This window comes from Balaenoptera musculus, chromosome 1 (assembly GCF_009873245.2).
Source record: "Balaenoptera musculus isolate JJ_BM4_2016_0621 chromosome 1, mBalMus1.pri.v3, whole genome shotgun sequence".
NCBI classification, from domain to species: Eukaryota; Metazoa; Chordata; class Mammalia; order Artiodactyla; family Balaenopteridae; genus Balaenoptera; species Balaenoptera musculus.
In genome coordinates this window covers 113,925,738-114,050,985 of record NC_045785.1, presented here as the reverse complement: position 1 = coordinate 114,050,985, position 125,248 = coordinate 113,925,738, and the positions used below count along the sequence as shown (strand labels likewise).

General features: G+C 51.9%; 7 protein-coding genes across 20 annotated transcripts; 3 read left to right on the top strand and 4 right to left on the bottom strand.

Moving 5' to 3' along the window:
- The first annotated feature begins 11,788 nt into the window (after positions 1-11,788).
- CRABP2 (cellular retinoic acid binding protein 2) lies at positions 11,789-16,961 on the top strand. Its single transcript, XM_036856389.1, has 4 exons — positions 11,789-12,032; positions 15,502-15,680; positions 15,895-16,011; positions 16,480-16,961. Exons 1-4 carry the CDS (start codon positions 11,963-11,965, stop codon positions 16,528-16,530), a joined length of 417 nt encoding a protein of 138 aa, XP_036712284.1. The 5' UTR covers positions 11,789-11,962; the 3' UTR covers positions 16,531-16,961.
- A 14,758-nt stretch (positions 16,962-31,719) lies between these two features.
- Positions 31,720-40,458, top strand: NES (nestin). The gene is made up of 4 exons (XM_036866370.1): positions 31,720-32,636; positions 33,747-33,871; positions 35,686-35,759; positions 36,007-40,458. The coding sequence occupies exons 1-4, from the start codon at positions 31,854-31,856 to the stop codon at positions 39,909-39,911; spliced, it is 4,887 nt and encodes a 1,628-aa protein (XP_036722265.1). The 5' UTR covers positions 31,720-31,853; the 3' UTR covers positions 39,912-40,458.
- Positions 40,459-48,943: 8,485 nt separating this feature from the next.
- Positions 48,944-66,910, bottom strand: BCAN (brevican). 8 transcript variants are annotated; one of them, XM_036862564.1, is made up of 16 exons: positions 66,739-66,910; positions 66,116-66,308; positions 63,143-63,239; positions 62,528-62,619; positions 61,447-61,821; positions 60,973-61,147; positions 60,560-60,687; positions 59,776-60,069; positions 57,566-57,799; positions 56,354-57,001; positions 52,758-52,865; positions 51,612-51,770; positions 50,916-50,998; positions 50,407-50,551; positions 49,749-49,939; positions 48,944-49,418 (listed from the first exon to the last, which is right to left on the bottom strand). In XM_036862564.1, exons 4-16 carry the CDS (start codon positions 62,616-62,618, stop codon positions 49,311-49,313), a joined length of 2,739 nt encoding a protein of 912 aa, XP_036718459.1. In that variant the 5' UTR covers position 62,619; positions 63,143-63,239; positions 66,116-66,308; positions 66,739-66,910; the 3' UTR covers positions 48,944-49,310. The 8 variants fall into 8 exon arrangements, with proteins under 8 accessions (XP_036718459.1, XP_036713502.1, XP_036715938.1 ...); XM_036857607.1 differs by having other exon boundaries at positions 63,168-63,239; XM_036860043.1 differs by having other exon boundaries at positions 56,354-56,959; positions 63,168-63,239.
- A 12,623-nt stretch (positions 66,911-79,533) lies between these two features.
- Positions 79,534-85,483, bottom strand: HAPLN2 (hyaluronan and proteoglycan link protein 2). 5 transcript variants are annotated; one of them, XM_036865395.1, is made up of 8 exons: positions 85,374-85,483; positions 85,151-85,195; positions 84,754-84,815; positions 81,764-81,875; positions 81,204-81,557; positions 80,887-81,003; positions 80,559-80,741; positions 79,534-80,152 (listed from the first exon to the last, which is right to left on the bottom strand). In XM_036865395.1, exons 4-8 carry the CDS (start codon positions 81,849-81,851, stop codon positions 79,872-79,874), a joined length of 1,023 nt encoding a protein of 340 aa, XP_036721290.1. In that variant the 5' UTR covers positions 81,852-81,875; positions 84,754-84,815; positions 85,151-85,195; positions 85,374-85,483; the 3' UTR covers positions 79,534-79,871. The 5 variants fall into 5 exon arrangements, with proteins under 5 accessions (XP_036721290.1, XP_036721297.1, XP_036721282.1 ...); XM_036865402.1 differs by lacking the exon at positions 85,151-85,195; XM_036865387.1 differs by lacking the exon at positions 85,151-85,195 and having other exon boundaries at positions 84,754-84,812.
- A 14,370-nt stretch (positions 85,484-99,853) lies between these two features.
- On the top strand, positions 99,854-106,866 carry GPATCH4 (G-patch domain containing 4). 2 transcript variants are annotated; one of them, XM_036865365.1, is made up of 9 exons: positions 99,854-99,928; positions 102,398-102,538; positions 103,005-103,078; positions 103,190-103,282; positions 103,383-103,469; positions 104,197-104,331; positions 105,067-105,158; positions 105,418-105,468; positions 105,692-106,866. In XM_036865365.1, exons 2-9 carry the CDS (start codon positions 102,460-102,462, stop codon positions 106,407-106,409), a joined length of 1,329 nt encoding a protein of 442 aa, XP_036721260.1. In that variant the 5' UTR covers positions 99,854-99,928; positions 102,398-102,459; the 3' UTR covers positions 106,410-106,866. The 2 variants fall into 2 exon arrangements, with proteins under 2 accessions (XP_036721260.1, XP_036721270.1); XM_036865375.1 differs by lacking the exon at positions 104,197-104,331.
- NAXE (NAD(P)HX epimerase) lies at positions 105,167-110,063 on the bottom strand. Of its 2 annotated transcripts, XM_036865446.1 has the most exons (7): positions 109,831-110,052; positions 109,576-109,684; positions 109,320-109,430; positions 109,128-109,241; positions 107,829-107,976; positions 107,299-107,507; positions 105,167-105,444 (listed from the first exon to the last, which is right to left on the bottom strand). In XM_036865446.1, exons 1-6 carry the CDS (start codon positions 110,010-110,012, stop codon positions 107,305-107,307), a joined length of 867 nt encoding a protein of 288 aa, XP_036721341.1. In that variant the 5' UTR covers positions 110,013-110,052; the 3' UTR covers positions 105,167-105,444; positions 107,299-107,304. The 2 variants fall into 2 exon arrangements, with proteins under 2 accessions (XP_036721341.1, XP_036721331.1); XM_036865436.1 differs by lacking the exon at positions 105,167-105,444 and having other exon boundaries at positions 107,099-107,507; positions 109,831-110,063.
- A 4,073-nt stretch (positions 110,064-114,136) lies between these two features.
- On the bottom strand, positions 114,137-119,427 carry TTC24 (tetratricopeptide repeat domain 24). Its single transcript, XM_036867868.1, has 9 exons — positions 118,722-119,427; positions 118,328-118,531; positions 117,586-117,714; positions 117,321-117,433; positions 116,868-116,966; positions 115,734-115,831; positions 115,477-115,577; positions 114,719-114,815; positions 114,137-114,407 (listed from the first exon to the last, which is right to left on the bottom strand). The coding sequence occupies exons 1-9, from the start codon at positions 119,425-119,427 to the stop codon at positions 114,212-114,214; spliced, it is 1,743 nt and encodes a 580-aa protein (XP_036723763.1). The 3' UTR covers positions 114,137-114,211.
- Positions 119,428-125,248: the final 5,821 nt, after the last annotated feature.

Here is a 125,248-nt window from a genome sequence, read left to right as displayed (position 1 = left end):
ACGATAGGAAAGATGAACAGCACTGTAATTATGAACTTACCCCAAGGCACATTAGCACAAGTCCAAGTTTAGAGACACAAATTCCCATGTATGCAATATGCCAAGTGCGTTTATGAATATCCTACGCCTACAGTCTACGTATTATTCACAGTGCACTTTCATTTACCCTGTAATTAAGGGCAAGTCCACCAAACAGCCCATAACAGCATTTTATTGTTGTATTGATACTAGGTTTCAAGTTTGATCTTGCCACTTACTAAATTTGTGATGGTCAGTCAGTTTGTTTCTTGGAGCCCCAGTGGTTCTAGCATTAAAATTCTGGGGTTCTTTTCTAACCTTGAAGTTTAACTGATGGTTGCTGTCATTAATAATAATAATGGCAACCATTTATTGAGTGCTTCTCTGTGTCAGGCACTGTGCTGAGTCCTTTAGGAGCATTGTCCCATTCTCTGTAAGGTAGGTGGTGGTATTCCCATTTAACAGTTGAGGAACCTGAGGCTGAGAAAAAGGAAGAAATCTTCCCCAGGCCAAATAGCCGGAGCTTGGTGGTGCTGGCACTCAGACCTGCCAAGTCTGCCTGTCTGAAGCCTCTGCTCTTAACCACTGCCCTACTTGGCTGTTAACACATTCAGGCAGCACCTGATGAGGCTTGGAATCCTTCCACTCAAATGTTTATTAAGCACCTGCTATGCCAGGCATTGTGCTAGGCACAGAGAAATGGCATGTGCCCCCGAGTTGCTTACAGCAACCTGAAGAAGAGAAACCAGTAAACCAGTAAACTAATTTCAGTGCCATGTGGCAAGTACTGTCCAGAGTCATTGAAGGATTTAAAGCAGGGGAGTGAGGTGGTCAGATCTGGGTTTTAGGAGGACGATGCTGGCAGCCAAATGGAAGCAGGACTGGAGAAGGGCCAGGAGCTGAGTTCTTCTGCTTGACTAATTTGATGAGCAGTGATGGAGTCCTGAATTAATGAAGTGGGAAGATGCATATGATCATCCCTGAGGAGGTAGAATCAGTAAGACTTAGAGATCAGGGCAAGAGGATTAAAGGTTGCCTTGATATTTCTGAATTACAGTGAATAGACAGCAGTGGTGCCGTTCACCAAGACAGAGAATATGGTGGGCAGAAGAGCAGGTTTTTGAGGAGGATGACTTGAGTATTGACTGGCTTGACTTTGAGCTGCCTGAAGATACCCAAATGGAGATGTCCAGCCAGCAGCTGGATGTACCAGACTGGAGTTTAGCAGAGTAAAAGAGATCTGGGGCGGGTAACTAAGGCTTAGAGACAAGAGTGTAGCAGTGGGATGGAAGCCTTGGATTGGAATGAAGCCTTTATATATAAAGGTATAAAGAGGAACAGAAGGTCAAAATCAGAGTCTCAGGAAGTACCCATCCTTATAAGCTGCTGGAGGAAGAGAGGTCTGAGAGAGGGCTATTGGGTAAGAGGACAACTAAGGAGACTCCCCAGGAGAGAGGAGATAGCATTAACAGCACGGAGAGCCAGTAAGCTGAGAGCAAAGAAAAGGGTCTATTTTGTAGTGATTTGGTGCCCTTCATCTCAGCAATGTCTGTGGTGGTGGTGGGGAGGGCGGCAGAAGCTCAGCTGAGGTGTGCTGGAGAATAAATTGGAGGTGAAGAAGGAGAGGAGTGGGTGTGGACTGCTCTTTCTTGGCTCTGAAGAGAAGCAGGTGAAGGTTGCTGTAGGAGTGAGAAGTCTTAGGATGCCAATGGGCAAAGCCAGTAGAACATAAGGTGGCTCATGAGGGGGCAGGTGAAGTAAGCTACAGGGGATCCTGAAAGAGTAGGGGGAAGGGTTGCCAAGCTTAGGCTTGGCCAGCAATAGGGATCCCTTGTCTTCTGGGACAGAAAGGAAAAAGGAACGGGTAGGGCAGATGGAGATGGTTTTGGATGACGGTGGAATAAAGTGATTAGCACCTGGTGACCTCGATTGCTCATTCAATCGGAGGCAGAGTGGTCTGCTGAGTATGAGGGGGAAGTCAGGGGACGGGAGCTTGGGAAGAATAAAGACAGTTTGCAGCAGCCGCTGAGAAGACGGGAGAGCGAGCCGACCGAGAACACGAGGAAGGGCCTCTGAGCAACGGCAGAGTTCCTGACTGAGGCCAGAACCTGAATTTGCAGGAGCACTGCAAGCTGCTTGTCACAGTTTTTTCTAGCATCACTCGGCAGCCCAAACAGAGAAGTAGAGAGTTTAAATGCTTGCGGCTGCATAGGCCGCAATGGGAGGACAGTGTGTGGTCCCGGAGGTGAGTGTCTGAACTGAGATGGAGATGAGATTGTTGGAGTCCGTGGAGTCAAGGACCTGAGAGGCTGACCTATTGAGTAAGTGCTGGAAGCCCCCAGGTGGCTGGCCGTAGGATTATATATCTCTATATCTATATATCTGGATCTATATCTATAGGTAGATAGATAGATAGATTTCTTTTTGATTGCGCTGCATGGCACATGGGATCTTAGTTCCCTGACTAGGGATCGAACCCGTGCCCCCTACGGTGGAAGCGTGGAGTCCTAACCACAGGACCTCCAGGGAACTCCCCAGCAGCAGGATTAGAAACAGGAGGATGGGGAGCCTGAGCTAGATCCTTAGGGACCTGAGGTAGATAGATGCAGCAAACAAGGAGTTGAAGATGCAATAAACATATGGCGTGAGCCTCAAAGAGTTGGGTCAGGGATTTCTAAGAGGGCGGCTGAGGCATCATGGAGAAGCATGCAGAGTTCTGAGGCCTCCCAGGCAGCGGTCATGGCCTCCGCCAGGGCTATATCACTCTCGTTTTCAGACCTGATGTTTGTCAGAGTACCTCTTTCATGCACCTATCAAGGACAGTTAAATAAATGATTAAGCCAGGAACAAGAGTACTAATGAAAGACAGGTATTTCTTTCAGCCTTAGTAGTCATTGATTTTGGTTGATGTCATTCACTTTTCATTCACTTGTTCAAGAAATATTTATTGAGTACAAACCATGTGCCAGGTACTGTTGTAGGCTAGCAAAGTCTGCACGAACTTCCCTTGTAGTGGGGTGATGAGTGACATGAGGAAAAGTAAGGGGATAAGGCAGATATGTGTACATAAGATTTTAGTTGGGCTGTTTAGAGAAGACCTCTCTGAGGAAGTGACATTTGAGCAGACCTGAAAGAAGTGAAGGAGCAAGTCATGTAAATATCTAGGGGAAGAACATTCCAGAGGAAGAGGTAGGTGCAAAGGCAGGAGGAATGTTTGGTGTATTTAGGGAGCAGCAAGGAGGCCAGCATGGCTGGAACAGGGGAAGCCAAGGGGAAGGGGGTAGGAGTTGGGGTTAGTGAGCAGGGGGAGATACAGGCAGATAATATAGAGCCTTGTAGGCCATCGTAAGGAGTTGGGCTTAATATCTGCACAAAATGGGGAACCAGTGCAGGGTTTTGAGCAGACTGGTGTGAACTGACTCAGGATTTAAAGGACTCCCCCTGACTGCTGTGAAGGGAGGAGAGTGGGAACAGAGAACCAAAGAGGAGACTCTTGCTGTAATCTAGGCAAGAGATGATAGGAGTTGAGGCAGTGGATGTGGTAAGTGGCCTCACCTGAGACTAACTTTACATACACATGGACGATCTTTGGTGTGGTTGATGCTGAACAAATGTTTAAGCCAAAACCGACATCTTTGGCTTTTCAACTCTCACCCAAGCTCCTGTATACACTAGCCCACCAAAGAGAGCTCAGGAAGTACATGCACCCTCAGAAGCTGGGGGCCCAAGGATGGTCACGGGTGGAGATTTGCTGCAGACTCTGGGCAGACAGGGTTGCACTATCTCTTTTGGGCAGTGACTAAATGGATAAGTGACATCTAGTGGCACTGCTAGGGGAGGGGTCCTGGTGAGTCCCTTCCACCCCAGCCCCTGGCCTGTGGGAACTGCTGCACAGGTTTTTGCTCCACTCTCCTCTCTGCCCTCCCACCGCTTAACTGTGCTGACTTGCTGGTTTTGTTTGTTTCTTTCTTTAATATGTAAGGCTTCTAGCCTTATTTAGGGATACCATCAACTCTGTGCTTTCTTTGAAAGAGTGTATATAATGCATAGGATTTTGAGAGAGATGGGGGTGGTGGGAAGAGGCAGAGAGAGAAGGTATTTTTAAGAATTTGCCATGGAAAGACAAGTACATCTTAATCTTCCTCCAGGCTCAACTGAATTCCACTCTGAAGTGTTTAAGAGCAAAGCTTTGGAATCAAACAGACCCAAGACAGTACATGGAAAGTTGTTGCACAGTGGTGGGTTCAGAGTCAGAGCCACTCCTTTCCCAGACCTGGGCACTGAGGATTGGGCCCTGTGCCTGTGACCCTGACCCCCCTGTCCCAGTGCAGCACCAGGAACCTAAATTGTCCGGCATCCCTAGACCAGAGGCAGCTTCCCCAAGGGGCAGGTTCTACACTCCCTTCTACCTTGTGGAATCCTGCTCGGTTGCTTCTTGGAAAGATTCCATGAGACGGATCCAAACCATAACCAAAGGAGGAAGAAGGTAGACTGCCCCTGCCCTGGGAGCTGGGGAGGGAGATGGAGCCCACACCCAGGACCAACAGGGAGGCAGAGGCAGATAATCCAGCCTGACAGCTGGAGACCTAAGGCTGGGACTTGGACGCCGGGCTGAGCTGGCAGAGTGGGTAGGTCTGGGAAGCTTTCCTGAAGGGTGGGAGGGTGGATCTGGGGTCAGATCAAAGGGGCCCCAGGCTGGGGAAAGGGCAGAGTGTTCTGTTGCCTTTCTGCTAGGTTAGAACCCACCCCCATGCCCACTCTCCACTCCAAGGCAGGAACTGCCTCCTCCCAGCTTTGGAATCAATTCCCTGGGGCTCCTAGGAACCTAGCACCAGCGGGTCAGGGAGCTCATCAGAGGAGACTTGGCCCAACGAGACCACACTGCCCGCAAGCAGGGAGAAAGGCACACCCTGTGTGTCTTTGACTCAGGATGGCTCCCTCTCTAGGCCAGTTACTGCAAGCTCAGTGGGAAGACTAACCAAAAATCCAGGTCATCTGGAAACCTGGAAATGTGTGGCTGACAGTCCTAGAGAGCTGGGATTTAGGAGGCGTGAGACCGTGGCGAGAGGTTGGCAGCTGTGAAATCCAGGAGCTGCTGGCTCCTTTGATCCCCCAGGGACGTGTCCCTGAGGATCCCAAGTGCCAAAGCTCCCGCTTGGATGTCTTTCCCAGGTTGGTGGAGAAGACGCAGGCTGGGGCTGGGGGTGGGAGGTGGGGGCTTTGTCACAACAGTGTGTGTCCTCAGCCTGGCGAGCTGAAGTTCACAGGCACTAGCCCAGTGCCCTCTGGGAATCCAGGCAGGCTGGGGGGCCCTGGTGGATGGGATGGGGTAAGGAGTACTGGGTTGGGGGAGGCAGGGAGACTGTACAGTCTCTCTTTGACAGCTAACATTTTCCAGAGCTGGAGCCTACAGGGGAAAGGAAATCAGAGCTTCCCACCTCACACATCTTTTTCCCATTTTGTTCATGCTGCCCAGGGAAAGCCATTAGGGCTAGGTCAGTCTGGGGCCTCCCCCACCCTCCCATGTCTCCAGCCCTGCTATAAGGAGGGGTGGGATGGCAGGGTCACTGGAAGGACAAGGTCCTAGCCTGGCAAAGGGGCCAGACTCTGAACTCTTGTATCCCTTCTTAATTCCCTGCCTGCTCAAGATGGGAGGATGGGGGCAGGGACCAGGAATCTGGGCTCCTGGGGCCCTCCCTTACTCTGCTCAAATCCCCCTGCACCTCTGATTCTGTCTACAGGGAGTCTGGCCCACTGGCCTGGGCCTGGTCTGCAGCAAGAAGGGCCCTGGTGTTGGGGAAGCTGGCACTTATTACCCGACTCTTGTAACTTCAGCCTCCTTCCTGGAGCCATTAGCACAGCTGGTTTCCGTAGGCCCCTAGGAGCCAGGCTGGGGGCCAAGCTACTAGGTCTTTTTTTTTTTTTTAATTTATTTATTTATTTTTGGCTGCATTGGGTCTTTGTTGCTGCGCGCCGGCTTTCTCTAGTTGCAACGAGCGGGGGCTACTCTTCGTTGCGGTGCACGCCTCTCATTGTGGTGGCTTCTCTTGTTGCGGAGCACGGGCTCTAGGCGCATGGGCTCAGGAGTTGTGGTGCACAGGCTTAGTTGCTCCACAGCATGTGGGATCTTCCCGGACCAGGGCTCGAACCCGTGTCCCCTGCATTGGCAGGCGGATTCTTAACCACTGCGCCACCAGGGGAGTCCCAAGCTACTAGGTCTTATCTGGAGACAGTAGCTGCATTTGGGGGCTAGAGACAGGAGGGAAATGGGAGAGCTAAGGAGCTTTGAAGAGGTGTTCTCCCCAAGCTGGCCGACATTCCTGAGTCTGACCCATCAGCCCCCCTTACCCTGCCCCCCCGCCCCAGGGACAGTGAGTCCAACACCCTCTTTCTGTCTCCATCCAGAACCTCAAAGCCCAGACCTGGGGCCCCCTCAGTTTCTTCTCGCCCTTCTCGCCTCCCTCCTGGCTCTTTCCTCTTCAATCCCAGAGTCTGATTATCTGGCCCAGTGCTCACCTTCTGCAGTTCAGGCCAGAGGAGGAATATAGCACCTATCCAGTCTGCAGCCTTGCCGATTTCTTTCTTCTTCTAGAAACTCCAGATCATCTCAATGGAGAGAAGGGTTCTTTAGACCCCTGGCTCTTCTTCCATTTGCCATCCTCAGAGAGTGGGAGAGGAGGCATCTGGGAGATGGCTCGGGCTCCCCAGAACCAGTCTTGGGCTAGACTGCAGGCTGTTCATCTTTTCCAGGGTTAGCCACTGTCCCCAGGTGCCATGCAAACCCAGGTGTCCAGGCTGCCAAACCTGTCATAGCTACAGCCTTCTCTCTCCTGCCTTGGGCTGCCAGGGGTTAAGGGGCCAGTGCAGGGCAGGGAGTGGAAATGGCAGAGGGGTCTGGCCCTAGTCACTGCATCATAAAAGCTAAGAGGAGTTTAACTGCAGGTCACAGTGCTGACTGACTTCTTCATCCAGCAGTGCTGCCCTGGGGGGATTCCTTCAGAAGGTGGGGAGGGGCCACAGCTGGCCAGAGTCAGGTCCAGGCCCATCCAGCTTCAGATGTTGACAACTGCTACCAACAGTCCCGGCCACACTGAATCCCCACCTCAGCCTGGAGGTTCTCTGAGAAGCATGGAGGCTCCAGAGGAAGGGGAGTCGGGTTTGGTGCCTTTCACTGCAGTAGGAGAGAAAACTGAGCAGGGCCCTACGTGGAGAAAGGGATGACCTCCCATGCCAGACTGGCAAGAAGCAAAGTCTAGGTGGTGGAGCCATGGTAGAGGGACAGAGGAACAAAGAGCCCAGGGTCAAGGAATAGAATCAGTGCAGTGGTGGCCAGGCCTTGTGCTGGGGGTCTCCAGGCTCTTCAGTGACTGCCCACACTTCTGCGCCTGCCCCCTGAAAAGACGGGCCTTTCTCAGACGAAAGAGATTCAATCCGGACACGTCTTCAGCCAGTGCATCCCCACCTCCTCCTTCTCCCCTCCCTTGCTCAGCCTGCCCGGCTCAGTGTGCCCGGCCCAGCCCTGAGGAAAGCGTTGGCAGACAGAGCTGGGAACCAGGTAGCAGAGCCAAAAACAACAGAGGAGCCGCCTGGCTGCCTGGGTGCGGTGCAGATCCTCCCCTGGTCTAACTGTCATCCCTCCTGTCACAGTCAGTCCCCTCCTTACACCCTGTGGGTCTGACCCTACTGGGACATACTTACCTCCCTCTTTGCAGGGCCCCGGGGTTGGCCCCGGAGGCCACTTGCCATCCCCTGCCTTTGAGTCCAGCTGCCCCTTCCCCCTGGTCGCTCAGATCCTCTGCTTCATGCCTTCCTTAGTTCCCAGGGTCTCTCCCGTGTGCCCAAATGTTCCTGGGAAATGAGTTGCCTCCTTTCTAGATCTCTGTCTCCCAGCTTGCACTTTAGCTTGCTGGAAGCTCTTTTTTGGTCTAACTGCCATCCATCCTGTTGCAATGGCAATTTCATTTGGGGAGAATCAGAGCCGGCCTTACCAGATTTGAAAAGGGCTGGTCCCTAAACCCAGGGAGACACTCGAATGGAACACCCCCTTCGGTACCGAGGATCAGAGCAGACTAGGAGGCAGGATGCCTAAGTCTACGTTTGGTGCTGAGTGGAATCCTGAGGGCTCAGGGAGGCCAGGAGACACAGCTGTCCTGCCCCAGGCACTCCCAACTCCTCTCTTCTACTTTCCGACTTCCCCACCCTCTATAGAAGTCCTGCTTTATTTGCTGCCCCTACCCTGAGTGGCAGAGACCCAGGTGTCCAGCCCCACCTGGGTTTAATTTCTACGTGACTCCCAGCCAACAAACTCTGTGATCCAGCAGATGCAATAACACTGGTCAGGGTGAGGCCCTTCTACAAGTGCTGGCTTTGGCCAGAGAATCTCCTTGGTCCCGGTTGGGGGTGAGGGTGAGGGGTTCATGACACTCCCACTCTTCCCATCACTCCTCCCCAACTCAGCTTCAAGGGAATGGAGAGGAGTGGGGGAGCATCTACATCTACTCACACCCACACTCTTGCAACCATTCAGAGCCCACCCATCTCCATTCCTTCTGCAAAACCAGCCACTTTCCTCATAGCCACACTGCAACGGGAACAAAGCCCCAGAGTGTTTCTTTCCTAACTCTCTCAAGCTGGTTTGTTTCCTCCCCACCCCACCCCCATCCTGCCTCTGCTCCCCCAGCTTTTCTCACCAATTAGGCACCCTCCCCCACCTGAGTCTCCAAATTCCTAGGGGAACCCCAAGAGGAGTATGACCAAGGCTCCTAGAAAGGGGAACGCGTTGCCCCAGGAGATCTGCAGCAGATTTGGTCATAATTAAAAGGCCAGCGACACTAGGAAATTCCTTCTCCTTACGGATCCCAGCGGGAAATTAAAGCCAGTTGTGACTGAATGACTGATGCTGGCTAAACTCCTCCCCATCGCCTGGTTTCAGGGCCCTAGCCCCTGCCCCTTGCCCCTAGGCTCCCCCAGCCTCCTCTGTTAGCCCCCTTTCCCGGCACCCCCAGCGCTCTCATCCCACTGCCCCCAACCCCAGTCTCCCAACCCCCTTCCCCTGAATCTCCCCTAAGCACCCCTTACACATGAGCCTCCATGCTTCTGTGGGGTAACAGGGCTGCTGCAGGCTGAGACATCCAGCCTAGCTGCGCAGCACCATGCTCTGGACCCTCTGCCCACCTCCCTCAGCCAGGGTTGGGGTGCGGGGGCTGAAGCTCAGGCCCAGAGCTGCCAAACCACAAGCACATCTGGAAAAAATTCCCCTCCCAGCCCAACTTTCCTTTGTCTTACTTCTGTCTTTTTGGAAATTCTGGCTGCCTGGCCAGTGGGGGGAGTGAGGAAATGAAGGGAGGGGAGTGGGCCCAGGCCTCCTTCCTCCACCCCAGGGAGCCCCCACCTCCAGCCTCTCCAGTTTCCTCAGCCAGACCACATCCCTCCTCTGTGCTCCTGCAGGTCTAGGCTCCCTCATTCTGGTGACCATCTGTTGAGCGAGGTTTCTACATCCTTGGTCACAAGGCTTGTGGGGGAGAGGGCCAACACTGGCCCTTCTCTTTTGCAGCAGGAGGGATGCATATTGAGGAGGAGACCGGACTATTCTGGCTGGGGTCCCAAGAGGGCTGGAGTGGAGATGGACAAGGGACCTGGGTGGAAGAGGTAGGGGGCAGTGAGGGGGAAGGAGAGGCAGCAGGAATCTGCTTTCTGCCATGTTCCCTCCCCCAGCCTCTCCTCATCCCTTTGGCTGGGAGCCTGATTTCACTGTCAGAACCTAATCCCCCTCCCTTTACCTACAGCATTGCTGGAGCCGGGTGGATGGGGGAGGAGCACAGGCAGTGCCTTAACCCCAGGCCCTGAGCACCCCTCAGGGACCACCCCCTTCCCTCCACCACCTCTGCTTTTGTCTGTCCGTCCTCCGAGAGCCCTTCGACCTGCTGCCCCCTCACTCCCAGAAGACCAGGCCACCCACACCCCCAAATAAACTCTCCCACACCAAACCTGGAACCCTAAAACCAGGCTGGAGCATTCAGCTCCCTTCTTCAGAACTGACATTTTATTGGTTATTGCAGGGTGGGACCCTGTCAAGAAGTCCTTTCTACAGTCTAATCTCCATCCCTCCTGCTCCAGAGTCACCCTAGTTGCATTATTTTTTTCCTACACACCCATAATTTAGAGATTTTCCTCTTTACAGCACAGAGGCTCGACCTCCAGTGTGTCTTTGGTAAATCCTCCAGCCCCTCTCCCTTGGCTCTCCTCCTCCGCGCTCCTCCCCAACTAAGGCCCCTGCCTCCCTAGACCGTTCCGGGGCTCTAAGGGAAAGGGCTTAGAGTCTCGGAGAGCCTGTCCTCTGCTCCACCCATGGCCACGCTGGCAGGGAGGGGCCAGGGCAGGAACCCAGGGCTGGGACCAGATGTGGGGATTTTCTTCCCCGCCTCGGAAGAAGCTGGGAGGACAGCTCCGGCAGGGTGGCGGGCGTGCGGTGCGGTACGGGCATCGGGGCCACGTGCACGGATTCGCCGAGGGCAGCTGGGCCGCAGTGTCCCTCAGCGCTGGACAGGCCCCCGGGTTCCGCCCGCTCGGGGTACCGCATCCTCTGCGGTCGGCGGTCTCGGGTCTCCCGGCCTGTCTCCGAGGTTCCCTGCCTGACTTCCATTTCTGTTTCTCTGTCTCCCCCCGGGGTCTCGCTCACTCCCACTTGGGTCTCCGCGGGGAGCCGTTGCCTACCCGCCTCCTTTGATCTCCCACTTCAAAGCCGCTCGCGGAGGGGCGGCCTCTCCTTCCGCCCGTTTTACGGCTCAGAATGGTGACACCTGAGACCCCGCTCCGCCCCTTCCCCGGGGCACCCAGACTCCCCCCAACCTAGGTGGCAGCGCTGCGCGCCGAGGGTTCCGCGCCTCAGTCCCCGCCTCCCCTCCCTGCCGCCTACTGCGATTCCCTCGGGGGTCTGGGGAGCCGAGTGACAGAGAAAGCACCGTAATAAAGAGCTCGTGTCAAGTGATTGGCTGTGACCTCTGCCCTCCCCAGCCTGGCGCTCCAGGCTCTTGTTTAACCCTTCGATGGCCGCCCAACGCTTTAAGAAGAATGAGTCTCCCTGCGCCAACTTCCAGCGTCCGCAGGCGCTACTGGAGCCGGATACCGGGTGGGGAGTCGAGGGTGGTGGGTAGGGGGTGAAGCCCCCTCCCAGCCTCTTCGAGTAGTTCCAGCAGGGGGCGCCGTTGCCTCACTTAGGTGCCTGGCCCCTGAACCCCAGGGGTCCCCAGCCGATCTCTTGAGTTCGGAGCGGTCACACTGGATCCAGCTCAAGCTTCAGTGGAGCCGGAGCTCGGCCGCCCACTCTCTTCCCCAGCTCTGGCTTGCAAGCAGGGGTTCACCCGCCGGTGGTGTCGCCGGGTGTCCGGCGCCAAGGAGTCGAGCGCACCGTGTCAGGTTGGGCAGGGATGGGGAACAGGCGAGGTGCGACCCTGTGCCTCGGACTGCAGGACATGAGAGCCCAGCATCTGTGCCCCGGGCCTAGCGCCCTCTCCTCTCGATTGAGAGCCCAGTCCGAGGGCTAGCCCTCCGTCCGCCTCCTCATCCACCCACTGGCGCGGGAGCCAGCAATCTCGGGCCCTCTCAGCGAATTCTGGACCCGCCCACTGGGCTAGATCCAGAGGACGGGGTGGGAGTGGGGGTGGGGTGGTAATGCAGGGCCGGGGCTCAAGGCCCCCCAGGTGGGGTGGAGGGGGGGGAGCGGGAGGCGGGGCCACCTCATTCTTGGGCAAGGGCGGGTCCACGAAGGGTATAAAAGCTGCCCGCGCGAGAGCCCAGGCCGGCTTTAGGGTTGTCCTCGGACGAGTCCTGGTTCCTGAGTCTCACCATCCGGCGAAGGCGGCGGAGACATCTCTTTCGACTAAAGGACTCAGCGTCCAGTGCTCCAGCCGAAGGATCTAAGGAGACCGCCACTAGCACCGCCACCATGCCCAACTTCTCTGGCAACTGGAAGATCATCCGATCGGAGAACTTCGAGGATTTGCTCAAAGTTCTGGGTAAGGAGATTTTTGAGCGCCCGGGAGATGAGAGGGGGCTCCGAGGCCTCGGAGGTGGGTACGAGAAAGAAAGGGAAGTTGGAATCAGGGCGTGGGAAGCTGGGCGCCTGCATTCCCAAGAATAGGGGTCAGACGCCTGGGTCCCGGGGCGCTGGGTCCGAACACCTAAATCCTTCTTCCTCTGGCGGGGCGCCCACAGACGCCAACTCCTGCGGCGACTCAGCCTCTGAATCAAGTAGAAACCAGAAGCATGAGGTCGGTATTCCCTGGGGTGAGGCAGTGGGGTTCTCCGCAGTTCGGAATCTGCAAACCCTGCATCCAGGCTGGGAGCCTGGGTCCCTACCCAGCCGAGCCTCCCACCCCCACCCCAGGCATTCTTGCCTCCTTCCCCTTGCCCCCAGCAGGTAACCCAATCCCCGGGCAGATTCCATATCTCTCTGCGCGGGGCTCCACCCACCAGGTGATCCGTCACCGCAGGGCCCCCAGATCCCCCTTTCTTCCCCTTTCAGAACTTTTCCGCTCTGCTCCCCCCACCCTCCATCTGTGAGACAAATATTTTCCTACAGCGAGCAACTCCAGAATCCTAAGCTCGCTCTGGATAATTATCACTTTCTTAGATTTCAACAAATGGCTTCGTGTGAAACCCCAGCCATCCCCTCCCTTTCCGAAAATCCGAATTCTCTTCTCCCTGCCTCCCTGGAGACGGGCTGCAGCCCAGCTAGGTCTGTTGGTTAAAGGTGGAGGAAGTTGAATCTACCCAGACTGCCCTTCCCAACCTCTGTGTGCCCTCTGGTATCTGGGGAGGCGGGGGAAAGCCTGGGCCGGCTGGGGAGAGGGCTCTGCAAAGAGATGGAGGTTAGTCAAGGACCCAGCCACTGGGAAGCCACCTGGAAACCCGGGAGCCATCAATTTCTGAACTGAACAGAGAGACCCCAGCTGGAATGAGCAGAGGGCACCCTGTGTGGGGCAGGGTGCTGTAGAAATGAGTCAGGAACTAGGAAGGGTCTGGAATGCAGTGAGGAAAGCAGGGATTTCCATCCTTCCTTACCGTTAGTTCTTCTTGCAGTCTGACCACAGTATTTCTTGTAATCATGTCAGCCTTTCTTGCCCTACCCTTGTTCAAATTAAAGATCCAGGGACTTCCCTGGTGGTCCAATGGGGACTCCGCACTCCCAGTGCAGGGGGCCTGGGTTTGATCCCTGGTCGGAGAACTAGATCCCGCATGCATGCCTCATGCTGCAACCAAGATCCCGCATGCCACCAAGATCCTGCCAAAGGATAAAAATTTTCCCTTCAGAAAGCCTAGATGCCATTCCCTCCCCCAACTTCTCTGGATTCTGGCCCCTCTCCCCAGTGGAGGAGGCAGTGGCCTGGCACACCCCCAGGCCCCAGCTGGAGGATAAGATCCCAAACCCAACCTTGTTGTGTGTCTGTCTTCAGTCTGTTTGTCCTCCCTGCGGGGTCTCTCAGAGCCACGTGCCCTCCTCAGGGCTTGCTTGGGGGCAGATTGAAAACAGACCCGTTAGACAAACACAGTCCTGAATCAACCAAGGTTGGCTGAGCCTGGCCCCAGCACCACAGGTACCAGAAGCTGGCTGGAGGGGTGTCTCCTCTGGACCTAGCCTTGCTTCCGCAGGAACCTCAGTCCCTTCTCACCCCTCTTTGTCCTATGCAAGAGTCTCTCTCCTGGGGAGGGATGCTCAGGTGTTTGGGGGATACCCGTCCCATCCAGTGTGATGGTCGTGACACATAGCTAGCAGCTCCTGTTCCTGTAACGGGAAAGATGGATAACAGGATGGACTTCCCGGGTAGCACCAGAGAGTGAAGCAGTCTTTTTGTCCAAGGAGGTGGAGTGGGATATGTCTCTTTTACCAAGTCAATTGGTCCTGGGAACCGCAGTCATATCTCCCTGGACCCAAGAGATCGGCAGCCAAGAAGTGGGCTCCTGGGGCTCCTGAGGCACAGGGCTTCCTCCCACTCCCTTCTGTCTGGAATAGAGTGGGTCTGCTCTGGTGCCGAGGGGAAAGGGGATTTGTTTCTCTAGGGACCCAGGTCTGGAGGAGGGCCGGGCGTCTGGACCACATTGGGAGATAGGGAATCCCACTTGCCTGGCCCAGCCCAGCTTGGCCCCTCATCCCACCCATTGCTTCCCTGAAGCGTTCTGCTCCAGTTCAGGTCAGGAGGCCAGGCCAGGTGAAGCGGTGTAGAGCTTGGACCTGGGCCCTGACTAGAGGTGCCTCCCTGCTTGCTTGACTTCCTGTCAGAGGGCTGCTCTCTCCAGCTCCTCTACCCCTTTTAAATAACTAGGGAATAGAGAGAAGGGGTCCAATCTGGGAAAAGCTAGGGGGACAGCACAGGGACTCTGAATCCACAGAGGCTGAATGAGAAGACCTGACCCCTGAAGTGGGGTGGTTGTTCCTGGAGTCGGGCCCACATCAGGGGAGGGGAGGGGAGTGTCCCTTTCTGTTCCAGGAGGGCAGGTGGGCAGGAGTCCGATGCAGGGAACTTTGTCTGAGCCCCAACTCTGGCTTTTTCTTTGCCTTCCTTTTATCAGTGAAAATAACAACAACAATAAGAGTAGCTATTGTTTCCTGAAAACATAAAGATGTGCCTGGCACTGTGTGTGCTAGGGCCTAAACACACATCATCCCATGTGATAGGCTCTTGAAGAAGTTACTGTCTCCATTTTACAGTTGTGGAATCTAAGGCTCAGAGAGGTTAAGCCATTTGCCCAGGGTCACCCAGCCTGCAAGGGAGGGTGAGCCAGGTGGAAATCATGGCCTAATGGATCTTATTTCACAGCCTGTGGTGTCCCCAGGCTGCTGACCATTCTGTAGGGGGAAACAGCTGTCCCACCTCTTCCCCTGCTGAGAATCCCTGCTCCTTCTCATCCTGGGGAGGGACAGAGACTCAGCAAATAAAGGCCACAAGACAGGGGAGGTGAGTGGGCAGAGAAGGAAGTGGCCCCTGCTCCAGGACGTGAGTAGTGAGGCCTGGCTGGGGAAGGCCTGCCCTGCACTTGGGCAGGGGTGCAGACGCAGTGACTCTGATGAGCCCACCCCAGCAGATGGTCTCCAGCAGGGTGGACAAAGGACCAAAAGTGAGGTGAATTGAGCCAAGGTGAGCTGTAGCAGGATGAGAGGAATAGGGGGAAGCTGCCCCCAAGAACCGAGTGAAGAGCTGAGACTTGGGGATCCCGATCCAGGGCTGCTGACTCATCCAGGTGGGGCCGTAGCTAGAAGCAGAACTCCCAAGGGCAGGGCACTGCCTCTCTGTCCCTCCTCCCTGAACCCACCAGCCATCAGGGCTGTACCACCTGCCCTTCCTCCAAGGTACTTTCTTGGACACCCAGGCACCCAGCCCCTCTTCCCAGCTGCCCACAGTTTAGCCTGCTCCTGCTGTCCCTGGGGAGAGTGTGAGACAGGTGCCTGGAGCGCCCATAAAAGTCGAGCCCCTCCTCTCCCTCCAGGGGTAAACGTGATGCTGAGGAAGATCGCCGTGGCTGCAGCATCCAAGCCAGCAGTGGAGATCAAACAGGAGGGAGACACTTTCTACATCAAAACCTCTACCACCGTGCGTACCACGGAGATCAACTTCAATATCGGAGAAGAGTTTGAGGAGCAGACTGTGGACGGGAGACCCTGTAAGGTGCGTGCCGGGACGGGGTCCCTCAGGGTCATGGCATCTATTGCCCTGCCTCTCAACATGACATTTTCCAGTCTTTTCCTAGAGTCTTTCCTCCAGTTCCAATGGAGAAAGTACCTAGATAGTGGTGGTGGGTAGAAACGGGGTGCATCCCCTATACCTCTCACAGCATTGTCGCTGCTGTGGGCCAACCTCACTTGACCACCCTCTCATGCAGAGCCTGGTAAAATGGGAGAGTGAGAACAAAATGGTCTGCGAGCAGAGGCTTTTGAAGGGAGAGGGTCCCAAGACCTCCTGGACCAGAGAACTGACCAATGATGGAGAGCTGATCCTGGTAAGGCCTGCGTCCTCTCAGCTCAGAGCAAGCCCAGTGCTACCTTCAGAGATTTTCCAGGACATTCCAGGGTGCAGGAGGTTTAAGAACAACTGTGGCTGGTCTCCCCGTCTCCTATGAGGCTGCTGGGGCAGGACTAGGCTGTCCCTGTCCCATACAGTGTCCTTGTGCAAACGTAAAAGTGTGTCCCTTCTGTGTGGAGCAAAGGACATGCGCTGAGAGGTCCCAACAGTTCTCTGCGGGGATCTTCCTGGCTTGGGGAGAAAGACTTAGGATGGACCCCTGGGGCTGTATTGTCCTCCATCCCGTGATGCCCAGGCATTTTGTGACCAGCTCTTACCTGTCAGTCCTGAGCCAAGAAGTAGGTTTGGACCTGGAGGTCAAGCAGAACACCTCCACTCAACCCTGCTGCTCCCAAGCACAGGACCCAGGGGTCTCCCGGGCTAACAATGACTTCTCCCCTTTCAGACCATGACGGCGGACGACATCGTGTGCACCAGGGTCTATGTCCGAGAGTGAGTGGCTGTGGCCCAAGAGCCGCCAGAGCCCGCCACCAGCCCATGCTCCCTGCTTCACTGCCCCATGGGCTGCCCCTCCCCCATTCTTTCCTTCTAGGCTAGCTGTCCCCTCACCCCAGTCACTTCTGGGGGTGCTAGGATGCCTCCTGCAGGGGCTCTGCTTTTTTTGGCCCCTCCTCTCCTCCCATACACCAACAAAGTGGGATGGATGGCAGGACCCCAGATCACCCATTCCAGAATCACTCCCCCCATCCCAAGTGAGCAGTCCCAGCCCCAAGCCAGCCCAGAGCACCGTCTCTCTCTTTTTCTGCAAGGGGACCCGAGGGCCCGACTGGGAAGACCGGCCCTCTGTCTTCCACTCTTTGTCCCTGTAGCCCATACAGTGTAGAATATTTATTGGTTAATTTTATTAAAATGTTTTAGAAAATAAAACCTGTCTCTGGCTCACTGGGAAGGGGTTGGGTAAGTCACCTGAGTTCAACTTCGCCTCTGAATTGCAGTGTGAGAGAGTCGATGTTTCAGCAGCACCGGTGCGACTCACACACCTGGGAGGGAACCACCTTCCCTTCACCTTTCTCATCACCACCCCCTCATTTGCTGCTGAATCCATGAGCATGACCTTCACTTCCCCTCCTCCAGCCTCCTTTGTCTCCTGCTCTGGCTTCCAAGGCCACCAGGGCACCCCTGACTCTGAGCAGGTGCTGGGGAACTGATTCCCACCTTCTCCCATGATGGTGACACAGCTTCCTCCTCCTCCAGTTGTTCCTTCTCTCTCCTCCAATCCCAATCTGTGGACGACCCCGGGCCTGGCCTTGGCTTCCCACCTGGTTCCAGATGAGCTCGTCACCACCCACAGGCTGGCCTTGCTCTTGCCCAGATATCCTCTGTGTCTGAGACAAACCCATCTCTGCCTTGAGATCCCTCACTCTGCCCCATCTGCCCTGTCTCCTGGGTCTTCCAGGCCCCTTGGGTCCTCCTCCCACTCACCTCCCTGAGCCTCCACACTCAGGTCTGTCCCGTGTCTTCCCAAATTCCATCATGATCTCTCTCAAATGCCTGCCCTCCTTCCCCAGGCCACTGCCCTAGACCATGCTTTCTCATTGCTCACCTCCTAACTGGTTTGCCTGTTTGCTCTTTACATTATCATGCTGTGACAGGGCGAAATGAGCACAAGTGTTAGAATAAGAGAGGTTCAAATCCTGGTTCTGCCACTTGCTAGTTGTGTGACCTCAGACAAGTTACTTAGTGTCTCTGAGCTTCAGTTGTCTGGATTTTTTGTTTTTGTTTTTGTTTTTAATTGAAGTATAGCTGGTTTACAATATTATGTTAGTTTCAGGTGTACAGCAAAGTGATTCGGATATATATATATATATTTTTTTTTTTTTTTCAATTCTTTTCCATTTTAGGCTATTACAAGATACTGAATATAGTTCCCTGTGCTATACAGTAAATCCTTGTTGTTCACCTATTTTATATGTTAGTGTGTATCTGTTATTCCCATACTCCTAATTTATCCCTCCCCCATCCCCTTTCCCCTTTGATGACCATAAATTTGTTTTCTATGTCTGTGAGTCTGTTTCTGTTTTGTAAACAAGTTCATTTGTATTATTATTATTATTTATTTTTGGCCACACTGCCCGGTTTGCGGGATCTTAGTTCCCTGACCAGGGAGTGAACCCTGGCCCCCTGCAGTGGAAGTGTGGAGTCCTAACCACTGGACCACCAGGGAATTCCCTGTATTATTTTTTTAGATTCCACATGTAAGTGATATATAATATTTGTCTTTCTCTGTCTGACTTACTTCACTTAGTATAATAATCTCTATGTCCATCCATGTTGCTGCAAATGACAATATTTTATTCTTTCTTATGGCTGAGTAATATTCCATAGTGTGTGTGTGTATGCCACATCTTCTTAGGCCAATCGTCCGTTGATGGGCACTTGGATTTTTTTCCATGTCTTGGCTATTGTAAATTGTGCTGCTCTGAACATGGTGGGGGAGTACATGTATAGTTTTGAACTAAACACAAAATAATGTAATTTAATAGCTTATGTACTGGGAAGTTTCAGCTGGGTCTAGCTTCAGGTGTGGCTAAATCCAGGGACCCAAACAAGTACATCAGCCTCTCCCTTTGCATCCATCCTGCTCACCTCTGTTTCTTTGTACATTGGTCACCTTCAATCCTATCACACAGAAATGTTCTCTAAATCATAGGAAATTGGCTTCATATGCCCCAAGCTTACATGGTTACTGCTTGAGATCCAAAAAGAAGTGGGACTCTCTCCCGGGGTCTATATCTTCAACATCCCAGAAGGACTCAGTCTGGTTCTGCTTATATCACATGACCATCCCTTGGACCCTTGGTCTAGTTGCTGTTGGCAGAGCAAGGGGCCCACTGATTGTCCAGGCCTGGACCTCATGCCACACCCATGGCCAAGGAACAGGTCTGGCTCAGTGATTAACAATCCCATCAGAATCCCATGGGATGGGAAGGAGCACTTTTCCAATGAAGAGGGCTGCTATGAGTCTCAGGCTTCTAATCTAGAAAATAGCAATTACATATAACATCTACCTCACAAGGATGTTGTAATAGTTAAATAAAGTAAATCTCATTACGTACATAACACTTAGCAATAGTAAGCTCTTAAGGCTTCCTTGGTGGCGCAGTGGTTGGGAGTCCGCCTGCCAATGCAGGGGACTCGGGTTCCATCCCTGGGCCGGGAAGATCCCACGTGCCGCGGAGCAACTAAGCCCGTGCACCACAACTATTGAGCCTGTGCTCTAGAGCCCTTGAGCCACAACTACTGAAGCCTGCACACGTAGAGCCCGTGCTCCACAACAAGAGAAGCCGCCGCAATGAGAAGCCCGCGCACTACAACAAAGAGTAGCCCCCGCCTGCCGCAACTAGAGAAAGTCCCGCTCATCGCAACTAGAGAAATCACGGGCGCAGCAACAAAGACCCAACGCAGCCAAAAATAAATTAAAATTGAATTAAATTAAAAAAAAAAATAGTGAGCTCTTAGTGTCTCTGATCTATCCTCCACAGTGCTGCCAGAGGATCCTTCAAAACATACATTTTATTATGTCAGAGCCCTGTTTAAAAAACAATAAACAAGACACAAAATCCCCTTAGCTGCACCCCATCTTTTTGTCCAAAATGAAGTCCAAACAGGTATTAGAGGCCCTTCAAGACATGGCCCCTGCCCTTTCGGGTGTGTGTTCCTCCAGGCAGGCCTCAGCTCCAACCTCCCCTGCATGGTATGCCGCCCTCTCACCCACTGGCATTCAGCTGCTTCTCCAAAGCTTAGCTCCTCACACGGCCTGAAGCGGCCTCTCCCTCCATCAGCACAGACAGTCAGTGGTCACGCTTCAGAGTCTCTGTGTCGGCTGGGGAGCCTCTTCTTCCCTGCAAGACCGGGATGCCCTGGGGCCAGAGCCTCCTGCTCCTGCCCCAAGAGAGGCCACATTCGGCAGCTGAGGGCAGAGGGTCAGGGCCAGGGAGCGGGCAGACAGTGTGCAGAGTCCTTGGTAAGCAAGTCCCCTCTCTGAGTGTGGGGTGGGGGAGGTGAGGGGCCCTTTTGTTTATTCATCCAACTACTGTTTCCTGAGAGCCTCCTAGGAGCTGGGCACCCTGCTAGGTACTGGAAACACAGAAATGAATAAAATGGACAAGATCTCTGCCCTCATGGGGCCTGTGGGGGGGAGGGGAACAGACCTTTAGTAGGGAAAGATGGTTAAAAAGTAAATGCATCAATAAATATGCAAGGGACTTCCTTAGTCGTCCAGTGGTAAAGCATTCACCTTACAATGCAGGGGACGCATGTTGGATCCCTGGTCAGGAAACTAAGATCCCCCATGTCGCAGGGCAATTAAGCCCATGAAGCACAACTACTGAGCTCGCGTGCCTCAACTAGAGAGCCTGTGTGCCGCAAACTACAGAGCCCACGAGCTCAGGAGCCTGGGTGCCACAACTAGAGAGAAGCCCATGCACCACAACGAAGACCCCGCACGCCTCAACGAAGACCCCACGTGCCACAACTAAGACCCAATGCAGCCAAAAAAATAAAAAAATAAAAAACTATGCAATTACCTGTTGTGGTAGGTGCTATGAAGGAGAAGCGGAGTAGAGGGAGAGAGTGCCATAGAGAAGACCTCATTTAGATTGGGGGTGGGCAGAGCATCAGAAGAGCAGGTGTTTTGGAGGACAAAGCACTTAGGGGGGCCCTGGAGGACTCAGTGGGGTAGAGCAGAGGGGAAGGTGCTCTAGGCAGAGAGAACCACAGAGTAAAGTCCCTAAGGACAGTTTGGGGCTGTTCAAGGTCCCATAACTGGAGTGCCTGGCAGCTGGAGGCCATCAGTGGCTGGATCGTGCGGAACCTAAAGGACCTGAGGGCCACAGTAAGTATTTCTTTTCTTTTCCTTTCTTTCTTTTTTTCTGGCTGTGCCTTGCGCGGCTTGTGGGATCTCAGTTCCTGACCAGGGATCGAACCCGGGCCCTCAGCCGTGAGAGTGCAGACTCCTAACCACTGGATCACCAGGGAATTGCCACTATTTCTTATTTTACTCTAAGAGCAATGAGAAGCCAGTGAAGGATTTTTAAAAAGGGGTGGCATTTCATTTGTGTTCTAAGGATTTTCTTCTGGCAGCCAGGTGGAGGTGGAACAGAGAAAAGGGGGAGTGAAGGAAAGCCATCAGAAGACTGGTGAGATGCTTGGGCAGAAGGTGGAGAAAAATTCGGGGGAGGGTGCAGACTGTGATGCATTAGAACAGAGGAAGAAAAAGGGAGTTGTCAAGAATGGCTGTCTGGGGGCTCCCCTGGTGGCGCAGTGATTAAGAATCCGCCTGCCAATGCAGGGGACACAGGTTCGAGCCCTGGTCTGGGAAGATCCCACATGCCGCGGAGCAACTAAGCCCGTGAGCCACATCTACTGAGCCTGCCCTCTAAAGCCCACGAGCCACAACTACTGAGCCCACGCGCCACATCTACTGAAGCCTGCACGCTCTAGAGCCCGTGCTCTGCAACGAGAGAAGCCACTGCAATGCGAAGCCCGCGCACCGCAACCAAGAGCAGCCCCCACTCGCTGCAACTAGAGAAAGCCCACGCGCAGCAACGAAGACCCAACACAGGCAAAAATAAGAAATAAATAAATAAAAATAAATTTATGAAAAAAAAAAAAGAATGGCTGTCTGGCTTTGGTTGCTGATGGTGCTGTTTTCAGAAATGGAAGAATGAATCAGGCTGAGCCTTCTGGATGCCAGTTTTGTGTTTGGTTTAACCCAGAAGAGTCTTAACTTGTCAGCCTGAGCCCTTTCTTTATCTTCGGCATCACCTCCTCCCCTCTCACCCCATCCTTGACTCCAGCTCTGTCTGGCCTGCATCCAGGCTGCTGGCTCCCCAGCCTACCCTTCCCGCCTCAACTTGACTCCCCACTCCCACCCTGGAGAGGTCTTTTTTCAAGCCTTTCCCAGGCCCTTGCGGCTGGAGCTCTGTCTGTCTATTTGGGGCATCTGCTCTTGTTTCTCTGCCTAGCTTGTCTCTTTCTGAATAAAGTTGTTGAGAATGGCAGACAGAAGAGACATTTATTTTTCCCAGGAGATCTCGGAGGGCAGGGACTGGGACTCCCCCATCAGACTGGGGGTCCTCTGAAAGCAGTAGCTGTGTGTCCACCCTGAGACGGAGGCTCCCCTTGGGCGGGCCCTTCCTCCTGGCTCTGCTTCTCCAGTACTTGCCTGCCTGCCAGCCTGAGATGACGAGGAAGTTACAGTCCTGGACCCAGGAGATTGGACCAGGGAGCGGCCACCTCACCCATTTGGCCCAGCCCAGCCCAGCCTGTGAGAAAATCTCTCCAGCTTCCCCTCCCAACCCAAGGCCTCTTGGGCTCCTCTTCTGTTACCTGCCTCATTACTCAGCGGTGCATTTGAGGGAAAATGCATAGGACCCCCCACCCCCTGCATGCATCCTGAAAATTCTGTGAGATATCTGTGGGCAGAGTCTTTTCTAGAGTCCGAGCTTCTCAGAGAAGAGGGAGAGGGTGAAACCTCTGGGGCAACAGAGGGGCCTGGGTCACTGAGCCCCAGCAAGGGCCAGAGCAAGAGGAGCCAGAGAGGAAGGGAGGGCAAAGACAAGGGAGGGGGTATGTGTGATTCTCTCCTGAGGTCAGGGCTGGCACACATGGCAGGGGCACTTACAGGCACTGGGACAGTCTACACTGACATCTTAGAGAAACTGAAGTACACACACACACACACACCAAGAAACAGGAGCGTGGAGCTGAGAGAAAGGTCTAGAAATGTCAAAACCAAGAGAATCAGGGCACAGCTGAGACCAGAGAGGAGAAAGCCCTGGGGAAGCCAGGGCCCAGGGTACCTCTGAGGCCTCCAGAACCTGAGGGCAGCTCTGTGCCCATGTGTGGCAGGAGGAGCCACGTTACAGGAATCCACATGGGAGGGAATGGCAGAGGTGGAGCCAGAGGCAGGAAGCCCTGAGAGAGAGAGAGAGAGAGGAAAGGGAGGAGACGAGGGGAGGGGAAGATGCGAGAAGGCAGCGTGGGCAGGGACAGGAGGAGATCTAGGCTGGAGAAGGCGGAGATACTCAGGAGGAGGGGAAGAGGGGGAGAGAAAGGGCCCCAGGGGTGGGGCTCAGAGGAGAGGGGGCATGCTGGCCAGGTCCTCTGACCCCAGGTCCCAACAAAGGGCTGCTTAAGGACCGCCACAGGCACAAGATGGATGGGACTGGGGCCGCCAGGCCCTTTGTAGCGGAGGATGAAAGGGAGCAGGCTCTGAGGAGAGTCCTCCAGAGTCCCCCACCTCTTGCTGGCTCCTCTGCCTCTCTCCGCAGTGACTTCAGGACCCTTCAGGTGTCAGTGGAAAGGGAGAGACTGGGGTGGGGAGGTGGGGAGGAGTCCAACCAGGGATTTCTCCTGCCTGGGCCAGTCATACCTGAGAAAGACGCGGGACAGGATAGCAGCACAGGGACAGCTGCGGGACCTGGGAGGGTCCTTCAGTCCGTCTAGAAAGTGAATCCGTCATATGCAAATAGGATGCAAAATCGATGCCTATGGAGGTCCCCCAGTGGTTGAGACTGCTGCTGTAGTGAGGGTCAGGGGTCCCCAGGTCAGGTCCTCCCACCTCTCCTTCAAGCCTGCCACTGCCCTCCTGACCTCTTGGCTTCTTCCTGCGCCTGTCCCCCTTGGTGCTGCCAGTCGAGAAACCAGTTCTGTCCCTGCCCTGGATAAGGATCTCTGGGCTGGGCTCTTCCCAGGCAGTGGCAGAAACCTGGCCGGCTGACAGTACCCTCACTCCCAGCAGGGGCTGCCAAGAGCTCCCCACTCCAGGCCCACCCGAGGGTGGCCCGGCCCCTTCCTCACCATCCCTCCCACAGTCCAGTCCCACCTTCCTTCCCAGCCCTATTCCCACTCAAAGAGAAGTTCTCCTCAGAGTAGCCTTGTAGGGGGCAGGGTCCCTCCCTCGCCTTCTTCCGTGGGTGTCCCAGGAACCCCGGTCTCTCTCCTCCCATCTCTGCTCCCCTTTCCCTTTGGGCTGGTGGGCTGGTGGGGTTTGCCTGAATTGGCCCCTTCCTCCCCCGCTCCCTGCCCGCTCCCCACAGGGCTGTGACAATTGCTCCCGGACAGCAGGCTCAGCCCCTTGCCCAGTCACTGGCACTGAAGGGGGTAGGGTGAGACAGGGTTGACCCCACTTAACCCCAGCCCCTGGTCTCCTCTTGAACCATCATTCATTTCCCATGACATTCGGGTCCTTTTCTCATCCCTTGGAGCGGCATGCCTGACTCCTCCAACTGGAAGGGACTTTAAAAGGTCGTCTCCCCCGTTCTTCTGCCTCCTCATCAAATGTCTGCCTGACCTCTGTCCCCGGCCAGCGCCCCAGAAACCTTATTCCTGTCCCAGCCCTCCACAGGTTTGGCCAGCCTCTCCCAGCTTCCCCCAGGGGATCCAGCCACTTGCAGGGGAGTGGGAGATCAGAAAAGCAGAGAGGAAGGCAATTCTGGCAGCCATCAGAGGAGATGTGGGGGTGTCTGGAGGAGACTGGACTCAGGTCTCAGCTCCCACCCCCACTCCTTGAGGTGAGCAGGTGTGTCAGGTCAGGTTGGGATTCAGGCTGGTGACTCAAGCTGGAGCAGCCTGACAGCAGCACAGTCCTCGGCAACGTGCCCTCCCTTCCGGCTGCCCCAAGGTGGAATCTTAGAAGCTGGGAACTGTAGAACCAGAGAACAGAGTCCCAGAAGGAAGGGCCTTTGGGGATCATGCCTCTCCTTTGTTCAAGAAGAAACTGAGGACCAGAAAGTGGTGTGGCCTGCTTGGATGATCACTCAGGCAGCAGGGAAATCATTGGTCACATTAAGAGGGGGCTGCTTGGTCCCAACAGGTGTCAGCAGGACCCCTCCACATCCTCTTTCTCCCCAGCCGGGGAAGTGGGTGCTCCAGGGTGGAGAAGTGTTAGTCTTCCCCATAGGCTCTCTTCCATCTCTCACCCTGGAAGGGGGGCAACCTCTGCTCCTTGCTGGGCCTCTCCTCTCCTTCTGGACTGAAGATTATGAGGCCAGGACAGCTGTGGGAGCCCTTCAGGCTCAGGTGGGGGATTATGGGCTAAAGTTTCAGCAGGAGCCTAAGGGCAGGGGATCCTGGGCTCAGCCCAGAGCTGCCTGGGGAGGGAGAGCCACCCTCACTTGGCCCAGCTTCAGGGCGGGACACTGGAGCTTCCTCAGAGGCCTGATGATCCAGCCCCCAATTCATTTCAGCCCACCCAGGGTGTACCTAAGTGTAAGGAGACCCAAGGACCAAGGACCAGACCATCCTCCTCTTGGTTCAACCGCAGCGCAGGTGTCATTACTGTTTTCAGGGATGCCTACAAAGGCAGGGCCCAGGCCTGGCCTTGGCCAGCTGGGCAGCATTTATTCCCTTGACAAACATTTACGGAGCAACAGCTATTCGCCAGACCCTGTGCTGAGCAGGACCAATGCAGTCCCTGACTTTCATCCGTCCTCTCATCCATTGAGGAAATATTCCCCGACCTCCTAGTATGTGCCAAGCACATCATTCCCGCTTCTCCCCCTCAGTTGCAGAGCTGAGCCGGGATGGGACGCCCCACAGCAGGCTCTGTGGGACAAGGTGTCAGAAGGGCCCTCTCGTGCCATCCTCAGCCTCTGCCATCAGGCTGCCCGGGTCTCAGCTCCAGCCCCGTTCCTCACAGCTGGGTATAGAGGCTAATCTTTCAGTGAAACTTTCCTGTAATTGTCCTTCTGTCATCACAGTCCCTGACTCAGAAATCAGCCAAGGAACTGCGGAAACAGAGGCAGAAAGGTGAGGTCATCCTTCCAGCAGCCTGTCTCAGGGCAAGAACGTGGGCCACAACCCGGCTGAGTCCCAGGGCTTAACAGAGAAGGAGAGATTGCACCGTCCCACAGTCCTCTCTGGCTCACTCCTTCCCTTGCCCCCATTCCTCCAGGGAAGTCCTTCCTAAAGGCTAACTGAAGTTCCTCCCGCTGTAGCTTCAGCTCCTCAAGGGGCTGGAACCCAGAAGACAGGCTCCTTTCCTCAAGTAGCTTTAGGGACTCAGAAGAGGAGTAGTGTGGGCGCACCCACGTGGGGACACTTTCTCCACCTCTCTCAGCTCTCTTTTCTTTTTCTCTTCTCCACCCCTCATCCTTTCCCCTTCCCTCCTCTCTCCTCAGTCCCCGACTCCAGCTCCTGGCTGAGTGCCAGCATTGTTCCCGCCTCGCTCCCCGCTCCCCGCTCCCCGCTCCCCTCCTCCTTCCCTCCCTGCTCTCTCCAGCCAGCCCTAGGGGCACCAGCCTGCCCAGCCCCTGCCCTCAGTAGCCCCAGGCTGGGGGGCGGGGTGGGAGGAGACCTTTCTGGTTCCATCCTCTGCTTCCTCTTAGCTCTGCCCTCCTAGTCCCCACTGATGGCCTCCACCCTGCCATAGAAACCTGGGAGCTTGGATTACTCAGGGGCCCTGGTTATTTTTAATGCCACCAGCTCAGAAGATAAATATACCTCCCCCTCCCCCCAGCTGCCCTGCATAGACCAACACCTCCTCCAGATTCCCTCATTCTCCCACTTTTTATCCAGTCTCCTCAGACTTGCTAAATGCCTTCCCCTCACATTCCTCCCTAATGGGTCCCCCCACCCTGGACTCTCAGCAGGAAGACAGCCTGACCCCCAAACCCCCATAGATGAGGTGGGAGGTGTCCTGGTGTCCTGCCTCCACTTGGTGGCTTCCTGAGACATCACGCCCAGCAAAGGGCTCCGTGGGAGCTTCCCGCTCGGCTGGCATGGCTGGGGCAAGACTCAGAGAGCCCTGGGGAGGAGGCGCTGGACAGGAGTCACTCCTTGGCCCCAGCCTCAGCCCTGGGGCCCCTCTCCTATTTGGCCAGGGGAGGGGCCAGTGGTCAAGAGCCCACTGCCTCTTCCTCTCCCTTATCCCAATCCATTTCTGTTTGATCCCACAAGGCAGGCAAGTTCTTCCTGGAATTAACTTCCAGGACTCTTGTTTTGGCTCAAAGAACCAAACTCTGGCAGGGAGTTCCCTGGTGGCCTAGTGGTTAGGATTCTGGGCTTTCACTGCCATGGCCTGGTTTCGATCCCTGGTCGGGGAACTGAGATCCCGTGAGCCGCGGTGCAGCCAGAAAAAAGAGAACCCTCTGGCAATAGTTCAGGGCAGGAACTGCAGCTCTCCAGGGAGGACAGGAGCGGAGCGGGGGCCCTGGGGTCAAGACGGATTGTTGTTCATTCCTAGAGTGCTGGAATCCCGAGGGTTGAAGAAACCACCAAGGTCCTCTAGGACAGATCACAAAATGGATCACCCTAGAGTGGTTAGCTGTCCTGTGTCCCAGTAACGGGGCTCACACTCCCTCTGGTGGCAACCTGCTCCAGGACAGAAACAAGTCCTGTGGCCATCTCCTTTGTCTGGGCTGGCATCTGGGCCCGTAGCGTCTACTCATCAGGACCGGTTCTGATCTCTGGACCCACTAAGAAAAGTCTGGGCCCTTTTACCCAGGAGCCCCTCAGGCGCTTCAGATGACCCCACCGTATGTGTTTATTTTCAAATATTTCACATAGTCTATCAATAAAGAAATACGTTATGCACAGTGGTGGACCTCTCCATCCCCCTTGCATCTCCTCCCTCCTCCCCAGAGGGAACTACTATCCTCTCCTTTATTTTTACCATTATTTTGCCTTTCAAAAATGTTTTTACTACCTATGTACATATCTCCAGATAACACATGGTTTTGCAGGGTTTTGAACTTTGATAGAAAAGGCATCTGCCATGTGGATTTTACTGCAGCTTGCTTTTTCTTCTCAACATGATGTTCGTGAGGTTCATCCATGCTGATGCGTTTCCACAATTGTACTGAATGAACACACTTCACGATTGTGAAAAATTTAAAAACCTGACAGTACCAAGACAATGTGGAGCAATGGGAACTCTTTGTACACTGTTAGTGGAGAGTAACCTGGTATGCCCGCTTTAAAAAACGATGTGGCAGGAAGTCCCTGGTGGTTCAGTAGTTAAGACTCCAGGCTTTCACTGCCAAGGGCGTAGGTTCGATCCCTGGTTGGGGAACTAAGATACCGCAAACTGCGTGGCCAAAAAAAAAAAAAAAAAAAGATGTGGCATTGTGGCATTGTCCAGTGTAGTTAAAGATGTGCCTTCCCTCCAACCAGCAATTCCCTTCCAGATGGCTCCGAAGAGAATGGGACTCACACGGGCCCCAGAAGACCTGGCCAAGAATGTTTGCAGCAGCATTGGTAGTAACAACCTAACACACCCCACCTTATTCACTCATTTATTCATTTCACAAACATACACTGAACACCTGTTGAGGACCAGGCGCTTGGACAGACTGAGAGGCGAGCTCTCTGTGCTCAGGTTGGGTGGATATTATTGCCCCCATTTTATAGATGAGGAAGCTGAGACTCAGAGAGGTTAAGTGTCTCTCCAGGACTCCGGTCTGCCACCAGAGCCTATGCTCCTAACATCCTCACCACACTTCCTCCAGGTGCCTGGTCCTTCAGTGGGCACATTACGGTGTGTCTGTGCCCTCCTTCAGCAGGGTGCTCGGAGCCAAACTCAGCCCTGGAGTGTGGCCAGACCAGCGTGGGGTTGGACAGTCAGTCAGCAAACACCTCTGGGGCAGGGGTGAAGGCTTCCAGGTGAGTCTGGCAACTTTCTTTAGGATATGCATGGTGCTCAGAGGCTATTATTTTTTAGTTTCGGAACTTAGCTGCAATCCTGAGACATGAGTAGATTCATAAATTCTTCATCAACCATTATTCCAAGTTGCCTTACCATCTGCTCATCTTCCTCTGGGATCAATTCCAACCTGCCAAGGTCCCTCTTAAAATACTGTGTCCAGAACAATACTCCAAATGTGGAAGGGCAAAGGGAATGTCACCACCCCTGATCTGGACGCCTTGCATCTATGAATCACTTATATCCTTTTTACTTTTTTAGGTGGCCACATCACAGTGTTGGTTCATAACAAGCTTGTGGTCTGCTAAAACCCCCAGGTTTTCTTCACTAGATAGGCTTTATTCTTTTCTCTTCTTATGCTGTTGAATTTTTTTTTTGAAACCTACAGCAGAATTTTACATTTATCCCTATTAAATGTCATCTGGTTCATTTTTTTTCCCTATTCTGTCAAACCCTAACTCTCATTTCTTGCATAATATGTAGATTTGATCAATATGGCTTCTATGATTTCATCCAAGTCTTTAATAAAAACTTGTGATTGTCAGACCAAGGACAGAACCCTGAGTGCCCACAGAACCCTCTTCAGCTTTCTCATGGACATCTCTGGGGATGGCTACTGAACTTTGTATCCACCCAGTGTAGTATCACACAGTCCATGTGTCCTGGGCACAGGGACATAAGAAGTGCAGGCAAAGGCCTCATAAAAATCCCAGTAACAATGCAACCCCCCGAGGGAGGCGAGGACACCTGGCCCACCTTGTGCCCATTGAGTGTCCCCCGGTCCCATGGAAGGCCTCATTTTCCTCAGCTTCTCATTGCCTCAAATATCAGTTATCTGTTTAGAATTGTCTGGGCCTTGGTGTCAGCTCCACCAGCTGTGGTTGCTGGGACCCACCTTCTCCTGCCTTAAGAAAATCAACATCCCACTCTTCTCCAGCATTTCAGATCATCTCTGCCTTCCAAGATTCCCAAAACTCACCAAGAGTGGTTCACGGGAAGGGTTTGCTCTAGCTTGATGGCTTTCATGGTGACGGTCCTCAAAAAGCCTTTGTACAAAGACGTCCCCATACCCGGTCTTATTTGATGCTCAGAACAAACGCCTGGGGATGGGTAAGTATTAACCTCCTTTACCAAATAGGTAAACTGAGACTCAGTTGGAGAAGCTATGTGATTTGCCTAAGGTCATTCAGCTAAAAAGTGTAAAAGTCAGACCCAGTGCTCTTTGCATGAAACACAGTCCAAATGTCTCCCCTCTGGGCGAGAGTGAGAGGCCCAGGAGGGAAACTCCCCACCCCAGTGCCACCCCACATTTCCAGGGGACCACCCTTGGAGGATCCCAGGGATCTCAAGTATTCAGCTTCTCTCTCCCCACAGCCAGGAAGTGAAAGAGGAGGGAGAGATGCCAAGTGACCTCTCCTGGACACAACTTTTGGGATGCCCCAGCCCAAACCAAACCGCAGGATTTGTGAGATAATGTGGGGATGGAGAAGCCTCAGCCTCCCGGTCTGCACTAAGTCTCAGTCAATCCTTCCACTCCACGCCCACCGGCCCCTCCCTTCCTGCTCCACGTATGGTAGTGAATTCAAAGTCCAGTTGGCCTGGTGGGATGGCCTCCTGGTCATTGACCCTGCTGTACCCCCTTTCCAGAAAACCTTCTCCATTCTCTGTGTTTCCCCAGGTCTCTGTGGATACCTCAGGTGCTAAGTATTATGATAATATTACCTCCACGACCATTACTGTTGCCCTCACGTTACCAAATGCTCCTCCAGGGCTGGGACAGAGGGCTGACACATAGTAGGTCTCAATTAACACTTGTAGAGCTAAATTGGATTTACATGAGCAGAAATTCCTTCCCCAAAGACCCCATCAGTCTCATTATCCCTGGACCTCCCCCTCGGACCCTGCTTCCCCTTTACACTACAAACCCCAAATCCCACTTCCCTCACTACCCAGTTCAAGGACCCCTCCTCCTCCAGAAGGCCTTCCCAACTACTCCCGCCCTCAGTGAGCTCTTCGTTTCCTGAACTGTGGAACCCTCAAAGGGATGTTTTGAGGATTCAGTCAGATAACGTAAATAAAATGTTAGAACATGATTTGGCATATTACAAAGGCTCGATAAATTTGGACTAGTTGTGACGTAAGAGACGCCTCTTCTTTCTGCTTCCTCGTCTTGGCCCGGGCTGTGAGCCACCAGGGGGCGCCCTCTGCCCAAAAATCCCTGACAAAGAGGCCGGGACGGGGTGTCCTTCCCTGCGAACTGGTGTGGGGGCTTCCATTACCTAAAAAGTGGGTATATGAACCTCAGGTTATATGAAAGATGAGTAGGAAGGATGGAGGTGAATAATGGGGAGAACATCTTTTTGCCTGCTCTCTCCGTTTCCTGGTGGAGACTGAGGAAATAGGGTGTGTGTGCATATGGGGTGTTTCCCAATAGGACACATTTGTTTTTGTGTTCCAGGCAACGTCTCTTCTAACCTCTCTCTGCAATGCTGCCTTCTTCCAGTATTTCAGGAGGGTGAGCCTTTGCTATTTACGAAAAACATGGCCACATCTATTCTTTCAACAGTCCCATGACAGTTCCATCATCACTCCCATTTTATGGATGAAGAAACTGAGTCTTAGAGGAATTCAGTAAGTAGATACCTCTCTTGGATGCGCTGAGTAACTGAGACTCGCATCCCCTCGCAGGCCTGAATCCCCTGGCACCCCCTCCACAGGCTCAGTTCTATGTATAATCTGCTTTTATCTGGGGTTCTGACCTTGCCTCACGGCCTCCTCCCCCTGAAAGCCACCATCGGATCGGATTCTCCGGGCATGGCTTTTCCTTTGGTTTCACTCTCCAGCATACCGGGGGCACAAGGACAAAGGCTGCCGTCGTTTCTCTGAACTCTAACGGGTTAAGGCCTGGGTCCCGCCCCTTTTCCCGCCAGGCTGGCGGGAGTATGAATAGCCTCGCTCCCACTCCCGACTCTCAGTCGCTTCAGCTGCTCCTCGCCCCGCCCCGTCATTGTCCCCATCCGTCTCCATTACCCTTCCGTCCTAAAAGCTTTGAGAGCTGCTGGCTTCTCCCGGTGCTCCGCGTCTCTCCACCTTCGGTGGGTCAGACGGGCAGGATGGAGGGCTGCCTGGGGGAGGAATCTTTTCAGATGTGGGAGCTCAACCGGCGCCTGGAGGCCTACCTGGCCCGGGTCAAGGCGCTAGAGGAGCAGAATGAGCTACTCAGCGCTGAGCTCGGGGGTCTCCGGGCACAGGCCGGGGACGCCTCCTGGAGGGCCCGTGCCGACGACGAGCTGGCGGCCCTGCGGGCCCTCGTCGACCAGCGCTGGCGGGAGAAGCGCGCGGCCGAGGTGGCGCGCGACAACCTGGAAGAAGAGGTGGAGGGCGTGGCGAGCCGGTGCCAGCAGCTGCGGCTGGCTCGGGAGCGGACCGCGGAGGAGACGACCCGCAGCCGGCGCGCGGTCGAGGCCGAAAAGCGCGCCCAGGCCTGGCTGAGCACCCAGGCGGCGGAGCTGGAGCGCGAGCTGGAGGCTCTGCGCGCGGCGCACGAGGAGGAGCGCGCGGGCCTGAACGCTCAGGCTGCCTGCGCCCCCCGCGGCCCCGCTCCGCCCCGCGGGCCCCCCGTGCCGGCCCCCGAGGTGGAGGAGCTGGCGCGGCGGCTGGGCGAGACGTGGCGCGGGGCAGTGCGCGGCTACCAGGAGCGCGTGGCGCACATGGAGACGTCGCTGGGCCAGGCCCGCGAGCGGCTGGGCCACGCGGTGAAGGGCGCCCGCGAGGGTCGCCTGGAGCTGCAGCAGCTCCAAGCGGAGCGCAGCGGCCTCCAGGAGCGCAGGGCCGCGCTGGAGCAGAGGTTGGAGGGCCGCTGGCAGGAGCGGCTGCGGGCTACTGCGCAGTTCCAGGTGAGGAAGCCTGGGGGCCTGGGCAAGACAAGGCTTCAGGAAGTCCCGTTGGGGATCAGAGACCTGGGAAAGGGAGTGGGAAGTGGGGGGTGTGGTGGCTACAGATTCAGGGGCCACTTCTTAGAAAACCATGCCTGGTGCCACTGTCCCAGACTTTCACCACTCTGTCTAGTGTAGGGCTGGAATGATGGAGGTTCAGACCTCAAAGCACACCCCCTCGAAGGGCAGACAGGCACAAGACATTGCATCAGCCTCCTCACTGTCTAAATGGCACCTTCGTACCCTGATGGCCCCTGGACCCCTCCTTAGGCCCTGCTGTCGCTCAGAAGACGCTCAGAACTTTCCCTCTCAGTGCTGATCTGATGGTCTGGCCACTCAAGAGTCTCCAAGTTCCCAGCCACCCTCCTCCCCCTGACAGGAGAGGGTGAGGGGCCCTGGATGGGGGGCCATCAGCCCTTCTCTCCCTTGTCTGGGCTTTTCGGCTCCTGAGCACATTCCAGAGGCCTGGGACAGCTGCTCCGCCTCACACTGCGCAGACGTGACCAGCAGCTGAGAAAACAGCCTCCTGCCTGGGCCAGACAGAGGTCTCACCATGTCCCCCCGCACCCCCCACCCTGCTTCAGAGGAGAAAGATTCCAGAACATGTGGGAAGTGGAGGGCGTGGGGGCCTCGCATGGGGAGCAGGAGACAGTGACTGGGACCGGGGCTGTTTGGCTTCCAGTCCTGCAGGCTCCAGGCCTGCTGATTAATTGTTTTTCCTTCTGCTTCCACTTTTTTCCCTCTGCTCCTCTCTGTAACCCATCTCCTCTCCTCCCTCACCTCCCCCTTCCTGTGGGAGCTGAATTCTGAGCAGCATGTGCTACCATTTAATCAGCATCCTCAGAGGAGGAGCCAGGCCGTGGGAGAGGGCTGAGAGGGGCCACTGTGCTCTTCTCGGAGGCTTCAGAAGGGGTTCTCTGGGCGGGAAGTGGGGTAGGGGAGGCAGGAATCTGCTCTGCAGAGAAGTTAGTCAGGGAGCAGAAGATGCTGCTGCAGCAGCCAAGGGGGATGCAGGTAAGTTAGCAGGAAGGACCCCGTCCCTTCACTGACTGCCTCTGGCTTGCTCTGCAGCTGGCCGTGGAGGCCCTGGAGCAGGAGAAACAGGGCCTACAGAGCCAGATCGCCCAGGTCCTGGAAGGTCGGCAGCAGCTGGCACACCTCAAGATGTCCCTCAGCCTGGAGGTGGCCACATACAGGTACAGGTTGACCCTGACCCATGCAGGCACACAGATGCACACGTACATGCAGGGGCACACTCCTTGGCTGAAGGGGCCCAGAGCCACGGGTGGTGGAGGCTCTGTCACTGCTCGGTCCGGTGACTCTAGGCTGATCCCTTCCACACCACGATGTGTGCCACCTAAGCCCACCTGCTCTCTCGTGGGTTCAGGACCAGAGAAGCATCCTGTGCCCAGGAGATCCCCCAAGGAGAGGTGATATAGCTGAGTGGGACAGCCTCAAAGGACAGGGCTGGACACGTGTGGCTCATCCATATCCAGAACCTTACCCCAAGGGGCTGAAAAGGCCAGCCTCTGTGTGTGTGCTCACACAGAGAGGGTGATGTCCTTGAGCAGCCTCAGGAAGAAGGAATTGGCAGGTGTGGGCTGGTGGCACTGACTTACCACCTGACCTGGGCCTCAGTTTCCTTGTTGGGAGGATGGGAGATGGGCTGGGTGAAAGCCAAGGTCCCTTCCATCCTGGATGTCCTGGGGCCTGGCTCCTCTCAAGCCTTAGTGCCCTTGGCCCTGCCCAGCCCTTCTACTGACCACATTCCCTGTTGGCTCAGGAAAGGTTGAGACCAAGGAAGTGCTGCTTCGCTGGCTCTGTGGCCTTGGGCAAACCCAGTTTCTGGGAAACTGGCCTGGTTAGCCAAGGATCCACTGATGAAGCCTGAGGAAGGGGCTTCGCTACTGTGAAGGGCTGCGTACCCCAAGCCTGCAGGGTGGAGCCAGGGCTAGACAGGCTATGAGGACAGTGCCCCCAGAATCCACAGGCAAACAAAGGCAGGGGCCCCGGGACAGGTTAAGGAGGGGAGGGGAGGCAGGGCCCAGAGAGGGAAGGTCAGTGAGGATCTAGGGATGAAGAAGAGAGGGGCTCCACCTCCATGGGGCACAGAGCTCAGACAGCATGATGCTGCATCGAGAAGGACAGAGGTGAGACCATAGAAAACACTAACCAGACTCAGAGATCACGAAGAAGAGCACAGAGGAGATAGATGTTCAGGATAACTTGTTGAATTGATTGGTCCTCCCTCCCCCCGCAATTGGTCCCCTCCTCCTCAGTCCCCATGGGGCACTAAGGCAGGGGCATGTACACAAAAACCTCCATTGCCCTGAAAGGCTTGGGATCCAGAGTACTTAGAGATCCCAAGATGAGGGCCTTGACCCCTAAATCAAACCACTGAGGGGAAAGGACTGCGCAGGCTTAACCTGGGTTTTGAGGCATGAAAAGGATTTGGAAAGAGGGAGCTGAATTCATTGGCTTTTGTCTGTAACCAGCTCTGGGGGCCCTGGGGGAGAAGGAGGAGGGAGCCTATCCCATGGGAACGGCCTGAGAATTCCCACTTCCCCTGGGAAGCCCCCTACTCAGACCCTCCAGATGGCGGTGTGGACTAAGGCAGCAATTAGCATGAGAATCGGCCCCCCACACGGAGGATGAGGTCATAGGCCTGGAGTTGGGAGGGGACTAGTCTAAGCAATGTGTGGGTGTGTGTGTACACTGTGTCTGTCGACTGTGTGGGAATCTGCTTGTGTGTCTGTGAGTCCAGCTGTGTGTCCCAAATAAGTGTGTGACTCCGTGTGACCAAGTGGGTGATATCTGTGGGATGTGACCATGTGATTTCATGTGCAGAGCCAAGTATAACCCCGTGTGGCTTTTGTGTGATACTGGTGAGAATGAAGAGATAGCCTGCCAGGCCAGGGACGCGCATGCTCAGCTGTGGCTTTTCCCTGGCTGGCTTGCCGGCTGGCCTGTGGGCAGAGGGCTGACCCCGCTTTTCCTCCCTTGTCCCTAGAACCCTCCTAGAGGCAGAGAACTCCCGGCTGCAGACACCTGGCAGCGGTTCCAAGGCTTCCCTCAGCTTCCTGGGTAAGAGGAGGGGCCAACGTCCCCCCAAAACTTTACCTTTCTTCCCTCTTCACACCCAGAGCGATGCCTTTCCTGAAAAGCACCAGTCTAAGTCTTGACTCCGTGGTCCCCCACGGCAGCGAGCATACTCTTAGCCCAGCCCAGAAAAGGCAGGAGCAGGGCACTCTTGCCAGAAGTGGTAGCTGCTCCCCTACCCCACCCCCAACCTGTATGTGCTGACACCGTTTCTTCCCCTCTACCTTTCCAGACCCTAAGCTGGAGCTGCATTTCCCTGGGACCCCAGAGGGCCGGCGTCTGGGACCTTTGCTCTCTGTCCTGAGCCCTACTCCCCTCTCCTCACCTTTGCCTGATACCCTTGAAACACCTGTGCCAGGCTTTCTGAAGAGCCAGGAACTCCTTCAGACCCATACCCCCACCTCGGCCAGCACCCCCATTCCGCCCACACCTCAGGCTCCCTGCCCTGCCACAGATGCCAAGATCAGAGCCCAGGATGCCCCTCTCTCCCTGCCCCAGCCACGGGTTGGGATGCAACAGGTTCCAGAAGCTGTGTGGGCTGAAGCCAAGGTGGCCACCCCTGCCAGCGTCCTGCCAGGACCAGAGGAGCCTGGGGGCAAGCAACAAGAGCCCAGTCCAGGCCAGTCCTCTGAAGATCATGCCTCCCTGGCTCCAGCCCTCAGCCCTGACCATCCCAGTTTAGAGGCCAAAGATGGAGAACCCGGTGGGTCTAGAGAGTCCAGCAGATTCCAGGAGGAAGGGGAAGGACAAATCTGGGGGCTGGCAGAGAAAGAAACAGCTGTAGAGGTCAAAGTAATAAGCAGCTTGCAGCAGGAAACACGTCAAGAAGAGGGGGATCTGGACATGAAAGAAATCCAAGACTCCCCGGGTCCTTTGGAAAAAGAAACTCTGAAGTCTCCGGAAGAGGAGATTCAAGAGCCACTGATTTCTCTGGAAAAACAGCGCCATGAGACAATGAGATCTCTAGAGAAGGAGAATCAGGAATCTCTGAGGTCTTTGGAAGAAGAGAACTTAGAAACACTAAAACCTCTAGAAAAGGAGAATCAGGAGTTATTGCAGTCTTTAGAAGGAAAGGAGATGGAGGTAATGAGACCTCTAGAAAAAGAGACTCTAGAACTACTTAAGCCTATAGGAAAAGAGGACCCACAGACATTGCAATCACTAGAAAAGGAGAGTCAAGAAATAATGAGGTCTCTTCAAGGAAAGGTAGAAACATTTTTATATCCAGGAAAGGAAAATCAAGAATTAGTGAGGTCTCTAGAAGAGGAGAACTTTGAGTCATTGAGCGCTCTAGAAAAGGAAAGGCAAGAGCCACTGAGATGTCAAGAAGTAGAGAACCAGGAAACACTGAGACCCTTAGCAAAAGAGAATCAAGAGCCACTGAGATCTCTAGAAGAAAAAGACCAGGAGACATCAAGACCTCTAGGAAAAGAGAATCATGAATCTCTGAGGGCTCCAGAAGATGAGAACCAAGAGACTTTGAGATATCTAGAAAAAGAAAACCAGGAGTCACTGAGATCTCTAGGAGAAGATCAGAAGGCAATGAGACCTCTAGAAGAAGAAGACCAGGAGACATTGAGACCTCTAGAAAAAGAGAATCAGCCACTGAAGTCTCTAGAAAAAGAAGACCAGATGACATTGAGCCCTCTAGAAAAGGTGAAACCAGAGGCACTAAAGTCTCTTGGAAAAGACCAGGAGATAGTTCGACTTCTCGAAAAAGAGAATCAAGACTTATTAAGGTCCCTAAATGAAGAGAGTGTAGAGGCAGTGAGATCTTTAGAAACAGAGACTCTAGAACCACTAAAGCCTACAGGAGAAGAAAACTTGGAAATGTTGAAACCTCTAGAAAAGGAAAGTCAAGAACCACTGGGGTCTGTGGAAGGGAACCAAGAGACATTGAGACCCCTAGAAAAGGAGACTCAGAAATCACTGAGCTCTCTGGGAGGGCAGAATGTAGAGAATATGAGATCTCCAGAGGAGGTAGACAAGGGAAGTCAAAGGTATCTGGAAGAGGAAGAGAACGTGGAGAAGGGAGAGAATCCAGAGCCACCGAGGTCCCTGGAGGAGGAGGGACAGGAGCTGCCACTCCCTGCACATCTGCAGAAGTGGGAAGATACGGTGCAGGGGGGTCAAGAACCGGATCAGGAAACGCCCCCTGGGAGGCCTGAAGTGGACAGTGAGGACGAGGCAGAGATGGCACCTAGGGAACGGGATAGCCTCGCTGGGAAGGGGGAGGCTGTAGAGCAGGGGGAGCTGCAGCTGACGGCCACAGGCAAGGCCTGGAGCCCAGGTGAGGGGCAGCTAGGGAGCCCTGAGCCCAAAGAGCAGAGGGTCTCAGCTGAGGGAGCCAGTGGGGTGGGAGGCACTGAGGGCCTCCAGGACCCTGAAGAGCGGCCAGAGCAGGTGGGGACCCCGGGTCTCCCAGCTCCCCAGGGAATGTCAGAGGTGACAGAGCCAGTGTTGGAAGGTGAGGATGTGGCCCCCAGGGATGGCCGAGCCTCCCCAGAGGTCACCTTGGGCTTAGAGACTGCAGGAGCGGAACAGGGACGGGAGCAGGAGGCGGTAGGGCTGGAGGACCCAGGCGGCCTGGCCAGAGAGGAGGTGATGGAGCCACCCCTGGGGGAGGAAGGTTTGGAGGCAAAGAGGGTGCAGGGCTTGGAAGGGCCCAGAAAGGAGCTGGAGGAGGCAGCTGCTCCGGAGCCAGAGCTCTCCACACTGCCCAGGAAGAGCAGAGACCCGCTGGAGACTCCCAGGGGCTGGGAGGAGTCTGAGCCTGAAGCCCCTGAGGAAGCAGAGGAGACGTTCCCTGCTGAGACCTCGTGCTGCGATGGAAGTGATACCCCCCAACCCAGGCCCTTGAGCTCAGAGGGAGCAAAGGAGGAGGTCAAACCAGTGCTGGGGCCCCCCAGCCCACGGCCCACTGAGTCCTGCTCACCCACCCCAATCCCTGAAGATGCCCCTGGGCCCCAGCCCCTGGCTGAGGGGAGCCAAGAGGCTAGCTGGGGGCTGGCAGGCAGGGCTGAGGTCCTGGGAAAGGTGGAGGGGGAGCAGGAGGATTTGGGCTCTGGGGGAATCCCTGAAGGCCTCCAGGAGGAGGGGGAGGAGAGCAGAGAAGAGAGTGAGGCTGATGAGCTAGGGGAGACCCTTCCCGACTCCACTCCCCTGGGCCTCTACCTCAGGTCCCCTGCTTCCCCCAAGTGGGACCTGGCTGGAGAGCAGAGGCCCTCCCCTCAAGAGGAGACTGGAAAGGAAGGCTGGGGTCCTGCAGTCCTGGCCTCTGAGGGCCTTGGGGCCCATCCCTCAGAGGAGGAGGAGGGGAGAGATGAGGAGGAGGAACGTGGCCATGACTCTGAGCTGTCGGAAGAATTTGAGGACTTGGGGACTGAGGCGTCTCTTCTTCCTGGGGTCCCTGGGGAGGTGGCAGAACCTCTGGGCCAGGTGCCCCAGCTGCTACTGGAGCCTGCAGCCTGGGACCGGGATGGGGAATCTGATGGATTTGCAGATGAGGAAGAGAGTGGGGAGGAGGGAGAGGAAGAAGATGAAGAAGAGGGGAGGGAGCCAGGGGCAGGGCGGTGGGGGGCAGGGCCCTCGGTGGGCAGCCTCCCGGCCCTGAGTGGCCCTCAGAGAGGGAACCTCCAGGGGTCTGAGACCATGGATGTCAGTGTCCCCTGGGATGATGGCTTGAGGGGTGCGGCATCTGATGCCCCCATGACCGCCCTGGAGACTGAGTCCCAGGACAGCACGGAGGCCTCAGGATCAGAGGAAGAGTCTGATGCTATTCCCTTGGAGAGGGAGGGCCAAGTCCCTGGCCCTCTGGGGACCCTCAGTGGGGTGGAGGACACGGGCTTGGAGGTGGGGGACACCCTTGGTGTCAATGGCCAGGGCCCCAGCCTGAAGGAAGAGTTGGAGCATGTGAATGGGGGTGTGGTGAACGGGCTGGAACAGTCTGAGGGAGTAAGGCAGGGGAAACCGGGGCCCCCTGAGGGCGACCAAGGGAGCCCCTTGGAGGAGGAGGAGGAGGGGGGTGCCCTGAAGACCCCTTGGGCAGGGGCTCCTCTTCACCTGGGCCAAGGCCAGCTCCTGAAGTTCAGTCAGCGAGAAGGAGATGGAGACTCCTGGTCCTCAGGGGAGGACTAGAGGAAGAGCACCCCCTCCTGCACCGAGGTCTTGGGCAGGGGGGTATCCCCAAGCTCCTCCCTGCTCGGAGGCAGCACCCTTAACTTATCTCTTGACCTGTGGTTTCTGTCCGAGAGGCCTGGCTAGCCGAGGTGAAATGGGTGTGGCAAAGGGACCCATTCCAAGAATGCAGGCTCTGAGAATAGATACCAGCCCCTTGGACCCCGCTAATGGGGACATCTGGCCTGCACTGTCCCACGAGGCTGAAGCCAACTGAATCGCTGTAGGACTAGGCCCCCCCTTTCCCTTGCACTCCCTTTCCTCCCCATCCCATCAGCTGGAAAAGGCCAGGGGCCCGGTGGCTCCTCCAAGGGGAGGGGGCCGTGGTGGTCCATGCGCCAGGGCTCACCTGCTCTGCCCTTCTTCAGTGCACCCTCATGGGATGTCTGGCTGGTGGCTAATGGGGGTGAGGGGGTGCTCCTATGTCCTGACCCCCCCATATGCCTGCCATGTTGTAGCCCCATCTGGCTTTTCCCTGCCTGAATAAAGTAATGCCTCCGCCTACAAAGTCTGGACTCTTCCTTCCTTAATTCAGGGGGGCCTCAGGGCTGACACAGAAGCAGAAGAGACTGGGGGAGGAAGCAGGAGATGCTAGTGTTAGGGAGGGGCTGCCTCCTGAGGAGAGGAGGACCTGGAAGGCCTCATGGGGGAGAGAAGGCAGGCAGACGAAGGCTGCAGGCAGCAGTGCTGGGGACCTGGGGAGGGCTGGGGGTGCTGCTTGACCAGGGAAGCGGGGGCCAGCCCAGGTGACCTTGGCGCCTGCAGAAGTCAGGCCTGTCATCATCTCTGCCCACAGCGCTGATTACAGGGATTAAGCCTTGGGGCCACCCTCACCTGCGCATGTCCTCCCTGCTGGCCCCTCAGTGCCGCCAGCATAATAAGCCCCCTTGCCCCCAAACCCAAACAATTGTATGGCCTTGGCGTCTGCTCAGACTGGCTGGGTCAGAGCCGGGTAAGGGAAGAGGGAGGCCTATTCTGTCTCAGTCTGGCTGTGTGACCTCAGGTCAGCGTTTAACCTCTCTGAACCTCAGATTCAGCCACACAACGAGGGATGCTGGGCCAGGTGACTCCGGGGCCTCCCAGGGCAGGGAGAGCAGGAGGAAGGCTAGGGAAAGCTGGAGGGCTATAGTTTAGATCTTCAGTAGGACTTTCCTTCCATGCTAAAGCCGGAGACAGAGAAGACAGGAAAGTGGAGGTGAGGCCGGGATAGACTGAAGCTGTCAGGGGTGAAACAAAAGAGCGAGGGGGTGTGCTGATAACAGGTTAGATCGGGGGGTCCACCCAGCCACAGCTTCTTCCCAAGAGTACCCCCCTTCCCAGGAGTTCTCTGGGTCCCTGTGTAGGGCAGGGTGACACCAGGTGTTCCTGGATGAGGCGGGGTTTGAAGGCCTTGAAGTCAGGATACCCAAATAGAAACCACTCCCCAGCTCAGCTCTGCAGGGAAGGAAGAGCTGGCAACACCTCTAAATATCCTGGGTGGGGGTGGGGCAGGGGCTGCCAGACAAATGTTCCACGTCTGGGGACAATCCCAAGGCCAGGAGCAGGCCCTTCCTTTCCTCGGGCCCAAGGCTGAGGGCAGGGGAAGATGAGAAGATGAAGTCTCAAGCCCTCTGACCTCAACTCATCCTCTGGACAAGGAGGGGTGGACAGGAGACCCCCTGACAGAACCTCACTGTCTGTTTCTCTGCCCATGCCTTTCTCCTCCACCTAAGAGTCTTTGCATTAGGTACCCAGGCCCCCACCTCTGCCCTTGGGGTCCAGGATGCTGGCAGCCCTTCTGGCAGCCCAAGCCTCCACGATCCTTCCTGTACTCACTGCTAACAAGGCCGTGTCTGCTCCCGCCAGGCTGCCAGGCTGGGGGCCAGCACACTGGCATCCGGGCAAATAAGGCCCACTCCCTGCTCCTCTAATGGGACAGAGGAGACCTGTGCTTGATCTCCCCAGGCCCTCGGGCACCCCCGCCTGGACGAGGGACCAAGGACAGAGGCCAAGCCAAGCAATCCTTCCCTGTGTCTGGTGCCCATCCTGCCCCCCACACCAAGATCCCTGGTCCCCTGCAGAATTACCCAAACTAGCCATTTCTGCCAACAAATCCCAAACAGGTGGAGGGACATCAGTTGGACAGAAGTGAAGACTTTCTAAAAGACGTATATGGTGGGTGGTGTGTTCTCTTTGGCAATGGTAGTCCATCCGTGCAGCAAGAGAAATGAGGGTTGGACAGTAACAGGGGCTGTCAGATGTTTACAGGGCATCTCCTATGCGCCATGGACCATGCAGGTGCTGGGAGTCCAGGGCTCCTGGCCCCGAGAGCTCTACCTTCTAACCGAACAAGGGCTTCTGAGTGGAAATCATATTTGAAAACAGAGAAGGGCAGGAGGTTAGGGGAGCATAGAGCAGGGGCCCCACCTGATCTAGGCTGGGGAAGGCTGGGAGGAGGAGGTCAGGGAAGGCTGCCCTGGGAACCCGAAGGATGAGCAGGAGCTGACCAGCATGGGGAAGAGGAGGGAGGAGGAGGAAGTAGGAGGCGGAGGAAAGGCTTCTAGTCAGAGGGAACAGCAGGTGCAAAATCCTGGGGCGGGAAGAGAAGTCTGGGCATTTGAGGAACAGAAAGTAGGCTTGTGTGGCCAGAAGGCGGAGAATGAGGGGTAAAATGTCCACAATAAGACTAGAGAAGAGTTGGGGGCCAGTGGGCCAAGGCCTCGCCAGGCAGCCAAGAAATATGGATTTCGTCCTAAGGGAAATGAGGAGCTTTGAAGGGTTGTAAGTAGTGAGATGACATGACCAGGTTTGCATTTTAAATAGAACCTTCTGGCTGCTGTGTGAGAGTGGATTGGGGTAGGTAGGTGGGCTTCAGGGAGGCTACTGCAGCGGTCCAGGGGGGGGACAAGGGTGGCAGCGGGATGGAGAGGAGGCATGTAAGGGAAGCAGAGTCTCAGGCCTTGGTGACCCGCTGTGGGAGATGGAGTGGGAGTGTGGCAGTAGGGGCAGCTGGGAGTCGGTGGTCCTGTCTTCTGAGCTGGAGAATCCAGCAGGAAATTGTGACCTCTAGGAGGAGCTGCCCCGGGAGAGCGTGGGTTTGTGGAGCTCAGGGGAGAGGACCAGGTTGGAGAAGAGAATTGGAGGGGTCTGGGGGCCCAAGGGTGCTCAGTAAACACGGATTGAATACATGAATAAATGAATGAATGAACGACTGTGATGAGATCAGACAACAGGAAGCACTTGGGAGGGTGGAGTCCCGGGGGAGGGAAGGAGGAGGCAGCACCCGCCACGGCCCCCCCATCCCAGCATGAGGACAAGTGGGAGGTTATTCTGGGACCTCCTCTGGGTAAATATAGCCTCTGAATGGGGCGCGGGTAGGGTGGGGGGGCTGGAGGTGACTTCCTCAGTTTGCTTGGGGCACTTCCTTATAAGGCTGTGCAGACCAAGGCGCCTGGGAGGGTGAGGTCAGGGGCTGAGCTCTCCATTCAGCCCAGCCTGATGCTGTCCCTGTTGCTGCTGCTGCTGCCAGAGGCTCAGAGGAAATCAAAGGCCTTGGCTTTGGGTTCTGGCCAAGGAGCTCAGAGTGTGGCCTCTTAAAGGGCCCCCTCGGCCTCATGTCTATGCAGGAGCCCAGTCCAGGGGTGGGAGAGGGTGTTCTTCCAGGGTGCTCTCAGAAGGTGATGCTGGGGGCCTCGGTTTTCCCATCTGCACAATAGTGCTCGGACTGGATCATTCCCTGTCGCTCCATGCAGCTAGGAGACGCTGCCGTCTAACCTGTATCCCTCCCACTGCAGGGTCTATGCTTCTTGCTCTGGCCTCTTGAGATCAAAGACTCAGAGTTCATTCATTGCTTCCAAAGGCCCTGGTCCCTCAGCTCCCCTAGTTTCCCCCTCTCAGCCCCTCCTTGGGGGACCAGCTGCTGCCACTTGACCCTGTGGTGTCACAGCTGCTGTCAGAAATGCCATCCTTGTCAGGCAGGGATGGAGGAATGTGATTTAATTTCAGCTGGAATGTGCCCTCTGGGGCTGCCCCTAGAAAGGGGAGGGAATGGAGACTAAGCCCACCTAAGCCCAAGAAACCCAAGAGGGCTCTGGGCTTGGCAACAGGCCCCTGGGTCCCTGTGAGGCCACCCCACCCCACAGGGGATGGTAAGTTCCAGGACAGTGCTGCAGCAGGATGGATGGAAGTTAGACATGAGGGTCTTCCTAGGAGGTGGGAAAAGAGAAGGTGTCATGTGAATGCAGCTCCAGTAGATAAAGAAAAGACCCAGGGACCCATTCCTGAGTCCTCAGGCCCACCTTAAAAAGACAAAGGAGAGTCTCATGTGAGCCACCAGGGAAGGGACTTTTTGGCTCAGGGGCAGGAAGAGGGACAGAATGGCCTCAGGTGAGGGCCCACGGAGTCTGCGACCAGAAGCAGAGGAAAACACATGGTCCTCTCTGTTTCCACTCTCATGATCCGAAGATCCCATATCCACCTCTCCATCCACCCTGGGGGCCCTTCTCCCCTCTCTTTCTAATGCAGCACTGGCACACCTAGATCATGTCTCTTCTCCAACAATTCAGAAGCAGTAGACTCTGCCTCCCACTCCCCCACCCTTTCCCCAACCCCATTAATCCAGGGTCTCCAATGTGGACATCCCTCCTGTAACCTGACTCCTGTTTCTCATGCTGTCACCTCTGGCCCCTCTTTCCCAAAGGGGCAGACCCTGGGCCCCAGAATCCCAGGTCCTAGAGCCTCCTTCAGGCTTCTCCTCTTCCAGTCATAAGCTCCCCTTCCCCCAGCTTTTATTCACTCTCCCCGCCCCATGACTCAGCTGTGGCACCAGAAATAAACCGAGGCAGGTGCTAGGGGGCCACTGTCGAGGAAGCACCTCCCAGCAGCTGTGGGCTCAACTGCTGACAAGTGGAGCCCCAGGGTCCCAGGAGGGGTGGCTGGGAGACTTCAATTTTGGGGGTGGGGAGACGTCTCGCTGGCTCTGGCTCCCTCCTCCATCCTCCCTGCTAAGGAGAGACACCCCCTCACTGTCAGCCTCACTCACCACTCACAGACCCACTCTCCTTCCTCGTCTCCCCCTTTTCACCTCTCCTCTGTCTTCCACTCTTCCACTTCCTTTCCTCCCGCCTCCCTGGCCCCTTCCCAACTCCTGAATCCCTTGGTCTCTCCTGGATTCCCTCTTTTTCTATTCACCTCGTTTGCCAGGAAATTCTGTGTCAAAAGAGAACTTCAGTTCACCTTGATGGGGATAAAGGCACAGACAGACATTCTTGCCAATGATACTAAGAATCCTTAGATGCCACTTGGGGTCCATAGAACATGGGCCAGGGGACTGTGGGCTGCTTTTCTTAAGGGCTCCAGTCCAAAGTGGTCAACCAATAGCCTTCCCTCTGTTAACAACTTCTAAAGACCAAGGAAGAATCATCAGGAAATAAACACAGAGGCCACAGGATCTACCCACTCAGACGATTAACGAGAGTCTAGAGTCCTTCAGTGGGGAATTTCCTCACATTTTTCTTCCATTTTCCTCTTTTCTTTTCTCTCCTCTCCGTCCCAATCCTTTTCTCCTGCTCTGTCCCTGAATCTTTCAGTTCTCCCTTCCCAGGAGGAAGAAGGCTGCTTTGCAGGAGGCAGACGGGAAGTTAGATCTCAGGAAGGACCTTTAGCCTGGGGAACAGAGGAAACTTTATACCGCCGGGAGGGACAGCACCTGGATCCTCACTCCAGGCGGTATCTGACTGCAGCCCCTAGGGAAAGCCCTCCCACCCACGGGGGTCTGACAGGCTGAGAATTTTTGGAAGTCTTTGGGAGCTACTGTGTCGCAGAAGGCAGCCAGGACAATGGGGCCCTTTCTCTCCCTGCCCAGGAGACAGGCCCACAGACAGGCTAAGACAAAGGCTTCAGTGAGGTCAGGGCAGTGTGTGGGAGTTGTGGGTGGGGGGGTGGGATGTGGGTAAGAGCAGCCTGGGAAAAGCTGGGGACCCTGGCAGGTGGAGGACCTCTGGAAGGCCCATCTCCCTGGGCTCTCAGGCCCGTTTTCAATGCCCAAGCCCCTAACCCAAGCTGGGCCTCCTGCCTCCACATAGAGGGGGCGGGGACCCCATTTTAGATATGTGGGAAGGAGGCTGGGAGCTTAACCGTACACCCAGGGCACTCTGCTGTGTCCTGGAGGCAGAGGTAGATACAGCTGTGCCCCTACTCCAGCTGTCCAAAGAGATGGGGATGACACTCCATGAGGGGCTGATTCCCCCTATCCAGGCCAAGAGAGGCCACACACACACACACACACACACACACACACTGGTCCAGGGGTTAGATTGTGTGCAGGGTGCTGAGTCACCCCTGGACCAGCTCTCCCTTCCCCAGGAAGCCCAACAAAGCCAGGAGAAGGCTTCCGTTTCCGGCAGCCCTGCCCAAGCAGCTCAGCAGGTGTCGGGAACAGAGGGGATTCTAGTTCTTCTGGAACTCTCCTCATCCACAGATCAATGATGGTAGATCCCTGCCTACTGCTGCCGGGAGATTCAGTGAGAAAGCTGATGACAAGGCTGGGAAACCAAAGCCCCTTCCAGCTTACCACCAGGGTCTCTCCAGGAAATCCAACCTGCTACCTAAACTCCATCTCTGTGAGGATACGTTTCTCAGACAACGTCCCTTAAGAACCCAAGGACAGGGCTTCCCTGGTGGCACAGTGGTTAAGAATCCGCCTGCCAATGCAGGGGACACGGGCTCGAGCCCTGCTCTGGGAAGATCCCACATGCTGCAGAGCAACTATACCCGTGTGCCACAACTACTGAGCCTGTTCTCTAAAGCCCGTGAGACACAACTACTGAGCCCACGTGCCACAACTACTGAAGCCCGTGCACCTAGAGCCCGTGCTCCACAACAAGAGAAGCCACCGCAATGAGAAGCCCACGCACTGCAAGGAAGAGTAGCCCCCGCTCGCCGCAACTAGAGAAAGCCCGCACACAATAAAGACCCAATGCAACCAAAAATAAATAATAAATAATTAAATTAAAAAAAAAAAAAGAACCCAAGGACAGACACTGCCCCCTCCTCAGCCTTCTCCTCTTCAGACCCCACCTTCAAAGGCCCACTTTGGTCTTAATCCACTTACAATTCCAGCTTAATGCTCTGACATCCCTAAAAGTGCAATGAGTGGGCAATTGCAGGGTAATACAGGATAAAGCGGGGTTCTGCTCTGGCCCCAGGATCATCTTCTTCCTTGCAGCTGCTTAAGAAACAGTCCCACTCCCTAGCCATGCTAGGCTGTGTCATGTGGAGTGTGGGCCGGGCAGAAGGTGGGACAGGAGAGCCTGGGGCAAAGAGAGGAATGTGGTGGTTGGTGATTGGTAGGGAGCTGGGTCTGGGAGGTCAGTGTTGGTGTCTCAGAGACCAGCTGGTTTGGGTTTACATACCTGGAGAAGGCCCAGGATGGGCCTGGGCAGGGATGGCCTGGGAGAGCCCCCAGCTCCCCCCAACAATCACCTGTCTTTCTCTGTCCTGTCTCACTTGTCTGGGTCTCTTCATATTGCCCTCTCTAAGCTTTTTGCTCCTCTGGATCTGTCTCCCTGTCTTTTAGTTTTATCAGGTTTTACTGACTTCTACAAAAAGGAGTAAGAACTGCCCATGAGCGTGAATGTGTTGTAACCGTGGGCACAAGCAGAAGTGTGTACACATGACAGTGTGCACATGTGTGTGCATGTGTGTGAACCAGTGTGGTTAAGTGTGAGGATCTGCAGCAGTAAGATTCACCCCCATCAAGAAGACAGACAGGACTTCCCTGGTGGCGCAGTGGTTGAGAATCTGCCTGCCAATGCAGCGGACATGGGTTCGAGCCCTGGTCTGGGAAGACCCCACATGCCGCGGAGCAACTAGGCCCGTGAGCCACAAATACTGAGCCTGCGCATCTGGAGCCTGTGCTCCGCAACAAGAGAGGCCACGATAGTGAGAGGCCCGCCGATGAAGAGGGGCCCCCGCTTGCCGCAACTGGAGAAAGCCCTCGCACAGAAACGAAGACCCAACACAGCCAAAAATAAATAAATAAATAATAATTTTAAAAATGAATATCTAAGTTAAAAAAAAAAAAAGCAGACAGCATGCTGACAAAACACTTTACCAGGAGGCACAAGAAGGCACAATTCAGTGGACTGCGATGAGGTACACACACACACACACACACACACACACACACACACACACGCAGCTGATCATTCTCTCTCCAGTATTCAGAGAGTGACCTCATCATCTCAATCTCCGCTGACTCATAGACCCCAAGGCCAGCTCAGCCTGGCCGGAAGTCCTACCTTCCTCCCGCCCCACAGCCCGCAACCCGCTTCCCTTCCCGGGGCTCCTCAGAAAGACAGACCCCAGCGCTCCCTGGCGGTATCCTGGGACTCCTCCCGTTCGGCTCCACTCACGCACGCGCACACGGCACTCTCAGGCTGACGCGCCTGCAGCCGCAGCGCCCTCTGCTGACCACAGCCTATGGGCCTCACAGGTCGTTCCCCAGATCCCTGCCCGCAGCCGGGCTGGGGTGTCTCTCCGCTGCCCTTGTTTCCTTGTTCCTGCATCTCTGCTTCTTCTGCTGAAAGTAAGCCTTCTTGAAGCCTAACCCTCTGCGTTCCCTTCACCCTCACACCCCCTGGGAGAATCCCCCTCTGGAACCTCGGAATGGGGACACCAAAGCACCCACCTCTCTGCCTTCCTCTCTGGGCCCTCAGCCCCTCTTCCTCCCCAGACTGAACTTCTCCAGGTCTGCTTGACTGGACACTCTGGGCACTCCAGCTTCTTCCAAATATCCTTACGCTGTTCCCCAACCCCCGTGGGCTTATTCATTCCATAAATACTTACTGGGCAGCTATTCTGTGCCAGGCACTCTTATATCAGGCACTGACATCTTGAGGACTTATCTGACCTTCAGAAGCTAATAAACACAGAAGGTCTATTTATCCTGTGAGGCCCGGCCCAACTCCACTTTTCTCTGTCACACACACAGAGGCATCAAACTTGTTTGGGCTCAAATGCAGCTTTATTTCCTGCTGGTTTTACAGGTACTCCATCCTGCGAACCCATTCTCTTGGAAAACCGAGAATGAGTGGGCACAGTGCCCCCCAGGGGAATGGAGAGGACAGGATGGCTGGCAAGGAGAGGGCAGTTGAGGCACTTAGGGACCTACTCAAGGCCCTGAGGGAAAAACCTGATGCCCAGGATAGGGGTGAGAGAGCCTAAGGCAGGGCTGGAGCTACCCAGGTATTTCACAGAAGCCCCTCAGGCACTATCACCTGGACTTCAGCTCCACCCCTCTCTTTGTCACTCCCTGTGATGGGAAAAGCATGGGTTCGAGGGAGGGTTGGGGGCAGAGGGCAGTGTTGGCGGCCTTGACCCTTAGGGACCTGGAGCTGGATAGGGAGGCGGGGTCAACCATGCCTTCCAGCTCCCCAGGAGCCTCCTCTGACGTCCTTCTGGGGCTTTTATTGGGTGCAGAGCTCGAGCCTGGGAAAGACACACACACTCACCCTCCACCCTTGGGCTCCTCCTCCTTCTCTGTCTTCTCAGAGCCTGCCCTCTGGTGTTCTTGCTCCTTGACCTCTGACCTCATCAAAACACCTTCCCTGGCTCAGCCCTTAAGAGCCCAGAGTGTGGCTGCATATTCTCAGACAGCAGCACTGAAGGGGACCCCGGAGCATTCAGCCCACCTCCTCTTTGCCCCAGAGAGGGGTAGTGATAACTCCGAGATTACACAGCCAGTGATGGACAGAGCTAGGACTGGAGCCCACGGTTGTGTTGGCTAGTGCCCCCCACCTGCCTCCTCCTGGCACTCACAGGCCTGCGGGGCACACAGGAGATCTGGGGGGGCTCCCAGCGACCATTCTCCTGGCAGCGGATCAGTGGTAGGTTGCGCTGGGCCAGCCCCTCCCGGCACCGGTAACGAAGCACTGTGTCTACTTCATAGCGCAGCCGTGGACGGCCAAATACTTGAGCCAGGGGCAGCTCTGGTGGGGGGCCACAGGACACTGCAGGGGGGACACAGTCAGGAACTGGGAGCTGGGCTCTGGGGGTAACAGTTCCCAGAATTGGGATGAAGGAGGAGAGGAGTAGGCCATAACCTGACACACAAAAAGAGTAGGGGTTCCAGGGACTTCCCTGGTGGCACAGTGGTTGGGACTCTGAGCTCCCAATGCAGGGGGCCCAGGTTCGATCCCTGGTCAGGGAACTAGATCCCTCATGCATGCTGCAACTAAGAGATCGCATGCCACAACTAAGGAGCCCACCGGCCACAACTAAGACCCGGCGTGACCAAATAAATAAATAATAAAGAGTAGGGGTTCCAAATGGACCCATCTAATTTGTTATCCCGCCCATGCCCACGGCCTGGGACACATTTCTGATTTCTCTGTGTAGCTTTGCACCCTCCTTCTGCATACACATCAGTTCCAGGATTCTCTAGCCCCCACCCCTCCTCCCCCTCGCCTGCCCTCACCCAGCCCCATCTTGCAGGTGTAGGACAGGTGGTAGTTGCAGGGCACATCACTCCATTGTCCCTGATCGTGCCACACCATAACCACGCAGTTCTCTCCGGACAGGAAGTAGCTGTCTGGCTGCCCAGGGTTCCAGTTCTCATAGAGCTGGGAGGGTGGGGGGAGGATGGAGGAGGTGGTGAGGAGCTCCAGCCCCAGGAGCACTGGGAGGAATGGAACTGGAGGACCTGAGGAGAAGGAGGTGGGGGAGGGGCACCAGGAGAGGGAAGGCTAGAGGGATGGGGAGTAGGGGACCCAGAAGGAGAAAGAAGATGTCAGGGGCTTTGGGGGGAAGGATAATGGGAACCAGAAGAGAAGAGAAGGGGACACAAGGAATGGAGGAGGGCCAGGAAGAGGGAAAGGTAAGGGGCCAGTAAAAGGAGAGGGAGGGATGGGGGTTATTGGGGGTAGAGGGCAGAAATGCTTCGAAGAAGCGACCTAGACAGCGTGAGGGATGGCCGGAACCTCTCACCAGGGGGATGCCATCTGACCACAGGAAATCGCCTTCGATGGTCCTGTCATTGAGCCCGATCCACTGGTACTCCCGGTATCGATCTGGGGAAGAACCGCAGGGGAGACGAAGGCATGCAGTGAGCTTCGCTGCCAGCAGATGGCGGCCATTCCCTGTCATCGGGCTGTCTGCGGGTGCTCGCGGGGGGGAAGTCCTTCCCGCAACCCCAAATCCGCGCTTCCCGGTATCCTTATACCTCCAACCTCTGCACAAGGGCGGGATGGAAGGCAGGGGCGTGGGGGGTGAGGAAGAAGAAAAATATCACCAGGGCTAGAAAAGGGAAACTCTGGAAAAAGTAAAAACTTTCAGCAAGGTCAGAGTCGGGGAGAGTAGACGGAGGCAGGAGAGCCAGGGAGGTGGGGAGCGACTAAAGATAAGCCCCCAAGCAACCGCCAGGCTGATGCAGGTGTATTTCCTGAGCGAATCTCAGCCCTCCCCTGCCTGAAGCCCCACCACCCACGTGTGGAGTGGGAAGGAGGGAAGGAGGAAGGAAAAGTGAATGAATGAATGAATGAGGTAAACCAAGTAATGAGTACCTGAATTAATGTATAAGGGAATTAATTAACACACTCATTAATTGATTGATTGATGAGTGAGTGAATGTGTGAGTGAGAGAACAGGTGACGAGGGTCGCCTCCCGCCCTGTCCCCAGCCCACTGTTGATGAAGTCCTGTTCCTCCGGCGTGCTGATGCTGGCCAGGTGCGCGCCGTACATCCGGCACTTGTTCTCCGCCTCCTCCCAGCTCCTTCGTGTAGAAAAGTGCTTGTAGCAGGCGCCCTGGAAGGCGTCCCAGCCGGGGCTGCAGAAGCGGAGGCCTAGGACACAGAAGGGCAGGCAGCTTAGGCGGGAGGACCCCGAAACTCTGAGGGGCTGGGTCCCCAGACAGGGACTGGGCTCCTCCCACCACCTCAGACTGAGGGGGCGGGACTAAGTGTAGGAGGGCGGTGCCAAAGAGAGAGTAGAGATGGAGCGGCTAGGAGCTGGAGGGGCCCTGGTTGGAGGGGGGCCTTGATGCCTTCCTTCTCTTGAGCGACAGAGACCAGGGTGAGGCTAGAGTTCCGGCCTGGGTCTCTGCAATCCTCCATCCTAAAGAAGAGCTGAACCCTCCTCTCTTCCCAGGAGAACGGAAACTGACAAGTACTGACTGCCTGCCAAATTCCAGGAGCATAGACTCCCTGAGAGAGTCATTTTTGATTCCACTTAACAGATGAGTAAATTGAGGGGAGGGCTCAGAGAAGTTATGTGATTTGTCTAAAATGGGAATTCTTGGGCTTCCCTGATGGCGCAGTGGTTGAGAATCTGCCTGCCAATGCAGGGGACACGGGTTCGAGTCCTGGTCTGGGAAGATCCCACATGCCGCGGAGCAACTAGGCCCGTGAGCCACAATTACTGAGCCTGCGCGTCTGGAGCCTGTGCTCCGCAACAAGAGAGGCCGCAATAATGAGAGGCCCGTGCACCGTTATGAAGAGTGGCCCCCACTTGCCACAACTAGAGAAAGCCCTCGCACAGAAACGAAGACGCAACACAGCCATAAATAAATAAATAATTTAAAAAAATAAATAAATAAAATAAAATGGGGATTCTTCTCCCACGCTTCCACTGCAGGAGGCCCAGGTTCAATCCCTGGTCAGGGAACTAAGATCCTGCAACCTGCGCCGGTGCATTCAACAACAACAACAAATGGAGATTCATTAATGGCAAGGCCAAAACCAGTGTCCCGTCCCACCCCCCTGGAACTAGCACGTTGTGGCAGGGTCTAGGCTTCAGCTCTCCCCCCCACCGCAGCCCCTCAGCACACTCACCAACATCGCACAGGTCCCCCCCATAGCCAGGCAAACATAGGCAGCGGACCCCCTCCTCCTCCTCCAAGCACGTCCCACCATTATGGCAGGGGCTGGGGACACAGTAACCTGAGAGGGAGAGAGGAGTGAGGTGGGGGGCCAGGGGAGCACAGCTCTGCAGCACAGGGTTCAGGGGTCCCAGCCCCGACGCCCCCCTTGTCCTGGGGGCTATCACAGCACCCTAAATGTTCTCCCTGAAGCCTGCCTCTGGTCACAGCCCAGACCTGAGTTCTGGGTTTTTCCCTCCTCACTGCCCCCCACTTCAGCACTGGCTCAGCCCAGTGCTGGTCATTGTCATGCCCACCAGTGTGGACCACGTCTAACAGGGGCCGAGAGGAGTGTCCAGGAAGGCCTTCAGGGCCTAAAGGGAAGGATACTGGGCTGTCAGTCATGCGTCCTGGACTCTTACCTAGCTCCTGGATCTGCCGGGTAACATTGAGCCAGTCACTTTACCTCTCTAGGCCTAGAGTTTAGTCCCCCACCCCTTGTCATTGTGCCAGGTCCTAGCACAGTTCTGTGTAGTCTAGGTGGGCTGGGTGGAACTGAAGGAGAGGAGAGTCACCATAGCAACAGTGAGGTGTGGCCTGCCATTTACCGCTTCTGGGACCTGATACTGGGGTGGTCTAGGAGGGAGCTAACCATTCCTCCTGCTGTCCACTGGGCAGAGCCAGGCCCAGAAGCTGTTAGTGAAGATCCAATGCACTTCCCTCACTCTATGCCCTACTCCCTCGCCCCCCCCAACCCATCCCAGGAATGGAGCTGCAGCAGCTCCCACTGTCCTGTAGCACTGGCTCCACACACTCTCTCAACATCATCCAACCTCTTTGCCTCCCCTTCTTTTCTCCCAGGGCTCTCCCCACCCCTTACCAGGCTCCCCTTTCCCCCTCCACTTGGGGCCTCCTGCGGGTTCCCCAGCCTAGAAACCCCTTCAGTCCATTTTGTTCCTTCCTTCTGGCCCCTTCTCCTCCAGGCAGTCTTCTTGGACTAACACACTACTCTGAAGGCCTGCAATCTGTTGTCTAGATCCAGCTCCGTCTGGCTAGGCCATCTGCCTTCTCTTCTGGACTCTCTCTCACGATCTTGGGTGGCTTCCCTTAGACTGGGCCTAGGTGCTGATGGGGCTGTCAGATTCTACTCCTTTCTGATCTGGATGACCCGGAGATGATGGCCCCACAGACTGACAGAGCAGGTCAGGGTTCTCAGCCCAGCCCTGGGCAGGACCCCTCAGACCAAGCCATCCACTCCTAGCAGCCAAGGCCCATGCCCACAGTGCTTTACTCTGGCCCAAGATCCCACTGCCTGGTGGGGATCAGAGCAGAGGTGGGGGGAGGAGAAGCTGGAGGTGATTCAAAGAATTTTGCTGGGATGACCTAGCTGTTTTGGGTAAAATGAATCAGCTGTTCCAACACCACTCCTACTGTCATCACCCCTTCTGCCAATAGTTTCTTTCAAGCTGGTACTGCTACCTCCTAGGGCAAAGCAAGGAGGGGCAGTGTTTTATTTAACCCTTTAAGGACCAGATCCTTCAGAGCGTAGGAGTCCTGAACCCCCTTCCTTTCCTCACACTTTCCTGCTCCTCCCGTGATCCTCTCTGCTCCTCTCTGTCCAACCCCCTAACCCTGGGGGCCAAAGACTCTCAAACTTGGTCCCTGGGGCCGTACCCAAGCCATAGGTCCCTCCCCCTGGCCGTGGGTGGCAGAACCTGAACCAGGATGGTGGGGGGCGGGTGTTGGCGGTGAAGGAACTCCTCTTGAGACTTTCTGGTCTTCCACCTGCCCCCTTTTGGATCAACTACTATACACAATCATAAGGTTCTTCCTTCCTTACAGCTGCAATAGCAGGCTGGAGGACCTCTCACTCATCCCCCGGTGGGGTAACTAAGACACCGCAGATACTTCCAACGGTGCTCCTCTCCCACCAAAGCCCCTCCTCACCCCGCAGCGCTGAACTCCAAGGCCAGCTGGGCCGGGAGCCAGTAGTTGAAATGAGTGAGCCTAGGTGTGATGCAGAGCCCCCTAGCCCACCCTGGGCCATCTAGGAGAATGGTCCTGGGACTAGGAGGGTCCCAGCCTTCTCCAGAGATCTCCATTTGGAAGCTCAACCTTCACTAAATAGATAGGGCTTCTTTCTCTCAGACCCCAGAACCTAACTCCCCATTCCCCCTCCCTCCACATGCTCCATCCTCCCCTCCTGATTTGTTTCTTCTCCAGCAATAGGAACTTTGAGATCCTTTGGGTTCAGGAAGGGTGAAATAGTAGGTAAAGGTGGTCATTAGTGCAGGAGTTAGTGGAGGAGGGGGAGGCCATGGGCAGTGGGATGAAAGCGAGATACTATTCCCCTGCTGATATGTGGGGGAGGGGAACAGGGCCTTGGGGCACCTGGACGCCAGGGAATGGCCTCCATGCTAAGAGGGACTTTCTCTGTCAGTCCTCTGTATGTGTGGCTCTAGATGGGAGCCATCAAGATGGATCAGAAATGAATACAAAGGGACACGTGTACACACACACACACACACACGCACACACACTCTGGGCTGCAGAGGTTTCTCTCCAGGAGTGAGGGACTTCAACTCTCAGCACTCCCGCAGACTGACAGACAAAGACTTCTCTGGGGTAAAGTGTACAGTCAGATTTGGGATCTCAGCAGTCAGGAGGGCGGCGACAGGCCTGAGGAGAGGACAAGGGAACAGCAGGGGCTGTTAGACTGCTAGGACAGGAAAGGGTGCAGGCTGAAGATGGAAAAGGAAGAGGCACAAAGACACACAAAGACCCAGGGGAGAAAGAGAGAGACAGAGAGACACAGAGAGAGAGATGGCACCAAAAGAACCATCAAAGAGCTACCCAGGACACAACTCCATGGAATGAAAGGGGCAAACAGCTGGGGGTGGAGACAGAGGGTGCCAGAGTTTTGGTTATAAAGCGGTTTAATAGAGATTTATTTCCAAGGCTTGTTTCCATGAAACAGTCTAAAAAAGTACTTCACAGAAGTAGTTGCTTAAGGCTCTGTGGGGATAGGGCTCTCCTAGACCCCAAAGGTTGAGGGGTGGGCATGGGATCCCAGGCTTCCCTGATACCAGTGGGAGGCAGCTGAAGGGAGATGGCACACAGGAGGGGGAGGGAGCAGTGGAGGATGGGCCTGGGCCTTGAAGAGTGCAAAAGGCAATGAGGGCACCCACTGAACAAGGCATGAGGGTCCTCTGTGGGGCCAGTGAGATGTGCGTCACAGGTAGAGAGCCGAGGGTAGGAAAAAGTTCCAGGTGTTTGGTGGTAGGGCTGAGGGTCACAGTGTGGATTTCAGAAACAGGGATAGGGTCACAGGGTGGGAGTCATGGAGTTGGGGGTTACAGGGTGAGGACTCAGAGAGCTGGAATGGAAGTCACAAGGTGGGGTATCCAAGATTGGAAGCCCACAGGTAGAGGTGGGTAGGAGAATGAAGGCAAAGGACAAGAGAGTCTGGGGCAATGGTGGGTTAAAGGACTATAGGTCAGGTGATCCACAGCTGCAGGGGGAGAAAGAGGAGGAGGATAAAGAGGGAGGTTGAGCCTTGGGCAAAGTTACCTGATGAGGGGGCCACGGCCACTCCACCATGGCTGGCACTGTCAGTGGGCAGCACCGGCTGGGCATGCACTGAAGTCCCTGCTGGGACAGTTCTTCCAGAATTCTCTTCAGAAGGGGTCTCCAGATCCCTGGTACCCTCAGGGACCCGTGTGGCTGGAAGCAGGGAAGGGGCATCCTCGGAGCTCCCTGTCTCCTCGCTCTCTCCTCGAGGGACCCCAGACAGCTCAGGACCCCCAGTCTCCTCCCCTCTCTCTCTTGCCCCAACCGGAGTGGAAGGTGATGGGGATGCCAGGTTCCCCTCCCTGGGAGTGGGCAGGGTCTCAGTGGGTGGTCCAAGGACCGTTGGAGGCCTGGGAGCCTCTGGCTCTCCGTAGGGAGGTGGTGATGCATCAGGCTGCAGGACTGCCCTCACTGGTGGGGATGCCTGGGAGAGTGACTCCTCTGGAGCCAGCTCAGTGGGGAGAGGGGCCTCTGGGTCCAAGCTGCTGAGCTCACTGGGCCAGGCCCACAGGGCCTCGTCCTCCACCTCCTCCTCTTCGTCTTCCTCTTCTTTCTCTTCTTCATCCTGGTATTTCTCTTCTTCCTCCAACACCTTGCCTTCCTCTTCTGAGGACCCCAGGGGAGGTACAATGGATTGGGTTTCAAATTCTAGGCAAAGCACAGATGATTCAGCACCTGGGACAGCACCCACCAGAGGACAGGAAGAAGGAAGGGCAAGGGGAGAAAGGCGGGGCTGGGGAGGGTGAGCCCTCGGGGGGAGGGAAGAGCCTGCCCTGGGGAGGAATCGCCTTTGCGCCACACCAGAAGAGTTTCAACTGGAGCTGCAATAGTGAGGCAACAGTTGCGGAGGCTCTATGAGCTGTCATTAGCCCAGGAAAACCTGGTGGTTGCATCTACCTCTCCCAGTCTGTTAAAATTCTCTGTTTATTTTGGGTAGGTGAGGGGGAGGAGAGACCAAAGAAAGGAGATCCCTCCTTCCCAGAGGGCAGCTCCTTAGTCCAAGCATCTCCAGACCCAGCTATTTGGGAGTGGGATTTGCTGGAAAGGCAAAGGTTGGGAGAGGAACAGGAGAGGCGCCTTGCACAACTGTGCTGCTGAGAGAGGACAGGGCAGAATCACGGCAGCGACAACCCCGGCCTCAACCTGGGCTTGCCCCTTCTGCCCCAACTTCTCCCAGGTGCGGACATCCCCAGGATAAGAGACTTGAGTTACCTAGGAGGGTCCTAGGGGCCTCTGCTGGGTCTTCTGGCGTGGAGCTTCCACCTGCTCCATCCTCCATAATGGGAATGGAGTAGATGGCTCCCCGGGACTCGCTCTCCACAGCTTCCTGAGGCAGCTGCAGTTCCTCCAGGGTCTCTGTCACTGTGACAATGGCTTCCAGTGCATCAGAGGCCAGGTCAGAGGCTGGGTTGGAGGCCTCAGGGATGGCAGAGGGCTGGGCAGAGTCTGTGGCAGGAGGAAAGTGTCAAGGGGAGGTTAAAGCGGTGGCTCTGCCCTCACAGGCCTGCATGTGAGGGTTCTGGGTTAGACTCAGAGACCATGGAATTCTCTTAATTCTCTCTCATCTTCCCTATGGAGCACCCATGGGGCCCAGGGAGCACCCCGGGGCTTCATCACTCATTCCTCAAGCATTAATCAAGTGCCCGCTATGTGTCATGCCGAGCATTCTCCTGGGCACTGGGGATACAGTGCAGAGCAAAACAGCAAGCTTCCTGCCCTCAAGGGAATTTATATTCTAGATACAGACAAACAAATAAACATATAATGTTACCATGTAAAGAACAATTAAGTTTAGTAAGGAGATGGGAAGTACCACTTCAGATAGAATGGTAAAGGAAGGCTCAGGAGAGAGGTCATCCCTTGAGTAAGGAGATGGAGGCAGAAGGATGGACAGAATGGCCTCAGCACCTTGGGACCCTGGGTTTAGGGTAAGGTGTGAGGGATCCCAGTCATCCTAAGACTCTAGAAATGGAAGCGGACAGGCTGCCATCACCACAGGAGAGCTGAAGGGTAGAGTACAGGAAGGACATTCAACCATCACCACCTGATGATCTCGGTGTTGGGGCAAAAGGGCAAGTGGCCACCCCATCCTTCCAGGATCTGCTCTCTTCAAATAACCAGAGTTTTAGAATGAATTACCTTGTCCCGGGGGAAGGGAACCAAGAGCAGAAAACCAGTGAAGCAAAGGTGGAATTGGGCTAAGAAAAGCCCTGAGGGCCATCTGTGTTCAGCCAGACAAGACAGGACAGCACATCCTGCCTTCGTCACCTGCTTCAGTGAGCCTTGCTCATACCAGACAAGCAAACCTGTGCCCTTGCCTGCCTCTGCCCTCCACCTGCTCCAAACCATAGTCATCCTCTTCCTTCCCCTCTTCTCCTGATTCAGTTCCTCCTTCAATTTCTTTCCAGAACAGTGCTTGGGACATAATTATAATCAGTGCTAGAAGTGTTAGCTACTATTATTATAATTATTATCATCATCACCATTATCTGTGTTCAAGTAAGTCTTTCCAGATGGACCTGTCTTCCTGTGGACTTCCCTTCCCCATCCCTCCCAGCCTCAGGCCAAAGCCATCTGGAGATCTGTCCCAGGTGAAGTAATGCTTTTCTCTCAGTCTTTCCTTGTGCTGGGGGTGAAGCATTTCGTCTTTGGTCAGACTGGGGGCTCCCGTGGCAGAAACTGTGTCTTCCTCCTTCAGGCTAAGGGCTTCTAGAAGGCTGTGTCTTCTCTTTCCAATTCTGCCTCCAGCCCTTGTACCAGTACTGCAGGCTCACAGTTGGGGCAGGGACTCCAATACTCCATGGCAATGCCTCCCTGATTGTCAGTCATCCTTGGCCTGGGCCCTGTGCCTCTGGGGGTCGCAGGCACTGCCTCCCCTCCAGCTCCCAGTAGAAGATGTGGGCAGGAAGCCATCTCTACACCCAGCTGTCTTTAAGGACCTGCTCCCTGTGGGGGGAATTATGTCTGTCCCTCAATATTTGGTGGTAAAAATCTGTTACCTTCAAGCTGAAGGTTCTGGAAACCCCTCTGAAGCGTATTTGGTTAACTGGAGCAGATCATTCATTGGATTCAGAGGATGTCAGTCATCTCTGATCTGCTCATGAGCTGACCAGAGATGGAGACATATTTGGCAGCCCAATAAGGGAGAGGCAGCTTTGCAACAGGAAGAGACAAGGCAGGGACTACTGGTGTGGAGGCAGGTGAGGAGATGCAGAGAGGTGAGCCCTCCTTGAGGCCACAAAGACCAAGTCAGAGGGCACAACCAGAATTAGAACCCTAAGTGACAAGCTGAGCACCACCCAAAGCTCCTTGAGGCAAATGGCAAAGACCCAAGAGAAACTGGTCGGGGCTGGGGTAAGAGCGTAGGCCTCGACTCTGTCTCCCTGAGGTTGGTCTCAGCCTCTGCAGGGAGGTGGGCTCACCTCGGAAGCAGTAGACATTGAAGCGGCTGTGCTTGTTGGGGAAGCCGGTCTGGTTGGGGAAGAGGAAGAGAGTCTTGACACCAGGGAGGCCCCCACCACAGCGCTGGCTGGGTGTGACGATGGGGTAGCGCACACTGCCATCAGCCAGCCAGCCTGGGCTGCAGCGGTCCAGGCCACCATCCCAGGCTGCATACAGCTGGCCCGTGGTTGCAATCTTAGCACCCCGCTCCTGGCAGTATGCCCGTGCCTCCTCCAATGTCAGCTTGTCTGGAGGGGCCCCCAGGAAGAGCTCTCCTGGGGAGGAAGAAGAGGCTGGGTTACCAGGAAGGGAGCTCCTTCCACCCTGGGCTCCCACAGAGACTCTGGGCAAGCTTCTCTGGGCCTCAGTCTCCTCATCTGCGACATGCAGTCCATCACACGACTTTATAGGATCGAAGTCTTGATAGAACCTTAGGATGGATAATATTGCTCGAGGGAACCTGGCCCAACTTCCTAATTCTGCCAAGAAGGAAACTGAGGCTCAGAGATACTAAAACGTAGAGAGATGCACAGCAGGTAACAGCAGAGTCAAACTCAGTCTCCTACCACCTGTCTGAGGCTTTGGCCATGAACTTGTCTATATGACAGTGTTTGGAGGGAGGGACACTGACTGTTTCCTTACCGCTGGCTGCCCACTTAAATATAGGCTGATAAAGGATGATAAGATCCAGCAGAGGCCCAGGAGGACCTATGGGCAGCACTGGAGAGGGGGCTCTTCCCCTGGGAACTCCCTACCCCCAATCACCATTTAGTTCTTCAGCATAACAGTAGACATCATAGAGGTCATCCGGGTCCACCACTCCATAGTTCCGGACCCCAGGGAAGCCATCCATGTCTCCATAACAGGCCTCTCGTGGAGTCTGGATGGGATACCTGGGGAAGGGGTACAAATGCCTTCACCAGGGAGCCATCCCATGGTGACCCTCCTGAATCACACTGCTTTTCAGTGCAGCCAGTTGTCCTCCTAGCTCCGCAGAAATGCACACCTCCCACCAGGGCGGGGTCCTAACCCACCCTCCAAAGACCAGCTTCATCTGCCAGAGGCAGGGAGCCCTATATGGCCAGCCTGAGGCAGCAGTGGGCAGCCCCTGGCAGAACCAGAGGCCACAGCCCTCCTCAGAAACAGCTAGAAGCTCCTGGGCCCCAGCCCCAGCCCACCTCACGGTCTGGTCAGACAACCAGCCAGCATCACACTGTTCATAGCCCCCAAGATAGGCGGCATAGAGCTGCTCCGGAGTGGCGATTCGGGCTCCGATGCGGGCACAGGCCTCCTGGGCCCCAGCGAAGGAGAAAGCATAGCGGGCAGAGCCCTCCCGGTAGAGAAAGACGACCCCTGAGGGGCAGAGAGGATCCTGAGGCAGGATCACCCAGCACACTGACTTTCCCTTCCCTTCCTTGTCAATCCCCTGTATACAAAGGGTAAAGTCCAAATTGCGCCCACTCTACAGCATGAGGGGCTTCAGTTAGACTGTGGGTAGAACTTCCTCCACCTGAAGAGAGAAAGGAGGTAACAGAGGCCTGTAGCTACGCACTCCTTTTCCAACTCAGTCTGTGCCTTCTAGGTGTTTGCTTCCGCTTCAGACTGTGGGTTCCCCTCCCTCTCTCCGGGAACCTCCATCTCTGCCCTCTCACCTTTGACCTTGACCTCCACGGCGTCGCTGCTGTCGTCGATGCCGTGCTGGACCTCGCAGCGGTAGATACCCGAGTCGTTGGGCCGCAGCTCGCTCAGCACCAGGGAGACATCGGTGAGTGACGCCGGGTAGGCAGGCAGTGCCACGCGGAACCGGTAGGCCTCGCTCACCTTGACGCGTAGCCCCCGCGCCACTAGCACCTCGGCCTCCCGGCCGCCGGACAGGAAGGTCCACTTGACCCGGGGGGAGCCCTGCGCGGCCCGGCGGCTTGGCGGCGGCCGCAGGTAGTGTATGTGGCACGGGATGGTGAGGGCGCCGCCCAGCACGCCCTGCAGCGGCGCGTCACCCGCTATGCGCACGCGGAAAGCCCGGTCCTCTGTGGGCGGGCGGGGCCGGCTTGTACTTCGTGCTGTGGATCTGCCACGACCCGCCCCAGGGTTTCCAAGCCCCGCCCCAGGATCCCGACGCCCCGCCTTAGGATTCCCGGGCCTCGCCCGGGGGTTTTCGTAACCCCGCCCCCAGGAACCTGGGCTCGGGCCCGCTGAGTCCTGCAAACCCACCTCTAGGTCCCCCAGGCCCACCCCTCACGGTCTACAGACCGGTCCACAAAGTCTCCCAGTCAAATTCAACTCCAGAGTCTCCCAGTACCACCCCAGGATTCCTGGCCCCCACCCCAGGGTCTTCTAACCTCACCCCCTGGGTCCTGCAGCCTTGTCCTCAAAGTTTCCCAGTCTGTTCCCTTCGGTCACTTTCACGATTTCTCCCAGTTCCACCTCTGTTCTGCCTCCCAGACCCATTCATCGTGCCCCAAGGGTCTCCCATCCTCCACCCTGGAGACTGGCAGCCATGCACCTAGTGTCCCTCCCCAGCCCTACTCCCAAGATTCCGCCACCCTACCAGCGGCCCACAAATCATCCCTTATTTTCAAGTGTCCCTGCCCTGATCCTCCCCCACAGTGCTCCCAATTCTGTCTCCTCCCTGGGTCCCTCAAGGCTGACAGAGGTTGGTTAGGGCTGAACAAGAGGCTCCTTCCTACCACAGGGGAGATGCAGGAGACAGTGACCCTGAATGGGGTTGCTTACCTGAGCTGTCTCCTTCCAGAGCATCAGCTAAGGCCGCAGGGACACAGGCCAGAGCCAGGGTTGCCAGCAGGGGCAGAGATGGTAGGGCCATGCTGCAGGATGAGGGGGGGAATGGAGGAGGAAAGATGGGGTTAGACCTCAGGATGGACTTCTGACTCCCTACCACGTCCACATGGATCACACATATCCTGACTCCAGAAGCCCACTGCCCCCACCTCACTATTAATTAACACTGTTTCTGTCTCCCCTCAAGGGATTCTTATTTATTTATGTTTGGCTGCATTGGGTCTTCGTTGCTGCTTGTGGGCTTTCTCTAGTTGTGGCGAGCGGGGGCTACTCTTGGTTGCGGTGCGTGGGCTTCTCATTGCAGTGGCTTCTCTTGTTGTGGAGCACAGCCTCTAGAGCGCAGGCTCAGTAGTTGTGGCGCACAGGCTTAGTTGTTCCGCAGCATGTGGGATCTTCCCGGACCGGGGCTCGAACCCGTGTCCCCTGCACTGGCAGGAGGATTCTTAACCACTGCGCCACCAGGGAAGTCCCCCCACCAAGGGATTCTTATTCAGAACCGAGACCTGGGTCCTCGTCAACTCACTGTGTGACTTAAGGCAAGTTCCTTACCCTCTTTAAGCCTTTGTTTTCTTACTTGTAAAGCAGCACCATTACTACCACCTCACAGGTTGTCATGAGGCTATGGGCTTTGAGAGTGCTTTTTATCCTAAAACAAAACAAAACAAAAACAAGCAAACAAAAAAACCTGTACAAATGTATAGCACCCTGCACACAGTAAGAGCTCAATAAATGCTTACAGCATATAGCATGAATTGTGGGTGCTATTATGCTTGAGTCTCCTCTGCCCCTCCCAGTACCGGACTTCTTTGAACCTTCCTCCTCCCAACCTTTCCTTCCTGTCCCTTCCTCCCTGAGTACCATACCCACCTAGCCTCCTCTGGGAAGGCTTTCTAGACTAAACCCAGGCAATGAACAACATCTCTCCAGCCCAACCCCTCATTGAACTCCCCCCACTGCACCATTACTTATAAGGAAACTCTTCTCTTTACCCCCCAGCATCCTCCACCCCCTCATCCTTGGCTGCCTTCTCCCTCCTTCCTCCCAGCCTTTCCTTTCTGCCTGGCACGGGCTTTCCCACAGGATCTCCTGGCTCAGAAACCAGCTGGGACAAAGCCCCTGTCTCTGCCAGTCTGGCCTCCATCCAGCCTCTCCCTCCGCCCACCCCAGCCCCAGGCTGGGGGGTGGGCTAAGGGGTGTGTGTGAGAATAAATGAAAGGGACCATTTCCCTCCTGCCCTTGGCTATCAGAAGCTCTGAGAGCTTGAACTATTCTTCTGAAGATCTCAAAGCTCTTACACTCTCATAATGGAGGGATGGGGGTGGGACATTGAGAAATGGGCCCAGAGAGGGATTGAACCTGAGTCCCCAGTGAAACCAAGTCAGGCACCAGGCCAGTATGCCCTCAGGAAGGAAGGCTGCAGAGCCAACGTCATCTTTAATGGTTGGCTTAGACTCAAAAGAGCATGGAGAGCCAAGGCTGCCATGGAATAGGCCAATGGTACAGCAAGAGAGATGAAGGTTAGACTGCAGGCAAGGCTTCCTAGACATCAGGCTTATTCCTACTGTCTACTCATTCCCACTTCAGGCCCATTGTTCCATTTCCATCTTCCCTGACCACTCAGGCTCTGCCTTTGTACATGTCCGCCCTTTTCTGAGCCTGAGCTGATGGGAAATTTCCCTCTTCTCCCAGATCCTCTGAAGGATCCCAGATCCTCCTAAGGATGCCTCCCCACCACGGTAACATCCATTTCCCCCATTGTGGCTGGGCATCATTCCCTCAAGGTCAGAGGTGGGGGAGGAATGGCAGAAGCCAGATGCCCAGGGCCTCTCTTCGACCTTTGAGAGGGAGGGGGTTCTTGATGGGGCCCAATCAGAGGGTGTGAGACCAACTCTTGGCATGGGGGCACTTGAGAGGACTGCTTTCTGGGGTTGGAGTGGGGACCATTTGGCATGAACAGCCAGTGCCTGCCGAGTGCTTGGGAGACTGTTTGCCATGCATTTGAGCTGTGCCAGGTCCTAAGCCAGACCCCTTTCTGGCGCCTTCCCTCCCCTCGCCCTGGACTGGATCTGGAGCTACTCACAGCTCTCTGATGGGCGGCCCAGAAACCCATATAGTTGGAGCCACTCTGTGACCAACACCCTGGACCCTGCCTTTCACCTCTGTTATGTAAGTGGGGGAATGAAAGGAGAAAGTCTGAGTCTGATGAGGACCTGGATGCCCTGAATCATAGAGGGTATCCCACCCTCACCTCCTAGATTTGGAGTCACTGACCGGAGGGGCCAAGAGAGTGGGCCTGATTGTGTGGTTCTCACAGTCAGAGAGTTCTGCACACCTCCCAACCCCACACCAATCACACCAAGCTTGGGCCTCAGCCCCTTCCTGGTATAGCTAGGAGTCCTGAGAAAACTCAGGCATCCCCTCCTCTGGTACCAGACTCAGACTCAAGGATCCAAGCCTTGGTCTCCATAGCACACACACACCCACCTCCACTCCATCTTCTCATCCTCCAGAGCAGGACACACCACTTCATCTCTATCCTCAAGAGCTCAGCAGTCTTCCTGTCCCTTTCCCTGATGCCACACCATCCCTCTGCTACAGCCTCTGGATTTCTCCCCTTGTCTTGAGTTTCCCCAGCTGTTCAGGAAACTTCCCTCTTGTTACATTATCATTCCTGTCTGACCATGGATGTCTATCCCCTCACAGCCTTCAAAAACCCAGTGCACAGAGAATCAAGACCAAGCTGTGTGTGTGTGTGTGTGTGTACGCATGCATGCGCGTGCACTTATGCACACAGGCCCAATGCCCACCATCTCTATGCTGAATGCCCACCAGCTGGCAGTTCAAGGTCAGCCCCATGGGAACTGAGCTCCAGCACTCAGCAGGGTGAGCAGGGATGCACATGAGGCCAGAGCTTCAGTCACAGCAGGAGGGAAGCTTTCAGCTATCCCCTTAGTGGCTGTGTGAGGGGCAACAGGAACCTACACAATATCAGTGAGGCCTTAGCAGGGCCTGCAGGAGTAATTGCGGTAACCATATAAATAGTCCTATTTATTGGAAGCACAACTAACAATATGATTAGCAACATCGCCAGCTGAGCTATTGTAACTCCTCCTAGTATAAAATCTGACATGTGGATGATGCTGTTATCAACAGCAAAGTTAGCCATGACAACACAGGCACTGGTAATACAGGGAGTGGGTCTATGGGTTAGGTCATTGTCCCTTGATCTCACTGGTATTATCTGGAATAGAAGTAATGCAGATATGAATGGTGCTAACAAAACTGATGGCAAATCTTGGTCCTGTTAGAACCAAGTGGGCAGAGCTATTCTGATAGGAAGGGGATATGGAAGTACCCAGGGGGAGGGGGGTTCCCGGCCCAACAGCAGGGCTAGGAAGGAAAGCAGGAGTGGTAACTGGAATTCCAGCTGACAGTTCCTGACCATCTACCTGAGCCAGGCCTCTTACTATATGCTTCCCATGTACAACCTCAAGTTTGAGAAAAATACTGATTAGGCATTACATCGATGAGGAATCCGAGGTTCAGGGAGGTGAACTAACTTGCCCAAGGTCACACAGCAAGGAAGTGGCAGAGTTGGGATTCCAGCTCCAGTCGGCGCCGGGACCACCCACAACAGCGGCTCCTGTTTGCTGTCCTGCGGGCTCCGGGAAGGTAGCCCTAGGGTGGCCGGCCCCGGCTCCTCCCGCGGTGCTGCCTGCACGGTGGGTACAGAGTCGGGGGCTGACTCGAACCGCCGCCGCCCTGCCCAGGACAAGGTTGGAAATCTCGGGTGGTGGTGCTGGGTCTGGAGCCCGCAGCAGGGAAGACGCAAGGACCCCGAGGGGGGTTCCCATTAGCCCGCGGACTCAAGGGGGCTGCGGGTCAGGCTGCAAACAGCAATGGGGGTGCCAGCGGCAGAGCTGGGAGGCAGAGCTGGAGATGGCAGGACGGCAGCAGGGGCCGTAGGCGCTCTGGGCTGGCCGACAGCGGACCTCGCCGAGGTGTCAGGGGTCGGCGGGTTGCGTGCGCCGGAGCCACGCGAGGCAAGGCCTGAGGGGTCGGGGGTGCGGACCACAGGGCAGCCGGGGGTCGCTCCCTCCTCTCTCCCTCCCAGGTCTGGGCGGCTGGGATGCGGTCGCACTCACCTACCGGCGGGAGGCGGAGGACCGGGGTGGGGGTGCGGCACCGCGAAGTTTGCTGCCTCCTCCGGAGGTCTCCTCCGCGTCCACGGCTCGGTCCCGCAGCTGCAGCCGAGACTGCGGCGGGGACTGCGCGGGCGCGAGCAGAGGCTGGGCCCGCAGGACGCTCGAAAGAGGGCGCCGGGCGGCCGGGCGCCGCACAAAACCCCCTTTCTTTCCCCCCCGCCCCGCCCTTCCTCGAGGCTGCCCCCGCCCTCGGGCTGGGAACGCGGGGGGCTCGGGAAGATCACGGGACCTGCTGCCTTCTCTGCGTCGGTTCCCGGCGGCGGCAGCCGCGAGAGCAAGGACGAGAGAAGTAGGACAGCGTCCTGGGGATGAGAAGCTGAAGACTTGGAGTAGGGAGGGAGGGAGGGCTCGCCGAGCTAGAGGATGATGTTGCAGCCGGAGGGATGGGAGTTATACAGTCGGAAGGACTTCCCGTTGGTCAAGGGGAGAGGAGGAGGGACTCAGACAGTAGGGAAAAGGATGAAGGGAGAATGGGTGGGAGGCTTTGCTCCTGGAGAGACATCACACGCACGTATAAATGGGGGAGGGAGTCTCTTTTATGGAGGCAGGATGAGGTGCAAATGACCTTAGCCACCTCCCTGGAGGAAGCTCTGATTGGGTTTTGTCTTCTGTGGTGCTCCCACTCCCTGCACAGAGGAGGAGCTGACTTTGCAGCTGGAGGGATGGAGGTTAGGCAGCAGATTCATGGGTTAAGCAAAGCAAGGAACTCTCTAGACATGGAGGGGGGAATGTGGCACTGTGAACGGTCATTACTGGTCATGCAAACCAATGTGCAAAATGCAGGCGTTGCTGGGAGCCCAGAGGGCCCACTGGCCAGAGCTGTCACTGATGAATGCACAGCCTGGTGCCAGGGGGTGGGCCTTGAGTGCTGCCCAGCCGCTGGGGACTCCTCAGAGCCCAGAATACCAATGACACCCCCCTCCACAGTTCCAGGGCCTCTGCTTGCCTCTTCTTTCCCAGGCTCTCTTTCCCTCTCCCTCCTCCCTCCTGGGATTCCAGGCAAAGGCCATGGCACAGACTGTGGGCAGGACAGCCAGACTCCTGGATTCTCTCCCCTGGATACCAGTGATGGCATCAAGGATAGCTTGTCAGGGGCTTTGATATACACAATCTCCAACAGCACCTCCGAAGTATACCAAGTAAAGTGGGGTGCCTGCAATGCAAATGCAGCCTCAAGGCAGGTCCATGTCCATCCATCTAGACTCACCCAAGTCCGTCTTGTATGGAACTTCTGGACTGCCCTCTAGTGGATGCCCCAACTGCCCCACTCACCACTGCCTAGGCTTCCACTGCCTGGGCTTCCACTCACAGTGCTGTGAACTTGGTTCCGAAGGACTCGAGAAGCTCACACACACACACACACACACAAAACAAACCAACCCTCCCCCCCCAAACAAAAACCCTCCTCCCCAAATCCTTGAGGACCTAAAGGTAGAATTCTGGCCCCTCCACACAGACCCATCTATTGGAGAGATGGGACAAGAAGACCTGGGGGACGTGGGTGGTAAAGTCCCTCAGTAAGAGACATGCCCCAGGCAGGGATGCAAGACTGAAGGGGACAGAACAAGATGTCTGAGGAGTCTGGGGAGAAAGAGACCTCAGTTTATTCATTTCATTAAACAAATACTAACTGAATGTCTGCTATGGATCAGGCACTATTTTAGGCCTTGGGAATGCTGTCCCACGTTCCTTAGTGGGGGTGAGGGATCTGAGAATGCCTCTGGGGACAGATCTAGGCAACGCCTGGGCAGACCTAGGACCTCCCTTTGCTTTCCTCAGACCTTGCATCCCCGAGCTGAGAGACAGTCTCAGCATCGGCACCTGCATCCAGCCTAACCCCCTCTTAGGCTTGTCTCTACATGGGCTCGATGGGGCTTGAGCCCAGCCAGGCAGAGCCATGCAACTGAGTGGCTGAAATTCAATCCCAGCGGTGGCTCACACGTAACCACAATTCTTGCCTCAGGGAAACCTGGCTGTGACCAGAAAAGACAGAGAAAGTGACTTTCCTCACCACCTACCCGTGTGACTAGAAATGTGGGCACACATTTTGGTGCCCTGGAGGAATCCATCCTCCAGCAGCACCTGCGTCTGGACAAGGGCTGGTACCAGACAGTCTGTTCCAAGAGGCAGACCCCTGGTGGGAAACCAGACCTGGTGAGAGAACAGTGAACTGCTGCTGTGAAGATCTTGATGAGAACAGGACTCTGGAGTCATGCGCACTGAGGTCAAACTCCTGTCCTGCCATTTGCAGTGGCAAAACCTTGGGAAGGTCTTTGTTTCTCTGGAACGGTTTCTTCTGTACAACAGGCTGAAGAGTATCTGCTGCACTGGGTAACACGTACTGCACTTGGGCTGGGTAAGGGAGGCACGTGGCCCATGGCTTAGGCTCAGCCAAATCTAATTATTTTTTATTTTCTTTTTTTTTTAATTGAAGTAAAGTTGATTTACAATATTGTGTTAGTTTCAGGTGTACAGCAACAAAATCTAATTCTTTTCCTTTAGTAGTCATACACACACACCCTAATCTGCACCAGATCTCTTGGCCAGGAGGTCAGTGGGCCACTCCCCTGTGAATGGGATAGAGTGCTCATTATTTGAGAGAGGAGTCCTTTCCCAAGGATTTCCCAGGGGAGGAAATGAGCACCTCCTCAAGACTTTCCAGTATTTCCAGCTGTGAAAATTCATACTGAAGTCTAACCTGCACTTGATCTGCCAATTTCTGATCAGGGACTTTCTTTACTTGCATCTTGACCCATGGCCATGTGACAATCTCCCCCACTCCCCATTTCTATCCTCTTTTTGAGAAGAGATGAGATCTAAGATCTTCCCCTCTAGGATTCAGAAAGGGATCCTCAGGGACTGGCTGAAGGCAAACAGGATCAATGGAAGCAGGAAGAATGAAAGTCAGATTTTAAGTAGAACTTCCTGCCCCAGTAACAGGAGGAGAATGTCTCAGGTAACCTTAAGTATCTTCTGGATGAGGAAACTGAGACCCAAGTGGTGAAGTGACCGTCTAGGGTCACATGGCATGTAACTGACATGACCAAAAACCAGGTCTCCCGACTCCCAGGCCCGGGTTCTTGCCAGGGCCCACAGCTGTCTCTCTCAGGGGAGAGAAAATGGGGAAGGTGGAGAGAAGAGAGAAGGAAGGAGGTGGGTCTAGCTCTCCTCCCCCTTCCATGTGCAACCCAGCTGGCTGTCTCCCAGCCTCCTGGGCCCTGGAGAAATTTCCAGTCTCTCCAGATGAGAACAATCTCCTACCCACTGCCCACCCCCAATATGCTCCATCCAAGACAAAGCTGAGGTCATGACCCAAGTTCAGGAAGCAGAATCAACCCTCCAAGTTCTAGCATCCCAACCCACCCCCCCACTGGACTCCCAATCACAGTGGCCACTGGGAGAGCCTGTCTTTCCAGCTTCTTGAACACCTGCCTCCACTTTCCCAGACTTGGGGGTGGGGGCCCAAGCAGCTTGATTGCTCTCTGAGGCCATGCACATCACACAGGCACCTGGATCCTATGCCATGGGGACGTGAGAGTGGGGCTGAAGAGGGGGGATGGACATGGTGCTGAAGGCTGGCACAGCTGTGTTTGGAGAATAGGGGCTTTGATAGCTTCTGAAAGGGGCCAGGAAGCTTGGGACCCCAGCCCAGGGGAGGGAGGGCCCAGGAATGGCTGGGTGTAGCTCTGAGGGCTCCTGCAGCTGACCATGGGCTGGGGATGGGAGGGGAGTAGGGTGGTGGAGGGACAGTGGGGGGACCTACAGACTGACCAACATTGTGGGAGAGCCCCTGCTGCATGAGCAGGAGCCAACTGTCCCCCCTGACCTGACAGACCCTCGCTTTGAGGGCTGCAAACTCATGTGTTCAGAGAAGACCACCAGCCTGTTCCACAAAGAACAGCTGAAGGAACCGGAAGGCTCAACCCTGAGTACATCCAAATCTACCTCTTGAGAAAAAGTCTGTCCCATCTGCAGACTCCCTGCAGCCCTTCTCCCGCCCCCTGATGGGGAAAGACCGCTCACTTTTCTGTGATGCTGGGGCAGGTGCTCTCTGAGTCTCAGTTTCTTCACCTGTAAAATGGTAATAACACTTTATTTTATGGTTTTGATGTTGGAAGAATATAATTAAAACAAAAAATTAAACTGGAAGGAATTAATTTTAGATTAATTTAAACAGAGAAAAAGTGATGCAATCCCTAAAATTTTAAAACAAAATGAAACTCATGCACCTAATTATATATGAAGTTGGAGGCAAAGCCACATAGAAGAATTTTCTTTCAAGTGATTATAAAACTCAGCATTTTGACTATAGAACTCTAAGAACAAAAAGAACCATGGAGATATGTTACTGCTGGCATTATTATTTTGAAAAGGGCTATTTATGGTGATAAAGCAAATAAGTAATTATAGTAATGGTGTTAGGAACTAAGATTTTCAGTGTAAGAAAAGGAAAGTTAAGCAAAAACTGCTAATCTTAAATCTGCATTGGAAGTAGCAGCGTGAACTCATGATTTGCATATTTATCTTCTGTCTCCTGAAAAGGCTTAGAAGCAATGACAAACCAATAACAGTGACTACCACTTGTATCCAGATTGAGGTCTCTAAATAGTACTTTTCACTAAATGGAACTCTTTGGAGAGATTCCAGGTCTGGGGCAGGATAATTTGTCATACTTGAGAATAAGGAAGTTATGAGACTTAGGTCGGGTTCATGTCAAAAGGACCCAGTAGCCAACTTGAGAAGACTCCCACTGGCCAAAGATGAAACAACATCAGCATTAAGATGAATAATGACTGGAAGAGATTGAAACATGTCAAATGGATAAAAAGGCCATGATTTCATAATGATACTAAAAAATAAGATCAATGGTCACCTCTGGACGTTGATAGGACATCAACTCACAATTTTGAAAATGAATGGGGTATATAGCAGGTCCTGTTGGTGTCCCTGTCCCTTGATAAGCCAAAGGCTGCTGACCTCCTGAGGATTAGTTTCTGATGTGGAGGCACACTTGGCCTCAGTGCATGGCAAGTCAGAATGCCCCGGAAACGGCCCTCAATCAGTGACAGAAGGGGAGTTGAAAGACTAGAACCCCAGCCCCTCGCCTCTCAGGAGGGAACACTCTGAGGCAAGTTTCTCTCAGAGCTCCCAGCAGCTTTGAGCTCCAGCTGCCCATAGCCATCACCTGCCCAATTATTTGGATTATTTACTTAATTATTTATTGGATTCCTTCCCTTCCCTGTTTCCCTTTCCTATCAAGATCCGGGAATTTTCAGACCTGCTAAGTCATGAGCACACGTGGGTGAGCACAGTGGCAATCCACAATGGTACATTTGCGACTGGGTGTGAATACATACAGAGGCATGAGTAAACTACATGAGCAGGAGGCCCAGATTCCCACATTACCTATCTCTGCTGCACCCTTGCCTCTCTCTCAGCTCACCCTGTAGCCTTGTGGGGCTTGTCTGTGATTAGGATTCAGAGGAGGACAAAGCCCACTCCTGGTCCATAGATGAATCACTGCGACCTTTTTTTTTTTTTTTAGAAATTTATTTATTTATTTATATTTATTTTTGGCTGTGTTGGGTCTTCGTTTCTGTGCGAGGGCTTTCTCCAGTTGCGGCGAGTGGGGGCCACTCTTCATCGCGGTGTGCGGGCCTCTCACCGTCGCGGCCTCTCCCGTTGCGGAGCACAGGCTCCAGACGCGCAGGCTCAGTAGTTGTGGCTCACGGGCTTAGTCGCTCCGCGGCATGTGGGATCTTCCCAGATGAGGGCTCGAACCCGTGTCCCCTGCATTGGCAGGCAGATTCTTAACCACTGCGCCACCAGGGAAGCCCACTGTGACATATTGATGTGAGCTAAACATGGGCTGTTACCACACTGCAGCCCCCACAGGGATGGCCCTGAAAGACAGTGGTGAGGGAAGATCCTCCCAGGAGGATGTTTCAAGCAGTACACAGGTCATCTACTTTGCAGTGAGAGAGATGACTTGAAGGAAGTATATACATGGACTCTTGAGCAGTGGCAAATGGCTTAGTTGGTTGGTCAGGCCAGAAAGGGCAAAACTGGAAGGTTGGAGATAAGAAGTCTAGGGAAGAGCTATATGGATGGACTTACAGGAGTGGACATTGTGTCTGATGGCAGTACTGTTTAAGAGCATTCACTGCAGAGGAGACATTGAACAGCTAGGGGAATAGAAGGACTCCAGTGGATAACAGCCAGCCTTTGTCCTCCGCCATGCCAGGGCTTGCACAATGTGCCCATGAATGGAGTAGTTGTGGCAGTGAATATGGAGACTATATAAGGGCTCACCAGCATGGATTCCCTCTCACCAAGGCTGATCTAGCTACTGCCAATGCTGGATGTTCGGCCTGTCAACAGCAGAGACAGATGTTAAAGCCTCCACATGGTACCATCCCTCAAAGAGATCAACCAGCCACTGGGAAGCCTGTTGATTACAATGTACCTCCTTCAATTTGGAGGGAGGGAGCAGGAACTCCTTACTGGGATTAATGCATATTCTGGATATGGATTTGCCTTTCCTGCCCAAGTGCTTTGGCCATCACTAATATCTATATCCAAGGACATAAAGGAAATGGTTTATCCTTATGAGATCCCATATAGTATCACCTCTAACCAAGGAGATCAACTTTATAGTGAAGGAAATGTGACAGTGGGCACATGACCACAGGATCCATTGGCCCTACAATGCACCATATCTCCTTGAAACTGCCAACCTGATAGTATGTTAGTATGGCCTCTTTACACCACATCTAAATACCAGCTTGGGGAAAACATCCTCTAGGATTGGGGTACTGGCCTTCAAAACACAGTATATATATATATTTTGAACCAATGGCCATTCCATGGTGCTGTATCCCATGGGTAAAAATCATGGGTACAGGAACCAGGATATGAAAGAAGCAATACCCCTCTCACCAGTGGCCCACTTCGGGAATTTGTGCTTCCTGTACCTATAAATTCAGGCTCTGCAGGATTAGAAGCCATAGTTCCTGGAGTGGGAGATGCATCTACCAGGTGTCACAGTAAGGGTATCACTAAACCTAAGGCTATAGCAACTTCCGGGTCATTTTGGGCACCTCATGCCAACTGACCAGTAAACAAAGAAAAGAATTATACTGGCCAAGTTGTTTGATCTTGATTATCCCATGTCCAGTGGTAATCATGAACAGGCAGTTACTGCAATGTTGGCCTGTTAAGGGCATGGTAATGAAAGGCTGAGGCCTTCAGGGATGAAGGTCAGGGTTTTTCCATTGTGAAAGACTCATAGACCAACAGAATGAATTGTAGAGGAGGGAGATGTTGAATATTGATTACGGCCTTGGAACCAACTGCAGCAACTGTTTGTCCCACTAACCTTCTTGTAATAAGACACTTTTTTCTTTTTTTTGGCTGCACCATGGGGCTTGTGGGATCTTAGTTCCCTGACCAGGAATTGAACCCGGGCCCTAGGCAGTGAAAGCGCGGAGTCCTAACCACTGACGGCCAGGGAATTCCCAAAACTTTCTTTTTAATGAATTAGAAATTGCGATCAGCCATGACCTTGAAGAATCGGTGAGGGGACAAAGTGATCTTATCATGGAGGCACAAATGGATGAGCAGTGCAAAGGGTTTAGCATAGTTGTGACCCCTATCCTTTGCATTCACCTCTGCAAGGGGAAGGCTTCTGGGAGAACATCTGTGACTCTGCCTGGGAACGTTTTTTTTCTGGCTGTGGGAGCATGTTTGTGCTCAGGGCTAGCCAGGAATGTTAGAGGGTTAATGCTTCCAGAGGCAGCCCTCAACTTTCAGACAGGAAGTTGACCAATAATACTTTAGTTTCTTTGCCCCTCAGGTGGGATTTCCTGAGACAGGTTCTACACTGCCTTCCAGAATTCCCCAGCAGGATTGAGCCCGAATTGCTCCACCTGCTCTATCACAACCTTTCATTAGCTTCCTCCCCTTTCCTGTCTCACTTCTCCACTTCTATACCAGTGCTCCTTAGCATGACCTCCCAGATAAACTCCTTGCACTCAAAGTCTTGACTCACATCTGCTTTTAGGGAACCCTGTTGTCTTAGTCATTTTAGGCTGCTATAACAAATTACCATAGTCAGGGTGACTTAAACAACATTTATTTCTCACAGTACTGGAGGCCAGCAGATCTGGTGTTCGGTGAGGGCCCACTTCCTGGTTCTCAGATGACTGTCTTCTCATTGTATTCTCACATGGTGGAGAGCAGAGAGAGGAAGTAAGCTCTCCCAAGTCTCTTCTTATAAGGGCACTAATCTCATCATGAGGGCTCCACCCTTGTGACCTCATTACCTCCCAAAGACCCCACCTCCAAATACCAGCACATTAGGGATTAAGGTTTTTTTTTTTTGTTTTTTTTTTAATTATTTTATTTATTTATTTATTTATGGCTGTGTTGGGTCTTCGTTTCTGTGCGAGGGCTTTCTCTAGTGCGGCAAGTGGGGACCACTCTTCATCGCGGTGCGCGGGCCTCTCACTATCGCGGCCTCTCTTGTTGCGGAGCACAGGCTCCAGACGCGCAGGCTCAGTAATTGTGGCTCACGGGCCCAGTTGCTCCGTGGCATGTGGGATCTTCCCAGACCAGGGCTCGAACCTGTGTCCCCTGCATTGGCAGGCAGATTCTCAACCACTGCGCCACCAGGGAAGCCCCGGGATTAAGGTTTTAACGTATGAATTTTGAGGAGTGGTGGGACACAAACATTCACTCCATAGCACCTATCTAAGACAAATGGAAGAGAATCAAACATTAATCCTACCTTCCCAAATGGGTTATATGTCAGGGTAACAAAATAGTGGATAAAGAGAAATTTTTCCTCATAGACAATTCACAGCTAATAAATGAAGGAGAAATGACAAAATTAGAACGTCTCCATTTCGCACTTCTAACGAAATAATGTATCTAGACAGTGATCATCAGTAGCCATTAGATTAAAAAGTTGATGAGTGTAGTGAGTTGACAGATGGCCACAGATATATCCATGTCCTAATCCCTGAAATCTGCAAATGTTAACTTGCTTGGAAAAGGGTCTTTGTGGATGTCATTTATTACATGAATTCATTCCTGGAATTCAGTTAATGGTTTTGAGATGAGATCATCCTGGATTAGCCAGGTGAGGCAAACCCAGTGACAAGTGTCCTTATGAGAGACGGAAGAAAAGACACAGGCGCATGAAAAGGAGGAGGTGGAGATTGCAGTGACGCAGCCAGCGGAGCCCAAGAACACCACCAGCCACCAGAAGTTATAAGAGGCAAGAAACAATTCTCCTCAGAGTCTCCAGAGGGAGCGTGACACTGCCGACACCTTGAGTTTGGACTTCTGGCCTCCAGAGCTGCAAAAGAATAAATTTCTGTTGTCTTAAGCCACCAAGTTTGTGGCAGTTTGTTACAGCAGTCATAGGAAACTAATACAGTGAAAAACTTTATAATGGGTGGATCAGACTTACACTATCTGAATTCACTGATCAATCTTAGCATCACTATTTTAGCCCAATAATCAGACACCATGTGCCTCCTGATGTGATGAAGGAGGAAGTATACAGTATCACTTATTAAATATTACTGGGGGGAAAAAAAGTGAGTGTTAATTTAATCAAACTTGTAAATATAATTACAGGAGATGGAGGAATATATTAAATGACACTTTGAGGATACACTCAGCCAAATCAAGACCGTGGGAAACCTGACAGGAAAAAGACCCAGTTACATAAACAAACAGGATGGTATAGATAAAATGAAGGAGGAAGTATTATGGCTTAAAAGATACTTAAAGGGGCTTCCCTGGTGGCACAGTAGTTAAGAGTCTGCCTGCCAATGCAGGGGACACAGGTTCGAACCCTGGTCTGGGAAGATCCCACATGCCTTGGAGCAACTAAGCCCGTGCACCACAACTACTGAGCGTGGGCTCTAGAGCCCGCAAGCCACAACTACCGAGCCCACGCGCTGCAACTACTGAAGCCCACGCACCTAGAGCCCGTGCTCCACAACAAGAGAAGCCACCACAATGAGAAGTCCGCGCGCCGCAATGAAGAGCAGCCCCCGCTCGCCGCAACTCGAAGGAAGACTGTGCGCAGCAACAAAGACCCAATGCAGGCAAAAAAATTAAAAAGTTTAAAAAAAAAAGATACTTAAATTAACCCAAAACAACTAATCAAATGCAATGTGTAGACCTTAGTTGGATCCTGGTTTGAGCAAATAAACTTATTATAAAGTTATATTTTTAGACATTCAGGAGAAATTGATCATGAACTAAATGTTAGATAACATTAATTTTGTTGGAGGAGTGTGATAGTAAATTATGCTTGTTTGTTTAAAAAAAATTTTTTTTTTTTGCCACACTGGGTGTCTTGTGGTATCTTAGTTCCCCAACCAGGGATTGAACCTGGGCCCCTGGCAGAGAGAGCGTGGAGTCCTAACCACTGGACTGCCAGGGAATTCCCAGAATTATGGTTATTTTTAAGTCACTATATATTAGAAACACATACTGAGTATTTACAGGTGAAATGATAGGCTATTTGAGATTTGTTTTTAAAATACTCCAGCAAAAAACAAACACAAATGAGAGGATTCAAGAAACAAGGATAATTTTGAAATCGTCAAGCTGGAGGATGGAGTGATTTTTTATTCTGTTCTATTTTTGTGTACTTTTTAAATTCTCTATAACGAAAAAATAATAATAATAGCAATATGAAGAGTAGTTGTAAGAATTCGTGGTCATATGTTTCTATGGGCAAAGAAACAAAGCTTTGCAGCAAATGAAAAGCTCCTCCCATGACCGTTTCTCATATGGTCTCTTGACAAATGCTGAAGGCATTATACTGAAGACAAGCCATCTTCCTACGGGCTGAGCTGCAAGGCCTTAGATCTTGGCTTCCTGGGGTTCTGACTCCATAATAGGAGTGGGGGGACACAAACATTCACTCCATAGCACCCAAGACAAATGGAAGAGAATCAAACATTAATCAAACGTTAAGAGAATCAAACATTAGAAAACCCAGAAGATTGGGGGAGTGGGTGACTACCAATATGTCCAATATGTCCCAGAATTTAGACTGCCCTCCTTGCTGTTGGTGGTCAACATTTGTGCTGGTGCTGTTCACCAAATAGTTCCAATTCTACGTCTAGGCCAAAGTAAGATTGCTCTTTGCTGCCCCCTTGTGGTTGAGTGGGGCCATGTAATTAGTTTTGGAGAATTGAGTTGTGAACAGGACAGGTGTCTCTGGGGCCTGTAGCTATTAACTGCTTGTATAAGACCCTCCAGTGCTCTTTTTATTTTTTCCTTCTGGCATGGTGATTGATGGCATATGAGATGGTGGCTGCTCTGTCACCCGGGGTCCCTGAATAACTAAAATAAGAAGAGCCCCCTTATTGACCACAAAGCACAAGTAGCTAGAGTGAGAAATAAACCTTTATGTTTTAAGCCACTGAGATTTGGGGGTTGTTTGTTATCACAGCATAATTTAGCTTATCCTGACTAATCAGTGCCATACAACAACCGATTCTACAGGCTACCTGGTAAGAACCTGAATAAGAATAATTATTTTTGTTCTGTTACTATCATTATTACTCATTAATTATTATAGGTACCACTTACTGAGTGCTTCTTATGTGTACCAGGCATGTACTATGCAGTCGATGCATTGTCTCAATTACTGCTCACAGCAAACTCGGGAGGCAGATCTTATTATCCCATGACCAAGATGAAAAAACCAAAGCTTAAGAACTGGCACAAATATTTCATTTGCTATATGAGGATTATTGAAGATGATGTTCATTCAGTTATCCTCTGTCCCTTATATAAAGTCCCATGGGATGAATTCATTTGACAATGATTGCAAGAATCCTCTTGGAAAGCAATTTTACAACATGTATCAAGTGCCGTTAGAAAGTTCATACCCTTTGCGCCAGTCATGACTATTCTCTAGCCCAGGCTTTTTGTGGTGTAGCTAGATTGCTTGAACAGTAATAAACAAACAAACATACAAATAAAATATATAGAATATAATATATATTAAGGAAAATGAATTAATGACATTGGAATTTGTCTCTTGAGTTCCTGGTATGTTTCTTTTAGCCAGATGTTAAGAATGTCCCTGGTCCAGTTGCCCCTTTTGCCCTGGCGGCCGTGATGGTGGTGAACGCTAAACCCAATGCACAGCCGCCCTGCAGTATCAGCCCTGCGAGGACCTTACTGTGTCCGTTAACCTCCTCTTCCTTCTGAGGGCTTAATTTCCCATCAGCTGTTAACAGCGGAATGACTTTCCTTCCTTTAATAGCAATCATGTAAACCCTTCTGGGAGACTGGCAGGATACAAACACATTTTGAAATATGTTCAGGTCCACCTTGTATTTGTTCTGTGGTGCCCAGGGGCTAGGCCTGGGGGTTTGGAGCGCTCCTGGAAGATTTGAACTAGAGTAATCTTAAGTGAGTGTGTGGCGCCCCCGCGTGGTGCCTGGTACAACACCACCCTGGATTCATTTGCTCCTATCCGTGGCCAGGCCGTCCACGGTGAATCCAACTCTCTTCCGGCCTTTTGGTGCCCTCTCCTCGCAATCCCTACTCTCTTGCAGGTTCACCCCTCAGGGGCAGTAGCCTCTGCTCTTACTCTGTCTTCCTAGGCGCGCCGTCAGCACGCTGGGTCCAAGGTCATCCCCCTCATCCCCCTACGCCTCGCCGCCGCGCTTACAGCTTCACCCAACACAAAAAGTCCTCGAGTTATTTTATTGCTGTATATAGAAGTCAGTTAATGCCCCCGGGACGCCCCATCCGTCACCCAGCAGTGGCTGCCTCGTCTGCCGGGGCGCGCGAATCGCCGCGGGTCCGAGGGTCGTAGCCGCGCACCGCCACCGGGTGTGCCACCACTTCCCCTCCCCGACGCCGGGCCAGCCGGGATCCTCGGCCTGCAGCCCTCGGCCGAGAAGGCGGGTCAGGAGGGGCTGCTCCTCGTCTGATGGAAGGGGAGGCTCGCGGGAAAGGGGCGGCAAGAGACCCCTGACACGACTCCCAGGCTTTGTCGCGCGCGCTGGAGGGGGCGCTGTGGGCCCCTATTCGGAGTAGCAGTAGGTCCCGTAGGCCGCCTGCTGGGGTCTGGGGAAGCCGAAGCTGCGCACTCCGGGATCCGGGAGGCCCCCGCAGCGCGGCCGAGGCGTGGTGATGGGGAAGCGCACGCTGCCATCCGCCAGCCAGCCGCCGTCGCACTGGTCCAGCCCGGAGAACTTCCAGGCTGCATAGAGGTGCCCGACCTTGGCCACCATGGCCCCGCGCCGCCGGCACGCCGCGTGGGCTTCAGACAGCGTCAGCCGCCCCGGCACGAAAAACACTTGGCCTGGGGACCGAAGCGGGTCACCGACTGATCCAGAGAAGGGCCAGCCGGGGCGCGGCGGGATTCAGACTCCCAGGGAGCAGAGTCGGGGGGGCAGGTGTGGTCGGGTGGGTCCGAGCTTGGGTAGGAGGAGTGGGAGTAACGAGACTGGGGGTGCGGGTGAGTTTGCGGGAGACAGGCTGGAGCCTGGGTGGGCGGAGTGACGGAGGGGCGAGGCCTTCAAGAGACCACGGAGCTGGCCCGGGATCTCAAGCCACTTGCCTTCTACCTTCCCCGCCCCATTCTTCAGGTCCGGGTCCTGGCCCCGCTCGCCCCGCCCCGCCTCATTCACAGGCTGAATCCTCCTCCTTCGCAGCCGGTCAGGCCCCGCCCCCTCCGGTGCTGAGGCTGGCTCGCCCCGCCCCCTTACCTGACAGCTCAGAGGTGAAGCAGAAGGCGTCGTAGCGGTCACGCTTCCGGTCGCGGGGCCCGTAGCTGCGGATCCCGGGCCGCCCTGGGCCACCGCACGGAGCGCGCGCCGTAAGCACAGGGTAGCGCACGGAACCCTCGAGCAGCCAGCCCGCGTTACACCAGTCCAGACCCTCGGTCCACGCTGGGGGGAGATGGCGGGGGGTGGGGTGGGGGGGTCGGGCGATTAGAGGCGCCACAGGCGGGAGCCAGACCCGGAGTTCGCCTCCACTGGGGTCCACGTGACAGCCCGGAGGGCGCCTGGGCGGTGCCCGGGTTCGGCCGCTCACCCTGGTACAGCTGGGCGTAGGTGGCCAGGCGTCCGTCTTGCTCCTCGCACGCCTGCTTCGCCTCATAGTAATTGAACTGGTACCTGCCCCGACTGGGCTGGTACGGAAACACCACACCTGGGGGGGGGGGGGGCAGACAGCCTGGGGAGGGCCGGCAGAAGGAGAGGGGGAAGGAAGGGCGGTGCAGCCTAGGAAGAAGGGCTAGGGGGTCCCCGGGAGCAGGCGGGGGAGAGGCTGGGGAGGAGCCCTGGGAGGCCTGAGATGAGACAGCCGAACCACCCCTGGAGAGGAGCGGGGCAGTAACCAAAGGGCCTCACCCTCCAGGCGAAGGGTCAGCGCCACGCTCTCGTCCTCGATGCCATTGATGAGCTCACAGCGGTACCGGCCCTCGTCCTCCAGGCGCACGCCCGCGATGACCAGAGAGGCGTCTAGCCGATGCCCCCTTCGCATCCTGGCACGCCCCGCCAGGGGCCCGTAGCCCCGGGCGTGCGGTCCGCTGGTGATGAGGATGGGCGTTTCCTGGAGTTCCCCCGGCTCCACTTTGCTCCAGCGCACCTTGTAGCTGGGAGGCGGGGCGCCCAGGACGCAGGGCAGCGTGGTCGTGGCCCCACGACGAGAGTGAACGACCTCGTGGATGGGGGGCAGGAGGTAGTGGGGGCCAGGGTGGGGTGCTGAGCAGAGGGGGCCACAGTGGCAGGAACCCCCTCACCCTCAATGCCCCAAGTGCCTACCCAGATCCCCGTACCCCAGGCTCCCCCAACCCTCTCCTCCATTGCTCACTCAGCAATGACTCTCAGCCCCAGAGTATCTCCAACAGCTGCCCTTTCCACTTTCCCCACCACTGTTCCCCAGATTCTGGGCAGAGCTAAGGTCTTACCTGAGTCCCCCAGGGCTCTGTGGAAGGTGGTGAAGGCCCAAGGGAGAAGGAAGTGGCAGAGAGTGGGGAGACTGATCCTGCCGTGCATGATGGGGAGTCAGCCCAGCACAGTCTGCAGGGCACAAAGGGTGGGCATTCCTTAGGACTAAGGGAATGGGGTGGAGGGAACAGGGTAGATCTCCCATCAGGGATTCCTGAGAGGGGACCGTCGAGCTGGAAGCCATGAGGGCAGAAAAAGGGGCTGAAGTTGTTAGCAAAAGGAAGGTGATGGGGGAGGGGCAGAAACTAACTCCACTCCCTGCCAGGCCTCCTGAGCCCATCCCTCCTCCTCTCTCACATCCCTTCAGTCAGCAGGTCCTAATTTAGCACCTCCTCTACCTATCCATTCTCAGCACAAGTGGTACTTCCCAAATCTTTTTTTTTTTTAATTTTATTTATTTATTTATTTATTTATTTATTTATTTATTTTTGGCTGTGTTGGGTCTTCGTTTCTGTGCGAGGGCTTTCTCCAGTTGCGGCAAGCGGGGGCCACTCTTCATCGCGGTGCGCGGGCCTCTTACTATCGTGGCCCCTCTTGTTGTGGAGCACAGGCTCCAGACGCGCAAGCTCAGTAGTTGTGGCTCACGGGCCTAGTTGCTCCGCGGCATGTGGGATCTTCCCAGACCAGGACTCGAACCCGTGTCCCCTGCATTGGCAGGCAGATTCTCAACCACTGCGCCACCAGGGAAGCCCTACTTCCCAAATCTTGCCTTCTGGATTGCCACCTGTGGTCTCTGTCCTCTTCCAATACCCATTCTTCATCTGAAGTCAGAGTAAATATGGTCTTGCCACTCTCCTGCTTAAAACGGTGACTCCCCATTGCCATGAGGATCAAATCTAGTGTCCGAACCCAACTTCCAAGGCTCTCTGTGATCCAGCCTCTCCCAGCACCTCCAACATTGCCCCCCACCCTACCCCTCACCACCTGTGCCCTCTGCACTGTGCTCCAGACATGTTCTGGCTCCAACACAGTCCAAGTTCACTCTCACCTTCCTCTTACAGGCAATCAGTTTGGGCCTCACCTCCTCTGGGAAACCTTTCCTCTCCCCTCCACTTCATCACGCTGTAGTGCACTGTGATCTACTTCTCTGGTTCCCCTACTGCCTTGGACTGGGGACTTTTTTTCTTAGAAGTATTTCTATTAGCAGCTAAATTAGCAGTGTGGATCTGAAAGTAATACATATGCATATGTAGACTATGTCAGTGAGCTTTCTAGTAATTATAAAGTTATAAAGTATAAAATTATAAGACTATTAAAAATGATTTCAAACACAACTGTCTATTTCAGTAGTTGATTTTCCCCCCTTCTTTATTCTATTCTTTATTCTTTATCACCTTGGCCATTTTTTCTTTTATTATCCTTATAAAAGACTTCTACAGACAAGTCTATTGACCTAGATGGAACATTTTAGAAAAATATTTTCTAAATGTTTACTGTAGTGTATATTTAAATTTCCAAATGATAGTTAACCCAGGATTTTACAACTAAGCCTAGAATTTTGTTACAAAATGTAATAAAAAGCTTTTAAAACCCTTTAACAATCAATGGTATAAGTTTCATATTCTCCTGCATATATAAATTTGGTATACTTCACTTCTACTGATAACGTTTGTATTGTTTCTAAGAGACATTAACTTTTAATTTTCTGGAACATATTATCGTTAAGTCACAAATAGTCTTTTTTTTTTTGGTGATAAGAATGAATAGCAGGAGCAGCATTTGTTAAACCTAATCTAATATGAAACTGACTCTTTCTTGTGAGTAAATTTGAATTTTGAAACAGTAGAACAATAAGGCTTAATATAAAGCAAAATAAATTTTTTATGTTTATGATCTGACCTTGGCCATTTTTTTAAAAATTGGACTAAAGACCCCTTAACCTAGTTTTATTCCTTTTTGAGATCTGATTCTTCCACTTCCTAATTGCATGACTTTGAACAAGTTGCTTAACCTCTCTCTGCCTCAATGTCCTCATCAGTAAAATGTGGTGAATAGTAGCACACCTACCTCACTGAGGAGTAGTGAGGATTAGAAGAAGTAATATATGTAAAATGCTTAAATAGGTCCTGATATCTAGTAAGGGCTATATATATGTTAGTTGTTATCTGCAGCTCCCGGCATAGTTTCTGGCACACAGTAGGTGCTAAATAAATATGTGTGTTAATGAATGAGCTCCCATTAAGGACTTCTGGGAAGAAGAGCAGGGACATGGCAAGAGGAAGGAAAGACTGGAGGAGTCGGAAAGCTAAGGAGCTGGACTCCATCTTCTTGCAGATGAAGGCCAGAGCTGAGCATGCAGCAGAAGAGACAGGGTTGAGGTGCAGAAAGGACTTCTCAATGGTTAAAAAGGAAAGCATCTGGGACAGGGACCTGAGCGAGAGAACACATCTCCTGTACAGGAGAACCTGGTAAGCACAGTGATAGTGGGAACTGAGACCGATCGAGGGACCCATAGTAATGACAGCCAGCACCCACATGTTTAAAGTTCAACGTGCCTGAAACTGCTCTAGGCACTTTACATGTACACTTTTATATTTACTCCCCTTAGCAATGAGGTAGGAACAACTATGGATCCCATTTATATATGCTCAAAGGTGCTCACATGTCAGGATACTTGAGTGAGGTCACACAGCTAGTAAGAGGAGGGGTTTGCTGGGACTTGAATCCAGACTTGACATGAGGTTCAAGCTCTTAGTCACTGATCTGTCTTTCTGTTTCTCAGAGCAGGCGCACACATATCTTCTTCATACCCCTTACAGAGAATGAGAGAGCGGCCAACAGCTCCAGTGCCTCCCCCCACCTTTTATTTTTCCACTTATAAAGTTTTATTTAAGAGAAATATTCATAATTTTTATGGGACACTTTTAGGTATAGAATAAAATTATTTCACTGATAATTATTTTATGAACATTCTTATCAACAGTACTGTGTAAGATATTTTGACACTGACCTGTTAGAAGTGGGCCTCTTCACAGAGATGGAGGGAGCAGTGACTGGCAGCTTTTTGTCCTGCTGAAGGAAGAGGTTCCAGGTGAAGGAGTTGCCTGGGCCCCTGGGAGGTCCAAGCATCTAAGAGCCCCAGGACTTGGGCCCCTAATCATCGTGGTCTCTCCTTTCACACCTTTGAGGAAAGGCTTCTGTCCTGAGTTCAAAGAAGTCAAGGTACCAAAAACTCCCCCACTCATCACTCCACTAAGCCAGGCTAAGTGACTAGGGTCCAGCTCTGTGACCGGGCACTGTGTCTGTGGCACTCACTGTCCTGGGCCCAGGGGAAGACACGGCTTAGGAAGAGGCATGGGAACCCATGAAGAGGGATGGAGTAAAGGAGGCAACCCAGGAATAATTACCTGGAATATTGTGGAGAATGGGGTGCCTCGTTTCTCCTAGATGCTCTTAGACCAGAGAAGGGATGGATTAATGGGTGGGTGTAAGGATGTTGGACTGATGGGCATGGACTGAACTACAAATGAGGCTCAAAGATCCATAAGTGTCAAGTTCCAGCTGCCTCCACTTTTCCATACGGGCCTACTCTGCGCAGCACCACTCCACCTCCCCCAGCAAAGCCCTCACCTCTGCCCTCCGGTGCCTGGGTGCGCATTGCCTATGGGAAGAGGCTCTCAAGGTGGGAATCAGACTTCCAGGACCTCCAGTTGCTTCAAAAAACCTGACCCCTTCTGTCCAGCTCCCCTGTCTGTCATCTGTCTGTCCTTTCCTTCTCTGTCCCCACCCCATCGGAAGCACAATTTCCCATTGTCTCCTTCTTTTCCCCTATTGTTGAATAACAGGGGCCCTTTCTTTATCCTGTGGGTAATGGCAACGAAATGTCAACAGCTGGGGATGTGGGATGCAGGACCGGCTGGCACACACCACCGGAAAAAGGGCCTGGGTGGAGGCGGGCTCAGAACAGGAACTGACATCCCCAAGGAGGAGAAAATGGGGAGAGGGAGAGAGAAGGTTGGTGAGAAGGTTGAAATGAGGTCCCCCTCAATATTCAAGCTTCAAGGCTCTAAAGAGATTTTGTGTAAGGCCGGGGAAATGGCTGAACTCCACAGAGAGCAGAGTGAGTGGTCAGCATTGCAATAGGAGAGATGGAAATTAGATAGCACAGAGGACTTTGCTGTCTCTGGGAAGGACATGGGAATTTCTGAGGATGGAAGGATTTTGGAAAGCTCTCCAAGAGAGGGCATCTTATTTGTTCCCTAGTTCCCCATCGCCTCCTTCAGCAGATAGATAATCTTAAAGTTCTCAAGAGAAGGGAGATCCTTAACCTCCCCGAGTGAAGATTCACTTCTCTAAAATCCCTCTTATTAGGAAGTTCTTTTGGAAGTCTAAACTCCTACTGGAGTTTAAGCTCATTTTTTAAACCTTTCTATTGAGATAGAATTTACATACAACAAGGTGCAGATCCTAAGGGTACAGCTCAATAAATTTTGACATGTGTACACACCCTGTAACTACCCAGCCCCAGATTAAGATATAGAACGTTTCCAACACCCAGAATAAGCGCATTTCTTTTTTGTTTGCTGTCAATGCAAAGGGAGCACTCCCTCCGTAAATAGCCATTTAGAAATGTTTCGAGCTTCGAATGGCCTCTTGACCTTCTTTTCTCTCTGCAACCCAACATCAGTGGCTTCACGTTACTAAATCCTACACTTTCAGGATCCTTAGCCTCCTCGTTTACCAGAGGGAAGGGAAAGTGACTTGTCCAAGACCACACAGAACGCAGTTGTTGAGTCGAGCCTAGGACGTTCTGCTTTTCCGGCTAATCCCTCTTCCACTCCTCTCCTCGACCCTCCGAGTCAGCCCCGGAGCTGCAGGGTCTTCACTGGGGCCATATTTGACAGCATGGAGCCCACCCCGACGGTGCTCTTTAAGGATTGGATCGACTGTCTTTTCCTGTCCGCTCCATCCTTTCCTAAACCGTTCCCTCTTCCTCCCAGAGAGAAGGACAAACGAGAACAGACAAATAGCCGCCTGTCTCCTCTGCCAGGACACCCTGATCCCGCGCATCTGATTGGCTTCCGCCCAATGCAAACAAACAGCCTTACGCGGAGAGGGAGCGTATAAAGCCTCCATGGCCTGACCGGTCGCACCCTGATTCCCAGGCTCACCCCTCGTTGCTCCTTTCTCCCCAGACCACTTCTGAGTTGCGGTTCGGAAGTCTCTGGTGTATAAATCCGTAAAAGGCTGAGTTTGGCAGGGAGGAAGGCCTAGAACTATGCGATAGATGCAAAGAGAACCCCCTTGAGGATGGAATGAGAAAGGAACAGACCAAGAATAAATATAGCGTGAATAACCAAACTGTTGAGTCTGCTCAGGTCACGTTCATTCTCAGTTCTTCCCGAAGACACTACGAGATAGGAATGAGGTAAGACTGCTCAAGCTTGAGTTGGCATCTTTTCTGGCATCTTCTGAGGAGAGGCCTTTGCCACTCCTGCTGCCTACCAACCAGGGTGAGGTGGAATCATCTAGAAGGAGCATGGAGTCCTGACACCTCTTTCCCTGACACCCCAGACTCAGCCTCCACCCTCCAGGCACGTTCAGCAGACTAATTTTCTGGATCTTTGGTGACGGCAAGCATGGGCCCAGTTTACTACGGGATTGTTGCATGAAGGACTGGAAAAGTCGGCAAAATGGTACTTTAGGGCGCATGGCAGGGAAGGGCCAGGTGTGCCGGGGTTGGGGGGGTAGTGGGGGGCTTCCCGCTCCTTCCAATGAAATTTGCATTCACACCCAGCTGCCTCGGCCGCCGCAGAGTCTCCAGCAGACGCTGCAGGGCCGTCTCTCGCTCCTTCTCTGCTGGGTCTCACCTTTCTCCTCCTCCCTGGGAGCCCCCAGGCCTCCTCTTTCTTCTAACCCAGGCTCGGGCCTTTTGTGGGGCTGCATCCTGGCTGCACTGCAGGACCATGTTGGGGGAGAGCCTGAGGGAGTCAGCCTTGTGGAAAGGCATGTTTTCCGCTCAGGATGCCTCACTGTACCCTGAACAGCCTTTGTCCTGTAGACAGAGTCAAGGGTGGGAAGGAAGGGGAAGATGTGACCCAGGCCCTTGGGTGTGGGGTGGGCTGCCAGTCTGGAGGGGGCATGAAGCCACATGGGCTAATGGGAAGAACACTGGACCATGAATCAGGAATCCTGTTCCAGCCAGATGCCGACTTCCTATGAGACTCTATAGCAACCTCCTGGAGCTTCAGTCTCTCTAATTATCGAATGGGCACCACACCTGCCCAGTGGGACTGGCTGGTGTGAGGATGACGGAGCAGCCTTCTACCCGGTGAAAAGCACGCTGTGAATGAGGTTCATTGTTATGATGGTTAGTTCAAATTGGAACACTGCTAGAGAAGGGGAGAATGAGATGGGAAAGAGCTGAGATCCGTTAGACCCCCTCATCCTTGAACATCCTTGAACTAGCCACACCCTCCAAGAACAGGTGGAGCCCCTCATGGGGCTGGGATCTCTTTCTAAACAGTGAGGGTGTCCCTCTCTGTATTTCCATCTTACTCTATTTCCATCTCTGTGGAGAACAGGAGGATGTCACCACCATGCCTAAGATGCCACGTGGAGCCCTGACCGTGCCCCATCTCAAGCTGCCCCGCCCAGCCCAGGAGTCTTGACAGAACTCAGTTCCCTGTTCGTCACTCCAGCCCCTTGATTTGGGGCTCTTGAGAAGTGGACCCACAGTGCCCACTTCAGTACTGATCAGAACCTAGAAACTAGAAGCAAAGATGTCCAGAGGGAGGAGCTGGCTGGCTCTATGGGCAGCCTCTTCCTGGCTCTGAAAGGTCTTGAAAGACAACAGTGGGGATATCTGGTTGTCCTCATCTCAACCTGGCAAATGTTCAGGTTCCTCAACCATCTCTATCCTGAGGGCGTGGTGGCTGAGGGGTGTGGCCAGGGTAGTGCTTTTTCTGAAGTCCCCCTTTTCTGAAGGGCCTCAGGGTATAGAGAACTGTGTGAGCAATGCAGTATATGAACTTAGGAAAGTCTTGACCTTATGAAGTTCTCAGGCTAGTGGGATAACACCTGTCCTATCGCAGAGGTAGGTGAGGGTAAAATAAAATGTTGGAAAGTGCAGAGAACAGTAAAAGACAAATGTCTAGAAGTTGTTTCCATGGTTACTAAGATTTAACAATTATATTTTACATATTACTAATCATGTCTCTGTTTGTCACAGTCAGTTCATGGCTATATTCAAGTGGGCCATTTAAATTGTACTTTTGGGGTGCAGCTACTATGGAAAACAGTATGGATGTTCCTCAAAAAACTAAAAATAGAGTTGCCATATGATCCAGCAATCCCACTCCTGGGCAAATATCTGGAGGAAACTATAATTTGAAAAGATACCTGCACTCCTATGTTCATAACAACACCATTCACAATAGCCAAGACATGGAAGCAACCTAAATGTCCATTTACAGATGAATGGATAAAGAAGATGTGGTACATATATATAATGGAATACTACTCAGCCATAAAAAAGAATGAAATAATGCCATTTGCAGCAACATGGATACAACTAGAGATTATCATACTAAGTGAAGTAAGTCAGAAAGAGAAAGACAAATACCATATGATATCACTTATATGTGGAATCTAAAACATGACACAAATGAACTTATCTATGAAACAGAAACAGACTCACAGACATAGAGAACAGACTTGTGATTGCCAAGGTGGAGGATGGTTGGGGAGAGGATTGGGAGTTTGGGATTAGCATACACAAACTGTTATATATAGGATGGATAAACAGCAAGGTCCTACTGTAGAGCACAGGGAACTATATTCAATATCCTGTGATAAACCATATAAAAAATATGAAAAAGAATGCATATATATGTATAACTGAATCACTTTGCTGTACAGCAGAAAGTAACACAGCACTGCAAATCAGCTATACTTCAATAAAATCAATTTTAAAAAATAAAATTGTGTTTTTGTTCATCTACCTCTGCAAATACCTTGAGATTCCCGAGTCCTCATTTTATCAGCCCTTCTCACACTCCCAGGCCTCAAGGCTTGCTCTCTCAAATCCCTGCTTCTGTTCTCGTTCAAGGCAGTCTAAGTTGGATCTGACCCTACTTTGTACAGACTCTCACTCCCAGTCTCACGTTAGTCAAACTTAAGCCTAGAAGTAAGAAGATTTGCAAGTATTAATCAACCATTCTCAGGCCAGAATGTGAATAAATTAAAAAAGTGAGCCCCAACTTATAGCTCTACATTCTCTCACATGAGAAACATAAATACTCTCACAGTATTAACATTCCCATTTTATGGACAAAGAAACTGATGTCTAGAGAAAGTTAGTTAATTGTTAGTGAGTAACCCAGGGAGCTCATCTCCAAAGCTAGATGAGTTCTTCCCTTCTGTGGAAGAATAATTCCTCCAAACTTAGAAAAGGTAAAATGAGAATTGCTTTTTTTGTTGGTTGTTGGGGGTTTTGTTTTGAGGGGGAGTTGTTTGGTTTGGTTTGGTTTGGTGTCGCTCTAGAGCATTGTCTAAAAGCTTGCTTGACACTCAACTGACTCTCCTGGAGAATGTAACTTTGTTGTTATAGTATATTTGATAAATAATCTACAACCAAAAAGAGATGAAACATTTACAGTCTGTATGGTTAGTGGTTAACTTGCAGAAGTTGATAAAATGATAGGGTTTTGGGGCTTCCCTGGTGGTGCAGTGGTTGAGAATCTGCCTGCCAATGCAGGGGACACGGGTTCGAGCCCTGGTCTGGGAGGATCCCACATGCCGCAGAGCAACTGGGCCCGTGAGCCACAACTGCTGAGCCTGCGCGTCTGGAGCCTATGCTCCGCAACAAGAGAGGCCGCGATAGTGAGAGGCCGCGATAGTGAGAGGCCCGCGCACCGCGATGAAGAGTGGCCCCCGCTTGCTGCAACTGGAGAAAGCCCTTGCACAGAAACGAAGACCCAACACAGCCATAAATAAATAAATTAAAAAAAAAAAATGATAGGGTTTTATTGCCCAACAGAGAAGTTAACCACAAAGGTGTTTTGGTTTTATTGTCCTGGAAACTTGACCAATCATATCTAAATTAGCAATCTTATTTCGGCATTCCTTTTTTTATTGACTATATAAATCCCTGTTTCTCAAATGCTCTTCAAAGCAGCTCTTTTGTCTTCTTCCTAGTTCTGCCATTAATGAGTTAAATAAATCTTTGATGTGAGTTCAAAAATAACTTTGAGAATTGTTTTTCCACTTCTCAACTTCCCTATATTGAAAGCAACATCCTAGTGCTTTCTGCTTCCCTGGAATAGCAGATCCACTTGTAGAACTAACACATGAGTGCCCTGAGAGACTGAACCTCCTTGAGGGGAGGATACTTTGTATCTCCAGCCTGCAGAGGACCAGCAATGGCACTAGGAGGAAGTGGCCATTCTCAGCAAGAGTCCTCTACAGTGCCTTCTTGTAGTTAAGGCTACGAAGGCTGCTGCTCCAATGGGCCACCATTGTTACAGCAACTCAATTTCATTAGCTACATCAGAGACTTTATAATGCATCCATTGTTCTTCCTCCAGGAAGCCTCCCAAGAAACAATTTAACAGTTTTCTCACCTGGCATATACTAGCATTCAGAAAATGTTTACTGAATAAATAAATAAAATTGACGTTTTCTTTCTTTCTTTAATTTCTGCAAGCTTAACCAAAGGGCAGGACATAATGGTTAAGTTCCACAGGCTCTGGAATTTGAGTGTCCGGAGATAAATCTCAGGCAACCTACTAACTGGATAACATTAGGCAACCTTCTCTTTACTTCATTGTTTTCCTCTGAAAATGAGAATAATGACATCAATAATTAGAACTGTGCCTGACTCATAGAATGCACTCAATATATTTTAGCCCTTACTGTTGGTGAGGGGAAGAAGTGTCACAGGGAACAGAATCAATCAAAACACAGATACTGACTGATTGAGCCTAAGGGATCACGTGATTTTTTAAAACCATAAACACATACAAATCAATGTCCCACTTATTTTTATTTATCACGAAACATAACAAAATTAATACATGAACATAATGAAAAAGAATTAAACCAGTAACAAAGGGATAAAACGAAAGTAAAATCCTTCCTTCCTTCCTTCCTTCCTTCTTCTTACTTCCTCCTGGAACAATTAAACCATTGTTAAGCTTCTTCTGTACCTGCCCATAAAGTTTTTAAGAATCTACAAGAATTCAAATAAATAGAAACATATATCATGCACATACTCTTTTTTTTAATCTAATTGGGATCATATACAAACTGCTCCCTACTTTGTTGTTGTTTTTTTTAACCTAATAATATGTTGTGAACATCAGTCCTATCAGCACATGACATAAAGCTTCTTTATTCTTTCCCATGTCTGCATAGTATTCCAGTGGGTGGCTGTAGCATAATTTACTTAACGAGATGCCTATTGTTGGAGACTGCTAGAGGTTGGACAACCAGTTAGCCATCTTGGGAAAAAAATATGATCCATAATTCATTCCTTAAACTAAATAAATTCTTGGAAGCGCAAATATTTAAATGTAAAAATGAAGCCAGAATGAGTCATAGAATAATAATTTTTAAATTGGAGGGCAACTTTTATTGCTTTCTTAAAAACTGATTCCACAATGATACATTTAATTGTAGACAGTTTAACAAACATAAAAACATTTAAAAATGAGAATCCCAGGATTTCTCTGGTGGCTCAGTGGTTAAGACTCCGCGCTCTCAATGAAGGGGACCTGGGTTTGGTCCCTGGTCAGGGAGCGAGATCCCACATGCATGCCGCAACTAAAGACCCAGCGCAACCAAATAAATAAGCAAGTAATTTTTTAAAATGAAACTTAATCCTACCACACAGAGAAAATAAATTTTAACATTTTGTTGTCTGTCCTTCCAAACTTTCAAGGCATTTATGTAGTTATTTATTACGTGTATGAATTTTTTCATGACTTAATATGCAATACATCTGACAGCCAGCAGGTGGCGCGAGAAGGCAGCATTACCGGCGCTGACGGGCCCTGCAGAGTGCTGGGCTCCGCATACAGCTCGAGTCCTATGCACTGTTGGAGGATCACCGCTTGTTTACTGCGGACGATGTTCAGAGATGGGAATGCTATAGCAGAGACCTGAAAGTTCTGGGGGCGTCCTCCAGACTCAGAGCGCCCTTCAGACTCGCTTTGACAAGGCTGAGCTCAGCTTCAGTTCAGAGGGAGAGAGTCCCAATATCTCAAAGCGTTTTCCTTCGTATTTGTGGCAGCAGTGCCAAGAGAAAGAATGAGGTGGGACACCCTGCTGCTTTTCTTTCCAGCAGGGTCCTTTTTCCCATCTCTACTGCCACTCATATTGATGTCTTTCATACTGCCCCCGTTCAGAAATTTTTCCATGGCATTTTTACTGATGTATCTGGAAATATTTCATTAAAAAAAAATACTGATTGATTGATTGGCTGCATGAGGTCTTAGTTGTGGCACGCGGGATCTTTCATTGTGGAGCGCGGGCTCTTCATTGCAGTGCGCGGGCTTCTCTAGTTGTGGCACGAGGGCTCCACAGCGCGTGGGCTCTGTAGTTGGGGCATGTGGGCTCTCTAGTTGCGGCGCCCGGCTTAGTTGCCCCGCGGCATGTGGGATCTTAGTTCCCCCACCAGGGGTGGAACCGGCGTCCCCTGCGTTGCAAGACCAATTCTTAACCGCTGGACCACCAGGGAAGTCCCTGGAAGTATTTTATTTTTAAAAATATAAAAAACAAGCCAAGTGGAAGTGTCTGCTGCCTTGCAAACTTCACTTCTCTAGGCTGACTCTAGAAGTGGCAGCAAGCACTACAGAGGAAAGAGGGCCCCTTTTGCAGTTCCCTCCCTCATCCATTCTCACCACCCCACCACCACAACCAGCATGTACCCACACTGGGGTTTCCAAGCCCCTTCACAGAAGGAGACACTGAGGTCAGGGAAAGACAGAGACAGGAACTAGAGGGACAGTGATGCAGAGCTCAGAGACAGGTCTTGACCCAAATTGGAGAGAAGCGTGGTACCAAGGGGCAGATGGCAATGATGCTTCAAAGAGAAATAAATGTTTGTTAATCAGAAACACACACCAGATTGCATCAAAGGACAGCCATCTGTGGCTGAGACCATTTCATTTCTGTTTTCTGTGGTGACTGGCCCTCAGGTTGCTTACCTACAAATAGGGAAGATTATATACAATTTGGGATTAGGCTGAGAATCAAATAAAATGATGTTTGTGAAAATGATATTTTAAACTGTGAACCACTGTTTTAAATAAAACCCACTATATAAAATTTTTTTTGAATCATTTTTATTTATTTATTTATTTAGGCTGCTCTGGGTCTTATTTGTGACACACGGGATCTTTGTTGTCGGCCTACCGACTTCTTAGTTGCGGCGTACATGTGGGATCTAGTTCCCTGACCAGGGATCGAACTCGGGCCCCCTGCGTTGGGAGCACCGAGTCTTAGCCATTGGACCACCAGGGAAGTCCCCAAAACCCACTATTTTTAAATAGCAAAGCACTCTGCACAAGGGATTGTAATATTTTTGCTGTTATGGACTTAAATGGTTAATGAAGTAGGAAAATTACAAACTGCCTAGGCCTGAGGATTAAGAAATAATATCAGTCTAAGAAAAAACCCTAAGAGACATAGGCGCACCTTTTTTTTTTTCTCAACAGAAAGAAAAATAACATTATATTAGGTAAACATTGCCAATATTTGTGATATAAGCTTTCAAAAATCCCAACATTTGGTACTTCCCTGGTGGTCCAGTGGTTAAGATTCCATGCTTCCACTGCAGGGAACATGGGATGGATCCCTGGTCAGGGAACTAAGATCCTGCATGCCACATGGTGTGGCAAAAAAAAAAAAAATCCCCACAATTGTAGTTGCAACCACAGGCTCTTTTCTCTTCCCTCATTCTCAAATTTCAGTAATAGAATAAATACATGAATAAACAACTGAGAAGAGGTAGAGGAAAATGTTACACAAGTTTATGCACCAGAGGGATTTGTTAGCGTAGTATGACTTAGAGTATAGAAAGATAACCCAGTACCTAATTTTTAGGATTTCATTCTGCTCCAGAAATTTTGAAAGGAATTCAAGAGTTGGTCATCTCGGACTTCCCTGGTGGTGCAGTGGTTAAGAATCTGCCTGCCAATGCAGGCAACATGGGTTCAATCCCTGGTATGGGAGGACTCCACATGCCCCGGAGCAACTAAGCCTGTGTGCCACAACTACGGAGCCTGAGCTCTAGGGGCCACGAGCCACAACTACCGAGCCCGTATGCCACAACTACTGAAGCCAGTGCGCCTAGAGCCCGTGCTCTGCAACAAGAGAAGCCACCGCAATGAGGAGACCGCGCACTGCAACGAACAGTAGCCCCCACTTGCCGCAACTAGGGAAAGCCCGTGCGCAGCAACAAAGACCCAACGCAGCCAAAAATAAATAAATAATAAATAAATAAATGTATTAAAAAAAAAGTAAAAAAAAAAAAAAAGAGTTGTTCATCTCAGGGCCACATTCACCTCCTCCTGAAGGTCTCCCTGTTGCCAATCATATTTCTCCTCATTTCTGCACCAAGTTCCTCAGCACTGAGGAACTCTGATGTGTATTCATTTGCTGTTTTAAAGTTATTTTTCCTGATAAAATATGTTAATTGTAGAAAAAACTAAAATTCAGAGAGAATATATAAAGAAGGGTATGCACTTACTCATAATTCCTTCATCTCAGAATGACTGCCTGTAACATGTTAGTGTTCTTCTCTTGTTCTTTTACTGTGCCTGTGGATTTTTGGGTTTTTTGAGATATAATGCACATACCATAAAACTCACCCTTTTAAAGTGTACAGTTCAGTGGGTATTAGTATGTTCACAAGTTTAACCAACACCACTGATTCCAGAACATGTCATCAGCCCAAAAAGAAACCCTCCACCCACCCATTAGTAACCACTCTCCATTTTCCTCTTCCCAGCTGACCTATGTCAATGGATTTGCCTACTCTGGACATTGCATATAAATGGAATCATACAGTATGTGGCCTTTTGTGTCTGGTTTCTTTCACTTAACATATTTTCAAAGTTTATCCATGTTGTAGAATGTATCAATACCACATTTCCTCTGATGACCTAATCATATTCCATTGTGGATCTACCATGTTTTCTTTACCCATTCATTAGCTGATGGACATTTGGATTGTTTCCACTTTTTAGCTATTACTATAGATAGTGCTTCTATGAAATTTTGTGTACAAGTTTTTGTATAGACATATATTTTCAATTCTCTTGGGTATATACCTAGGAGTGGGATTGTTGGGTCATACAGTAATTCTATGCTTAACTTTTTGAGGAATTTTTCAAACTGTTTTCCAAGGCAGCCACACTATTTTACCTTCCCACCAGCAATGTATAAGCGTTCTCATTTCTCCACATCCTCACCAACACTTGTTATTGCTCATTTTTTAAATAATAGTTATCCTAGAAGGTGTGAAATGATATTGTATTGTGGTTTTCACTTGCATTTCCCTGATGACTAATGATGTTGGGCATCTTTTCATGTGCTTATTAACCATTTGTATATCTTCTTTGGAGAAATGTCAATCCAAATCTTTTACCCATTTTAAAATTGTGTTGTCTTTTTATTATTGAGTTGTATTATTTTTTAAAATTTTATTTATTTATTTATTTATTTTTGGCCGCATTGGGTCTTTGTTGCTGCGCAAGGGCTTTCTCTAGTTGCGGTGAACGGGAGCTACTCTTCGTTGTGGTGCGTGGGCTTCTCATTGTGGTGGCTTTTGCTGCGGAGCACGGGCTCTAGGTGCGCAGGCTTCAGTAGTTGTGGCACGCGGGTTCAGTAGTTGTGGCTCGCGGGCTCTAGAGCGCAGGCTCAGCAGTTGTGGCGCATGGGCTTAGTTGCTCCGCGGCCTGTGGGATCTTCCCATACCAGGGATTGAACCCGTGTTCCCTGCATTGGCAGGCGGATTCTTAACCACTGCACCACCAGGGAAGTCCCTGTAAGAGTTCTTTATGTATTTTTTGGATATTAGAACCTTATCAGAAATATGATTTGCAAATATTTTCTTCCATTCTGTAATTGTCTTTTTACTTCTTGATGGTGTCCTTCGGAGCACAAACGTTTTAATTTTGATGAAGCCTAATTTATCTGTTTTTTTCCTTTGAGTGCTTGTACATTTGGACTCATAGCTAATAAACTATTGTTTAATCCAAGGTTATGAAAGTTTACATCTATGTTTGCTTTTAAGAGCTTTAGAGGTTTTGCTCTTACATTTAGGTTTTTGATTCATCTTGAGTTAATTTTTGCATATGATGCGAGGTAGGGGTCCAACTTCATTTTTTTTTGCATGTGGCTATCCAGTTGTCTTAGCATAATTTGTTGAAAAGACTATTCTCTCCTCATTGAATTGTCTTGGCATTCTTGTTGAAAATCAATTGCCCATAAATGTATGGGTTTATTTCTGGACTCTCATTTCTATCCTATTGATCTTTATATCTAGCCTATGCCAGAACCACAGTCTTGATTACTATAGCTTTGTGGTAAGTTTGGAAATTGAGAAGTGTTAGTCGTTCAACTTTGTTCTTTTTCAAGAAAATGGACTCCTTGCATTACCATTTGAATTTCCAAATCAGCTTGTCAACTTATGCAAAAAAAGCCAGCTAGGATTTTGATAGAGATTGTGTTGAATCTGTAGACCAATTTGGAGAGTATTGTGATATTATTAAGTCTTCCAACCCATGAACACATGTATCTTTCCATTCACGTAGCTCTTCTTTAGTTTCTTTCGATGACATTTTGTAATTTTCAGTGTACAACTCTTGCTCTTCTTCTGTTATATTGTGTTAAATTCCTAAGCGCTTTATTCCTTTTGATGCCATTGCCTATGAATTTTTAACATAGATCGGCTCTTACTATGCAGGAACCAGTTTGTACCTGCTTTTTTCATTTCAATCATATCATAGACATGTCCCCCAAGTTATTAAGACTCCTTTTAAAGCTACATATTAGTGCATTGTACGGTTACACTATAATTTATTTAGCCATTCTCCTGTTGTGGGATATTTAGGTTCTTTACAATTTTTCCATTTTATAAATATTCCTGTAATAAATATTTCTATTGATCTTGCTATGTCTGCATTTTAGATTATTTCCTTATAAGTAGTCATGGCCCCTTCCACCACGAGAGAACACAGCAAGAAAGTACCGGATATGAATCAGGAAGAGGGCCCTCACCAGAAGGTGATTATCCCAGTCCCTTGATCTTGGACTTCCCAGCATGCAGAACTGAGAGCGGCCAAGATGGCGGAGTAGAAAGACCCTAAGCTCACTTTATAAGTAGCCATGTATTCTTGTTCTCTTACAATGGCTTTTATTTCTCACAACTCTTGTGAGGAGTGTGAGACCCCATGAAACTTGGAATTCCTGGAGGCCCATTTCTTCTTTTGCAGTCCCACGTAGCCCCCAGGGACAGGCTTACAGCCTGGGAGAGGCTCCTTCAGGAAGCCCTCAGGGGCCCTGGCTTCTCCTCTTACCCCCGTGGCACTGTGTCCTGACCTTGCCGCAGCTCTCATCACTCACTCATATAAATGCCTGGTAACTTGTTACACTCCCACAAGACGGTGAGGCCCAACAGGACAAGGGCTGGACCCCTAGCCCTTGGCCTACAGAAGACCCTTAATAAATGTTTATCAAATGAGTGAGTCAGGCAGAACAGGAGTTCAAGGTCCTAGGCCAGAGGAAGAATCTTGAGTCAAGGAATTATGGCCATTAGGTTTTTGGAGTGGCTGGCAAAGTATGCCACACAGAAATTGTGGGCTAGAAAGGGCCCTTGAGGTTGCCCTATTCAGGAGTTTTCAAACCTCTTTTATGCTCACAGTATAATATATTAGATAGATAGGTAGATTGATAGATAGGGGAGATGGAATGGGAAAATGGTGGAAACTGAAGACCTATCTGTGGAATTTTCTCTCTCTCTCTCTCTTTTTTTTTTTTTTTTCCGCGCTGCTCTGGCTTGCTGCATCTTATTTCCCCGACCAGGGATCGAACCCGACCCCTGGCAGTGAAAGCGCGGAGTCCTAACCGCTGGACCGCCAGGGGATTCCCCCTTTATTTTTCCTTCCCAGGTAGCATATTTTTAAAGTAAAATTAATTTTATGTAAAAAAAAATCTTATGGGGATTAGGGAGTATGACATACTGAGCAATTATAACAAAACTTTACTGTGACACGGCAGTTTTTCTTTTTGAAGTTCCTTGGGAGTGGGGGAGGGGGTGGGGTGCGTCGGGCTCTAAGCTACCGTAAATACTGATACAGGGACGCAAACAAGGGATTTTTTTTTTTTCAGGTTTTAGTTCTTGGGTGGCTCAGTGAAGCTTAGGAACAGTTTGTGGGGATGAGAGCACGCGCAGCCTCTCTTGTTGATTTGTTTGCAATATGTTCTTTCCCTCCCCTGCTCAATGGACCCTAATACTTAAAAGGCAAGTCCAAACTCCTCAACCTGGCATGGATTCCGGGATCCTCCCTCTCTCTCCAGTCCCACTCGAGGTCCCGATTTTCCCTGGGCTAGACTAGGTGCACCCCGAAGTCAGGGCTCTCTCTTATGCATCTTTGTATCACCAGTACCAAAAGGGGCAGGTCCTGGCACAGAGTGGTGAGTCAAAAAGTGTTTGATGAACCTACTGAAACCTCTCATCTCTAGGATTTTATAAATAACTGTCCCTGCAGGCTGAGTATTCATCCCCGCAAATCACCTCAGAGGTACTACCTCCTTCTCTGCCTCCACGAATCTCTCAGGCCACTCTGAATGGTTTCCCCTAAAGTTTTCCTTCCTCATATTTGTGCCTGTAACTAGTCAGTGTCGGACCCAAAGCTGTTCTCTGCATCCCAATAGAGCCGGATAGGACTGAAGTCCCGCGGCCATTTAGACCTGCAGGGAGGAAGTAAACAGAACACTTTCCGGATCTCCTGAAATGGGCACAACACAGTTCCTCCGGGGACGACCGAGAGTTCGGTTCCGGCGTGCGTCTCTATGGTTTCGACAGCCTAGAACGACCGAAACGGCACTTCCGGGAAGATGGCGGCGCACAGATCACGTCTGGCACATGTTTCTGCGGAGAGGACCTTGCACTAACGGTAAGAGCCTACAGTCCCCCGAACGGTGGCTGTCGGAGCCCGGGCTCAGGAGCAAATGTGAGAGCAGGAGAGTAGTTTTACCCAAGTGAAACTGCGGGAGGAGGGCTGGAGTTTAGACCTCAGAGGAAGGAGGCCTAGGGAAAGGGTTGCCGGTTCTTTGGAATCGCTGTAAGGAAGGTGGCCCTGGGCCCCTTCTCCAGAAAACTCAGGTTGACTGGAAAGAAAACAGTTCCTGAAAGTGTGCTAGAAGCCTTCACAAAGACTGTGGCGCACAGCCTGGGATCTAGTTGCTTCTGTCCAGTTATCCGTTCTAGGTCGGTTAAAGCAATTACCATCTATGTCACTCAGTTCAACGAATGATGACTGAACGCATTCTCGATTCTTGGAGTTGCATTAAGTACACCGGGGTTGGGTAATAAAACCAGGGCGTATAGTTTCGAATTACTGGGACAAGGGACAGGCAGTGGTAGGTTTTACAGCGTAAAGTACAAACGTCTATGAGACTGAGGAATGTAGTGATTAAGAACACCAGTTCTGGAATGCCTGAGATCCTGGATCTGCTACTTGCCAGCTGTTTGATTTGGACAAGTAACTAAACTTCTCAGCGCCATTTGTCAATTACCAAAAAAAAAAAAACAAAAAAAAACCTCCTAATAGGGTTGTTGGGAGGATTAAATGAAATAATGTGTGTGCAGCAATTAGCAGCAGGCTGGCATTGAGTAAATGCACGTGTTGGTGGTTGTTGTTATTGAAATCTGGGGGCTAATAGATTAGAAATAACTTCTGAGAAGAAGCAGAGGTTTGAGGTGGCCTCAAAGGCCTCAGTGTTTGAATTTTACTTCTCTTGCATTATCAAGAAGCAAGATAGGGCCATTTCTTCACTCAGTGCTTTTCTGTTGGGACTCTCAAGGTGTCAATTAGGTTTTCAAGTAATCATCCTTCACAGTAGAAATGTGAACAGAAATGTGATTCATCCTAAATTTGCTACTCTTCATACCTAACCAGACTGGTCATCGTTGTTAAGCCTAATATGTAATGTTTAGGAGGGGTGACTTGATGTGTCTGACTTTTTTTTTTTTTTATTAGCATACTCACTAGACATTCTTAAACACAACTGAAAGTTTTAGCCTTTGGAGTTGTCACTTGGGGAGGCCAGAGGGTTACTCCAGGAGTGCCATTATTCAGCTTTTAAAATGGTCTGCAATGCCTGTAATAAATGATCTTAGTACAAGTTAACTTTAGTGACTCAAGTCAGCAGTGATAGTCTTAGTTTTGAATGTCTTGTGTAAGAAGCTATCTTAACCGTTTCAGAGACAAATTTGGTATATAAGTCGGACAGTGCCATTGTGGAGTCCAAAATGAGGAACACCTGAACGACTCTAAAGAAATGCAACTACAGTTGACAAACAACACAGATTTGAACTGCATGGGTCCACTTACATGTGGATTTTTTTCAATAAATATTACAGTACTACATAATCAGTGGTTAGTTGAATCCTGGGATGCGGAAGGCCAGTATGGGACTTGAGCATCCATGGGTTTTGCTATCCACAGCAGGTCCTGGAACAAATCCCCTGCTGATACTGAGGGATGACTGTAGTTGGGAATGTGATAGAAAGTGGGCCACTCTGGAGTCAGGCAACCTGAGCTCATATTCCAGCTCCATCTCTTACCAGCTGTGTAACCCCAGGCAAAAAACCCTTTGTAAAATAAGGATAAGGTGTATCTCACAGGACTGTCAGGATTAAATGAGACAGTATAGCAATATGTGTAACCCCTCTGTTACACTTTAAATGCTCAATAAGAGTGCCCTTCCTAAGCTGGACAGTTTCAAAAGGGGTGCTCCAACAAGACTGAAAGACAGTGGGGAAGAGGCACGTAGCCTTCACATTGAGAGGACAGTGTAAATGCTGGGGCACAGGTATAGGATATGGGCTCTATTAAGTACTGTTGTCTTATAACTCAGGTTAACAAGCACCTCCTTGCTTTGTTTTTACGTGGTAATAAATCGTGGGAGATGCTATCAGGTAGTGGTAAAGAGTGGGGACTCTGCAGACAAGCTTCCTGGGTTTGAGTTCTACATGTATCAGCTGTGTGACCTTGAGCAAGTCACCTAACCTCTTTAGGCTTTAGTTTCCTCATTTGTAAAACAGGGATATAATACTTTCCTGAATGTAAAGTTCAGGAAATCTTCCCAGGCTGGGAGGAGTACACGAAATGATCCATGTAAAATCTTAGCACAGCCTGGCATGTAGTGAACTCTCCATACATTTGGGTGTTATTATTAATACCAGGTCTCCTTGGCTTTCAACATGTTGACATTGACCTCTCAGTGGTCGGACAGGGAGCTCCCCAAGGACCAGGCCTATTTCCTCTGTCTCTGCTCCAGCTTCAGGAAAGAGTTCTTATAAGAGCAGTCAGGATGGATTTGATGGATGACTTGGGCACTTTCTTTTTTTCCTCTTAAAGGGAAGATAGTGACCCCTTCTCTTCTCTGGTGAGGGCCTGAGGACAGTGACTCTTTTCTCACCATGAGTGTCACCCCAGAGGTCAAGAGTCGTGGGATGAAGTTTGCTGAGGAGCAGCTGCTAAAGCATGGATGGACTCAAGGTGATTCCCATGGGGCCCTTTTCACATCCCCCCAACTCCCTCACTACCCTCTGCCCAGGGAAGAGGCATCATCCTGGATTAACCCCTATGTAGTCCGTTCAACTGGAGGAGGAAAGTTAGTTTAAAGGGAAATTTGCAGAAGAAAATTGCTGACATTTCCAGAAAAGGGAAGAAGGGAAGAAATATGATGGTGGATAGTGAGAAAGAAGTGGTTCAGAGGACTGAGAGGGGGAGGAAGAGACACGACTTCTGTCCTGAGAGAATTATGAAGGAAAGATAGTTTGGGCTCAAAATGGGAGGACTGCATGGAGAGGTGCTAGAAAGAGTGCAACTGGGAGGGCTTCCAGGATGGACGGAGCATGCCTGAAGTTAGATATGTGGAATGGCAAGGAGTGGCATGTGCTGGGGGTGCCTTGTGAGGGCTTGGGGCAGGAGTGGAATAAGCCAAATCATTCACTGTTTGCAGGCAAAGGCCTGGGCCGGAAGGAGAATGGCATCACCCAGGCCCTCAGGGTAACGCTGAAGCAGGACACTCATGGGGTAAGACTGGGCAGGCTGAGGGAGGTCAGTGTGGATGGGAGAGGGGGGCCTTGAGGATAGGGGGAGGGAGGGGAATGACAGGTCCTGAGTTCATACTTCTTCCTCTGGCAGGTGGGACACGACCCTGCCAAAGAGTTCACAAACTACTGGTGGAATGATCTCTTCAACAGGACTGCGGCCAGCTTGGTAGTGAAAACTGGGCAGGTATAAGCTCTAATAGTAGGCACATGAACCATGAGGGCCTGGGACATGTGGGGGTGAGGGAGACATGGCATGTCACCCACTCACGGATACTCCCCCACAGGATGGAGTACAGATAAGGTGCCTGTCTAAGGAGACCACCCGTCATGATCATGCCAAGCCCAACCTGCTGTATCAGAAGTTTGTGAAGGTATTAGAGGCTGGGGGTGAGACGGCCCATCCTTTTTTCCTTCCCTGGTGTCCCCTGGGGCCTGAACAATTGCCTTGTACGCCCTACCTATTCTCAGGATTGTCCTAACAGTGGGATCCTGTGACCAACCTCGCTGTTGCTTACCTAGACTGCCCAGACCCTCAGCAAGAATTGAAATCTTCAGGTTGAATGTATCCCTGCCATCTGCTGAGGGGGCAGCAACAGGGAGTGGGAGGTGGGGCACAGTCAGGAACTGTCAGAGCAGGGCAGGGAGGGGATGTCTAATTCAGAGGGCTTAGAAGTCGGAGGAGACTTGCAAGATTATCTGATCCATTGTCCTTATTTTGCAGATGTGGCCAAAAGGGGGGAAAGTGGCTCGCTGAAGAGCCCACAGCTGGCTAGTAATGGCAGACAGGACTAGAACCCAGGTGTTGAGACTCCCCTTTTCTAGCCCGCCAATAGAAGGGAGCTAACATTTAACGATCCTCTATTACGTCCTTAAGGGCTCTATGTATTATCTAGCAAATCCTTCCCATTCATCTCTGTGGCCATCTTCTGCCCCAGTTCAGACCATCATCCTCTCCTGCCTCATTTCTTTCACAGCCTCATAACTATACTCCTCACTCTAGTCTCAAACCCCACCGCGATTAGTTCATCCTCCACAAAGCATCCAGTGTTCTCTGAAAAACACAAATTTCATTCTGTCACTGGCTCCTCCTTGACCTAGGATGACACAGTCCAGATGTGTCAGACTGGCTCACATGGCCCTTCATGCCTTGTCCCTGCCTTCTTTCTTAGCCTGTCTCTCGCCACCTCTCAGGACCTCTACACTTTAGCCAGATGGAATCTGAATCTTTTCAAGGTACCATGTTTTTTCACTTTCAAGTTTTTGCACATGCTATTCCCTCTGCCTGGGACATTCTGCTTCCTTTGCCCCTTTACCTGCTGACCTTTTTCTTGTCTTCCAGAGCTCAGCTCCTTGTAGTAACTATTCCCCAAACCCTGAAGCCTGAGTAGGGTACCCTTCCTCTAGCACAGACAACACTTTCATCATCGTTTTCTATGTTCTGACATATTCCTTTACCCCTCAACCATGTAGATTCCATCTGGGCTGGAACCATCTCATCCTTATTCCACTCTATCCCCAACCTCTTAGCCCAAAGTAGGTTCTTAACCTGGTTAAAGTACTGTGCATAGGTATGGGGGGGAGGGGCATGAAAAGTAGCATCTTTATTGTCCGTTACTGGCACCATGGGATGACCGCCAGGGGGCACTTGTCCCACTGTGAAGACCTGATGACCCAGAGCACTTCTTCCTCCCTTCCTGTTCTGTCCACTAGCTGGCTGTGAGCCAGGGAGGCCAGGACTGCCCCCACCCCACCCACCCCCAACTGCAGTCCACCTCCTGCCCAAGTTGATGTATGCAGTTTGGCACACCTCTGTGTGGGGCTGCAAGGAGCGATGTTGGGGGCTGACAAATTTGTGCCAGTGGCTGTTCAGGGTGGCAGTGGCACCACTGCTCTTCCCTTTCCAGGAGGGAAGAGCAATGGTGGTGGTGCTGAGTGGGCCTTGTCCACCCCCATGATTCCTCCTTCTAGACGGCCACACTGACTTCAAGTGGGGAGAAGCCAGACAAGGACTTGGAAAGCTGCAGTGATGACGACAGCCAGGGGCCCAAGCCTGCAAAGATGTGAGACTTCTTTTTAGTGCTAGGGGCATGTGGGAGGAGATGCCTTCCAATCTCAAAAGAAAGGACCAAGTGTAATGCTTGACTGTGGGCTTCTTCAGGGTGGAAATGTGTTGTACTCATCTTTGTATCCCCTACACCTAGAAAAGTGCCGGGTCCTGAATAGGAACTCAGTGCTGAAGGAATGTTTTAGAGGGGAGGAGAGGTCAAGCCTTTCCACCAGATCTGTTTGTAATTCCTGATTCCTGCCCTTCCCCAACAGTCTGACTGATGAGATGCTGCTCCAAGCCTGTGAGGGGCGAACAGCACACAAGTAAGTAGCGGTTAGCTTCTTGGGCTCCCTTCTTTTCTCCCCATCACAAGCCCACCCCTGTGCCACTCTTTTCACCCCAGAGAAAGTGATTCCTATTCTCTGCCCATTTCTGAAGCTACCTGAAGACAGGCAGCTCCTCCCTTACGAACTTTCCCTGCAGTCTCAGAGATTAGGCCTGTTTTCCCCAATACCCTCCCTCTGACTTGGGCCCCATCTATTTCAGGGCTGCCCGTCTTGGGATCACGATGAAGGCTAAGCTTGCTCGGTTAGAGGCCCAGGAGCAGGCCTTCCTGGCTTGTCTCAAAGGCCAGGACCCTGGGGTCCCTCAACTGCAGTCTGAGAGCAAGCCCCCACAAAAAAAGAAAAAGAAAAGGAAGCAGAAAGAGGAGGAAGAGGCTACGGCAACTGAAAGGAATGCAGAAGAGTACCCAGAACACACTGATCAGAGTGTCAGGAAAAGCAAGAAGAAGAAAAGACGGCATCAAGAAGAAGGTGTCACAGATGAGAGAGAGGGAACAGCTGTAAGGCATGAGGAAGAAGAGACCACAGGAACAAGTGGGCTTGGGGAATTGAAAAACAGAGAACAAACTGATCAGTCCCTCAGGAAAAGGAAGAAGAAGAGGAGGCAGCATGAGGAAGACTTGAACATGGAGGAGGCTGTTGTAGATGGTGGGACCAGAGAAGCAGAAAGCAGATCATGCAGTGATCGGAAAAGTAGGAGAAGCAAGAAGAAAAGACAGCGGCATCAGGAGGAGGAGGACGTCTTGCGTGTAAGGGATAAAGGAGATGAGGAAGATGGCAGGACTAGGACAGCAGAGAGCAAGGCATACACGGGCTCAAGTGGCAGAGGTAAGAAGAGGCAGAAGCAACCAGAGGAGGAAAGACCTGGAGTCCACACTGACCAGAGAGCAAAAAAGAAGAAACAGAAGAAGAGAAACTGAAGGCCAGGTCAAGATGCAGCCCAATCGAGTCCTCTTCAGGAGTTGAAGCCTCAGAGACCTGAGTTGGTGCAGGTCTTGTGCACCCTCTCAGTGAGGAGTCCCTCCCAAGGAGGAAACAGCTCTGGAACAGTAGTCCGCTGAGAGGAGAGCAGTAGTGCCGTGTCTGACTTGAGGGAGCAGGCACATTTCCCCCTTACAGCGTCTAACCCAGAGATGGTGAACTCAAGCACCTGCAGGGACCGGGCAGCTAAGGGACAAGGATGCTGGGGGCTGTGGGAACGGGAATGCAGACAGCCTCTGAAGGGGCATCTTGGCCAAAAGAAGCTGAAAATATAGACCTATGAGAAATGTACTGATTTTTTAATTTTGTGAAGGCTAAGAAAAACATGCAAATTCAGCCCATAGGTTGCCAGTTTCTAACTATACCAAATTGAATAAACATTAGCTTGGTCTCCTAGCCTATAGATAAGTCCTGACTGTCATCTCCATTCTCAGCCTGAGAAGGTCCTGAATACAAGTTTCCTTAGAGGCCTCTGAAGAAATTCCTTCTGTTAACTTCCTGTAGTCTTGCTATGCTGTTAAGTGGAAGGAGAAAGTTTAGAGAACCTCACCCAGCTCCCTGTCTGCACCCCTGATAAGAATTGTGTGTGTGTAAAGGACAGCACACCTCACTTGGGAGCCTTTTTTAGCATCTGAAAGTGAATTGTCATTGCCCCCAAATGTCATAGCAACCCCTCTTGCATATTGTTCCCCCAGAGAGAGGGCACCACATCTCCAGTGTTGCTCTCTGGCTCCTGCCATCTCTTAACCTTTATTGCCAGAAGAGCTCCCAGGACTCCACAGCTCTGGGAGAGAGGAACTAAATCTATTGGGAAGAATGCCCGCCTACCTTCCCTCACTGCAGATGATAGACACACTCGGTGTCAGGGTAGGGTGGCAGGTTCAGCTGGTACTTCTTTTCCAGAGCAGGAGGCACGAAACGACCCCCCAGGTAGTGGTAGCGACCAGTAAACTGGGTTGCAGACTTTTTGGGTGCTGTCAGGGAGATGAGCAAGTCTGGCTGGATCCCTCCAGAGTTTCCCTTCTCCACATCCCATCCTGAAAAGAAGGTGGTATTCAGAAAGAGCGGAAAAGACCAGATGTCCAGTCCCCTTCCACACCTTGCTCTACTCTAGTCCTAAAAGAGTGGGAAGCCCCCTGGGTCCCCACCTGAGGAAATCGTGTCCATGTACGCCTGGGCTCTGGTCTCTGACAGTCACTGTAAAGGGCATTCCTGAACTCTTTGCTCCCCAGCCCTACTTTGGCTGTGGTATGCGCCTCTACACTTGGTCTGAACCTTGAGTCAAGAACCAGGACTCCTAGTACCTACCTCAAGGCAGGGCAGGGCCCCAATCCCCCCAACCTCCTTGGACCCAGCACCTGAGGGAATGTCGATGCTGGCAATGGGCACGGTGAGTCCATTCAGGACACTCAGGATGCTGCGGAATGGCTCCCGAACATCACCCTTGAAGCTGAAGCCAAAGATGGCATCCACCACCAGCTCGTATAGTTCATCAATCAGCATGGGCTGTGGCAGAGCAGAAAAAGGAAAGGATGTCAGAGCTGGCAGCTGCACAAAGAACCCTTAACAGGAGAGGGCTGTCCTTTGTACCCACAGACCATTCACATAGGCACAAATATAATTTTATCTCATTCAGATGGCATTCTGAGGCCTAGAGTTAAGTGCAAGTGGGTCACTGATTGAGGCCAAGCTGAGTCCAGTCACATTTTCTGTCCTGAGTGCCTGCCAACCACTGGGGAGGCTACAGTGTAGGACAGCCTGAGACTTGGAAGTCAGGAGGGACAGGTTCTGGTCTTGGCTCTGCCGTGATCTGGTTCTGTGACTTTGTACAAATCACTTCCCTTCTCTTGCATCTCAGTCTCTTCACCTGTAAAATGTGTTAAGGAATTTTAAAAAAGTTCTCAGGTTTCCCACTCCTAAATCCAAGATCTGAAACATCTGAAGAAAGGGTTTAGGATGAGGCAGTGACTTCAGCTCCCAGAAGATGCAGATGATGTGTTTACTGCAAGCTAGGCGAAGAGGAACTGGCTGCAGAGTTACAGGAGTGGGGCTTCCCTGGTGGCACAGTGGTTAAGAATCCGCCTGCCAATGCAGGGGACACGGGTTTGAGCCCTGGTCCGGGAAGATCCCACATGTCGTGGAGCAACTAAGCCCGTGCCCCACAACTACTGAGCCCTGCGCTCTAGAGTCCACGAGCCACAACTACTGAAGCCCACGTGCCACAACTACTGAAGCCCGCGCACCTAGAACCCGTGCTCTGCAACAAGAGAAGCCCGCGCACCGCAACACAGAGTAGCCCCCGCTCACCGCAACTAGAGAATGCCCGCACGCAGCAACGAAGACTCAATGCAGCCAAAAATAAATGAATAAATTAATTAATTTTTTAAAAAAAGTGACCAGGGGAAATTAAGGGGAAATGAAGCTGTAGAGAAGGCAGTGTTGGGAACTCATGGAGCACGCCTTACGGAGAAGGCTCTTACACCACTTCCATTCAGATAGCATGCTTTAGGCATCTTCTGTGTCAGGCACTATCCCTGCCCTCTAAGAGTTAATCCTCTAGAAAGGAAGATAAGCAAATGAGCTCAGCCTGGAAAGGTGAGGGAAGAGCAGAACACAGGCAGCAGTATTGAGGAGGGCAGTGAACTGGAACCACCTACCTCTGGGGGCATTTCACCAAGGAAAGGGATGTCCATTTTCTGGCACTGGGTCACCAGTGCAGTGAAGAGTGGCCTGTTAGGCCTTTTAGGATAATAGATGGTTGGCTGGTAGCCCTGTGAGGAAAGGAAAGCGGTGATTCAAGCCCAGGTCCTGGAAACCTCATACCCGACAGCCCTTCCCCGCATACTCACAAAGAGTTTGAGGTGTCGAGCACAGACCAGGCCATCTCCTCCGTTATTCCCAGGGCCGCAGATGACCAGGACAGTAGGGGGACTCCTGGACAAGGACGTGGGGGGATATGCCTGAAGGCAGAGTCAAAGGGGATTCAGAGAGGCTTTGGGCAGTGACAGCCCAGTCTCGGCCTGGCCGTCCCTCCCACTTCATTGTGCCTAGGCCTGGTGGCTTGCACAGTGACTTGCCCCTTGGGTGGAGGGTTGTGCCACTGACCTTGGCAATGGCTGTGGCACAGCTCAGCCCGGCCAGCTCCATAAGTTGGTCCACGCTGAACTGGTACTCGTTAAACAGCTCCTGGTCCACGGCCTGGGCCTCCTCCTGGCTGAGGAAACCCACAACCTGAGTCCCCACCCCTCAGGTGTTCCGTCGCGCAGGCGGCGCGGCCCAGGTCCCGCCCCTGGGAGGGGGGTCCTTCCACCCAAGTCCCGCTCCCCGCGTGCCCGCCCAGAGAGCACGTGCCCGTCCAACCTCAGGTACTTCACTGCTGAGCTCGCCATGACCTCTGAGTCCCCGCGGCCACCCGAGATCAGCCGCTGCGGCCCCCACCAGGTGGCTCCCGCGCGACAGGCGCCGGCCTGGACTCTGAGGAGCGATAGGCGCGAGCCCGCAACCAGCAGCCCGAGCCCCAGGAGCGCCCGCAGCCCGGACATTCAGTTGTCAGAGCGCGCGCCCCCGCCCCGCGCCCGCCTCCACGCCCCCCCCCCGCCCCGGCGCATGCGCGGCCCCTCGCCCCGCCCCCGAAAGGCCGGGGCCGCGCGCACCGCTGACGGAAGCTGTCATGGGGCTGGCGGGACCGGTAGTGGGATTCCACCGCTCCTTCGCGCGTTACTGTGCGCGCCAGCGCTCCGGGTGCCCTCCCGCCCCGGCCCCACCTCGTCCGGGCGCCTTGCCTAGATGCCAGCCCTTCGCGGGAGCATTTTCATGTTGCTTCACAGATGACCCAAAGTGCTTTGCTTCCAACCGCCCTTTGATAATAATTCTTGTTTTTCGTAGCTCTTTCAGGAAGCTGTATAGCATAGCAGTTAGCCCGGGTTCCTCCCCTACCACTTAGTGACTGAGTGAACTTGGCTCTCCAGGTTTCAGTCTCCTGTCTATAAAATGGGGATACGAGTACATACTTCATGGGGTGGTAATCCACGCAAAGCCGTCGACAGTACACAGGGCTCAATAAATTAATGTTCTTATTCACACTGCTAAGCATTTCATATAACTTAGGACCCCTCTCCCCACCAAATTAGCTTCCCCTATCTCTGTTTACCAGGATAGCACGCTGTACTTCCCTAATCATACATAATACTTATCGCTCTTTATCGGGTAATAGCTGTGGAAATAGAAAACTATAAACCTTAAATAGGTTGAGTATGCCAAGATTAAAAATGTAGTTGAAACCCTAGACTCCAGGTCACGATAATATTTCAAGAAAAACCTGGAGAGGAAGACTAAACTTGTAACCCAAGAGCTTTTAAGAATGAAAACACACTCCTGCCGGGTTAAGAGAGAAGTTTGGGGAATAACAGACCAGTTACATTAAGGCACTAAGATAAAGATAATTATCCAGGTGGAATGAAGGGCTTGGGTTTTTGTGGGGGTTTTTTTCCGTTTTCCATTATGGTTTATTACAGGATTGAAGGTCTTGTTTTTATGCTAGTATATTCTTTTTCTGTATCATGAATTCCATTCCCGGCTAGTTCACTGAGAAAACAAGAACCCCTCCTGCTTTTAACTACTCCTCTGATAGTCTCCTTTTTAATTATAAGAGGTTTAACATCTCCTATGGGTTGTACCCTTGGCCTTCATCTATGTTTGTTTTACATGTTTGTTGTGGGAAATTGAATGTATCAGACTGTGATTGTGGTGGAAAATCGTTTTTGTTAGACTTTGTTTGTGGTTTACTCACTGAGTTTACTCATCTAAATTGAAATGTAGGGTTTACATTACAATTGGATAATCTTATGCAAGACCTCATTAACTTTGTTTTATAACTTCACCAGTATATAAGTAGTTTCACTTTTATATATTAGTCAAGACTCCCTACAGGCCTACTTGAGAAAATTAATTTGGTAATTCTGAAGATTCATTTCTAAAACACAATGTGAAGCATGCTTCTTTGACATAGATAACATTTTGAGTTTATGTGCCCAGTGCTGACATGAATCATCTCATTTCATCCTCACAACTCTGTTATTATCACCATTTTACAGATGAGAAAACTGAGGCTCAAAGATGTTGAGTGACATGTCCAATGATACAGTGATAGCTGTCAGTGGAGCTAGGATCCAAGCAGCTTGACCTAGAGTATGTAGTCTTTTTTTTGTAAGGGCTGCTGTGTATGCAGTGATCTTCAGTGTTTTTATTTTTATTTATTTTTTTAATTAATGAACTTATTTATTTTTGGCTGCGTTGGGTGTTCGTTGCTGCGCGTGGGCTTTCTCTAGTTGTGGCGAGCGGGGACTACTCTTCGTTGCGGTGCGTGGGCTTCTCATTGCATTGGCTTCTCTTGTTGCAGAGGATGGGCTCTAGGCTCACGGGCTTCAGTAGTTGTGGCGCGTGGGCTCAGTCGTTGTGGCTCGTGGGCTCTAGAGCACAGACTCAGTAGTTGTGGCACACAGGCTTAGTTGTTCCGCGGCAGGCATGTGGGATCTTCCCGGACCAGGGCTCAAACCCGTGTCCCCTGCATTGGCAGGCAGATTCTTAACCACTGCGGCACCAGGGAAGCCCCTAGAGTATGTAGTCTTAAGCATTATTCTATGCTGAAATGCCTCTCCAAATGCAGAACTATGTAACTAAAGGGTTGTCAACTGCTGACTTCATTCTGATGAGACGTAACTATAAAATTATGACACACTCAGAATTTATGAAACAGCCAAATGAGGGCTATCCTCAGGAAGGCAGTGCCCAAGTGCCCTAGTCCACCTTGCTGCCTTTCAGATTTTGGAGTGTTCTTTGGGAAATGCCTTCAAAACCAGTTTAAGAAGGGCATGTGGATTGAGCACCTGCTGAGTTCCAGATGCTTTACATATATTATCTAATTTAATCCTGTCCATCCTATGATGTATTTTTATCCTCATGTTAGAGATGAGAAATTGAATAGCAGAGAGAAGTCGAGTAATTTTCCTAAGATAATATAGCTATGAAATGGTAGAGCCAATGATGGTTGGTATTGGGTTGGCCTGACCCAGTAGCAATACTCTCGTGTGGCAGATGCTGCTACTTGTCCCTCAAAATCCATTCTCCTTCCTTCCTTCTCTACTTAAAGGCCATGTTATATTGGTTTTTGTTACAGTCAGTGAATCTGCATCCCAATCAAGACATCTTGAATGCCTGACAAGATAATAAGCTCCATTTAGATAAGGAAGATTAACAGCTGTGTCCCCTGCACCTAGTTCTGTGCCTGGAACATAGTAGGTCCTCTACAAATATTTTAATGCATCCTCAAAATTTCATTGTGAGGTAATTCACAGTACAGTACATGCTCTTATCTGACATGACTGGGAGTAGATGATTTTATTTCAACGTAAAACAAAAAATACAGGGAATTCACCAGCGGTCCAGTGGTTAGGACTCCACGCTTTCCCTGCCGAGGGCCAGGGTTCAATCCCTGGTGGGGGAACTAAGATCCCACAAGCCACATGGCACGGCCAAAAAAACCCATTCATTTGCCATCTGTCAAAGTGTGACCAGGGTCTTGTCTTTGAGGATAGGGCCAAAGATTGTAGTTCTCCATTTTCTGTATCTCATAAACTTCACCACTTACATATCACCTGCAATTTGCAGTTTGTGTCCTTAAGGTGGAAAAAAATTAATTGTATATTTGAAGCAAACTGAGTGCAAAATTCATCTAGATTTTTATGATTTTCCCCCAATCTGTAATAGTCTCTCTGCTTACATCTAATTCAACAGCAGTTTTTAAGGTGACTCACCTGAATCACGTCTTCTAAGGATTCAACTTAGTTTTCATAGAAACTGCTTGTTTTCACACTCTTAGTTCATCAATTTAATTAAATTACAAATTACAATAACACAACTGGAATAAACACATTTGGTATCAAACACAACCAACTCGGTAAGCAATGGCTTAACTGGGGGAGTAGAACTGACTGCACAGCATTCTAGAAGGTACTCAACTCACTGCCTAGGTTTGAATCGCAGCTTCACTTACTAGTTGTGTGACCTGGGTGGCAAACCAGTTAACTTTTGTGCCTTGTTTTCCTCATCTGTGAAAGGGGATTCATCTGCTGTGAGGACTAAAGGAGAAGACACTTGTGAAGCACTTAGAACAGTGTGTGGCATGTGCAGAACAGTGTGTGGTATGTGCTAAGTGATCAGTGTTACATAATACTGTTGTTGCAGCTGCTGGCAGCAGTTTTGCTACAGGCCTGAGGGGCCTGCATCCAGCATCTGCTATGTTTCTTGGAGGAAGAGGAATGCATCCATTGGTTGGTTAAGGCGTATCTTCTGTAGCATTAGATCACCATTTCCCACGTGAGAAAATGGAGTCAGTGACTCCAAAGCCTCTTAACCAAGATGTCATAGTTTTAAGAACTGGCAAGGGCCTTAGCAATTGTGAGGTTTGAATCCAGAAGGAAAGGGGAGAAATTCACCATCCGTTTTCCATTTTTCTTTTGCTTATTGAGTCCAAAAATCCCAAAGAGGAGCACACAGACCGCCTCAGTGCTGAGACTGCAAAGCCCTTGTCCAGCCTGCTCCGGAGCCCACTTTCTGACGTTGTATTCCGTGTCCATATAGTGCTCACTGGGAATGACCGGGAAGGGGCTCAGCCCCAGAAGCCCCTGAAGTGTGTATGTTGAGGAGGTACTGCAGGGGCCATGCTGTGGCCAGCAGGGGAGGGTCACATGATCCTGCAGAAGCCAGACTCAGTGGATCTCCTCTGAGGGTTCCTGCTGGGGGTTTCCCTGGGCTGTTTGGATGACCTGAAGGAGGCAGAGAGGGGCTTGCCAATGGGAGTGACTAGGGAGCGAACAGAAGGCAGCTTGCCCTGGCTCCAGTTTCTGTTACCCTCTCTGGCCCTTACCTCTGCTCGCAGGCTCCAGGGCAGGAGGGAGTAGGCTTAAGCCGCCTGTCCCCCAATTCAGCAGGGCTCTCCCTTTCGCTGAGGCCTACACTCAGGCTGTGCAGGAGGCAGGGGACACCCTGGGCCTCCAGAGCCGGATGAGGGTTGTTCAGATTGCTAAAGGGCAAAGACAAGGAGGCTTAAAGCACCATATCCCTAAGCACCAGACCACATCTTCCCCCAACTTTAACAGTGATCATGTTCCATTAAAGTCATCCAAAGCCATACCCTCTCCTACTTCTTTTATCTATTCTCCAGGCCTCTTCCCTTCCCCCAGGGACCCACCTCTTGCTATGGGGGCCGTTGGTGACCAGAAGGCCAGGGTTCTCCATTCTGAGGGGGCCTTGGCCTCCAAATGAGAGATGGGCCCTGGGTCTTGGACCTGAATGGAGAGGACCAAACACATTCATCACAGGCCTCTCTGCACCAAGAACCATCATGGTGGAAATGAGACATCTTTGGGAGAAGAACAAGGAGGGTGGGTATCAGGGGATGTATTGGTCACTGTACACAGAGGAGACACCTGTACAGGGCAGGTGCTTGGCAAACCTGGGCCGACTAAAGTTGGGGATGATTCACCAGTGTCACTGATGCCTGGAAGAAAACACGCTGAAAAGAAGACATCAGTGAATTCAAGTCACCAAGTAGCAAGGAACTCTGTCCTCAGAGTGCCAAGCCTTTGGGGGAAGAGACTAGTAAACAGTAAGCTAAGGTAAGAAAAGCATCCAGTGCCTGGCATGTAGTAGGTGTGAAAGCCTTGGTGCCCTAAGATACAAAGTTCTAGATGTTAGGAAAGCCTCAGAAGCAGGGAGGAAGAGGCGATTCAGGAAAGGGTTTAGGGGAAATGGGCCAGGGCCTTGAGAGACAAGCAGAAAGTGGGGAGGCCTGGTCCTGGGGTTGGGAATATAATGTGTGTGTGGGGCGGCCTCAGTATCAGACCTGAGGTGGGGAAATGACAGAGTGGGGCGTGGGGATAAAGGAAATGAGAGTCTCCCATTTGGGGGAAGGCGATGCACAGCTGGAAACAGCCTACTTAGACTCACGCTCCAGTCTTGGTGGCCAAGACGTCGTGAGAACATTCGCCGACTCTTCCTCTTTCCCCTCGTGGCCCTCCTCTAGCTCATCTTCCCACCTGTCAGAAGATCTGTAGGGGCAGGGAACAGGGGGCAGAGTGGCACTCCGGCCAGATCCCCTCCTCCCCAGATCCCACCGGCCACTGCCAGGCTGTGACACCTCCCAACACCCTCCAGAGGCCATACCCACACCTGAAGCTCTGTTCCTGCCTGCTCTACTCACTCACCTGTGCCGCACTCCTGCTGTGCCTTTCCCCACCCTGGCTGGGGTCCCCACCACGGGGCAGGCCCCACCTGGAGCCTGGGGCCCCCCTGGAGCTGAGGTCTGGGAATGAAGGGGAGTAAAAGGAATCAGTTTGAGAAAAATGGCCATTCCAGCTGTGGTTGTGGTGTGCATGTATGTTCTCTCCACACACAGTGGCCCCAGAGAGACAGAGAAGGCTAGAGACAGCTGGACTGTGCCTTGTGTCTGAGGATGAAATTACAGGGCAAGGCCCTTTGTTGTGTTAAGGGCCCTGCTAGTAACTCTCAAGTTAGAACTCGGGCTCATGGACTATCAGACCTGGCCAGAGCTTAATGACCACCTCATCCTGCCTGGGGCCTCCGGGACAAAGTCACACAAAGTCGGTGGCCAACTTCAGATGGAACGCAGCTCTTCTGACCCCCAATCCAGTCCTCTGCATATACCAGGCTAATTTAATTTTACTTGCAAATTATAAATATGGTGTCCTAGTCTTTCAAATAAGAGAACATAAAACCTAGTAAATAAATATAACAAATAGTAAAGTATAATTTCAATTCCTGGCGTAGGAGGTTGCCTGAGAAATCTCAGAGTGTAAGGGAGGAGGCAGCTGGAGAGACACTGACCTGCTGAGACAGCTGGGAGGTAGCGAGAGGGGGAGAAGGAGTCAGAGAAGGAGGGACAAGGCTAGAGACCCACAGAGAAATGCCCCCTAGCGAAGGAGGGAGGGGAGAGAGGAATGTCCTTGGAGCACTGCTCCCATCCTGTGGCCCTTTGGGGAACTGCAGCCAAGCACAAACCTTTCCACCTGCTCACAGGTTTGGCTCAGTATCTTTGAAGGCACCCCTTGGCTTTCACCCACTGAGCTAGTTACCACTCAGCCAAGGCCCTGGCACAGCCCTAGTGTTGGAGACGTGCCACAATCCCCCGCCCACCTCCCCACCCCCAGGTGGCCTCTGGAAAGTGATATATGTCCCGTATGCAGGCCCCAGGGCAGATGAACACAGATGAGCAGTCAAGTGCAGCAGCAGCCCTGAGGACAGCAGCTCTGCTCACCACCACCCCTTTCTCTGGGTAACCTGTCCCCACCCCCCGCTCCTTGTCTCAGGTGTCAGCTCACCAGGGTGTGGGTCGGGAGCAGCCCACCCCGGGCCAAGTGGGTCCTTATGGCGTCTGTCAGCTTGGCCACCAGCCGCTCCCGCACAGAATCTGGCTCCTTCTGGGGAGAGAGTGGATAACGGGGTAACGGAGGAAGCCTGGGCTTTGTGGTCCTCTGGGGATCGGGGAAGAAAGAAACAGGAAAAGGGGAGGGAAGGGGACTTTGTCTCCCCTCTTTTCTAGCCCATCCCCATGCCTTTGCCAGGGTCCTGCCACCGCCCGCCCAGAATTGTGGACAGAGATGGACTCTTCCTCTCAATAGTGTCCCAGGACCTAGCACACAATGTGCTCAGTGCACATTGGACGAGTGAATGAATGGTGGGGAGAAGGCAGGAATGTCAGCCAGAGAAAGGATAGCAGGAGACAGCTGGAGGGGTACTGGGGAAGAGTTAGAGTCCGGGATGGAGGGTCTCACCTGACACCGGGCCAGCGCTTCCTTATAGTACTTCAAAGCCTGGTCATGCTGCCCCAGTCTGGCTGCGGCAGCCCCCAGACCCTCACAGGCCTGCCATTGCCCCTTCACGTCCCCTGGGGAAGACAGCCTGAGAGGTCCTCCCACAGCTCCCTACCCCTCCAGAGGTACTCCCCACCCCCAGTCCCCCTATCTGCCTCCCCACCAGCCCCAAGGATCCCCAACCTTTGCCCCACCCCAAGCCACCTGCAAACCCCCTCACCCTCACCAGCGTCCCGGGCAGCCTGCAGAGCATGTAGATAGTTGTCTCTGGCAGCCTTGTGGTCTCCCAGCTGGCTCAGTGCAAACGCCAGGCTTCCAAAGCTCCGGCCCTGCTCCCATCGCTGCCCCACAGAGCCTGGTGACAGAGCCCGCCCCATATTAAGAGAGGACTTTGGCTGCTGGGGCATCAGGACCCTACCCCCCAAAGACAAAGGGAGGGTTGCCAGGAGTCCTTGTGCTCAACCCTGGCACACCTCCAGATGCACCACAGAGGCCTGAACGCTTGAAACCCAGCCTCTCCTCAGTCCTGAGCTTCGGCCTGAATGCCTCCCCCATGCTAGTTTGAGCCACGTATAAATCCAGGGAGTCAGGCGAGGCACGTATTAATAGCTCCATTTTTATACATGTAGAACCTGTATCTCAGAAAGCAAAAATGACTTGCTAAATGTCACAAAATCATTTAGAGGAAGCACTGGCTCCACTTCAGGCCTCCTCTACCAGCCAGGGCTCTTCCCTCTGCCCACTGTTGCCTTCCCAACCCCAGGCCTCAGCCTCTGGGCCCATGACCCTCTGTCCTGTCTGGCTATCCCATCTCCTGCACCCCCTGCACACCCTCACTCCCCTGTTCTGGACTTCCCAGTCCCATAATTAGTTCTAAACGTCCATCTACTCTTCAGCCTCCGGGCCCCAGCTGGAACCCCCTCTTAGTCCCTTGGCCCCAATCCCATTCCCCAGCCCCTGGTACCCACCGTGCGTGTCGGCAGCCTTCTGGTGAAACTCCCGGGCTTCCTGATAGTTGCCGAGGGCATTGAGGGCCATCCCAAGGTTTCTTAGCACCGTGGCCTCCTCTCCTGGCCCCCGGCACAGGGGCAGGGCTTGCCGGAAGGCCTCTGCTGCTAGCGGGAACAGCTGGAGCTGGGAATAGCCCAGGCCTAGGTCGTTATAGAGTTGCCCTAGAGGGCATGGCCAAGGTCAATGGTAGCCAGGTCAGATGCAGCTGAAGCTGTACGGCTGCAGCCTCTGTCCCACTCTCCCAGGGTTCCCCCAGCCCTCAGAAATGCCTCTGCTTCCGCCCCACTTCTCAGAGTATCACCAAGTCTTAATCTCCCCAGATCCCACACCTTCTCTGCCCAAAGGCCTCACCCAGCAGTCCTCGCTCAGTGCTCCTCTCAGCAAGCCTCCAGCTCTCCTCCAGCACCTGCACCACATCACCCACCCCGTGCTGCCCGCTCTTCAGCATACAGCCCGCTGCAGCCCCCAGTGCCAGGGCTGCAGCCCGGGGCTGCCCTGCTTGGGCGTAGGCCCGGCTCGCTTCCCGCAGGCGGTGGGCTGCCAGTTCAGGCTGTCCCAGAGCCTGGTAGCAGGCTCCCATTTTTGCCTGGGCTTGCCCCTGGTCACCTAGTGGCTGGTAGTGGCCCAGGGCCTTGTGATACCAAGCCAAAGCCTGAGGCAGGTCGCCCAGGGCATGGTAAGCCAAAGCCACGTTGAAACACTGGTCGCCATGACACCCGCCCTGGGCTGTCTCTTGAGGTTGAGCTCGTAGGAGCAGCTCAAGCCCTCTGGCTGGGTCCCCAGTCTCCACGTAGGCAGCCCCCAGGTTGAAGGCACAGGCCCGGAGAACAGGGATGTCCCTGGTTTGTGGTGACTTGGAAGCCAGGAGGAAGGCCCTCTGGAAGCTGGTCAAGGCCTTGTGATTCTGACCAGCCAATAGGGCCCTGTGGCCAGCCCTGGTGAGGGCCTGGATGCTGGCCTCTTGCCGTGGCCACTTTCTTTTCTTCTTTTTCTTCTTGGAGCTTGAAGGCGAGGGCGAGGGCTCTTGCGGGGTATCCTCAGTGTTGAGGGAAGACATAGTGCTGACGATTGGGAGCAGAGGGGGCAGTATGTCATCCTTGGCTTCCTCCAAAGCACTATCCCTCTAGGCAATTCAGCTCTACCTCTGCCCTGGTGTGACCCTCAGGGTTTCAAGGATTTCTCTCTGCCATCTCACTTTGCTCCATCTAACCCGTTGAACACCATATTAACTCTCACTCTAATGTCCAGACTAATTTTTCGTCCTCCAAGGCTCACTTCAAGCTTCCTTCAGAAAGCCCCTCCCCTCAACCAACTGGGTCCCTCTTCTGTACTCCCATAGCACCTTATGTCCTTTATGGCATTTAACACACTGGGTTTAGGATTATTGACTTTCCTGTCTATCTCCCCTACTAGATTTGGAGCAACTTGAAGGGTCTGGCACATAGTAGATTTTCAATATATACTTATTGAATGAGATGAAAAAGTTTTATAGATCATTAGATTATTATTATGAATAAATGAATGGATGAACGAACAGAGCACATACAGGGCCTCTTCTCCACCATCTCCTTCACCCTGTGCCTCCAAAGACATCCACTCATATCTAGGTTCTCCTGCTGTCTAATCTCAAGGTATAGTTCAAGTCAGCTCACCAAACAGTGAGCTCCTGCTGTGTGCCGGGAGCCACACAAGGCACTGGTGGCACAAAGCTGCATAGGCCATGGGATTGGCAAGGAGCCAACTTCCAGGAGCGGGGCTACTGTCTCTCCATTTACTGCTTACTCCCTATCTCAAGGGGAACCCCTTTCCCCCCTACCTCCTTGGCTTTCTGTCTGCTTGCTAGTTTCAGCCCCCCAACATCCTGCTCTGGTCTCCAGGGCACTCTTAAACCCAAATACATTTCTCTCATCAGCATGTGTTTCCCATTAGTATCTCTCCCCCAGAAAGGCAAAGCCTTTTCATGAACTCTCCTCCCAAGAGACAGGAAAAGGAGTGGAAAAGATTCAGTAGCTGAGCTCTCAGCCCCTCCCATTTGCTTCTTCTTCTCCCTGTTTTTTTTTTTTTTCTTTAGGAGAAGCAGGCAGAAGTGATACATTTTCTTTTTAAAGAAACTCCCCCTGCTCCTAAGAACAGCCAGGAATCCTGTCTCTTTGAGGCCCGCATTCCTGAGGCGTTCCCGGCTGCCCCCACCAGGTCTTGGGGCCCCAGACACAAAACGCCTTACCTCCTTCGATCTTCTCTGTAGCTGGCTTTCTGGAATGGTCCCTCAGGCTAGGGTTACCTCCCTTATCTCTTAGCTCAGAGCCCCTGGGGTTCCCAGACAACCAGGTACCGCCCTCCACTCCTAGGGAATTCTTTGATTGACAGCTCAAATGCCCTATCTTAGTGCTGAACCCTGCTGGTGCTTGGGCACAGATACCTGGATTCCATTGCCCTTCCTGCCCCACCTCTCCCCACCCTTGCAGACACATGCATCAATCCTTCACTTCAGGCAAGAATCAAAGCATCAAGGGCTTGTTACTAGTCACAGTTTCAAAGATCATCTATCCCATTCCCTCATTTCACAGAGGAAGGGACCTCAGAAGAGCAGATGTAACTTGCCTGAGGTCACAGAGCACTCATGTAGCTGGGATTAGAGCCCAGGTTTTCTGATTCTGGGCTAACTAGCCTAAGGTCCCTTCCACTAACCGTGATTGCGAGCTTTAATGAGGCTTGGGTTGTCCCAGAAGTGAACCCTTTCACACATACACACACGAACACACACACACTCTTATACACTGTGCTTCTGTGTGGTAGTTTCACATTTGGAAACAGGGTGAAAGGTTGATGGTCAGGAAGGGCCTGGAGATCAGAAGAGCCTCTCTGCCCCCAGACTCCTTTTTCCAGCTCCACTGATCTGCAACCTCCAGGTTCTGCTTAATGAGAGGACAGCAGGCCCCAGGACAACAGGCACCTACTGCCCTAACTTACCAAGGGTGGCCTGCATCAGAAAGCAAATGTCCTCATTTATCTGGGAGAAAGGCCTCTTTTAAGCAGGGGCCATGGCCAGAAACAAAATTATAAGGAAGTACTTGGGCTCACCTGCATTTGCCAGGCAGCCTCTGCTGAGTGCCTGCTGCGTGCAGGCCTGGTGCTGTGTGCCACAGATGGTGCCCATGCCCGAGGCCGGCTCTCCTAGCAGCCTGCAGCTTCTGCCCACGGACTGGGCCTTCAGGATGCTACCACAGCATAGCCAGAGCCAAATATGCAGCTCAGTCTGTTGTTCACTGAGTAGCCTCTCTTAAGGGGAGAGGAGGATTTGGGGAGGGAGCAGGGACTGAAACCGTTCTCACCAAGGTTCCAATGACCTCTCAATGATCTAGTGATCATTTCTGAATCATTTTTCTTGTTTGATTCCCTGCTGTATCTGACATATCCTTGCAACTCTCTCCTCACTTGGTTCCATGACCCACTGTGTCCTGGCTGTCCTTCTCCTGTGCTGACAACTCCTTCTCCATCTCCTTTGCTTGCCCTCTGTCCACCTCTTTTTTTTTTTTTTTTCACACACACACACACACACACACACACTGTATTTTATTTTTACAAGAGATAAATAGACTGACACCAAGCATTGTACATGGATGACCACAACAAAAGCAACAATGATTGCAATTACCAAACATGAAACACACTCATACTATGTCATAATATTGGCATTCAGTCCAGTAATCCTCCACTGTAACAGCTCCTTTACTTTGCAGTGAAAATTGATTTGTATATTCTTTGCCTCTGAGTCCTTGTGGGATTTTTTTTTTTAAATTCAAACAGAAAGTCACAAAAATTATACTCATCCTAATCAGTTCACTCAGTCCCATGTAATTAATTTTTTTTTTCATCTTGATCTTTTGTTAGCACTTTTATGAGTTCATCAGTTTTTCATTAGAGTTCTGAAAATGCTTATTCATTCAGTTCAGCAGTACAGTCAGTTACCAGAAACCTGTACTTGTCAGAGTCTTTTCCATGAATTTCTTGAAGATGAAACCCTTTTATAGGAACATATTTGCAAAAGCATCAGAGTACACCCAGAACTGTCTGTAAATGACAAAAGACTTAAAAATGACCATGGTTAAAGATTTGATGAAAGTTCATAATAATGCAGTTGACAAGAAAATTAGTTATTTCTGAGATATACATTTTAAAGTAATAACTAGGATTATGACTTATAACATTATACCAGAACATATAAGATCTTTAGAAATTTCATGTAATGTCTGAAACATTTATATTAACATATTTCCATACAAATAACCCAATGAAAGTTCAGTATTAGTTGTTTTGTTTGTTTGTTTTTTTATACTGCAGGTTCTTATTAGTCATCAATTTTATACACATCAGTGTATACATGTCAATCCCAATCGCCCAATTCAGCACACCACCATCCCCACCCCACCGCAGTTTTCCCCCCTTGGTGTCCATATGTCTGTTCTCTACATCTGTGTCTCAACTTCTGCCCTGCAAACCGGTTCATCTGTACCATTTTTCTAGGTTCCACATACATGCGTTAATATATGATATTTGTTTTTCTCTTTCTGACTTACTTCACTCTGTATGACAGTCTCTAGATCCATCCACGTCTCAACAAATGACTCAATTTCATTCCTCTTTATGGCTGAGTAATATTCCATTGTATATATGTACCACATCTTCTTTATCCATTCGTCTGTTGATGGGCATTTAGGTTGCTTCCATGACCTGGCTATTGTAAATAGTGCTGCAATGAACATTCGGGTGCATGTGTCTTTTTGAATTACGGTTTTCTCTGGGTATATGCCCAGTAGTGGGATTGCTGGGTCATATGGTAATTCTATTTTTAGTTTTTTAAGGAACCTGCATATTGTTCTCCATAGTGGCTGTATCAATTTACATTCCCACCAACAGTGCAAGAGGGTTCCCTTTTCTCCACACCCTCTCCAGCATTTGTTGTTTGTAGATTTTCTGATGATGCCCATTCTAACTGGTGTGAGGTGATACCTCATTGTAGTTTTGATTTGCATTTCTCTAATAATTAGTGATGTTGAGCATCTTTTCATGTGCTTTGTGGCCGTCTGTATGTCTTCTTTGGAGAAATGTCTATTTAGGTCTTCTGCCCATTTTTGGATTGGGGTGTTTGTTTCTTTAATATTGAGCTGAATGAGCTGTTTATATATTTTGGAGATTAATCCTTTGTCCGTTGATTCGTTTGCAAATATTTTCTCCCATTCTGAGGGTTGTCTTTTTGTCTTGTTTATGGTTTCCTTTGCTGTGCAAAAGCTTTGAAGTTTCATTAGGTCCCATTTGTTTATTTTTGTTTTTATTTCCATGACTCTAGGAGGTGGATCAAAAAAGATCTTGCTGTGATTTATGTCAAAGAGTGTTCTTCCTATGTTTTCCTCTAAGAGTTTTATAGTGTCCAGTCTTACATTTAGGTCTCTAATCCATTTTGAGTTTATTTTTGTGTATGGTGTTAGGGAGTATTCTAATTTCATTCTTTTACATGTAGCTGTCCAGTTTTCCCAGCACCACTTATTGAAGAGGTTGTCTTTTCTCCATTGTATATCTTTGCCTCCTTTGTCATAGATTAGTTGACCATAGGTGCGTGGGTTTATCTCTGGGCTTTCTATCTTGTTCCATTGATCTCTGTTTCTGTTTTTGTGCCAGTACCATATTGTCTTGATTACTGTAGCTTTGTAGTATAGTCTGAAGTCAGGGAGTCTGATTCCTCCAGCTCCGTTTTTTTCCCTCAAGACTGCTTTGGCTATTCGGGGTCTTTTGTGTCTCCATACAAATTTTAAGATGATTTGTTTAGCTCTGTAAAAAATGCCATTGGTAATTTGATGGGGATTGCATTGAATCTGTAGATTGCTTTGGGCAGTATAGTCATTTTCACAATGTTGATTTTTCCAATCCAAGAACATGGTATATCTCTCCATCTGTTGGTATCATCTTTAATTTCTTTCATCAGTGTCTTATAGTTTTCTGCATACAGGTCTTTTGTCTCCCTAGGGAGGTTTATTCCTAGATATTTTATTCTTTTTGTTGCAATGGTAAATGGGAGTGTTTCCATAATTTCTCTTTCAGATTTTTCATCATTAGTGTATAGGAATGCAAGAGATTTCTGTGCATTAATTTTGTATCCTGCAACTTTACCATATTCATTAATTAGCTCTAGCAGTTTTCTGGTGGCAGTTTTAGGATTCTCTATGTATAGTATCATGTCATATGTAAACAGTGACAGTTTTACTTCTTCTTTTCCAATTTGTATTCCTTTTATTTCTTTTTCTTCTCTGATTGCCGTGGCTAGGACTTCCAGAACTATGTTGAATAACAGTGGTGAGAGTGGACATCCTTGTCTCGTTCCTGACCTTAGAGGAAATGCTTTCAGTGTTTCACCGTTGAGAATGATGTTTGCTGTGGGTTTGTCATATATGGCCTTTATTATGTTGAGGTAGTTTCCCTCTATGCCCACTTTCTGGAGAGTTTTTATCATAAATGGGTGTTGAATTTTGTCAAAAGCTTTTTCTGCATCTATTGAGATGATCATATGGTTTTTATTCTTTAATTTGTTAATATGGTGTATCACATTGATTGATTTGTGTATACTGAAGAATCCTTGCATCCCTGGGATAAATCCCACTTGATCATGGTGTATGATCCTTTTAATGTGTTGTTGGATTCTGTTTGCTAGTATTTTGTTGAGGATTTTTGCATCTATATTCATCAGTGATATTGGTCTGTAATTTTCTTTTTTTTGTAGTGTTTTTGTCTGGTTTTGGTATCAGGGTGATGGTGGCCTCATAGAATGAGTTTGGGAGTGTTCCTTCCTCTGCAATTTTTTGGAAGAGTTTGAGAAGGATAGGTGT

What these genes read in the sequence shown, in the direction of transcription:
- CRABP2 (XM_036856389.1), top strand. Translation starts at nt 11,963, where the DNA reads ATGCCCAACTTCTCTGGCAACTGGAAGATCATCCGATCGGAGAACTTC. An exon ending in GGATTTGCTCAAAGTTCTGG is followed by an intron (nt 12,033 to 15,501) that starts GTAAGGAGATTT and finishes CTCTCCCTCCAG; the next exon opens with GGGTAAACGTGATGCTGAGG. An exon ending in ATGATGGAGAGCTGATCCTG is followed by an intron (nt 16,012 to 16,479) that starts GTAAGGCCTGCG and finishes CTCCCCTTTCAG; the next exon opens with ACCATGACGGCGGACGACAT.
- NES (XM_036866370.1), top strand. Translation starts at nt 31,854, where the DNA reads ATGGAGGGCTGCCTGGGGGAGGAATCTTTTCAGATGTGGGAGCTCAAC. An exon ending in CTGGAGGTGGCCACATACAG is followed by an intron (nt 33,872 to 35,685) that starts GTACAGGTTGAC and finishes CCTTGTCCCTAG; the next exon opens with AACCCTCCTAGAGGCAGAGA. An exon ending in GGCTTCCCTCAGCTTCCTGG is followed by an intron (nt 35,760 to 36,006) that starts GTAAGAGGAGGG and finishes CTACCTTTCCAG; the next exon opens with ACCCTAAGCTGGAGCTGCAT.
- BCAN (XM_036857607.1), bottom strand. An exon ending in GGCCGTGGCCCCCTCATCAG is followed by an intron (nt 52,866 to 56,353) that starts GTAACTTTGCCC and finishes TCTCCCTCTCAG; the next exon opens with GTTACTGTGTCCCCAGCCCC. An exon ending in CACCTGCAAGATGGGGCTGG is followed by an intron (nt 49,940 to 50,406) that starts GTGAGGGCAGGC and finishes TCCCCCCTGCAG; the next exon opens with TGTCCTGTGGCCCCCCACCA.
- HAPLN2 (XM_036865395.1), bottom strand. Translation starts at nt 81,851, where the DNA reads ATGCACGGCAGGATCAGTCTCCCCACTCTCTGCCACTTCCTTCTCCCT. An exon ending in CTACGCCCAGCTGTACCAGG is followed by an intron (nt 80,742 to 80,886) that starts GTGAGCGGCCGA and finishes ATCTCCCCCCAG; the next exon opens with CGTGGACCGAGGGTCTGGAC. An exon ending in CTTCACCTCTGAGCTGTCAG is followed by an intron (nt 80,153 to 80,558) that starts GTAAGGGGGCGG and finishes TTCGGTCCCCAG; the next exon opens with GCCAAGTGTTTTTCGTGCCG.
- GPATCH4 (XM_036865365.1), top strand. Translation starts at nt 102,460, where the DNA reads ATGAGTGTCACCCCAGAGGTCAAGAGTCGTGGGATGAAGTTTGCTGAG. An exon ending in AAAGCATGGATGGACTCAAG is followed by an intron (nt 102,539 to 103,004) that starts GTGATTCCCATG and finishes CACTGTTTGCAG; the next exon opens with GCAAAGGCCTGGGCCGGAAG. An exon ending in TGTATCAGAAGTTTGTGAAG is followed by an intron (nt 103,470 to 104,196) that starts GTATTAGAGGCT and finishes TCCTTGACCTAG; the next exon opens with GATGACACAGTCCAGATGTG.
- NAXE (XM_036865436.1), bottom strand. Translation starts at nt 110,012, where the DNA reads ATGTCCGGGCTGCGGGCGCTCCTGGGGCTCGGGCTGCTGGTTGCGGGC. An exon ending in TCAGCAGTGAAGTACCTGAG is followed by an intron (nt 109,685 to 109,830) that starts GTTGGACGGGCA and finishes GGGTTTCCTCAG; the next exon opens with CCAGGAGGAGGCCCAGGCCG. An exon ending in CTCGACACCTCAAACTCTTT is followed by an intron (nt 109,242 to 109,319) that starts GTGAGTATGCGG and finishes CTTTCCTCACAG; the next exon opens with GGCTACCAGCCAACCATCTA.
- TTC24 (XM_036867868.1), bottom strand. Translation starts at nt 119,427, where the DNA reads ATGTCTTCCCTCAACACTGAGGATACCCCGCAAGAGCCCTCGCCCTCG. An exon ending in GCAGGCTGCCCGGGACGCTG is followed by an intron (nt 117,434 to 117,585) that starts GTGAGGGTGAGG and finishes TGTCTTCCCCAG; the next exon opens with GGGACGTGAAGGGGCAATGG. An exon ending in AAGCGCTGGCCCGGTGTCAG is followed by an intron (nt 116,967 to 117,320) that starts GTGAGACCCTCC and finishes CTCTCTCCCCAG; the next exon opens with AAGGAGCCAGATTCTGTGCG.